A 144,179-nucleotide genomic window follows, 5' to 3' on the forward strand; every position below is an offset into this window, starting at 1 on the left:
GATCATGAGCGGACTAGGGTTCTGCATATCCTTTGGAATCCGCTGCAACTTGGGAGTGGCGATAGTGGGCATGGTCAACAACAGCACGATCCACCAAGGAGATAAGATACTCATCACAGAGGTGCGCCCCCATCACGACACCTTGCATTACACACACTGCTTCCGATTATATACTATTGTTGAAGGATGCATTACATCTCACAGTGTAGCCCTGCCTTCAAAGTAGGCAACTTTTTTGATGTGTGCGTATTTATTTTACGACAAATATCAAAATATCTGAAATGTGTGTTTTTTTTTATTACATTCAGTAAAAATTCATAATTGTTATTTAAGAAAACCCAATGTACTAACTTCGAGACTTTATGATGTATGTGCATTAATCTATGTTATGCAGGCCGATCTATACAGTAAATGGATATTTAAAAATAGATATATGCCATAGCCCAAGTGGCCTACCATTTTTAATGTTATTGTTATTTGGAATATTATTCAAGAATTGAACAAAAGTCTTAGCAATTGATTTTTGCAACATTTTAGTATTATTTTAACCGTATACAAATGCATAGGCTTGATTTAGAAGCACGGATAACAACGACACAGTAGTTTCCAATATAAGCATTGCAGTGTGAAAGTAAACACATACTGAAAGGTTTATTTTGATAAAACAAAAAACTGCTGCACATATGTTTTGTTTTTTTATTATTATTATTATTATTATTATTATTATTATTATTATTATTATTATTATTATTATTATTATTATTATTATTATCCCCGAAGAAAGCAAAGTTTAACTGGGACCCGGAGATAGTCGGGATGATTCACGGATCCTTTTTCTGGGGGTATATTGTCACTCAGATCCCCGGAGGGTACATATCATCCAGACTGGCAGCAAACAGGTAATAAATAACTTCACAGCCCGCAAGCTCTCCTAATGAAACTCTGTGTTCACTGCGCTGTACGCGCAAGGGTGACCCCCGCGCGCCGATCTCTGCCAGCATCCGAACATTCCTGGATGAGACTGTACGATGCGGTGTGACCTTGTGACAAAGTGCAGCGCTACTGTAATCACGGATTGGTGAAGATGATGTAACTGCCTTTTCATTTGTGTGCAGGGATTTCGTATGTTTCATGCAGTTTGTTTTCATGTCATATATAGGCCTAATAATTAACTGTGCATACACAAAACCACGTTTTTTTTTGTTTTTTTTTTTAATTTGTGGTTTAATAATTTATATAAAAAAAATCTAAAGTGGTTGGTAGTTTGTTTTTCCTTTGTTTCTATACTATTGAATACCAGACTGAATTACCACGAAACCACGAAATACATGTACCTTACCCAATCGCTTTCAACTGTTTTATAGTGTAGTCTATATATATATATTGTAATATGTATTACAATATATATATATATATATATATATATATATATATTATATATATATATATATATATATATATATATATATATATATATATATATATATATATATATATTGGTATTAAAACATTAATATTTTACATAGTTTGTTTAAGTTAAGTTTTGCCATTGTGACGAATGAAAGGAAACAAAGCCCAAATTCAATGAAGGTATTATTTTACCAGCATTGTCGGCGCCACACAACACCAAATCCCCGTCTATTGACAGAGCTGGTGCAGGCTCGGGCAGTAGCGTGTGCAGGTGGAGGCGAGGCCGCTCACAGAACCCCGAGGGCTTTCTTCCACCTGTTAATTAGATCCCCAGAGAGGTAGAGTCGGATCCAGATTTACTGCAGCGGAAACGCGGAGGCAAAGACGCTGGGTCCTAGTGCCACACGCGTTTGAGGCATGGGGGGCAAAACGGACACCTCAACAGGAGAAGTGGAAATATACCAAGCGAACTACAAACCCAGAATTAGGCCATGCGCAAAAGTGAAGAGGGAGCGGTAGCATTTATTACAATAAGAATGAGGCAATAATACAGTGGCTCTTTGAGCTAACACACACAAACACGCACACGCATATATATATATATATATATATATATATATATATATATATATATATATATATATATATATATAGCATGTGCCTGTTCAGTGTCTACGAGACCTAGAAGCCACACGTCTCCCACCTCGTGGCCTGTCATTGACAGAGTGTCTGGTTATACCGTCTCGCCATGTTTGAAATTGCTGGCTGTGAGCACCCAAGACGGCGAGCCACAGTACACTGCCCTAGTCCAGCCTCCAACATGCCGATTGCACGAAGGCGCTGCTCTCTTGACAGTCGTGGCATATTGTTTTTTTTTTTTTCTGTGATTTTCTTTATTGCTTTTATTCAAGCTTGCAATTCAACAGCTGAAATCACTACATATCCAGTGTCCAATCAACTGTCTCACTAATTAGGTGATTAAGTGCATATGCTTCAGTCATAGTCACTCAAGCATGCCATGGTCAAGGAGGAATGATCGAGTGATTAAAAAGAAAGCAAAAACATTTCGTCAATGTCCATCATTTATATACCTTATTTTATTTCGAAAAAAGTATTATAATAGTGATAAGTTTCTTTTGATGCTCAGTATATTTATGATAAAGGAATTAGACCAATAGACGCGGACTTGTGGAGTCTCAAGAGTAAATTCATAGAAGTACAATGTTCAAATAGACGCGATGATAAATATGTTTTAAATATGTCATCATTTGATTTGACTATTGCGCCACTGTGCCTGTATCGCCTGTCCGTTCCATACATGCGTGTGAAACTATTTCGTGCTAGAACACCGGCCACCTTTAACGCTGCACTTGTTGTTTTGTTACATTGGTAAGTTCTAAAACAACGCTATGAGGTTTCTTGCGCATTAAAGTAAATCCAATCCCAGGGTATACTTTCAGGGTTATTCACGCCTTAACACGTCAGAATGAATGAAACCGGAGCGCACGCTTGCTGTGTCATACGATTATGAATTAATAAGGTTCTGTATCACAGAAATTCGAATTCGTGGTAGGTAGGCTTATACATACATACTGACAATGTCTTTTTAAAATTTTATTTATTTATTTTGTCTGTTTAGTATTGTGACCAAACAGGCCTAATAAATGTTGAAATGCTGCGTTTTAAACAATATAGTCACGTGTTGGTCGTGTGCTATTTGTGAATAATGATGTCAAGTGCAATGTGTTCATGTTTAATGATGCACCGTGGGGTTTAACGCCGGTGTTAAATAAAGGAGCCGCAGCTGTGCTAAACTAAATGAAACCCTGGACTTCACTGTGCTATTTAAAGAGACGGACTATAGCCTGTGTTTAATGGTGTTTTTTTTAATTATTTGTTGGTATGCGTCCTTCCGCCCGAGAGCGCATTTCAGTTCCCAGCATCGAAAACACTTACCGTTCATGTCATTTATATAAAAAATACCAAAATCAAATTTAATGGCTACATGGACTTGGTCATTATGGTAACAAATAAATACAACACACGTTCTAGATAAAAGATTGTTCATTTGTTTAAAATACTTATTCTGCAGGTGAATGAGGAGACAATGCAAAGGTACATACACCACAAACCGGCTTTATTCTTTCAGCAAATATATCCCAGCTCTGCTTTAGTAACATAGCAGGGTTCTGTTGTTGAAAGTCCTTTTATAAGATATGAAATATACAATAAATAGAGGCAGCACATATTATTATTATCATACAATTGCAAATACAATGGATTTAGGGCCGAATTAACTATTCTTCGTTTTGTTTAGGCGGTAATATGTTTGCTAGAATATAATTTGTGTTATTATTATTATTATTATTATTATTATTATTATTATTATTATTATGCATGTGTGAGATGAGAAGCTCTCGCTTGTTGTGCCCTGAGTAGGTGTTCTAAAGGTTTTGAAAGGGTTACACTGGTTCCAGCGCGTGCACCTTGAGTCTGCCACTGATGTTTAATTTATAACATGGTTTATTCATGACACAAAATACAATTAACTAAACATTGAATTTGTTTTCATATTACTGCGCAATAGGTCTCCGTCTTGTAGGCATTTTAGATCTATTCTGTATTTATTATTATTATTATTATTATTATTATTATTATTATTATTATTATTACAAAACGTTGCACCCCTTTAGTTAGTGACCATTATATATATATATATATATATATATATATATATATATATATATATATATATATATATATATATATATATACACCATTATATATCCTTTATTGAAAACATTAGGACTTGATCATCGACTACAGTGAATTGAATTGTGTTCATTAGTATGGGCTATTGCCCATCTTTCTATATATAAAGAATAATGAATACATAAATAAATAAGTAAATACGGTATAATTTATTAAATTAAATGTATTTACTTTAAATTTCATAGGTAAAAGATGGGATTATTTATTCTAAACTCAGCTACCGTTAATGTAATTGAAAACCATTCCGTTACTACTTCTTCTTCTTCTTCTTCTTCTTCTTCTTCTTCTTCTTATTTATGTAGAGGAAATCGTGTGTACAGTACAGAGTCCAGTATCCAGAAATCGAATAAATCTGTTAACTAGACTGCATACTGTACACCGGCCATTAGCCGAGCTGTGCATCATACCTGATGCTTATATTCAACGGAACTAACACATTGAAATGTTGCAACAGCGTAACGGCAGCATACCACCATGGTAAACACGTGGTAAAGGATATGCAAAAAAAGTATGATAAGGAATGAGTACAGTCGTGGTAAACTAAGATCAACGATAATAAAATGCAAGATGAGAACATGGGGGAATGGCATATCTGCTGTGCACGTTTCCCCTGGCTGTTCCAGCGGCAGTCACTGCAGGTGCTTGAATGATGTCCTTCCTCTTGCAGAGTTTTTGGTGCCGCTATCTTCTTCACCTCCATTCTGAACATGCTCATCCCCTCTGCGGCGCGGGTGCACTACGGGTTAGTGATCTTCGTCAGGATATTACAGGGGCTTGTCGAGGTGAGTGGAGATCCCTCGATACTTTCTCATTATTGATATGCATTTACAATATTCAGCCTCTTTAAAGTGCAAGAGATTTTAGCCACGATAACAGAAATGCTAGAACTTCTTTTCTGCTTGTGGTAAAACGTTTCTTTATGCACAGCCATCTCCTCCAGTTTCCCCAAAGACCAGGCTTTACAATGCAATTTACCACACTAATCCCAGATTTCCTGCAGCACAGTTTACATTTGGCAGGCTATCACAGGATCTTGGTGGATTTAGCATTGGCAAATATCAAATCTAAACGAGAGAGGTGCCCTTTGCAGCACTAATTTACACAACTCACTTGTATAATACCTATATTAAATCAATGCTGCAGGACATAGCTGTCTGCTTTGTATTCTCAACAGAGATTGATATTGTGAGGGACTGGGTTGCCATCTCTGCTGACACCTGCTAAATGTTAAATGTGTGATCAAGTTGGAATCCTTTTTAATTACTCTGTGATGCGTTTTTAATACAAGCGCCATGAGCATCAGTCAACAAAATAGACTTTTGCAAGAATACAAAATAAACAGGCGAAAAAATGACGCAGAAGCAACATGACATTATGATCCCCTTGACTAAAAATACAAGAACAATTTTACAAAAACCACAAAACATTTTTCATTCCCCCCCTGCATTTATAATTAAAATGCAATTGCTTTAAAAGTACGTACAGAAAAAAAAATAGTCATTGTCGAAGTGAAGATGGTGCTTAGCTGCCATTTATTCAATAAATGTGCTTAGGGGATAATGAAATCCTCATTTTCCCATCCATTGGAACATGCAGGTGAAACCCACAGGTTTTGTAGATTACCAGCGATTAGGGACTGGATTGGAGAGTAGTGGAAAGGGTTGGATTGAAAAGCCCTCACTGTGTGGTATGTTTCCACTGACTCTCTGCCTGCACCTTGGCAAGCCCAGGGCAGAACCAGGCTGCGTGGCAGGTCAGCCTGGGGTTGCAAAGTTGTGTGCTATTCGTCAGTGTAGCAGATTTATGTGTGTTTTAGTGAAATTTAACTGAGTAAGCACTGAGGGATAGAACTCCATTCAGTTTTACTTTTTGTGCAATTTCTAAATCCTTCCACTAACAAAACAGGATGTCTGACACAAAGCTCCATTTAAGATGATAAAACCGACTCCAATTCCCAATTATAGGAAGATCCATGATGAAAATGTTTCCAAACATTCCCTAAAAAGCTAGAGAATGTTCTGATACAGATGAGAAAGGATTCGTTTTTACAAACCTTCTTTAACTGACCCTCAAACAGGGAATTCATGTCACATTGTAAACAATGGTTTGCAAAACAAACCTTAGCAATTCACAGTTGTCAATAGTTCGATTATCTGGCAATTAACACATAATGAAAATTTAATAGAAAAATCTCTTCTTACCTAATAACTAACTGATCTGTTTAAATGTGCTGCGAATCTCCAATTGAACCCATTAATCTTAAATAAAACCTAATTTACAGGAACAGTGTCATTGTAATTCAATCTTGTCTGGGGGTCACACTGAATCTCAAGCAGCCTCAGAGCTTCCATGGAATGCTATTAAAACCAATCTGTGTAGCATTCTCTTGATTGGCAAAGCAAAATATGGAGTCTTCCGTATATATTCATTTATATCTGTAAATGCAAACTGCTCTCCACCACTCACTAAAAAAATGTAGGAGCCAGGCTTTTTGCAGTAAAACAGTAGATTTGTATCTAATTTGAAACTAATGCTCAAAATGGGAAATTACTGGCGACACTGATAACCAGAAAACTAACCCCAATTAGTACTGTACAATACAGTGTTGTGATTCAATTCTTGTGCACTCATTCAACCAGTAATGAGCATGTTTCATTCACTAATCTGCATTCTGATACCTGAATGAACCTGGATGATCATTCATTGCAATGTGGCTTCCAGAAGAGGGTTTTGGGGATTTTAAAGCTGTTTTTTTCCATTTTCATAACTATTAAACTCAGGAGTGCTAAATTTAGAAACACTAAAAGAATCCTTGAACCGGAAGGAAGGCTTTTTTTTCTTGATTTCTTCAATGTAAGACGTTTGCCTTTCATTTTCATGCTTTCAGTTATTCTAAACTTTTCGCTTTAGCGGTAAGGACTATGAACTGGGTTTGCTGTCATGGGGTTGTGACCGATTCTCTTTACAGGGAGTGACCTATCCAGCCTGCCATGGAATATGGAGTAAATGGGCTCCACCATTGGAGAGAAGCAGACTAGCTACAACTTCCTTCTGCGGTAAAGAAAATCATTTGATTTAAATATATGAATACAGGAGGAATCCCCATTTCACACTCTAGACACAATTTAAATAGCCATTGGGGGATTTTAAGGTTTCTTGGCCAGTGCTTTGTTTGAGCTCTATCTCATGGAACTTTCTCCCATAAGAATTAATCTAGGTTGCAAGAGAACAAGCGCTCCATTTTACACTAGCTGCAAAAAATATTGCTGAACTTAGAAATACCATACTAAAACAAACTTACATTCAATGACAAACATTTTGACTCAAAGTCTTTTTGATTACCTTGAAAAAAGACTTCTGGTTGAAATGTTTGCCATTGAATTTAAGTTGTAGTATTTCTGAAATCTGAAAGACCCCCAGACTGCAATGTATGTAAATGAACGTGGTCCAAGGTGTGTATGTTGGCCCCTTAATATACCATCTCTCCCCTCTCTTTTGACAGGTTCATATGCAGGAGCTGTGATAGCCATGCCTTTAGCTGGGATCTTAGTGCAATATAATGGGTGGTCTTCTGTCTTCTATGTTTATGGTATGTTTAACATCAAATGTTTCTATCATGTTAAGTATGACAGAGAGACCTGGAATAAACAGCTACTTATGGGTCATACCAATTGAAGTGAGGGGATGAGGGGATGAGGGGATGGGGGGGTGGGGGGGGTGGGGGTGGTGTTCGACCATTTGTCTCCATCAATTACTTTTTTGTTGGAAATCCTTAAAATGATACATATGTTACTGTCTAGGTCAAATATCATCAAAATGGGTATTTTTACAAACTACAGGCTCATCTCACCCTAGACCCCTTTCCTCTACCCCCATGGTTCATCAAATGGAGGAACCCTCTCTGCTTTTTTTCAAGCTCTTCTCAGCTGTGTCATGCGTTCACAATGTAACCCTGAGTCCCGCTTGTAGCTCCAGCCCCCATGCTGTTTCTCTGATTGTGCTAACAGGCTGTTTCGGGATATTGTGGTACATGTTCTGGATCCTGGTATCTTATGAGAGTCCGGCTGTCCACCCCACCATCACGGCCGAGGAGCGCACCTACATCGAAGAGAGCATCGGAGAGAGCGCCGGTCTCCTCGGACCGGCAGATGTAAGTCTGAAAAGTGACCGCTGAACGATGGTAATCAAAAACAGAAATCATGAATTCCTTCTTACAATCTGATCTCACGCATTCTCCTGCATGGAAACCAATGAAGGTGGCAGTAAAAGGTTTTTGAATATAACATGCATGTCCTGGTTATAACTGTTAATAAATCATCAGTAGAATATACATATTAATAAGATGTGAAGTTAATCATATCCTTGCTTGCACTTCTTCACTCACTTTTTGGTTTCCTCTTGTCCTAAATTCTCATGAGGCAGGAAACAGGGTCAGCTGTTCAGAATAATTTCAATTGTTAATTAAGCTTCAACTGAGCACTATTGTGCTTGTCTTATTTTTTTCGAGCTGGCATATAATTTGCTTCTTGGTCCCAGTTTCCCACTAAACAAGATTTTATGAGGCGAAGTACATCTGTCAAGCCAAAACATAAAGGTTTTTTAAATTGTTCCACATTCATATAATCAAATACATCTGTCCGTTCCTATGCTGTTGGTAAGTAATGGATTGATGACAATCTGTCTGTGCCATAGTGCTGCTGCGGCTCTGAGGTGTAGGGCGGGTGGAAACAGCCACACATTAAACTCGGTGCTCTTGTAAAAGGAAGACTATCCTGCTGCTGCTGCTGCTTTTCAGGTGTTAATTGGTTGATTGATGGAGTTCTGATTGTGTCAGTTTTGCCACAACAATGCAAACCAGCAGGGGATTCATTTACACAAATACCTTCAATGTCATTAGGTGCACTGACACAGTGCAAGACTGCACTGAGCTGAAGCAGTCATTTACAAACACAAAAGCACCCTTTCCCCTCATTGCATCTGAACACTTTGATAATTGCAAGATATGCACATTGCACCCTGAATAGCTGTGAACTGCATGAGCATTTCGTACAACTACAGCTTCAGCATATAATACCTCTTTTCCACTGTACAACCGAGCCCTCGCGGTGTGGTTAAGGGGAGCCTGGGGTGTTTTTGCACTGCAGAACCGAGCCGTGCTACTGACATCACACGCAACGAAGGACAGTTGTTATTAATGTACTCAGTTTGCCAAAAGATGTGCAAACAAATGGTGTTCAAAAATTAATAGACCAACGGTACAGCTGTCTCTTGTATCGTTATATTTTGTAAATATATTTAGGAATTGATTTATAATCCATAAATTTTACTGATTACATCGACTTAATAAAGTTAAATTAGTTCTGTTGAAGGGGGAAAAAAAGAAGGTTTTAAAAATATTATTTGCCAAAGATATCCCGTTTAAGGATAGTTGTTGTTCTTTCTAGAGGTTTTTTTGTTTGGGTGCTTAAAAAAAGAAGCTGCACGAGCTCAACAAGAGCTGTAGTTGTATGTGTGGTACAGCTGTATTTTGTTTAACTATATTTTTGTAAATGTTTAGAATATTTGTATTTCATTTTTATTTCTTTATATTAATATAATATTAATATATTATTAATATAAGAAGAGCCTTGGTTCCATTAGGCAAAGAGAAGTTAGAGATTCCTGGCACCACACTGGTATTGGTGTGTCTCCGTGCCTTGATCAAGATAACATTTTATTATTATTCCCATTTCATTTCAGAAGTACAAGACCCCTTGGAGGAAGTTCTTTACTTCCATGCCTGTCTATGCAATCATTGTTGCAAACTTCTGTAGAAGCTGGACTTTCTACTTGCTTCTAATCAGTCAGCCTGCCTACTTTGAGGAGGTCTTCGGGTTCGAAATCAGCAAGGTACGTGCAGGGAAAGTGAAGCTGGCCAGGAATTAAAGGAAGCAGTAGTCTGAGATCAATATAATGAACAGATAAATGCAGTGTGCCTTCATTATTTGTTGATTTGATTATTCACAAATCTGGTTATTTCATGGTTAGACCATGTTGACAGAAATAATGTTATAATGTTTTTAGATGTAAGACAAACTGTGAAATAATATATATATATATATATATATATATATATAGCGTGTACATTTATTGGCATAACAATGAATAAAAGGATGCACATATTCAATTCACATTAGATGCATCCCGAGATGTAAATGAAGGCTATGCCTTTTTTTGCACTTTAATTTATTTCCCCTTTACACTCATGACCAGTGAAGCAGCTGAGCCAGGCAGTGTCTGGGGCTCTCGTTCTGTTTGCATTTGCATTCATTTGTTGTGACCTGTCAGTGCAGAGCACCACAGGGAAGTGTTTAATCTGCTATCTGAGCTACAGCTCTGCTGCTGTGATTTGCATCTTCCAAGATTTATGTGTATCAGGACTTTCTATAATTACATACTCGTGTCTCTTAAATGCTAATGCAGAGCCTAATTGCTGTGATCTGCAGAGTTATGCATAAAATACCCCATTGGAGAGAATGTGAATTAGCACAGAGGTGAATGTTATAAATCTATCCAGATCCATTCTCTACCTGTGACATGCATTGCCATTCATTTTTAATGACTGGCAATTCACTTCTCAGAATTCAGACTGGGATGGGTGTGAGGAGGTGGGGGGTAAGGCTTTAGAATAAGACAGATACTTGCTGCAAGATTCACTGCCGTCTTAAACATTTTCTCTTTCTGTCGTCCGTCCCTGTTGAAATCCAAGCTCCTCTCAGCAGTGGAAACCTGACTTCCATCTTTTCTGAATGATCACTTGTTTTTGTTTTACTGTTTAAGGTTGGCATGCTCTCAGCTCTGCCACATCTCGTCATGACAATTATCGTGCCCATCGGAGGACAGATTGCAGACTATCTCAGAACCAAAAACATCCTTTCAACCACCACCGTCAGGAAGATCATGAACTGCGGAGGTAACACCTTTCTCACAGTCGCACCTCACCAAATAATACTACAAGGCCTCTCAATTAACCCCTTCAGGTACCCAAGGAATTGACTGCTTGTTGTTCAAACGGTTTCTTTTTAATATGCATTTGAGTGTGACTCAAGTATCACGAGGAGGAAACAGTACATTTTAAACCCCTGGTTCGTGCACCATCTCATTGTAAAATAAGAAAGTTAGCATCATTTTTATTGGTGGGACATACATGTCCCTTATACCTTAAAAGGTTAACACTATTGTCACAGTGTACTCTTTGGAAGATGCTGAGATAAGAGTGTCAAGTACAGATTATTTACCACCTTCCTGTCAGACTAGATGATCCCACTTCAAACACCAACACGCTCATCCAGAAGTCCATGTTTTTCAGGGTTCTAATAAAATCTGTTTAATGGCCTGCAGGTTTCGGACTGGAAGCAACGTTTCTCCTTGTGGTTGGATACTCTCATAGTAAAGGCATTGCCATTTCATTCCTGGTCCTTGCAGTGGGCTTCAGTGGGTTTGCTATATCAGGTAAGAAGCCCTTTCCTGCTAATTTCTTTATTACCAGCTGTGCTTATGCCAGTGTCTGCAGAGCCATTAATTGCAATGAAGGTTAATGCCATTGCAAGAAGACTATGGGTCATACCTGGTGAGGAGGCAATGAAAAGAGTGGGGACTTTAACACAATCTTCCATGTCAATGTTCAATAACGTGGTCCACAGGCATGATATACACACCATCCTCCAACAAGAACTGGGACAGAATTTGAACACAGCACAAGTGTAAAATCAGGTTGAAGTAAACCACAACAATCGCGTCTCCATAATGCATGTGTACTTTTTTACAACTGAAATTAACTGCAGTGTGACATTGTTGCCGTACAAATGTGTGTTCCATTAACAGATGGAATGATGAAAGGGAATATATATATATAAAAAAGATGAAGTACTCCAGTGAGAATTCTTTGTACCGCATTGTAATGTGCTTCAGTGCATGTTCGATTTTCATACCCTTGAGAGAACCCCATTACAGTCACTGCATATTGCTGGCCTTCTTCAGGTCTTTAATAATTTAAAACAGCACCACTCAGGTACCACAGACCCAGTGAGTTAAAAGGGTCTTCATGGGAAGCTTTGGTTGCTTTTCTGAGAAAGCACAGAAGAGGATTTCAGGGTATTTTATTTCAAGCAAGCACAAAGGCAACAACATTTTTTTTTCTAGAAAGGAATAATAATTGAAAAGATATAATAACAAAATAGCAAAACGCTACTCAGAAATTAGAACAGTAGATGAAGTTACACTTTTACTAATCTTATTAAACATTGCATCAAAACATGGCCCTCGGTCTTGTCAAGTAAAGTATAAACAAACACACACTTTTACTCAATTTAGTTTAGTCTCTCTTGTTTTTTTTCTCTCTTTGTCTCTCTATTAACAACTTATATTGCGCCGTATCATGCCAAGGCTTCCTCAAGGTTATTTGTTTGAAATCCTAACCATAAAGATTCTGCCAAGTGTGAACTACTTCTGTTCAAACCAGAACCATACAGGTGATCCCCAAACCCATGTATCCAGAGAAGCATGATTTTCCTTTTCTTTCCATAGGGTTCAATGTCAACCACTTGGACATCGCGCCGCGATATGCCAGCATCCTAATGGGCATCTCAAATGGAGTGGGAACGCTGTCAGGAATGGTGTGCCCACTGATAGTTGGGGCAATGACGAAGCACAAGGTGCCATACCGTTTCTACCAACGAAGAATGCGAGGGGTTCACTAGACTAATAGACTGTGATACAGGATGCATGCACACTGCGACAATCACCTTCATAACAGCCGATATTTAAAAGGCTTCCAGTTTAAATATCAAACAAAATGTTATTGAACCAATTCAAACTGCAATCCACCTGCAACCTTCCTCAAGTTGCTATTTTTGAAGAGTAATGAACTTTAGACGAGAGGACCAGCACTAAGTTCATCACATAAGCCACACAACTTATTTTTTTATCGGTATAGAACTCCAGTCTAAATGATCACACTTGAAACACAAGAGTTGGTTTGCTGATTTTATGTGTGTGAAGTTTCTGCCGGGTGATGTCGGGTGAACCACGGCTTGCTAATAAACTGGTGTTCTTGTCCACAGACTCGAGAGGAGTGGCAGTACGTCTTCTTAATTGCTGCGCTGGTCCACTACGGAGGAGTCATATTCTATGGGATCTTCGCTTCGGGAGAGAAGCAGCCGTGGGCAGACCCCGAGCAAACGAGCGAGGAGAAGTGCGGCTTCATCAACGAGGATGAGCTGGCAGAAGAGACTGGGGACATTACTCAGGGCTACAGCAACCTGGGGGTGGCCAAGACCTACGGTGCTACAACTCAGCTCAATGGAGGGTGGCCCGATGGCTGGGAAAAGAAAGAGGAGTATGTGCAAGAAGGACAGGATGCTCACCGTTACAAGCAAGAGGAGGACTACTCATAACAGAAACAGGATGCAGCTGATTTTATTTGTAGTGTTCGTGACGAAATTCCATTGTGGTTGTTTGCAGAAAAAAAAAGTGGTGTAAAAAAATGTATATATACAGTATATATTGTAAAACACATATCAAAACGGCGGGTTGTAGTGTATAAATGAATATATTAATTTAAGTGCACTCTGTATAAAATTGTGACTCATTATCACCTCCATTTAGGCTTACCCATGTTAGAAGGACTGATGTATGGTTTGATTACCAAATCTGTATTTGGCAACTAATCCTCACTTTATGAGCCAGTATCCGGTTATACCACTGACCGTTTTCGTATCAAACGAAGAGAAAAAACAAAGCATTTTTAAATGTATTATTTAATACACCTATTAGCAATGTCTTGGCCTTCCTCTGTGCTGTGTTTTACATGTCATAGATGGCAAAAAAACACTATTTCGCTTTCTAGAGAGCCTCAACTGTTTCAAGGATTTGTCTGCCAAAACAAGTCCTTCATATTTGTGTGTTTACAATTATCAAAATGTAGATAACAGAGCGGGTAATCCTGCCCAAAAGTGTTGGGAGGAGTACGGCGAACAATGTGAATTGAAGGATTTTACTCAGATTTACAAAGCACACTTTCGTAAAAGACGTTACGTTTACACACATGTTTGGCTTTGGAAGCCTCGAGCAACATCGACATATAGGTTCATCATCTTGACTTCCATTGAATGCATATGGGTCAATAATTTAGTGAGCCAAGCACTTACTAGCATCAGTTTGCACAATAAACCAAAGGTAACACCAAGAGTAGGATTCTAGGAGGACCATCAGAAAAAAACCACTTCAGCTTCAGCACCTGTTTTCATACTGCATTTAACAGACTTGCAGCATTTGGTGTACCAAGCAATAAACCCATGGTAATGATTGGTGTCATCCCATCTTTTGAAATATATGTAACAATGTAGCCTAATGTTGATGTTTTGGGGGTTGTGTTTAAAATAATAATAATCATATATGAATACTATGAATTAGTGTTTATGGAGTTTTGCATTGTGATGACTTGAGGATTGTTTTCAGAACTAAAAAAGGTTCCTTCCTTGCTTCGTGCCTCAAAGTGATGTAAAGTGTGGGTGTTTTTGCTGTGTTTATTGGAGAGGTGTGGACTATGTCACCTTTGTAGCTGTCAAAAGTGTTAATAAAATGCTTTGTCTGTCCTTTTATAATTAAAAGTGAATCTGCTAAATCTAGCAGCTCCCTCCTGGATAACCCACCAATGTTAAAGAGAGAGAGAGAGAGAGAGAGAGAGAGAGAAAGAGAGAGAGAGAGAGAGAGAGAGAGAGAGAGAGAGAGAGACCCAGTAAATGTCGACTGGAACTTTTTTCCTTTTCTGTGTGGATTGCTGCCATGGGGAAACTCTTTCGATATCACATCGTGTTAAACAATAACATCAATGTGCCCTTCCCTTAGGCACAGTTTCCAATCAAATATAATTCAGTCAATGCATTGGAATGGAAAGTGTATTGTTCTGCGTATAATAAAATGTTTCAACCCAGGCCTTTTTCACATATGATGCTATAACACAAGTCACACAATCTTAACCTGGGACCCAAAGCAGTCAACTGTACAGTCCCCAATAATGAGTGTTTGGGATCATTCTCGAATGCGCCTTAAATGCAATTCGGTATGGTTCCCATATTCTGGCTTCAGCTTCTTGCACATGTCTAATGGACCGCCAAACAATAACCAGAAAATGAAACAAACTTTTATCCCAAAATAACAACATGCTTCTTTTGCCATGGTGATCGCCGATGTGCTTCTGCTCTGTAAATTGTGAATATACCTTTGATTGCTATAATTTAAAGAGCTTTTGAGTAAAGACTATTGAAAATAAGACTCATGTAGGTCTGGAGATCACAGCGAACATGACGGTCAATTTGTTGAACAGTTCAGTTCACCAGATACAAATTTGATTGATCCAAGTAGGGCATTCTACTTTGGAGCGATGAGCTCCAGTAAATTGTACGGGTTGTTCCTGAAAAGCTGCTCACCAGCAGGCTGTCTGCCATTTCAGCTCCTTGCCCCACAGTGGTGACGCCAGGGGGAGGCTGGGGGTGGCAGGCGCCACCCCTGAAATTTGTCCACCTCCCCTAAAATATCCACTAAAAACTACATCTACCAGAATACCATGTCTTCAGTTACTAGGTGATAGTACACCAGAAAAATCCACCTGACAAAGCATTATCCAATCTATGGTTAGCCTTGTTACCATTACTGCCAATCAGAGTAAGAATTAAGAACATTTGAAAGCTACTCAGAGAAGTCATTGTCAGTGCTGACGACATTTGAATGAAGCGCGAAGACTTGCTTGAGAAACAAACGAAACTGGACCCACGACTTGTACTGCAGTAAGAAAGGTGCCTACACTATTAAACTGTTTTATAACATGGATTCTATAATTGATGTATTTCCTTATTTTGTTTCACTGTATTGTGAGCTTTAACTGAGATGAAGAATTTCTTGTTAAATACAGGACCCAAGTAACGTAATCCCAAAGTCGGTGTTATGAAACCCAACTGCTATGGTGTAGGTATTAACGCTTCTGAATCAACGCATGCATGAAAAATGGGCTAATAATAATAACATTGATGACACAGGTAGAATTTGGTGTGGATGGAGTATAATTTAGAACTCATAGGTTCCATTCATATTTGTGTACAACAATACTTCACATATTCCATTCAAAATTATATGCTTTCATTAAGCCAGTATAAAGGTACATATTTATGAATTTGTCTAGTTTCCTCTTCAATGCAGTGACCAAACTTCCTGCTTTAGCAAACATACGACAGCATGTTACTGTGTGACGGTTTACGAAGAGCACATTTTCTGTACTGCTAGGAAATAAGTAAATGGGTTAAAAAAAAGTTGAGTATTATGAAAAAAAAAAAAGATTTACGAATGCTATTTGAAAAATAATAATAATAATAATAATAATAAAACAGATGAATGTGCTGTGTTGTCTTGGAAAACTGCATTGCTGGAATATGCCCGCAGAGTTTGAAAACTATTTGTTTGATGTCAGGTTTCTAGTGAGTATTGATAATACTGCATTACTGGAGATGAAACGGGGCCCGTATTCGTGGTATTTACAAAAGTACACTGCGTAAAGTTTCATATGGAATAGCTAATGTCAGTCAATGTGATTAACAAATAAACAAGTTTTTAACAAGCCTTCCCCTTCTTTTTTTAGGTACTGTAGAAACAGATTTGTAGAAGTGTGCATGTAATTGACAACCCTTAAAGACTAATACATGTAGGCTAATTCACTTCATAATACTTAAAACAGTTGTTCATAAACAGATTTAGCTTCGAGCTATGGTTTGTCCATTCTTGAAAATGTGGAATGCATAAACAGATTCAGCTTCGAGCTATGGTTTGTCCATTCTTGAAAATGTGGAATGCCCCTTGATTGCGGTTAAAAGAAAATCATGGGGGGGCTCCCACGTGGTGCATCTGGTAAAGGCACTTCAAATGGAGTGAAGGACGCACCCTATAGCCTGGAGGTCGCCAGTTCGAGTCCAGGCTATTCTATTGCCGACCATAGACGGGACTTCCCAGGGGGTGGCGCTCAATTGGCCGAGCGCCACCTGGGGATGGGGGGGGGGCCTAGGTCGGCCAGGGCGTCCTCGGCTCACCGCGCACCAGCGACCCCTGTAGTCTGGCCGGTCGCCTGCAGGCTTGCCTGTAAGCTGCCCAGAGCTGCGTTGTCCTCCGACGCTGTAGCTCTGAGGTGGCTGCACGGTGAGTCAGCAGTGTGAAAAAAAGCGGTCGGCTGACGGCACGCGCTTCAGTGGACAGCGTGTTCATCTTCACCCCTCCCAAGTCTAAAAATAATTGGATATGCCAAATTGGGAGAAAATAATAAAAATAATTGGCGATTACTAAATTTAAAAAAAATTAATTAATTTAAAAAATAAATAAATAAAAGAAAGGCATGGGATGGATAATGTTCTACTTCAGATTGCAGTACATTTAGAGAAGTTCTGGTTATCTGTTATCTGTAAGGTGAAACTATTTTAAAAGATTACTTTATTGCATTGATATTAGATTTTATTGTACACATTACAGTAAGTAATAGAGCTATGTATCATACAGAAATATTTATTTGTCAAGTAAGCATCCAGGCAGGTGTTTTTTTCCTGAATAATTTGCCCCTGTTTCTTTCATGATAGTCTGTGTCTGTGTGTGTGTGTGTGTGTGTGTGTGTGTGTGTGTGTGACATTCTTCCTGTGTGTGTGCTGGGTTAGGGTTACAGTTAAATAAAACCTGTGCAACCAAAGCCCATCTGTCTGCCACCCCTTCGCCTCCCCTCTTCCAGAATCCTGGAGTCGCCACTGCTGCCCGGACAATGAGATGGCAGATGTGCAGCTAACTGAAACACATTTGTGAAAAACAAATAAAAACATATTCTTGCCTGGAGCTGCCGAAACTGTAGACCAGCTGACACTAATTCTGGGACAAAGCAACAGCGATGATCCTTTATGATTCACAAAGAGCATCGATTGTTTTGATAGGCAAAAATCGCACACAATAGCTAAAAAGGTGGACTGCGTTGTACGTCAACAGAAGGAACAAAGCAATGTTTACAACACACTCAAGGCTAGGTCTTTGTCAATGGGGTCCAACAATGCAGTCAGTGACTCATGGTAGTTTATAAAACGCTTCTAAAGCTGTTGATGGCGGCACAAATGTTCAGACAACAGTGAGAAGAACAGGCCAAGGCTGCACTGCCTTTCAAATCTAAAAGGCATTACCTAGTTCTATTCATTACCAATCGAAATGTTGAAATAGGATGCTCTGCAAATTGATTTTACAAAGGTGTAGGAGGCTGTCTATTGAACCAACAAGAAAGGTGAGAAGACAGAATGTTATTTCACATGGAGGGTTGCATTCATACCCCATTAGCATTCCTGAAAACGCCCAAGGTAAAGTACTGAGGCTTTGGAGAACGTTCAGAGGAGAGCAACTTGACTAATCTCAGGGCTAAAGGTACGAGTTGTGAGCATGAGTCGAGGAAATTCAACCTCTTTAGCCTAGGAAATAGAAGAAGTTTTTAAAAGTAAAAAAGTCGCCCAATGCAGTCACCCTTTCAAACTCAGCAGAGCCCAGGGGACTCGCTTGGAATGGAGACAGACTGGTAGGAGTCACATTTTCACACAGAGAGTGGTGGGTGTAGGGAATGCGTTGCCAAGCTGATTCATCAGTATCCTTCGAGAGCCATCTGGAAAAAATAAGCTATTAGGAATCGAACATGCGTTGATGAAACTCTTCTGTGTTCATAACTTTTGTGTTCGTAAGTTTGTGTATCATTAAAAGTGTTTTCATTCTTAGGAAGAAAATGATGATGCAGGTTTTGAAGCAAAAGCTTTGTCACCCTGGCCCGGTGTGTCTCTCAGTGTTTTTTTAGTCTGATATTGACATCTTTTGTTTGAGTAATACGAATGATACCTGACATATCTTTTCTTGACCATCGTATCATAGTGGCTTTTGATATTTCAGTACCCTGCACTCCACCAACTCAGCTGTACTCTGAGGACACAAGCACTCTGAAAACCACCCCTTTGTTAAAGCAAGAGCTGTTTCTACAGCAGGGTGCGAGTCCTGAAATATCTTGCAGGGCTCCACCCTCGTGCCTTAGATTCAAGACCCTCCCGAGGGAACCAGGCCTCGTGGCAATCAATAGCCTGACTTGTCACAACACTCTAGCTGGCAAAGGTACTGACCTGGAGCTAGTGAGGATAAATTAACAGCTGCAAATCAAATTGAAATGAATTCCCAATCAATACCATTTAACACCCAAATCAGCAGTCTCTCCACACACACACACTTCTGCTATGGAAGGCTGTAATGTGTGTGTGAGAGACTTGAGAACGGAACCCAATCTGCTAAGCCAAGTTGTTTTTAGAACTGCATCTGCTGTGCTAGAAAGAGCCAGACTCAGCTTTGCAGAGCAAACAGACACAACCATATATTACTCAACTCAGTATTTATTTATTTATTTATTTATTTATTTTAAAAATACACCAATAACTTGTTTACTAGGTTGAAGTGTTACGTTAATTGAAGTGTATTTCATTTACTCAGATATCGGATTTTGAATGTTCTCTGATTCAAGTCAAGGACATTTTGACAGTAGCAATGCTCTCCAAAAGAAGTGTCAGAACGTCATCAAAATGAGCTTCAGCAAAACAGCCTTTAACAACCCTTTACTGAAAACAGTTCTTAAGGTTTTGTGAATAAGACCCATTCACTTCCAGGAATGAACCATTTTCTCAGGGATTGTAAATTAAGTAGAAATCAGTAACCCAGAAGTTACCAGTATTGCACAAGCACAGAAGATTCTACCCGCATCAGGCTCAGCAGCACACCACAGACATACTGAGACTCCCAGTGTAGTATCTCCCAGCTTTAAATTTTACTAAACTTTATTTATGTAGCCTTGCCACCTGGCACATGGAAAAGGCCACCACTGTGGGGCAGACTAAATGTCATCAGAACAGCTCCTTGGCGCCCCAGCTCCTCTGCAATGATAAGCAGCTCACCTTTGACCTCAATCTTTCAGCACGCCTGGGTGGCAGACGGCTGAGATCAATTGCCTTGGGACACTGGCAGTAAATCTGCCCAGCCCACACTATCGGGGCTGTTAATTTGACAGGGCTATGTCACATTAAGCTGAACAAACATGTTTTCACCGGCTCAACCAGCCTGAACAGTCACGGCTGTTACTTTAACAACTGGCTGTTGATTGGAGCTGCTCCCTCTCTCTCTCTCCCTGACCCATAGCTAGACAGAAGATAGAGTGAAGGGGCTGCTGACGTCACAGCGTGTGCAGCATAGAATCTCATTGTGATGCATCAAAATTCCAGTTCTGAGGGGGGTGGAATTGTGGGCAATATTGTAGACCTTATTGCATAGGGTTTTTGTTGGTGATGTCTTGAAAAACAACGTCATTTATAAAAAAAAAAAAAAAAGTCTGGAGGGTCTGCTTTCTAAAAATGTGGAAAGTACAAAAGGATAAAATATAAAACACAACATATTTTGGTGTAATTGAACACGGTATATGGGTCACTTTAACTCGATTGCAACTGCAAAATTTAACATCAATTTAAGCACACCACAGCTGTCACTAAAATTGCCATATTGCACCTGTCTACTTGCTGGCCATATGCTGTATTGTTACCCCTGCTTTGGCAGCAAACTCACTTGACTGATGCAGACACTGGGGGTGCATGAAACCATTGAAAAATAAATGAATACATAAATAACAGGAAATCCTTCTGCCCGAATAATCTTGATGTGGACATTAATCATTTTTAACATTTACCTACATAGATATGAAGAGATAGACAAACCTCACATGCAAGTGAAAAACATTGATTTTTGTGAAGGAAAATCGTTCTTGTTCTTTGGCTTTCCCTGTGTGTCAATCCATCAGGGAATGGACAGAGAGAAAGAGGAGAGAGAGCTGAAAAGGGGTACATCTTCCTTTTCATCTGCCACTGACCTTAGACATCTGATGAAATTGGTAGGTTTAAAATAAAAACAGGTGTGTTTTTTATTGCAAATATATTTAGATATTACATTTTAAATGACGCTGTCTGCGTTTCGTGTGTTTAATGGCGTTTGCCAACAGGTTTAGTTGAAAAAAAATTGCAACATCTCAATGCATTTAAAACACGCCAACATGTTTTTTTTTTGATAAAATGTAGAAACTGGTATTTCCCTATGTAATAATCTTTGGGTGCACATACGGACTCAGATACAGGTGCTTACTTACGGTCATCTTTTATTTTATTATTATTATTATTATTTATTTCTTAGCAGACACCCTTATCCAGGGTGACTTACAATTGTTACAAGATATCACATTATTTTTACATACAATTACCCATTTATACAGTTGGGTTTTTACTGGAGCAATCTAGGTAGAGTACCTTGCTCAAGGGTACAGCAGCAGCGTCCCCCACCTGGGATTGAACCCACGACCCACCGGTCAAGAGTACAGAGCCCTAACCACTACTCCACACTGCTGCCCCTATTTCTTTACTGAGCAACCCCGCTGTCACTGTGCATGACAGGAATGGTACAGTAACATTACATCCTGACAGGCATAACAAAACAGTTATGGCTACCTGAGTACTTCAATGGTAAGTATTCATCAGTGGTTTGGGGCAGTTGGCAGGTGCAGAACGAGCCACCAGGGAGCCATAAAGAGCTGATGTGAATCCGGAATAGGAACGGAATTGCTTTTTGATGGTAGACAGCAGGGGTGTTGAGAGAGCGAGAGAGAGAAAGAAATATTCCAGCCACAATCCTGCCTTCAGAGTATGGAGATGACTGGAGATGAGGATGGGGAATTGCACTGGTTTTGATTCTAGGTAAGCAGCAGTGATATTGTGATTAGGTGTTGGAACAAAACCTGAAGAATAATACGGCTGCATATTCTCACCTTCCTATTTATCTTACTTTGCATTCGCCAGTGGCCAAATATTACTGGATATAACTGCAGTATGAAGGAGACTGATATATGCTACTGGTGCCACAGACAGGTTCTGTACAATTACACTTTCAAAGTTTGCTGAGGCAACAGTCTCGCCTGTCGGCCGCAGGAGCATGCAACGTGTGTTTGTTGCTGTTTTATTTTACTTTCCTTTCATCCCTGCATTGTTAAACTCCTCTTCTTGCAGTTAGACAAGGGCAAGGCTCTCCCGTGAAGCAACAGAAAAGGGTATTCAAACATTTTAAGAGCAGCTGCTTTTAATGACATAGCATAAAGCGGTGCACATCTGATGGCGATTACTTGCGATTCTTATACTCAGCGTTAATTTTTCATTGAGGGGCAGTAAAAGTTTTGGTTTTAATGGAGATGTGCCTTGCCAGTTATCACCATTACTAGTAGCTGCTTTAAAGATGCTTCCTCTCTTTCAATGCATTCTTGATTATGGCTGCTTCCTTTCTTCCAGTACCGGTAAGTCTTTGATCTGGGAACGCCACTGTTATTAATTTAGTTATTCTTGAGTCCAGGGTGTCTCTTATTGATAAGAGAAGTCACCTTGTGCAGTTTGGATTCTGTCTGCTCAACTGTCAATCGAGTCAAACTCAATTCCTCGCCAATATTACCTGCTATGCAGACATGCAGTTCAGGGCAGACAATTGGACAGGAATTCTGAAACGCTGCTGTCCTGTGACATGACCATGTGACTCCCATGATTCCCAGCAACTGGGACATCAGAAGACATCTAAACATCACCTCTGCATAATAATAACACCTCCCAAAAAAGATTCAAGCATCTGAGACGGTGAACGGCATTGCATTAAAGTTAAGGTTTGCTCACTAAACAAATTAGTCATCCAGAACATTTTGTATTCTGAACATGTGAAGTGGAAAGTGAGAATCTTCTGTCAGTGGGAACATGTTTTCATGCTTCATACTCTGACGAGTACAGACACACACACTCCCACACACCCTCTCCCACGCACTGCTCTTGTTTTCTTTCAATTAAATGGATTTTGATGGTTTTGCTTCTGTCTTACCAGCTAGTTTAACAGGCAATATCAAAGTCATCGGAGATGAGCCAAATCAAATCTGAATAAACTATTGGCAAGACGAACAGAAGCTACAAAGAAAGAAACGAGTGCTGGTGGACACAGGTGGATGCCACCTTTTCTCTGACGCTCCAGGCAGCCCCAGGGCCCTGGGGAGCGTGCGGAGATGGAGATTGAAAAACAGGCCCCCTTTCAATCAGAGAGAGGCTTAGCGCATGTAGAGGGAGGCTCTCTCGGCTCAGAGAACAAGTCCCCTGAGGAGCCTGCTGAATTGAAGCCTGCCTCTCAATACCGCAGGCCCAGATGGGGGCGAGACGGCTCATTCGATTAAGGCTTTCTACCCCATGCCCCCCTTCCTTCACTCTTTAGACAGTCCTCACTCTGTGTGTGTGAATGAGAGCCGAGATTTCAGGGGAGAAAATGCAGTTTGATGTAGAAACTGGAGCATGCCAGCCATCGATGTACGCTCTTGAAAACAACAAGAGAGGAAGGAGGGACACAAAAGAAATAAGATGTGCAGCACATTACATTCATATAATCAATCTTCATTCGATATCGTGAGAATCGCTACCAAAGCACTATTAAAAGCATTTGCTATCAAATCTGTATTTAAGACAAATTGTCTATTTCTGCGATTCCCGTCTACCCATTGCAACACTTGTGCACAGAATGCACCGTCTTTAATCGATGACTATAATGTCCAGGGAGCCCCATATAGCAAGATCTGGGGTTGGAATGACAGGTGCATGGTTTAAAAAGGGTTTATTCACTCCATAAGTATAATAGGACGTTTATTCAAAGGAAGGAGATCGGGAGTGAACTGCCATTCATGATTCAAACCGAAAGCCAATGTCCAAACCAGGAGGAGGCACACTCCTGTACTTCACCTTACTATTCTCCTACAATTGTTATTTTAATGGTCATGAGCGCCACTGAGACACACTGGCGTATGTGGGCAGGATACACTGGGCATGACGTTAGCCTCACTCGCGGCTCATGAATAAACAGGCTCCCAAACAGATTTGTTTGCACTCGATCATTCATGCCAGAGGGGAGGTGGTAAGGGTGTCACCAGGGAAGAGATCTGTGTTTACGATACGATATCAGAGGGAGGGGGGAGTGCAGATTAGAGGAGGGATAAAAGATGCTGGGATTAAAGGACTTGCCTTGACTGTGGCATTCTTCACATTACTCACTGTACTGGGTTTTCACAAAAGAATCGTCAACATTCCTTATACTTTACTGTCTCAAAACTGATTCTACAAACACAAAATAACACAGAACTGGGAGCTACATTCTCAAAGCTATTTGCTTCATATTATCATGAGGGCATTTTTTATTTTTAAATTTTTTTTTTTTAAATTTAGTTGTCGCCATTGTTTTTTTTACCCCGGTTTTCTCCCCAGTTTGGAATGCCCAATTATTATTTGTATCCCGGTTCAACACTGCAGCCAGGATACAAACTCGGGAAACGGAAGCTGAAACACGCATCCTCCGAAACGTGTTCTTGCCAATCTGTCATTTTTCGCACAGCGAAGCCACCAAACCCATAGTGCCGAAGGACAACATAGATCTGAATGGCTCCACTGCAGACCCGCAGGCGCCATGAGGGCATTTTTTAATGCAAGAGCCATAAGTAGTCTTAAGTTATTTCTATTAGCTTTAGCATTGTAATTGTACACAACTCTAGACTTGTTACTTGTCTGGATTTATTGCAGCATTTTTAACTCCTCAGACTAAGAATAAAAATTCTGAATTGGTAGGAGAATATCACTATGAAAAGTGCTCCTTCCTGGATCGGAATTGTTGCTTACTGTATGTTAAAATCCTATTTAAAAATGTGCATGGTAAGCACTGGCACTGTTTCGACACCATCATGCCGATTGAGTCATCTACTGCCCCACTGCGGCCAATGAGATCCTGAGAGATACTGCCGAACTTCAAAGCTGCTCATCAGAATGACCAACGTGTTAATAACGCTTCACACAATTAACTGTGCATCACTTCGCTTCTTTATAATTCAATGCCTGGCAGATTGCAGATAGATTTGATTCCCCCTAACACTTCCATAAATCATCAAGGCAGTGTGGTTGGGAGCTGCCGACAAGCTAGATGACATAATAACCTGAGCTGTAAGCCTGTGCGCTGACAGTATCATGCAATCTCATCTGATTCCATGTTGAAGTACAGGACTTGGGAACCTTATCTCAAGAGTGACAAAAGAGAGCCACACTTCAGAGTAAGGGGAGGGGGCTGCAGGAATGATTTAAAATTGCATGCAGGTCATTTATTAGCCATTAAAAATGCATTACTCAGGTGTTGTTTTCACTGATGCCAGGCGTGTGTAATGCATCTTAATCACATTTTAGAATAAAGATTGATACATGTATGCATCTCCATATATGATTGCACCATACATCCATCTGTTAATATAATGCTGTTCACATAGTTCTTCAAAGCACTGATGGAAATGCAATGCTCCACGTAATTGCACCGATGCATCTGCACTGCAGTTAATGCTTTAATAATGTCTGCAAATGCTTTTGATTTCAACTTGAATATTCGTAGGAATACTGTCTTTACAGACACTTGTCACAAGTAAGTAAGAGGAGGCGTTTATTTGCATGTGAGGACTCCCAGTAAAATAATACACAGTATAATAATCTTGTAAAACCAAATTACAATTGATTAAATAAGTGGTGTTCTCCAGGCAGGCAGATGAATAAGGGCATATTGAAACGCGGGCAGCACGCTGTAATTGGATAACGCCAGCATCAAGAGGTTCTGAATTCAGGGGCCTGTTGTGTTTATGACATAGCCCTCGAAAGCCAGCATGTCCTTTTCTCCCTGTAATGACGGCGGGGCGAAGACCTTGTAATCTCATTCATTGGAAGATTACAGAGATCCTTTAGCAGGATATTGTCCTATCTGGGTAATCACATCCCTCGTGCTGCAAGCGGCTGGCTGAAGCTTTCCAGTGCATTTCCCAGGCACATCGTTGATTGAACTCAACATGGAGAGGCGATCAAAAACAGGGCACATCTCCTTCGAGTTCTGTTAGTGTGAGAGGGAAGCAGATGGAGAGCTGTTTGCAGGTCGTGGCTGTGAGGCTGCTGGTTTGCAGGGATAATAAAGAAACTGAAATGAAGGGTTAGCTTCAGTCCTGCTCACTCTGCCTCTGTCTAGAAGGGCTCAGACTTGAAAAGCTTTTGATTTTATGTATTCTCTAATCTTATATGAGGGACTGTTAAATCTATGTGATTAATTAACGAGAAGTGTGACTTACATAATACCCCCGCCCCCATTCCAAAATGAGGAGCCAAATGTCACACAGCAGAGGCTGGGATGTAAACCGCTACCGTGCGCCTTAACCACAATGCGAAAGAACCAGGCTCTTTTGTATCCATGTGATTTTTAGAGTTTTTAACATCTCATCTCAATGACAAGGGAAAGGACAGAATCTGTAATGGTAGTGCATCACACAACACTGCCTGTCACACAAAGCAATCCCAAACAAATGAAGCAGCATTAAAGAGTTTCTTAAGCAGCTCCTGTCTTGTAATTCCTCTGTCTGCGTTCAGGTATTGATTTTCTGTTGCGAGACATTACATGTCCATTCTTCTGAGGCACTGATAACAGCTTGTCATTTTATTTAAGTGGTGCAGCCACTCGCGTGTCAATATTTTAGAGACCACAATCAGACTATGAATGGTTCTCTGGTGAGCAGAGAAGCTTACTGGATCTCATGCAGAGTTGCAAGCCAATATGATATATATATAATCTTTATATAGTGCCTTTCATAGTGGACCAACATCATAAAGCACTTTACACTTTACAAGATACAAGACTAGGGTGTGTGAACTATGCATCAGCTGCAGAGTCACTTACAACAACGTCTCACCCGAAAGATGGAGCACAAGGAGGTTAAGTGACTTGTTCAAGGTCACGCAATGAGTCAGTGAGTGAGTTGGGATTTGAACCGGGGACCTCCTGGTTACAAGCCTCCTATCTAGATAGATAGATAGATAGATAGATAGATAGATAGATAGATAGATAGATAGATATAGTGAAAAAACGTAGCCTATATAGGACTACAGAAAGAGGCAGCTGCAGAAAGTACAGCATAGTGTAGTTCCATGGGGAGATTTGAAATATTTTAGATATGGGCTTCGTATGCATTACAAGATTGCAACTTTTGTATGAAGCTGGCAACATTCTCGCCTTCCTCCCACACGTCGTTGTACCTTTTATAGCCTGCCAGGGGGAACGCATTTATATCCTCAAGCCGTCACTCATTTGACCCTCGGCAGGTTCCTAATTCACTCTCTGACGCAGGTCTACGCAGTCTTCATTGCTGAGTCAGCACAGTTCACAAGTCCCTGTCCTGTGATCGGGTCGATTCGACACTTCCTCCCTCTCTCTCCCTCTCCTCACTTACGCATGGGCTAGCCTTCGAAACGGAGCAGCTGGGATGACGTCAATTTCTACTATTCTAGACAGTGTGAGGGTGTCGTTCACCTCTGTAGTGCTGTTTGACATGCTGCTGGTGAAGAGAAACTGAACGCAAGAAAATTGTCATCCAGCCTTCCCTCGAGTGGCTGCAGTCCGTTTTAAAAGTACGTTGTAAATTATTTACACGCATGCACTGATTGCCTGGTTTTGCCTGTCACAAACAGCAGTCCATATAATAGATGGCCATTAATGATCCTGAATTTGCTGTATAGCAGTTTGCAGTTAGCAATTTTTACCACTGAATATACAGAGCATTTACATTGTCTTATATATGCATCTATCATATGCACCCCGTTTTTTATACAGTCTTGTGCACAATTTGTGAGATTGCATTTGTTTGTCAGGGCTAAATATGTTACATTTTTCATGAATGCATGAATTTGAATTACCCATAGACAACAATTAAAGCAGAAACCAGCTCTGCAACACCTGTTTTGTATTTGTATGTTTCACTAATGTAAAATAAATATAATTTCAAACAAAAACACATTTCCATGGATATCTGCTGCAGCTTAAGAATGCTTCTGCATACTAAGTTATCAAGTTTGTGATTTGTGTACATTTCGCTAACCAGCAGCAGAACAGCAGGCTCATCACACCTCCGTAGGCGAGGCGTGAGGAAGGTGTTTGCAATCGACACCTGACACAGGATATCAGGCTGCTTACGAGAGATTTAAAATCCTCCATTGGCACCTATCAGGCTGGCATGCGATACCTTGCTGCATAAACATGGAGGAGACAGCACAAGGATCTGCACTTAACATCCTGTCTGTCATAATGGCACAAAACACCATGCTGCGCTTGATTAGAAGGAACTTACATTTTTAAGCTGTGGAAGGGTGGCTTTGCAGAAGTAGTGCACACGGTCTAGGGATTGCAGTTTAAGTGCATGGCAGCTATCCGTGTTAAATAACCTGGTGCATTATCAATGTGTTTCATTATAAATACAGAGAGGCTGATTGTAGTTACCGTTTAAAGGACGTCTGTGTGGATCCAATCAGACGGCTCACATAATTACACTCGCTGGGGTCAAACTGTATTTTTCATTCCAGTGCGTAACAGAATAACTTCTTGTTTGATTCACACCTGCAGGCCTCTGGCTGTCCACATGCTTGTACACAATTACAGATAAGCAGAGAGGTGAGAATGAATGAATGAAGGTGTGACACAGTTGCTAATTAAAACGCTGCCTCTTTTAGGAAGTGCAGGGAGCCAGCAGCACATGACAATTTGAAGTAACTGCAACCATTCGGTAAGTTTTTTTTTTTGTGAATACCTTGTAATACTAATTTACTTTTTTGTATTTGTTTGTTTAATTAATAAATCTGAATGGATACAATGCCATACAGTTTAAAGATCAACATTTGTAAATGTGTGTGTGGTTTATTTTTTTTATTTATTTTTTTTAAATAATTCTTTAGCTGATTTATAAGTTACATGAAACATTGAAAATGAAAATCGACAAAAAACCCAGCGTAAGGATCGCCACCGTTTGAAACAGTATGCTCTATTAGGTTGTTGTGGGTCCTGGTCTCACTGCTTCACCTCTTGCACACAGGTGAGCAGAAAAGAATACTTTAAATTTTATATAAAAAAAACAGAACTCAAAGTACCGATACCAGCAGTAATACACCTTGCTGCTATGTGCATGCTCCTCATCTCCCCCAGAAGCAGGAACTGCTGGCTTTTATGACACGACAAGGAGGGAAAAAAGTGTTTTTTAAACAAACATTTTTAAAGTATTTTTTTCCATTTGTGTTCTTCCTTTTTTTTTTTTTTTGTTTTTTTACCACTTATCAGTAAATAATATACATTTAAATAATAATTAAATAGGAACCAAACAAAATACCTGTTGTTTTTCATTGGTCATGTGACCTCACATGCCATATCCCTTTTTACTGTAACAAAAACACCACCACCAACAAAAAAAATTAAAGGAAACTTACAAGAATATGTATACATACATATTGAATAAGAAGAATAAAGAATGCTGTTATTTGATGCGGCTGGAACAATGGTGTGATTTGAGTGTGAATGAAAACAGCCCTCACACATGTGTATGTGTCAGACAGAAACTAATTGCAGGTACAGTCACCCTGGTCACAGCCAGGAAAAATGTACAGCAACATTTAGTGAATGAGTAGGTAGATAGCAGATAGGTTGTACAGCTACTCTGGCTTTAACCATGCATGCACAACTACCAGCTCAGACTGTATCTCTCTATGTTAATGTGTGCAGGGCAAGCATTATCGATTGTTAAAACAACCTACCAATTAATAACTACAAACTGTGGATATTGTTTAAACCAAAAACCATAGCATCAACTATTTGTTTAATTGCTAATTGAGAGCAATGACTCAGGAATATATAACGACATGGATGGTAGCTGTGTTTTAATTAGCGCTGTACAAATCAAATGGGAAATTAGCCAAAAGAAAAAGCTTGTCAAATTACAATTTTATTTAGAGCTCTGCTATGACAACTACAGATGTTCCTGTAAGTAGAGCTAATAAATTGGGTGTGTAAACCCTGTCACGGGCTCGCTCACCCTCGCCGGATTTCATTCCCTGATTCTAATTCAGTGTTAAACCAGGCGTGGCCGTGTTTAGCCTCGTGCCATAAGTGTAATTCCCTGAATTTGTGTGGAATCACGCACAGATGCACTGGAAGAGAGTCCTGGAAAGACCTCTTTAATTGACCGACGAGTCCTGCACTCCCTGCAGCAGCCATGCAGCCTGGCTTGGCAAGAGAGGGAGGGGAAACCATGAAGCTCAGCTGGGAAGCTCAACCAGCTGGAACCAAACAGAGAGAGAGAGAGAGAGAGAGAGAGAGAGAGAGAGAGAGAGAGAGAGAGAGAGAGAGAGGAGGGGAAGTGGACAATCAGTCTTTCATTATACAGAGCAAACACCAGCTCATCAGTGTGGATAGACAATGATTTAAAACCTTATTAATGAGATTCTTGACAGCCATTATTTAATACAACCCGAACTGGGCTACACCTGAGCACATGTACACAGTGCTGGTTCTTGTTGGTTGTCATGGTTCCCTGATTTGCCTATGGATTAAAAAAAAAAAATTCAAATAAAATCAAAACAGAGTTGAAAGCCTTACTTCACAGAAACTAACTCTGCAGGGGAAATCCATCATTCTTTGGAACAGGCAATTCTGTGAATTATTTATGTTCTTGTATTGGTTCAAATGCTACCAGTTGAGAAAAACCCAGACCCCCCAGCAAAGGTTTCAAATCACACCAGAGAAACTGGTTTCATATTCCAAACACGTTGCTCTGATGCAGTCCTTACCAAAGCCATGGGGATAAACAGCAGATTCATGGAATATTGCATGCCTTAATAAAATGTGTGGCTAGGATACAGAATATGTGAATGTGTTTATTATATTAATATCACCGTAATATATTTTCACAGAATCTTTGTAAGTATGGGCAGAAGCTTGGGTTAAAATCCTGAATGACATTTCTTTTTTTAATGCAGCAATTACAATAGCTGTACCGAAAAAGCAAACAAACCAAAAAAAGGGTTTCTAAATAATGAATTAAACTAATTTTAAAACATTTTTTTTTTCTATTCCTACTGGTATCAGCAGTAGCTTGGATCAGGCTCCACTTCCTATAGGTATTTCTTTATTCATGTCAGTGAGCTGTATTGTTGAAACTGAACAGCAGGTGGCGATGGTATATGCACTTATGGTTAGTTCTGGGTGTGATCAAAGTTGTTTCCCAAAGCTGTAAAAGTATTCACAGTATATCTACTAGAGGCATGACAAAACTCGTTACCTGTACTCGGAATTTAAGAAGTATTTATTATCAGGTAGTCAATGAATCTGTTCTCTACTGTTTAAGGCAGTAAACAATTAAAATACCCCAGATGAGAGGATAATTCACTTCCAATCGGCTTTTAAAAGAATGCAGAAGTTAATTGCCATTGATTGGTACTCGATTATAAATGTGAGAGTAATCGGCACGGTGGTGAACTGATTTATTGAATACCCACCGATTAAATACTTCTTAAAGACAATTCCGAGTAGCAGTAATGAGTTTTGGCACACCCACTATGAAGATATCACTGTACCAATGGAAAACGTTACTGTTGTGAATGACAATCCAGGACGTGCGCAGTGGATATGTGACACGCGTTGCATATAGATAAGATGAAGAGGTCAGCAGCCTCCAGTAAGAGGATGGGTAGAAATGAGATTGAGATTGTCACTGTAATAGACTAGACATGTACCAATGACTTGCAAATTGAGTGCTTCACAGTTTCAGTATCAGCTCATTAAATCTGGACGTGTGGGGAAGAAATCTCAAGACGCAGTGTGCAGTATATGTTCTGAGCTATTTTTAACAACTCATGGTACAGTAGAATGCACTGAAATAGAAACAGAAGTTCTGCAAGTAAACTTGATTGAATGTATGTCCAATATTCAATACAAAAGAAATACAAAAGATACGTGTTATAAAACGTGATCTGCATAATTCATGTAAATGGATTCTAATTGTGCAATGTGCTCTATACTCTGCAATAATGTTTGACCTATATTGCAAAATGAATGCCCACTAAGTTTCTTGAAAATCGCAAAAGAAATACCAGTACAAAACAAACACATATCAGTGTCCACACTCAGAAACACAGTAAATACAGTCAAGCAGATCACATATTGAATTTACATAATCTATCTGCTTATTTATATACAATTTATAAACATATGACCCCACCTGCATTCATACTAATTTATTTTATTTTTTACACAAGCACTGTGTGAAGATTCACACTTGTGTTGTGTTTATATATATATATATATATTAAGTCTAAGTGAGGAGAAGCCACGCAAGAGACACAGTTTTGGTAGCAATTTGTGGGGCTTCACTTGTGATTTTCTCAGCTTTCCATCAGAGGTAGGGCTATAAAAGATTCATCGACGGTTCGCTCTCCCGAGAGGGACCCGGCACCACATGATTCCTCCGTCTCTATCAAAGCACCTGCTTCTTTGTGTTGAGCAAACTATGTGGAGTAATGGCGTCCGGTCCTTTCAGAGGGGTAAATCAATGAGCAGTTTCTGTGCTGATAGTTCTTTTCACACAGGCACGACTGTGCTATTAAACCAGTCACTTCCTAACCCCTCATCTATACCTGGTAAAACCACAATCACAGTATGTAGTCTGGTCCACTCATGAAATTCTCTCTTTGTTCTATTGCGAAAATACTACATTTCAATGTTGGTATTCAAACTGGATTCCAAAAGGATTTTTATCACATTCAAAAAGCATTCATTTTACATACATATACTGTATGCAAGATTCACAAACTTTGGACATACTGGTACTGGTGCAAAAATAAATCTAAACTTTGAAAGATGAATGCTTGTTGCTTCTAAAATGTATCCCAGAAAAGACAAATAACTCAAAGTCACTGCAATATTTGGATTCAGATTTTTGTGAGATAACTCCAGCTAATGACAGAACACCTTTTTTTTTCAAACCTTTTTGCATTTTCAGTGTCCTTGTTCCTTTATTGTGCTCTTGCATTCAGAGCAGCTGCCAATGCGTGTGTGTGCGTGTGTGTGTCCTTGGCTGTTTCTCATACCTTTTCTCTGCATCTCCTGAGAGAAGGGCTGTTTCCATGGAAACTCGGTTACTTATTGATCGAGAAGGGAACAGAAAAGAAACGAATCATGGTGCATTTTTAAAGACATTTTATGTACACAGAATGTATCTTGCTAATAAATTGAGATTAACAGTGGAAAGGGACACCTAACCACTGAGTCCAAAAAGGAAAACCAGAGAGAGATTCCGGTGTGTGAGTTATGTCAGATTCAGCAAGGTAACTAAAGAGTAGCCTTAATCTGCCAGAGTCTGCTGAGGTATGTGCAAGACTCACCTGCGACAGCTTAGTCAGTCTTACAGATGACCTGCCGCAGAAATGTCATATTCTTAAATACAAACACAGCACAGGGAAATGTTGTAATGCAGAAATGGTGAGGCCACAGAGGTAATGTAACTTCAAGGAGCCTTTCATTTTACAAAGTAAAAATATACTATGATGAGTTGACAACACCAAATTCATCTTTTAAAAGGTCTTTACTGTTACTGTTTTTTTTGTCTAACAAGAATGTTCCCCATACATCTAAAAGATCAAATCTATCTATCTATCTATCTATCTATCTATCTATCTATCTATCTATCTATCTAGTAATTGAGGAGTATCCTGTTGGATCCTAATTCTCCTTGGATGTTTTTTAATTATCTTTATATCTGTACATGGTATGGGAGAAATCCACAAATCATTGCACTCCAAAATCTTATTAACACCATTTGTACCCAAGAGATTAAGATTTGAATTCCAAAAACTATCTTTTTTTTTTCAACTGAGATGCAGATAGACCAACAGAAAAGGAGAAAGAAACACTCCATAAATACATAAACGCGTCTCTCCCAAGCTACCCCCAGGGGACCTGCACTGCGGTGTAATAATATAACTGAGCAACTGCGTGCACTACATCGCACCCAAATCAGATTCCAGAGCTTCATTTTCAGAGTAATCTCATTATGTTGCGGAATTACTCCCCCCCCCCCCCCCCCCCCCCCCCCCCTTTATTCACTTCTGATGTATTACTTCCCCTGTAAGATGCAGACAATTGTGAAAATATATACGATTTGTGTTTAAAGGTTGTTGCGAATTCGGTATGTTTACCTCCTCGAACACTATGCTTAAAATGTCTTTCGTTTGTCGACAATTATCGCTGAAATATCCAGAGATACTGCTATTCCACTGGGTTTACAAACACGAGGTTTCAGGAGACTGCAGGACACTCAGATAACGGAGAGCTGAAACCTTGTATAGCCGTGCAAGTGTTCATTACTGTATCTCATGCATATGAATACAGGACAGCATTCCTCCTTGTTTCATAATCGCGTGTCTGCCACCCAAGGTGCAAGGAAAGAAACGCAGAATGCATTCAGGGGTCAAACGCTAAGCTATCAAGCGGAAGGACTGTCATTATTGTTACCGGCATTCTTGACCAGATCAGGACTGGTAGTCTGTGTTCACGTGATTACTGTTTTACCCGGGGAGAGCCCTTCTACAGACGTTTATTTCATACGCGGTGCAATTAAGTTACCAAGCAAACCAAATGCTGTCACGCCAAATATAAACTCAACATTTGGCATAAATGTCATTCCAATTTTCACTACTGTGACGAAGTTTGCCTCAATTTTCTTCCTTTTAAGTTTCCAATGCGTGAGGTCTCCGTGGACGCGAGAAGAACATCTCCCTCCTCATATCACACAGCAGACCTCGCTGCCATGACAATCCCGGCACTTCCAATAATAGGCAAGTCTTTTATTGTGTGATTTTAGAAGTTTCTTGCGCTTTGTATGGTAGTGCAGACACACATTTCCATATAAATGCGAGCACTGAAAATGTCAATCTGTGATACCCTACTGTATACTTGGGTTCGTATCCTGCAAGGAACTGCCTGCTATTTATTTAGTAAAGAAGATTTAAAAGTGCATTTTGACTGTCATGGCGCTGCATTTTGACAGCTGCTGTAATACTTTGCAGTAACAGATCCCCTGTAGCACAGCTTCTTTGCAGTGCGTATCCCCGGGAGGCAGGAAGGCTGCTCTCCGGGTTTCACATGATCCGATCGCTGGCGTTGTGTAAAACAGAAAGAACGGTATGGTAGCCTACTCATATGATATGTAAACGCTGTTGTGGTTAGATACTCTACTGTATTGACCTATTGAATGCACACCTATCTGTATAGGCGCTGCTGAGATATATTCCGTGCACTCTGTGAGTCCTACAGTATCTCATGCAGACGAACACAATGATACAGATTAGAGCAGAATAATTTGGGGTGGGGTGAAACGCAAGCCTGTATTTTGAAGCGGCTCAGTGGTTTGCTGATTTAGCCAGCCCGAATTCACTGGTATCTCATTGCAATGTATGTACATCACAATCAGCAGCTTATACCTCTAAGCATAATACAATCCTTCAGGACTGACCGTCTCATTAGGGAAACATACCCCTGTATTCCCTTAAAATGATGTCATGTTATTATTATATTGACTCCCCGTATATGCGTCGCTCTGGCTGTCTCGGTCATGGAGCAGGGAGGGCAGGGAGAGCAGGGAGGGCAGGGAGAGCAGGGAGAGCAGGGAGGGCAGGGAGAGCAGGGAGAGCAGGGAGGGCAGGGAGAGCAGGGAGGGCAGGGAGGGCAGGGAGAGCAGGGAGGGCAGGGAGAGCAGGGAGAGCAGGGAGAGCAGGGAGGGCAGGGAGAGCAGGGAGGGCAGGGAGAGCAGGGAGAGCAGGGAGGGCAGGGAGAGCAGGGAGAGCAGGGAGGGCAGGGAGAGCAGGGAGGGCAGGGAGGGCAGGGAGAGCAGGGAGAGCAGGGAGGGCAGGGAGAGCAGGGAGGGCAGGGAGAGCAGGGAGGGCAGGGAGGAAGTTGTTTCCTCTGTTGCAGCATCTGAAGTCTCTGCTTGTCTCATTATTTGACTACACTGAATGAGCTTCGTGCTTTTCTCTGATTGAACTTACCTGCGTAAAATGACTGTGTCGCAAGGATGACTAACACAGTTTGATTTGTAGTTTGATTCGGGTTTCTTACAAGTATATAATTCTAATTCTTATATAATCTCTCTCTCTCTCTCTCTCTCTCTCTCTCTCTCTCTCAGTAGTACATGACATCGCAAGCACCTTAATAGACGTAAATAGAAATAAATCAATAAATGAGTGTAGTTACCATGGTATGAAAAGCTTATAAGTACCTCCACTGTTTGTTTTCAAACACACTTTCCCTTGGCAAATGTATGTTACACATTCATATAGTGATGGACTTTGCTTGCAACCCCATCAGGATTGAACACATACACACAGCTGTTAATTAATTAATTAGCACTGATGCAGGTGCTGGCACTTACAGGCTGCCAATTTAGACTTGAAAAGAGAACCTGCATGGAGCAAAAGGCGTGCCTGGACTGGGGGATAGCTCTGTAAAATTAAAATTATACTATACTATATTACATTACAGAACCTGTGTGTGTATCTGTAAGGGACAGACACAGCGCTTCAACCATTGGTGGGGTTTATCTTTGTGTATTTTGAGTTTGCTGTGCTGTGTGTATTGTTAATTTCGCTTGTTGTTGTATGTTGTAACTATCTGAATATTAAGTGCATGTTGTATGATTTGTGGTTGTTATTTTCTTTACACTGGTGAAGGTTTGCAGTGGTTTTTCTGCCCCCTTCGCTTATCAAGCACACTGGGTGGGGGGTTATATTAACATAAACTGATTATTTAGTTTGCGTGAGTTGTTTTGAGTTTGCTGAAAGCCCGTTTTAACTAATTGTTTATTCATAAACTATTAGCCCCGAGCTGGTGCGCCTGTTGTCTTTGTGCCGTGATTTTTCACACATTTTCTCCTCCTCATATAGTAAACCAATATCGATTACTGACCCACCAGTTAAACAAAGTTGTCCGCGCCACGCTATCCATTGCATTAATCCAGTAGCCGGTAAACAGAAGTAAGGGCCTTGTGTTACAGTATTCAAGAACTGAAGACCACAGCAAAACCTTAAACATATAAATAATGAAACTGCAGCGCTCGGAATTAAAGGAGTCAAGATGTGTTGCGACGCTTTACAACAGACCCCTGCTGGAAAAGGTCACTTTACATTTCTAAGAAAGTGTGTTTTAAATAGAAAGGAAAGAAAAACGCCTTTCTGAAGTGATTCTAGTTTATTAAACAGCCTCTTTGAAAGGCTGCACGGTGTTGGTGATTACACGATGCGCTTTAAAGCGAGAGAGTGTGATAGACCAGCCACCTTGTACTTATTTTAGACCTTTCAGAACCAAAGAGGTGCTGCCCTCTAGCGGAAAAACGGGATACAGCAGTTTTAATAAGGAGCTGCACGTCTTAGTGAATTCAAATTCTAAAGTGAAAAATAAAGTAAAAAACTGAAAAACGATTACAGGAAGCTGCATTTTAGACATGTTTTTTAAATCTATGGTGTTGTATTTGACAAAGAATCTTAAGTGTGTGTATATATATATATTTGGTCCAATGATATGACTTACCTTTCCTTTTTACCATTTAGCTTTCATGAGTGGGTTTTGCTGCTCTCCTCCCGGTACAAAGCCAGAATGAGATGATTAAACAGCAGAGCTCCCTGGAGCAAAGCACGCTCATTGCTCATGAGTTACAGTGCCTGCGAGGCATGAAGGTCCCTGTGCTTTTTTTAATAACATTCCATTTTGAGAGACTGAGCTGAAAAAAGCTGAAGCCAGTTCCAGACACGAAGACCAGCCTCAAGAGAGAGGCCCTGTTGGAAATGTGGATAGGAGGAAAAGAAAACTGAAACAGCCTGCTGTCAAACTGAGAGGGTGAGTGTGAGAAGAGGGGAAGGGATAGGGAGAGATGTAGGAGAGGGGGAGAGTGGGGGACAAAAGAGGGGGAGAGGGAGAGAAGTGAAAAGAATAGGAAAGAGGTAGAGCTTATTAAAAGGCAATGAAGCTGCTGGTTCTCCATGGTGACACACTGCACCTCCAGTCTAATGGATCAAGGGTTCAGCTTCTGTTTGCAGATAACCTCTGTGCTGTTCTGGAGGTTATCTTTCTGAATTAACTGTAGAATCAAGGTCCCTGTGTTTCTCAGAAAGTAATTCTCACGTATGTTCTGTCATATATTAGCAACATATCGTTGATAATTTGACGCCAACTTTAGTGCAAGGCAGTGTTTTGCTATACTACTGCAGCAGAGGTGGTGAAAGCCAGTCTGGCCTCTGCATTGCGTTTGTATCTGGGCGTTTGGTTGGAGCAGGCTGGTGCTGAGGGTAACATTCCCCAGAGAGACTGGTGTCTGTCCCATCTGTTGGGATCACTCCTCCTCAATCCAGGGCATTTCTTTTTAAAGATGCCTCAGTCCCGTTGCTATGGGTACATGGCTAATACGCACCTGGAATATACACAAGCTTAAGAGCAGTCTCACTAACGTTAACTCCTAGCTGTCCTGAAATCAGTTATCCTCAAGGCAGGCTCGTGTTCTGTTGTCCACCTCAACTGCAGTATGATGATGATCAAACAGGAATTTGCCAAAACTAAAAAGTGAATTCAAAGATACTGTGCATTAACCATCCTTGTTCGAAACAAGCGTAAGGGCAATAGCATCAAACTAGCTGAGCTGCCGGTACGATTGCTGTGCTAAGTTTAAATGATTTTATTAGTCTCTGAAAATCTGCCTCAGCGCTTATCTCCAAATGTTATTTTCTGCATGCCTACAGGGCTAGCAGTTTTATTTCACTCCCCTGGCATTTTCACCAGCTCAAGGAATAAAAAAAACAATAATAATAATAAAAGAAACACTATTTGAAAAATGATTTGTAAAGCAAGATCTTCCCTCGTCATCTGCACCAGGCAGCAGAAGGAGCATTATAATTCAGAACGTTTCTTTGCTGTAAATGTCACTTCTCTCATTAGCATGGAAGAGTGCTGATGCAGGAGTACAGGCGCCCGTGCCTCATCAGTAACACGTTTTACCAGCCGGGCGTGTGCATGAAGACGCTGCCTCTGCACTTTTCAGTGTAAATAAAACCAGTTCTACAAATGCAGACCAAATACAAGCAAAATAAATGTATTGGCTTAATAGCCTGCAAAGTGTGCATCAGTCCTTGTTTGACAATTCTTGCAAAATAAATGATTACATTCATTTTGGGAGCAATTTGGTTTAGCTTGCAAACATGACACCAGTTGAAATGGTTCCGCTGCAGTTTAATTTTACGGCTACATCAACAGTCCTCAACAGGTGAGTATTACAAGAGCTGCAGACGGTACAGCATCTCCTTCTGCTGTTCAGCTCAAAAACTCATAGAGGGTAAGTGTCATCCACTACAATCTTCCTGCATTTGAAGGCAAAAGTAACCCACTCAGTCCCTGCATGCATTGTACCAGTTAAGTTTACAATCTATGCTGTCTTTTATAATGCATTTGTGTTCTTTAAGTCTTGGCAACTTCTCGTACCCCTATAAAGCTCACATAAAACACATTCTAAAAATGAAATGAGTAACTATCTATGAATCTCTCTCATCCAGGCCATCTTTCTGTCTGCTAACAGACAGGTAGACCTGACCTGGCCCAGCTTGGTTTAAATCAGACACGGTAGTTAAATAGCAATACATGAAGGAAAGCTGCGTGGTGCTGTGCCTCCTATTGGTCGGAGCAGTTCTCTGTGATGAATGAGACCTGATTGCTAATACTGTACGATCCCCTCAGGGTGGGTGACCCCTGGCTCCCGTGTGCTGCACTGCAGTAACACACCACTAATTCCCCCTGCCACGAATAACCATTTCATTGTGATGGAGTCGTTCATTGCAGGCCCTGCTAAGTGTTTCATTTGAGTTTAATATGTTTCCGCGCAGTTCATACTGCCTGTAACTTCATTAGATGTGCCAGTCCTGTTAGGTGCAGCTTTATTACGAAATTAAGGCTGCTCAATTATTTTATAAGGAGCAATATATTTCACAAGCCTCTGTAGTACACTGCTTGTTATTTTCATCAATAAGCTTCGGAAATAGAGAGTAAAAAGTTATACAATATTTTTAAGATATATTCCCTGAGATATATTTTGATATAATAGTGATATACCAGTATCCTAGAAGTACTTCTTTTTATATAGGAGCTATATAAATCTTCACTTGGAAGGTGTGAGAATGCTCACTTTCAGTAGACTTATCTTGGAACAAAAGCTATACTATGTGATGGAAACATTCTTTTTGCCTCTTCAGAATCTCATCTCTGTACAGGGAGACCCTCTCTGAACGAGGGAAAGGAGACAAAGTGCCTATCAATCCCTTCAAGGTGTTGATATATAGGTGGGAGCACACACTCCACTGAGGAGACAAACTGCTTTTTGAAAACTCAGATGGGCTTTAATTAGAGAAATACTGGTGTGACTCCAGGCAACAAAAACACAGCTGAGGAACCCCCACCTGCTCTCCCTCGTGTCCCCTGGGACCAATTTGCAGGCGCACAGCACACCAAAGTACCACCGACTCCAATTAGAGGATAGGACTAGGCTCCTAATGGCTGCGGTTGTCATAACGATACCTGATGCCCCCATCTGTCTTGCTGTGACTGGTGAACCACACCATGTACCTGCTACAGATTGTACTAGTCAGTCATGTACAATTTATTTTATACTCTGCTTATATGAAGACAGAGAAGGCCAACCTGTCTGTGTGCAGATTGGGGTCAACTCTGTAGTACATACTAGAGAGGAATCATTTAAAAAAATAAATAAATACATACATAAATAAATAACTAAATAAATACATATATACATACATACAAAAAGGTCACTGGTGAATCCACATTTTTTCAAAATATTACATATTTAAACAATATATTAGGAAAATGAACATTTTCAACAGAGATAAACGAATGCTTTAAACTTCTGCAATATACAGGATAAGTTCAATTCTCAAGTTTTGTTGTAAATTAAATTCCAGCTATATGCATTGGTCTACATCCTAGAAACCAAATACAAAACAGATATATTTCTCTTGGTCAGGATCATCTGGATGTAAGGTGAAATGTCATTCAATATGTTCACGTAACATTATTCAGCAGGTTTCATTCGACTTTATGAAGCAAAACTAGTTAATTATATAGGACAATGTAAAACTTTTGGCCATAGCTGGTAAGTAAAGCTATTCAGTATTCGTGCAAACTGGGGTCTGTTCAACTAGCTATTAGTGTACCAGTATACCCAGGAACTAAGGGAGTCTCCCAGCTGCCACACTCCACTCCCTTGTGATGGAATCAATTGAATCTCTCCTCCCTCATTTACATTCAGCACAAAGACATATAAAATCTATATAAATGAAATGGACAAAGAATCCTGAGTAGGGAAGCAGCTCAACGAGAGGAAATCCTGCTGGGAGACTAGGGCTTTACAGCCCAACGTTACCTTTAGGAAAAGTAGATGATTAGTGTTAATTGGGGTCTGTGCAACTAGACATGAAAGGAAGGGTGTGTGTAAATGTGGCTTAATAGTTACTGGAACACAAGTGGAGTACTGCTATTTAGTTTTTAAGCGGTCTGCCCCCATTGGAACTGCGCATTAAAATCTTGCCAAGAATTGTTTTAGCAACCACAGAAAGAAGCAAAACAAAAAAGTACACATGCAAATAAAAGATCACTTACTGCCCATTTAAGGTTTATTTGGTTTCTGCAAAACTGTGCTGTTCCACATTGCTAGTTTTCTTCTTTTAAAATCACTGCATTTTAAATTCCAAAATTTGCATAAAGCAGATGTAAGACCTTTACTGCCTGTCCAGATCTTTTATGCATTTACAATATGTTACTTTCATTAAAATCAAGTCTTCAGTTGCATTCTAAAAGTAATTTATCTTGCCTTGCATGGAGGTGGGAGTAAGATGGGTTAGGGGTAAATTAATGATTTTAACCCTCAGATCAGGGTGCATTTATATGTACACTAAGACATTACAAAACTTGGAACCAGATAGAGTTAAAAAAGCTTGATTATGCACCCACTACTTTTAAAATGCAACGGCAAATTCCCCTTAATGAATCAGTATTATAATGGAATGGCATTCTTCGAATGAGGACACTCAGTATTGGTTCACGGCTGTGTTTGGGTATTTAAGTAAAAGAAGCCTTGTTCTGTTTTTTTTTTTCCTAAAGGCTGTTTTTGCAGACAAATACTCATAAAAAAAGAACCCCCCCCCTTGTGCTTGTCCTGTGATCAGTACGGTGTAATGTCCCCTCATACATTGTATTAGGTTTTTATTCACATGGTACATTCACTCTCTGACATACATTGACTGCACCCTATAGACCTATTAGGGTCCTTCATGAGCCAGGTATGGAATTTAATGATCTAATTCACAACCAGCTGTGGCATCCAGACACATTCAGAGAGCGAACAGACACAATGCTTCCTGTTTCAGCCACACCAGCTTCTGGTATCAATTCCCTAACCCTACCTCGGAAGAACATATTTATAGTACCCCCCTTCCCAAATTTCCTTTCAAAAGGAATACTGTTGTTAGGTGTTTTGTGCTTTAGTTTAGATTTTTGGGAGCAAGTAACATTTAGGCTGTATAGCCCCCAATATAGTAACTATGTGAACAAAAAAGAAAAAAATTAATTGATATAAATATATTGAACATGCCATTAATAAGATCCACAGGCCACCTGGGTTTTGTATTTCAAGAACTCCAGCCATTAAAATGAAAGCATATGGAAAATGTGTATATGCCTCCCTAGTGGCACTTCTTATTAACAGGACATTCCTGTTAAAAATCTTCATGAGTCACAAGTGTAAAATGCAATATTCAATTTCATCCGGACTACCAGCTGGGAGTTGGAACATTCTTGTGCAGAAATCCCTTGTGAAGGACGTGGCAGACAAACATTACTATAGGGGAAGCGGCTGTGAACATATGAATTCTATTTGTGAGGGGACGGCCACGTTCACACGGACCCAGGCCATTTCTGCAGGATTTTTTTTTGTGGTGTCTCAAGTTGCCTGGTTAAGTATAAGCAGTAGGAACAGCAGACAGCAGTGTCAGCTTGCAAGACTGGCAGTTTCGTTTTTTTTACAGTGCATAACAAGCTATTTTGTTTTTCAGGATGTATGACTCATGTTGGGATTTTACTTGACCAGACCACTAGCCCCTCAGAATTTTTGTGCTTTTATGACACGTTTTAGCTGCAAGCTTGCAAGACAAAAATTGGAGCTTGCAGGAAAGTTGTTTCATACTAGTGCAGGGATGGAAATAAGACTCCCACTGCACAGCAGTTTGATCCTTTCCTGGTTTTACTATGAGTTTAATAAGACACACCGGAGCGTGTTACCTGTAGACTTGCTAATTAAGCTCTGGAATGGGTGAAACTGCTATGCAATAGGAGTCTTATTTCCATCCCTGTAGTGCGCATAAAGTACATCTTCAAAAGATATGTTGGGCAATAATAAAAAATGATCCTGATCATAAGAATACAGAGAGGCAACAAGCCAGTCAGACAGTTCGTTTCTGGGATGGGTAACAGGAGGCTGTAATAAATTCAGTTTCATACTTTTGTTTCAAATGCTCAAAAAACATGCCATCTTTACAAAGCCAGTCAACCACTAAAAACAACATTTTACAAGGTTTGCACCAATACCACAAAAATAAAAGTAAAGTATATAGATTTGTTTTTGGTTTATATTTGGAATACATTTCACATCAACACAATCAAATAAAACTTAAAAGAAGAATGTATGACACAGCATATACATTGACAAAAAAAACCTATGATGCCCATAGCATTGCAGTCTTTACAGAAACAATACACGCCATTATACATTACATAGCAATCACATTTTCTTTAGTGCAATAAGCAAGTCTGTCCACACGCTTATGCCCCACACTTCAAAATCACCATCATCTGCTTTCAAAGCGCACAAGGCAGTCTCAGTTGCCTCTTTTACTAACGTCGGTCCCTCCAAAAGATACATAAAACGGTCCACCAGTTCCTTCCAGTTCAGTTCTGGAGAACTGCCATGTCTCCAGTCCCCGCAACTAAAATCATACTCCATAGACCGCGCCCATTTGGTCAACAATTCCAAGTAGGCGCATCTGAACGCGGGGTACCTGTGAGCCAGTTCAGACAGCAAAGCGCATGGCACGCCGAGGCAGAATGTTTGTAGCTGGCATCTGTTGCTTAGCAACCACTTCAAAGCCAGGTCGACCGCACCGCTCTCCGTGCTAGTTTGTTTCGCCAAGAGAACAGCAGCCACGATCTTAGAAAAATCTGAGCTGTTGTTTATTTTGTCTTGCTGTAGTTGTGCGAAAAGGCTATCAACAAGCTTGTCCCGCGGGCCAGCAGACGGACACCGCATCCATGTCTCCAAACTTTTTAATACCATCTCACCTTTTGTTTCAGTTTCTGGATCCAACAGCAACAGGTAGGGTTTAGTGGCGGTGCTGCCGTCTAGTTTTAGGGCGTGTGACAGGACTTTTGATGCAGCTTTCAACCTGGCGATTCCGATTAGGTGGTTCAGGTCAGACTGATCACGCTGCCCCGTTGTGTCAAAGCAACAAGGACGTAACCTGGCGAAAAGAGTGTCGGACAAGGTTTTTGGAAGGGCCGGGTTCGACAACAGCGAGGCGAGCAACACGCCTCGGCAATGACCCACGTCTTTGAAACTGAGCTCACGGTACAGTCCAAACGTGTTTCTCAGGCTTTCGTTGATGGACAGCAGCCTGTCGGCCAGGGCTTTATGGACACGGGTGTTCGTGCGGAACCTGCCGTGCAGGTGCTCAAAGTAAGTGGCCCACTGAAAAGCCCGCTGGACCGTCTCGGGGTCCCAGTGTGACACGTATTCGCTCCGCGCTACTGCCAACAGTTCAGCCATGCCATTCAGATTCTGCAGAATACTTTCCATGATTTACGTTATCCAAATAAACTGTGAAACAAATACTTTAACTGCAGCTGTGTTAGCTAAATGTGTTTTATATTACTACAGTGTTATACTAGCGCCACCACTCAGTTAAAACTTTAAAACAAAATACTGGGGAATAACAAACACCAGATTCCCTGTTTAAAACGGATTCTCCATAGCAAATGATTTCAGTTTCCACTTAAGTAACTTCATATATAAGCAGTTTTACTGCTGTTGATTAGTACCTGTTAATCTCAGTTGCCTTTGCCGCCAGCAGAGTTCGAACGGAGAAAAACTTCCGGAAGCAGGTTGAAAGGTTAAGAGGCGTTCTCAATAGAGGACTTGCAAATGTGACGTATTAGTTTTAGAAAGAGGCTGCGAATGCGACACAGGAAGGTTCTAAAAGCGCACTCTCAGAGAAAGAGGCAGGGTGTGTGTCTGGAGAAAATAGTTTTTTCTCTTTTTCATGCATATCACTTGGTGACTCTGAATGAGACTTATTCCAATTCCTTATTTATTTTATTTTATTTGTTATTCTTTCTTTCTGTTTGTCTTTCTTTCCAATACACACACACACACACACACACACACACACACACACAGTACTGCAGTGGTCAATTTCCATGTATTCAGGTGCACACAAATGTATTTAATTGTAACTTTTCAGATTAGTTGATGGTGAAGATGTGTAGGAGGCTTGTTTCTTGATTTCCAGTGGGCAGACAAAGAGACCCAGTGTTGGAAGTTGCTCTGTGTGGTAAAACATGTGGCACTTGGCTGCTGACATCCTCACTGGGTGTTAAGATCTGGAGCAGACAGTGAATTGATTGTTTAAATTCCACAGTGTCATACACACAGGCTCTGTATTGTGCAGCCTGGAAGCTACAGGGAGCAAACACACAGCGTTATCTAAATGGCAGCATGCTGGCCTTTAAGGAAAGATTTGCATCATACAGCAGTTGGACTCTGTTGCCCTTTCACTATGCAAATTACAGGTATATATATATATATATATATATATATATATATATATATATATATATATATATATATATATATGTATGCTAGGAGATTGGATATAATAATAATAATAATAATAATAATAATAATAATAATAATAATAATAAGCACCTATTATCTGCTGCCTATTAAAGTGGGCTCAGTCGGTGGCTAATAGATCCAGTAGGTGGGTAATAGGCCTGTTTGTTAAGTGTACGTTACAAATAATAATGGTAGGTGCTGGTATTGCCCTCTGAAAGGAAGAATTCAATCGGGTTTTATGCTGTAGGGCTGAGTCTCGCCTCTAGAGGGCTGCTAATTCGAGTTAGGGTGAAGGCAGACACATCACTTAGTTGTGATGCAGCGGTCTAGGCGAAGTAATGTAATATACTTTTCCCAAGGAGGTCTGCATTTGCCCTTCATAAAGCCTGATTCTGTATCTGCTATAGAAATGGATCACGGCAGCTGAGTTACTCACATTAAAGCACTTATTACCATTAATAATACATGCTGCACCCATACAACGTACAGTACAAAAACGATTGCATATTCCACATTGCCGCGAAAGCATAATCATACTGCGGATACATCAAATGAGCATGAATGATGCTTTTTTTAACGAGACAGGAATTAGTTTGCTAACTTTGTAAAGAGAGAGAGAGAGAGAGAGAGAGAGAGAGAGAGGCGCTTTTATTTCATGTAATATAAATAGGTCTTTGTGCAGTAAAGCGATGCAGCACGGAGACGAGTAAAGACTAGCAGAGTAGCGCTTTGGTGTTGGTATCCCATGCTTCATAAAAGCATAGAGTACAATCCCAGACAGAGGAGGGCTCCGAGTGTAATACAATATCCAATTTCAAGGGTAAATCGTTGACAATTACGTTTGCTCTGCGCTGTATGAGAAAAAGAAAGAAAGAAAGAAAGAAAGTACGCAGTAACCATTTGACTCCCGTCTGTGCAGGAGCGATGCAGGCAGGGGCACTGTGACCATCGGCTGTGCGCAGCGTGCGATGTTTCTGCAGCTGGGTGACACTGCAAAACCCTGGGAAGAAGTTGGTGCATTCAAAAGTATGAAGATTTGTAACTTGGACACACTCGGATCCAGCCTGAGGGGACTTGCATTGGATTGTTGCATTGCAGCAGAAAAGTGAGTGAAAAGTGGCGCGCAAGAAAAGTAGAGAAAGAGAGAGATTAATACTAGATTGAGAAGAGAGTACTGCGGTGTATCAATACTGTAATATCATTTCATACTATTTAACTGCATAACATAATCTAGTATGCACCGTTTACAAAGAGCAACTGGTAAATTATTATTATTATTATTATTATTATTATTATTATTATTATTATTATTATTATTATTATTATTATTATTATTGGTATTTTACTGGCTCTACAATACAAACGAGAAAGTTTTTTTTTTAATTCTTTATTCAATATTACACGTTTTACAAAAGTCCACTAGAATATATTGGTTAGCGTTCCTGCAAAATCGTGGTAAAAAAGACGAGCTACATTTATTTGACTTACAGTGACATTACCGTTTACTTTAATTTAGGCTACTATAGCAGTCACTGCGTTTAGACTGTATTAAGAATTGCGTTTAGTTTTCTAGTGGACTTTAAACCGTGGTGTGCGTGCTGGGTATTTGTTTTCAAGTGCAAATAATGGTTTTAACAAAAATAAACGTTTCTTTTATTTCTTTATTTTTTATTTATTTATTTATTTTTTACTTTTTTTCCCCCACCGGTCGATTATCCTCCAAACACAAATTGTTTTCCTCTGTTTTGGGTGTTTACAAAAATGGAATATAGCCATACTAATTCATTTTAATTTATGAGTTATTGTTTTATGTTGGTGAACTTGGCTGGGCTTGTTCGCCTGTGATCAAGATTAATTCCCATTTGGAATATATTACAATTATGCCAAGTAAAATAAACTGAGTTCATTTACTTAGTTTGTATTCCACCAGCCTAGACCTATATTATATAGTACAGACAATTACAGACAGTAGGCTACAAATACAAAATCTTATTTTTAAACTGACAGAAGCAAATTTTATTATTTATATAATTTCAACCTTCAAGTTTGCTTTCATTACCAGCAAGTCACTAAAAGTTATGGCACATGACTCTAAACTCAGTACAATACAGTTTACCATGCTAGCTATGCTTACTGTGCATTTATTGCAAACATTACATGTTTCTAAAAGAAACCAAAAATAGTCTAGAACAGTTTAATGAAAATCACGCTTTATTTAATCTATAAAAAAGTTAAATGTCTTTAAACATCTTTGTGAAAATAGCCAATATGGGACACAACTTGTTCTGTGTATCTAACAAGAATTTGTGTCATATGTGGGTCATTGTATGTAACATGTGTCCTTAAAATCGCCTACCCTCCATGGTAGAATGGCCTTACTGTAGCATCAATGATAACATGATGCATTGCCCTGCCACCACTGCTCAGTATTTGCTAGGGTTTTGTATTGATCCATGGCAATACATCACTGTATCTTACTATCGGTGATTTTATAGCTGCGTCATTCTGCAGGCTTTTCAATTGAGTTATCAGCTTGGATTGCATGGCAACTTCAGACTTATTTATTGACCGATTTGAAATAGTTTCTTTTTTTTCTTTTATCATCACTTGGCTTACAGGAGCCTGTGTAATCTTTACAGTGCATTAAAGGACCATGAGAAATCTTCTTCTTCTTCTTCTTCTTCTTCTTCTTCTTCTTCTTCTTCTTCTTCTTCTTCTTCTTCTTCTTCTTCTTCTTCTTGTGTTCTCTGATCTACAAGAATTTGTATTCTGGAAATAGTTGTCAATAGCACATAGCTTGCTGTGAACTGGAAGCACTGTGTAGTGTTTGATGACGGAGGACAGTGTGGTTCTGTTTGATAAAAAGTAGCACTCAGGTGACACCTGCCCAGTCTCAGCACTGAAGAGCAGGGGTCCTGACCCGGATGCGTTGGTTCATACCCTCTGCCCCGGATGCTTGATTTTCCCACTGGTTGCCCAGGCAATATGGGACCACTTTATAAACTAGCACATGCTTAAAAAAGAGCCTCCCTGTATAAATACTGGATCATCACTTCCTCAGTCATTGTCCTTTCATTTTCCAGACTTCTCTGTTCATCTGCAACCACACTGCCGGTTACCCCACCAGAGTCAGGTTTCACTAAAATGGTCAATTTGGAGATACGGCCACATGGAAATCATTGAATAATTGATAGACAAGCTAAACTGGAATAATGCAAAGGACTGCATGCATTTCATATCATTTCATATCATATCAAAAAATATGATATGCATTTTATATGCAATAGTTTTCTACATGTAGAGTTGCAATATACAGCAAGCATCTTTTGGTTTATTTAACCAGTAGATTGACCTTGAGGCTGGTGGCACACTCCAGGCCGATTTAATGTGTCTTTATTTCAACTAAACAAATATAATTTACATCCCCCCAGTAAATTGATATCTTACTATCCGAGCAGTGCAGGATTGAACCCGCTGCAGTAGCTAACCCCAGTGTTTTAGGGATTCTCCACTGAACCCTTCAGCCCTTTGACTGGTTACATGAGTCCATCCTGAAGTTCATTATTGGGCTTTTGCATGAGCCTGCATGGCTTTGTAATTACGTGGTTATTTGCTTACTAGTTCTTTATCAGGATCCTTAGGGCCTGCAGGTCTGCTGTGTGTGACAATATCAAAGCTCTTTTATTCCGTAATGTTTTGCTGTCGAGGTGAACTTGAGAACACACCTCGTTTGGTTAGAAGGAGTTTTTATTTTTATTTTTTATTGTTCTTTTGTGCATTTTAAGGCAATAACCCACTGAGGTACACTGGCAGCGTGGGACTGCTGAAAAAAGGAATCAGGTCACGTTATTAAAATGTCAAAGGTTTTTCCCATATAAATTAATTTACCACAGTAAACTTGCCCAGTAATTCTGCAGTTTATTATGCTCTGGCCATGCCTATACCATGTCAATTTGTCTCTAAATATATTTAAGCAAATTATATTCCGATATTTGTTATAGTTCCAGAACTAATCTTCAATATCAAATGATCCTTTGCAATGGTGAACACATTACGCGATTACAAAAGTGTGTGTGTGTGTTAAAAAACTGTCTGTAACTCAGAATAGGCTATTAAAATGACCCCACACCCATCACAGCATAGGTACACTTCCTAAGCCCTGAAGGCTTTCCAAAATCATAAAGGAAAAGCTTTTAGCCCTCTTTACAAACCTTTCATCTCTTCTCCCTCCTGTCTCTCAGGTCATAACTGAGATGCAAACCAAACCCCTTTTGAATGAACGTTAGTGTCTTTTGAGCTGATACAAAATGAAGCTGCATTCCGTCATAGCCTGGGATGACAAAAATAAACGCATCTCACAATGGCATCGCAACACATTACAATCCTGACGTTGTTGTTCCCTTTTTACTGAAGCTGCCAGTAAAACAACAGAAGGGCTGCTTAGTTTACACTGCAGGTAACTCACAAAGTATCACCGGATCGAGAGGAAGAAAAGGCAGTTTGGGTTACAGGGCACACAAATCCGTAATCTTAATCAGCAGCACCATGCTTTTGCAAGATAAATGCACCACTGTACTGTACCGGTTAGCATAAAAAGCTCCCTGTTCTCTCTGTTAAAAAAAAAAAAAAAAAAGGAGCGGAATTTAACTGTCAGGGTTATTGAGAAGGTTACATATCATTAGATGTACTGTAAACTATCCTGGGCTGAGCTTGCAAGGTGGACAATGCTGCTTAGAATCTGAGCTTTCTCCTCCTCTTCTCGTAACACACAGCAGTGTGGACTGAGCACACAGACTGGGCACAGGCCCCTGTGCTCGCTTTCCAGCGCTGTGAGAGCTCTGAGGGGACAGACCTGTGTCTACACCACGCTGCAGTGCTAAAGGTAACATCTCTCCTTCTGTTCATATTGATCAGCGTTCACTGAGTCAATGCAAAGTGGAGGCTTAGCAAAGTGTAGTCAACCGTTCTGAAATGGGAAAATCAGTTTTGCCTTTATAGATTTTGATTGGTTGATTCTCATCCTTTTAACTATCTATCTATCTATCTATCTATCTATCTATCTATCTATCTATCTATCTATCTATCTATCTGTTTCTTTGGTTTCTTTGTTTGTGTGTTGATGCACGCTATCTGTTCTCTGTCCAGTTGTCTATTGTCTATTACCATGGGAAAAGCAAAATGCAGCAAAGCATAACGAAAGAATGGTGTAATTGTGGTAAAGCACAGTTAAGTATGGTGAATCAAATACCAGTATGGAAAAGCATGGTGAATACACAGCACAACCAGCATTGCAAACGGCAAAATAACTGTCCAGCTGTTAGGGTGCTGATGTATAGGAATTTCCTCTCCGGTTCTTGTTTCCCTGTGTGTGTTGCAGGCGGGTGTCAGCAGGGAAATGATGTGCAGTCCGTTGAGTCCCAAGGAGCCCCGGGGCCCCAGCCTCTCCGACATGCACCAGTACAGCCAGTGGCTGGCCAGCCGGCACGAGGCCAGTCTGCTACCCATGAAGGAGGACCTGGCGCTGTGGCTCTCGAACCTGCTGGGTAAGAGCAGGCACGGTTCCTCAGGAGCCCGCCTTCCGTGTGCATGGATCAGTGGATTTGATTCACAAAGCATTACCTCACAAGAGAGTAGCGCAAGGATGGAAATAAGACTGCTATTGCATAGCAGTTTCACCCATTACAGGTTTTAGTAAAAGCTTGATTCGACACAGTGTGTAGGTAACAAGCTCAGATGTGTCTTATTAAACTCACAGTAAAACCAGGAATGGATCAAAATGTTTCCATCTCTGATATAGAACACAACTGGGCCAATGTACAGAAAGTAAACTACAGCTATAGTCTAATTCTGGTCTTTTTCTTTCAAAATTGCATTACACTCCAGTCTGCTGTTCTCCACTTAGCTTAGAGCATCAGCTAATTTTAGAATGAAAGATGATCCTAACTGGCTATTTATTATTTCACAGACATTAGCTGCTAAATCATGCCTAGTCAATAACAGGCCTCCATTGTCTCAAATGCATTGAAGCATGACAGTATTGATCTTTAAACAAAGATATCTGTTTTTACCATATTGTAACTGTCAGAGTTTGTGAATCCAATTCTAGCATTTTGAAATGTTAACAACTGTACAAAATATCTGTATAAAATGAAATCCTCCAACTCAGACTGAATGACCTAAATCAGTAACTATAAGACAATTGACAAACGTTTGTAAAAAGGGTCAGAGTCTAAAAGCTTACATTTAATGAGACATAACTGTAGACAATGCACCATCATTAAATGTGTTGTGTCCTTCTGGTTCATAAACCACAGTGTGTTCATTTACATCTGCTGCTCTTTTGGACTCCAGATTGTTGAAATGTATCTTTTTGTGCTCTTCTGCACTGTAGTTGATTATTCTACCTGTCTGAAAGGTTTAGTAGGAGCTGGACCATGTGTGCGATATATAAGGCCTGGAGCAGTTAGCTGATAGTTAGATGCCTGTGAAATGGACATACAAGAGATGGGCAGAGCAAGGTCCAATGGCAAACAGGAGACACGTGCTGGCCAGTCTGAGTCTGTTGTTTTTAGATCTTTATTCGCTGGTATTGGTTCCTGTCTACTCTCGGCAGATCTACCGCTGCCACCGAAAAATTCACAACAGATCATGAGAACCAGGCCGGAAACTGGCAACTTCCCAAAATATTTGTAAAGTACAACATAACAACAGAAAAAAACAACATGTACTTTGAACATGGAGATGCTCTTAAATGATGTCATGAGGTTCTGCAACGTGCTTTCGATTCAAAGGGAATTGTTGGCTTTTAACTGGCCAATTATCATCATGTATGTTTTGCCTCATCTCAATTTAAAACTTTTAAACCTCAGCATCAATAGATCGAAGAATTGTAACAAGAGGGATTTTTTTAAAACCCTACCTGAAGACGCACACTGTTGTTATGCTTATGTATTTATAATGTGGATCTGCATCGCGAAACTCACCTGTTTACAGATTAACAGGCGACAATTTGTTTTTAATTGAAAGCACTTGGGAGACCTTAAAGGAAAATTATTCAGAACCGCTGTACTTGTCCCATCCCTTATATATATATATATATATATATATATATATATATATATATATATTAATGGGCTGGTTTACATCATTTTTAATTGACAAGGCTGCTGCAGTGCATAGTGTTTTAGCTGCACAAAATTCAGGTTCGACAAGGTGGGGTTCCCAGAAGTGTGACCAGAAGAAAGGCAGACCATAGCCTCTTTCTGTTGTAACCTAGAGAGAACACTGCATAGGCAGGGCTGCACTGCGAAGCATCTACATGCCACAGTTGTTTGTCTCAGTTTAATGCACTTTCTCAGCAGTTGATTTTCCTATGGGCTTCCCTTCAAATGTCACCAGAAAGCAACGATAAAGAGCACTACAATCCTGTCAATAAAGAACACGGAAAATGCATTTGTAAAAAGGGATCAGCGATTCTTTATCTTTAAATGCTTCCCCATTTCCCTTCCTTTTGTACCTTGACATTCACGTTTTTTTTTTTTTGTCGTCCCTGTGCTGGGTTTTCTGAAGTCTTCTGTTGTTTGCAGCATTTTAGTTGTAATGGCTGTGGTTGACTTGAACAGGCATTCTGTGGAGACTCTTCACCCCAGACAGACCCATACGCTTCCTGTAGACGGATCGTATGTAGTCGGCCCATTAGTAACATGTTGTTTTTGAAAGCAATTAAAAACCAAAGGGTTGAAAGCGAAGACCTGTTTTTTATCACAGCATCTTTATAGACTTCTTTTATGTATTCAAATCTAAGTGCATGTAAACTGATAAATATTTGACAGTGGTGTAAATCACAGGAATACCAGGAGAAGCATCAGACTATATGTGAATCAATCTTAATGAATATGTGTGTGAGTACTGTAGCTTTATAAGATTTGTATACCCTGGAAAAATGTAGGTGTACACACCTTACATGCTTTTGTCATTTGAATTTCCTATTACTAATAAAGGTTTCATAGTTTTACTTTAAATGTACATGCCAAAATGCTACACAATTCCTATATATACAATAGTATATTACAGGACTCAAATTATTACTTCAATTATTATTTTGTAAGAATGTGTGCGTAGGCATGTAACATAAACCGCTGACAATCATGTAAATAAGATTTTAGCAATTGACTGTTTCTGTCTGTCTGTCTGTCCGTCCGTATTTGGGTCTCGATCTTTTATGATGCTGGATTTTCCCACAATATTACAATTTTGGAGTTCAAATCTAAACGAGCATGTGCTGCTAAGCAATTTAGAAAATTAAAAAAAATAAAGTAATTAATGTCTAAAACAACAGGGGAGCGCGTATGCGTCTTCCATTTCTAAAGTGTTGCTGTAGGTGCTCTGAGCATGCACAGCAAGCCCAAGAGGAGAGCCTGCAGTCACAGGGCTGGAGCATGCACAGCAAGCCCAAGAGCAGAACCTGCAGTCACAGGGCTGGAGCATGCACAGCAAGCCCAAGAGCAGAGCCTGCAGTCACAGGGCTGGAGCATGCACAGCAAGCCCAAGAGCAGGACCTGCAGTCACAGGGCTGGAGCATGCACAGCAAGCCCAAGAGCAGAGCCTGCAGTCACAGGGCTGGAGCATGCACAGCAAGCCCAAGAGCAGAACCTGCAGTCACAGGGCTGGAGCATGCACAGCAAGCCCAAGAGCAGAACCTGCAGTCACAGGGCTGGAGCATGCACAGCAAGCCCAAGAGCAGAACCTGCAGTCACAGGGCTGGAGCATGCACCGCAAGCCCAAAAGCAGAGCCTGCAGTCACAGGGCTGGAGCATGCACAGCAAGCCCAAGAGCAGAACCTGCAGTCACAGGGCTGGAGCATGCACAGCAAGCCCAAGAGCAGAGCCTGCAGTCACAGGGCTGGAGCAGCAAGAGCAGAGCCTGCAGTTACAGGGCTGGGTCCTCTCTTTGACACTTTCATTGGGCCAAAGGCACTGGATTTATGAGCTCAGTTCCTGGAGTTTATTTATACTGGCCAGTGAGCCTGAAAGGAAGCGTGGAGCCCTCAGGGTGTGGAATTCAGATCCCAGTACAAAGGTTTCATCTCATTGTACAGTCTCTACCAGATTCCTTTAGCAGCTGGGAGAGAATCAATTACCACATTTGGAACTCATTTAAACAAAACAAAAAAGAAAAACAAAAAAAAATGTGTTTGAGTTTTTCTGTTTTTTTTTTTTGTTTGATAGCTTAAGAAAAGAGTGATCTAAGTGGGTAGGTATTTCAAACAGAGAATATTGCCAAGGCCTTCCTACAGTAATTATGCATTTTCATTGAATACAAACTATGCAAGTGTATAGCATAGTTTGGATAATTTGGAGATGCAAGATTGAAATGGATCTGTGCTTCGTTTTTAACTGTGGTTAGTTTGAGTTTAATTTCCTGAACTGTTTAAACTTGGGGATTAAGCACTTTAACATGTGTTTGCCCATATAAAAGTTTCCCACAGTAAAAGCATAGCAAATACACAGTATAACCATGGTAAAAGCATGGTAGAATTGCAGAAATAGCATGCAAAAATATAGGGCAAACGTTTAATTGTAGGTGCTGCAAAACGTTTTGCCATAGCTGTATATCTATATTTTAAGTTCACTGGTAGTGAGTCCTATCTTGAACTGGTTGAAGTGATACAGGGAAATCTGTGTCTGTTTCTTAATCCTGTTTCTTGGTCTTTTGTTTTCCTCTCCCCCCGTCGACTCCAGGCAAGGAGATAACAGCGGAGAGCTTTATGGAAAAGCTGGATAATGGAGCTCTGCTGTGTCAGCTGGCAGAGACCCTGCAGGAGAAATTCAAAGAGCTGCCGAACTCTGCCAAGGTACAGGTGCAACAGACAGAGGCATTATTATCTGCGCACTTGGAACCTCTGCACACTCAGGATTGCTTTCGGATTTAGAAGCAAATAACTCAAAGGCAGCTCTGATAAGAGCAGAGCTAGCACAGGCTTTATACCAAGACAGGTTGTAAAACAAAACAAGAAAAAAAAGAGTTCCTCAGCTCGGAGAGGGAGGAACGCTGTGATCTGGTTTCGAGGCTTCCTATTTTTGTCTGGTTTTAGAGCTTGTTCGGAGGAAGCTGTGGGCAAAGCTTTCTTTTCAAGCACTCAGAATGTGTGGGTATTCACTGTCTTATAAAAGAACTGCGCTAATGAGTGTCCATGCCAAGCTTTCCGATTGGACGGTCTGTTCTCTAGATATAACAAACAACGTCAAGCACTTCCTGTCTTTCCTTGATGTGAGGGATATGCATGCCAATGCAAATTAAAAATAGGGGAGAAATGTCATTCTGCAATTAGGGAACATTACTTTCTAGAGGCAGTTAAAATGTGAGTTGGCATGCATGTCAATAATAATAATAATAATAATAATAATAATAATAATAATAATAATAATAATAATAATAATTCCAGTGTGGAGATTCTTGGAGACAAGCGATTAGAGGAATGTGGAAGATGAAGGCTGTAGTTTCAAGTCAAGCTGGGAACGAGACCAGCTGAGCTGATCAGGGAAGAAATAGACAGGACAGGACAGGACCACAAATATCCTCTAATATCAGACACCATTCCAGGGAACACAGGGAACAGCACACATGCTTTATGACGTGCCGAATGCGTCTGTCTACAGGAAGCACACTGAGAGTGTCATCAGTTTAAGAGAAGTAGAATAAAAACAGAATCCTTTTGAATTAGGGAGCTGAAAAACAATAACAGAATATATTACTGTTTTATACTGATAAAGAGAAAGGGCATTTATTTATAGGGGCATATACAGTACAGGATTAATTTTCTAGTCTGTTGTTTTGAGTGGACTTGCTTTTACTGAGAAAGCAGTGTGCAGCTTTGAGTGGAATTATCTTCCCTAGAGTAACATTGCTGTCTGCAAGTATGCAGTGTTTAAAAGTTAAATAAGAAAAAAAACTGGCAGATCAAATTTCTGGTTTTAAGTCAACTAATCTCAAATCATAATCACCCAGTTTTTGTGCGTGTGTTTGTTAGAGCCTGTTGTGTTGTTTACATGTTTTTCCTTTACTGTTTTCCATATCTATTTACATACAGTCTATACTTAGTTACGAGACTGGACTTTAAACTAGTATCGCATCCATCATTCTCTATCATACAGCCTGAGTGCAAACACACTAGAACTCCAGAAATGATGGCCAAATAGTATTCTATTTACCTTTCACATACATGCGGAGCAGCAAGTTCAAATAGTCATACGCCGCCTTTAACACACAAAGAAAACTGTAGGGTTGCAATGAATTGTGATAGTGTCAATAGCAGACTTGCAGCACTTTACACTGCAGATAGAATGACTCCTGCATATCTCAAACAGAAGGGTTTGAATTATGCTGACCAGCTTATATTGGGATCTGAAAATCACACAAAGTACCGGCATCTCTGACTGCTGATCAGAGGCAGACTGACATTCTCCCTGCTTGACGGATAAAGGCTGCTCCAGTTTGTTTAACTCGGAGACCTGCGAGATTTGCGGAATGCTTGAGTTCTTGCAGGTTTGGGAGCGAGCTGTGTTCTGATAGGTCTGTGCGAATCCCTTCTCTCGAGTTACAGTGATTGCTAATTGAGGTGACTGTATTCTCATAGGCCTGAGGTCTCTCACAGTGGTGTGCTTTACATTCACCTGACAGTCCATATTGCTTCCTGCTGTCTGCAGCCCCTGCAGTCCCTCTGTCTCATCTGTTAACACTCGGCTGAAATCTTTGGCCAGCCCTTCACATTAGACACACAGTGCCCTGCAAGGTAAAATGGACTCCGATGCCCTACAAAAGATGATTCACACAACTTTACGGGTGTCATTTTTGAAGCTGTGGGTTCATAGGTCAGCATATTCTGGTAGCTGATGTTAGGGTGTTGTTATAGGGATCTCATTATAGAGCTGCTAATTGAGTTGAAAGGTCACATGACAAAGTGTTACAGGTAATAAAACACAAACTTAAACAACCCTGCTGTACTTAAAGGCCGTAAGTTAAATACCTGATGCGTTTGTTTCTTGCTCTGTAAGATTAATGACAGTTTTTTTTTTTAAATGATTAAAATTTCACCCCCCCCCCTCCAATTTCTGGGCAGTTTTAATTTCCTGTATAGTACGCTGCTAAATTCTTAAATTTTTTCTTATTATTTATTCTTGAAATAAGTTGCTTTACGTAATAGAACTAAACCAACGAAATCATATGTTTGTGATTAAGACACAGAAACGCTTCTTTGCTAGCAGAACAGGCTGTGATATACGGCAGTACTTTCCGGGAAAAGATGAAATGTGCTATATATCACTTTTGATTTGTCTTTAACGTAAAACGGGTTACCTTGAGTTTTGCAGATACAGTCCCAGCTTCTAATTAAATGATATGGAAACTGGGTTTGAAAAAACAAACAAAACAAAAACACAGAGTCAGCATCATGGGGTTCTGTAAATGGAAGCAGGTTTTGTTGTTTACCGAGGCAGGCATAGTAAATAAAGCACAAAAAGTATGTCAAGTATGCATTTAGTGGGCACTTTCCAGCACACACAGAGCCGCGGCAAAGTCAAAGGATGCCCCTAGCAACTATTCATTGGAAGTGCCCTGTTTATTCATATTTTATTATTTATTAATTATTACAACTACTTAATGGGATTAGATTTCAGGTCACACGTCCAAGATAATGCTTGTGTGTGAAGCTTCTTGTTTAGGGGATTAAGGGCAAGAGGGGATAGAAGCTGTGTTGCACCTACTTCACAAAGTCTAGCCAAAAGAAACTGCTTCGACAGATCACTAAAGCAAAGCTACCACTAGATTGGTCTGAATCTTCCCACAGCACATAACAGACAAGACGTGTAAGCACTGTTATAGGCAGCTTCTTAATGGTTCAAAATAATGAATTGTGTAAATGTACAACACAGCTGGCTCTAGCTCCCTGTTCCCCTGGGACTAGGGTGACCACACAACATGCCTCCACGTTGATGGGATTGACATAAACAATATATTGTAAAACCCTCAGCAAAAATAAATAAATAAATGATTCTGAATTATTAGAAAAAGAAAATAACCAACCAACAACATACTGTACATCGTGAAACTTAAAGCACAGAAAAGTTTGTTAACAACAAAAAATGTAAAATATAGTTTTGTTATTTTTATTCTCATAATCATCATCTCGATGGCAATCTAGGATCTCAAAGCTTGCAGACTTTACAGTAAAAAGGCTTGGATTGTCTTTTTCTCTAACAAAAGGGAAGAAAAGGAATCTCAACATGAGGCTGCATTTTTCCAGCATGACATCACTTTACCTTTCCCTGTCTCAGACTCTCACATCCTGTACTAAACCACATTCACGCACATAAAAATGAGCAGGAGGACAGGCGGGAGGGAGAGTCGCTTGCTGGTCATTTGATACCACTGACTCCAGGCATGGCTGTTTAAAGAAACTGTGGATACACTAGCCAGAGTTAACAATGGTCATTCTTTCCATATGGAAAGCTAATTATTTTGAAGTCTTCCTTACTGGCTTCAAAATTTATACCAAGAAGGGGCTGTGAGCAAAATAACATAGTCACTAAGATATGAAGTCTGTCTGAGATGAAACAGATGGATTGAAATGTAGGGGGGAGGGCGGCTCACTGGGAAATTGCCCTTTGCCCAAATCATAATTTAACATGTGGAATTTAAAGTGGTTATGGCATCTGTATATTCCGAATTTCATAGCTGTATCCTGTTTAATGTGCTGTATCGCTTATCATCGTAATATTCTACTGAACTTTACAGTTGAAAAGAAAGTTCCAGAAGTTTCTTACAAATCCGTTGCTCGTCAAAACAAGGCCCGGTGTTTTCGACATAGTGGCTTCAGTTTTCAACACTGTCTCACGGGACAACCAATCAGCACACAGAAATCCATCCTTAGACCTTCAATTTAGATTTGTTTACAAAACGTGTGATACAATGTTGTAGAAACTTTCTCAGACTCAGCATGTTTTTTGTTTTTGAAACTTACAGCAACATTACTAAACATATTTGAAGCCTAGCAACTTGTTTTGAGGCAAAATACAGAGTTTTGGGGACCAATTTATCTTACAGCTGTGTAAAAATGTTTATTACTGTTTTTACTTTGTTCACCAGGTTTACTAACGCAAGCCCTATTTTTTTAAATATGGGGACTGTTTCTGGAAAAAAATAGGAGGTGCAACTGTAATTTCTGCCCCCTCTGCAACAACTGTAGCATCTGTACACAAAATTACAGTTACAGGGGGGAAAGGAATTACATCTGCACACCCCCTAGTAGTCATTTCCGCCAGCTGGAATAGTTAGTATGCCAGGTGATAATAATCCAAGCATTTGATACATTATTATTATTATTATTATTATTATTATTATTATTATTATTATTATTATTATTAAGTAATAATAACTGAGTTGAGTGGGGGACGGAGGGGGGTGATGCTGGGACGCCAGAATCACCGTCGAGCCCTCTTGAGGTGTCGTGGGCTAGTCGACGAAACACTGAGGATGGAAGGTGCCCACTTGAAAACCCCAGAGATGTACCCTACTTAGCTCAATCCAGACGGTTGTCATGCTGATGCGCTGGGGAGGCCGCACTTTGGTTGATCCCCGGAGCCAGCATCGCAGCCGTTGTGTGTGCTGATGCGCCAGGGAGGCAAAATAAGCTGATCCCTGGAGCCAGCATTACACTTCAGCCATTAACACCAGACAGAAGGATATCTACATCATCATATGGAAGGAAACGTAAATGGATGGAGACACATATGGATCACATTAGTTTAATGTAAAGCTACGTCTTAGTTGGTGCTTATCTTGGCGAGAGCCGAGTTCAAATCAGCATGAAGTTTTAACATCTACTCTCGTGTAATGGAAATCATTATTATTATTATTTATTTCTTAGCAGACAATACAAAATATCACATTAGATTTAGACTTAACAGTTGCAGGCTAAAAAAAAGGGAGAGTAAGTTATAACAATATAGTTAAAGAGAAAATACAACGGCGACGTTAAACACCGTTAAACACTGCCTCTCCCCCTCATGTATTGCCCCATTAAGGGCTATCTTTCAGTGATCCAGCACTACCTTGAATCCCCTGTGTGTTGGGATCTGACAGCATCTTGTAACTTCTCTAGTGTCTGTGTGAGCAGCAGCAGCAGCTGCAGATTCTGAGCTGACTCAGTGTATTGCCCTCTCACCCCACAGAACCTGCCCTTCCGGAGGATCCCCTGCAAAGCCAGCGCCCCCTCCGGGTCATTCTTCGCCCGCGACAACACTGCCAACTTCTTGAGCTGGTGCCGGGAAGTGGGGGTGGGAGACACCTGCCTGTTTGAGTCTGAAGGGCTGGGTAAGTATCCAGCAGTCTGTCAGGGGCGGTTATTCCATCTGTCTCCGTCTGTCTGCTGTCTGTCTGTGTATTGTGTGTGTTACCTGTCTAACACAAGAGATGCCATACAATCCAGAGCTTATGATTCTTTTATAATAATGCAGTTTAGCTTTTATGTGATGTTTTTGTTGTCTTTATCAAACCAGATCTATCTATCTATCTATCTATCTATCTATCTATCTATCTATCTATATATCTATCTATCTGTCTATCTATTTGTCTATCTATCTGCCTGTCCACCCTTCCGTCCGCCTGTCCATAAATAAGGAGTAAAAGAACTTGGAAGGAAAGTTGCTTTTGCACTTTTGAACTTCAAGGAAGCTGCTTGGTAGACAGAACTGCACAAGTATAAGACAGGTTTTGATATAAATATGTCCTTTTTTTTCCGCGAGCGCTAGATCTTTGTGAAAAGCAGCGATTGTTGACTTGCGAGGGACGTCTCAGATGGATGATGAAAGGCTCCCTATTTATTTCTTTGAATGGCTAATCTGTATCTCGTCAGGAATAAACAGTCGAGAGACCTGCCCCTCCTCTTTGTAAAGCACTCCAAACGCCCCTTTGACAATGCGAGCTGCACCCTTATCTCTCCTGAAATGGAGACGCGCTCCTTGTGTGTTAATAGAGCAGGGTTCTTTACACAGACCCTGATGAGCACTAAATGTACTACCTGATATCCTGATGTTACCTTATGTAAGGTAGTCCAAGACTAGTGTTAATCGGGGTCTCTGAAATTTGCTGTAAGCTCCAGACTATAGCAGATCAGAAAAAGGAGAACCGTTCAGAACCTTAGAACACACTAACGGTAGCCTCCACTACACAATGATCGGGGAGGCATGGAATTGATTCTTAAGCTAATGAAAGGTTGATATGATTCACATGACTATGGGTTACTAGAAATAAAATAAAATACTTCCATAGAATTTAATAACAGTGTCCAAAAAAAAACGATAGTATTCTAAGTGGAATTCTACATTCTTCTGTAGTAAACAGTTCTGCCCATGACTAGATGTTTTTTGAGATGTGTATCTCATAACTTGCATGTATACGGCAACACATTCTTGCTGTGTGTGTGCTGTTCTGTGCTCTACCATCACACGTGCTGCTGTGCGTGAAGTTTCATCTCCAGTGAATTGCAGTGGGTTGTGTTGTGTCTGATGCTGTGTTACTAGATTACTGAGGCTGGTTCAGACTTAAGTCTTCCTTTGATCGCCAGACAGTCGGAAGACTAGAGAGACTAGAAATCACCCTCACCATTGCACCAGCCTTGACAGCACACCAGTTATTACAGAGGCTGGTATGACAGGCGGAGGGCCCAGGTTAGCACATGGCACCCCTGTTTTCTTTGCATGTTGTTTCTGACCTCATTGGTGTGTAAACTACCAGGGCTGTACAAAGATGGGGTGGCATTTTAAGGTAAAACGAACAAAGAAAGTTTGCGACGACAGTGTCGTTGTCATCGACGTTAATCTAATTCAGTTACTCCTACCTTTCGCTATCAGTGTAATTATCACTACTCATATTATCCTATAATGTTTGTGTGGTTTACCTCCTTGCTAGTATCTGGTGAATAGTGCCTTAATCAATAGTACATTATAATCCTACTCCATGCTCTTTCAGATATTCTTATTTTTAGTTTTGGCTGTTTGTCATTTGACAGTTCTTCATAAACAACCCAGAGAAGTGTGTCTGTGCTTACTGGAGCTGGGAAGAATAGCATCCAGGTAAAGTTTTACTGTTAATCTAATGGAGCTGGCTCAGTTCAGATATCCTTTTTTGGTTCAGGTACACAAAACATGTGCTTTGTAATTATACTCTCCTGTGCTTCAGCCCAAACAACCTGCAAAACCAGGCTCATCCAGACCCAGAATATACACTATACTGTGTAAATAATTAACAGCATAGTGGAAAAGGTGAAAATGTGAACCAACAGCTGGTCCTTAACCTTTAACCTCACATCTCTGGGATATTCCCTTCATTTCCCCTCTTGGCTAAGACAAGAGCATTCAGGTGGAAAATAAAAAGGAGCGAGAGACATTTTTGGGAATAAATATTGAGATTTTCCAGCCCATTTAGCTGTGAAATCCTTCAGCTGGCATCCTGGCCCATCACTAACCTTCCCAAACTAACAGGTCAGGTGTGACAGAGAGAGATGGCTTGTAATCACGGGGGCCGCAGAACATCTGGAGGACAGCTGTTCAAATAGCCCTCCTCTCTCAGTGTTCCCTGACGCAGTTACATACTGGGGCCGGATCAACACAGGGCAGCAGAGTACAACCAGCCTCGGCCCGTTTTTAAAACCCTGCAAGAATAATGTTTTTTCAAGGCAAATCCAAGGGTTACAAGAATACTCCAAAGCGCCTTACTGAGCGCATCAGAATCTGGGGTTATCAGGAGGGGCCTGTCCTTCTGTCCATCTGTCTATCTGTCTGTCCACCGATCCGTATATCTCCCTTACGGTTATTTAGTTTTTAATGATAGCGAATGATCAGATTTTGAATTTACAGGAATTTGTGAAATGTATCACACCTGTTATGATTCTCTGCCTATCCACAGAGACCGGGTTTTAACAGTGGTTGAAACTGTAGGCACTTTATTCAAAGAACTGTAACAGTTCCCAATTTACACTGTACAGCATTTAGTGTAATGCTGCATATGGCATGCGTTACTAAGTTAACTGCATGGATTTCCAGGTAGCTTTGAGCCTGTCTCTTGTGTGCGCCTCCCTTGTGCAGGTACGGAGTGGAGCCCCCCGGACTGATCAAACTGGAGAAGGAGATCGAGCAGGAGGAGAAGATTCCCATCCCGTCCCCCTGCCCCGCCTCCCCCCTCTCCCCCGTCTCCCCCTCACCCACCAAGTCACCTGGCAGGAAAAGCACAGGGAAGCTTCTGGACGATGCTGTGAGTAAAGCCAGAGAGATGCTACTGTAGATAATATCCCCTTTTTCTCAAATCCCCCTTATAAAAGTTTCCTGTAGTAAAAGCATTGCAATGTGCAACAATGCACAATGAAAGCATTGTAAAGCCCAGGGAGATATTATTATTATTATTATTTGTTTATTTAGCAGACGCCTTTATCCAAGGCAACTTACAGAGACTAGGATGTGTGAACTATGCATCAGCTGCAGAGTCACTTACAACTACGTCTCACCCGAAAGACGGAGCACAAGGAGGTTAAGTGACTTGCGCAGGGTCACACAATGAGTCAGTGGCTGAGGTGGGATTTGAACCGGGGATCTCCTGGGTAACGAGCCCTTTTCTTTAACCACTGGGAAGCATATATATAAAAACAGGGTAAACCAATGTAAACTACAGTAAATGCATAGTATATCTATTGGAAAATCATAAGGAAACTACGTGCACATTTACTGTAGTTAACTTTTATGAGGGATAATCTCTTTCTTTCTTTCTTTCTTTCTTTCTTTCTTTCTTTCTTTCTTTGGAAGTAAAGGTTTGTAATATAATTGTACAGAATACTCATTCGTTCTAAGAAACTGTCTCTCTTCCTTTTCAGGTAAAACACATCTCCGAGGATCCTCCTTGTAAGTGCCCTAACAGGTTTTGTGTGGAGATGCAATCCCAAGGAAGATACCGGGTGGGAGAGAAGATTCTCTTCATCAGGGTACAGCAATTTACTTTCCATTATATCACAATCTGTAGTACCACTAATCCCCACCAGAATGCTCCCCCCGTGCTTACAGTGACCCCTGTTGATAAGGGGGTCAAACAGCGCCGAGGAAGCTGGCGGCCAATGCTCTTGATTTTTGATTTCGAGTCGTGCATAGCAGATGCTTTTGTGTATGTAGAGGGAGCAGTAGTGGGATTTGCTGGCATGCGGATCCTGGATTGTGGAGCTGCAGGGGTTAAGGTGGAAGAGGCTCCCTGTAAGATCCGATGCTCTGCTGGTAGAGTTTTTGACGGTCTATGCTCGGTCTTCATTGCTCCTGGCAGTAACTCGATCCCTGCAATTCAGCAATTACTACCTAATGGAGCACCAGCACAGAGCTGGCATTGTCACCGCAGCGCTACTGTCCTGATCAGCAGGCACATTACTTTTGGCTGGCACAGATTTATTCACAGGATCGAGTGTTTTGCTTCTCTCTTGTCTGGTTCTTGGCCAGTTTGGGGACTTGGTAAGGCTGTTTTTTGCCTCAGAAATAGAACCCTTTTTTTGTTGCACTACAGTAAAAGCTGTCTTTCTTTGTGGTCACCAGAACGAAGCTGTCACCAACTGTTAGGAGCCAGTGATTCTTTTTATTTATCTGTTTTCAGTACAAATACCATTCAGGGACACAATGAAAATAATGATATTCAAAAAATTGGCCTTATCAGACTACCGGTACACAAGATTTATTTTTCAGTCATAACAAGACTGCCTTTATTTAAAAAAGAGGTTCATGCATGCTCAAGCCTTACTAAATAAAATCATTGGATGTTTGTTTTTTTTCTGTGTCATGAAAGACACTAAAATTGGTGGAAATTTACAGTACAATGACCTGCATTTACAATGGGCTTAAAATGCAATCCATCAGGTTTGCTGCAGTACGGTGTGCTGGAATCAGCCAAACTCCTTCAGTCTTGACGTCTCTTTAAATAATAAGAAAAAAACAGCCCGGTTGCCAGGGTAAAGGCTGCAGAGCTGTCGTCATGACGACGCAGGAAGAGAGAATTCTTCTGGGATGCACTCGGCCTGTGCCAACAGGTACAGCCTGCGTAACTTAAGGGCTTAAGCGATGTGCTCGATCCTGGCTAAACTGTGCCGACCGTGAAAACAACATTATACATCAGCCACGGAACTCAAGCCAAATTCTTTTAACAATTCAAACAGAAGCGATATTTAAATTCGTCAAGTCAATTTAAAAACGGTGGATAAGAAGTTATTGGATGTAGTGACCCCGCCCCCTCAGCAGCCCCTTGCAGAAGCCCCTTGCAGAAGCCACACCCCCTGGCTGTTTTTCAATCAGAAGCCACACCCCCTGGCTGTTGACATCAATCAGGCTGACACAGGGAACTCATTAGCGGTGTGAAGCAGGCAGGCAGTATGGTGACCTGCTGCAATTAAATCTATTGAACACCGTGTCCTTCCCTGCTAGTCAGAGCACCAGGAAGCAGCTGAAACCAATTGGAAATCAATGCCAACTTAATGAGCAGTGCATCCTGATTAAAATCTTAACAGGGGGACACTAATTGAGGACTGGTGTTTACTGCGACTGATGAAACCCTGTTTGTGTGAAGGATTAGCTTCCATAACTAAATGGATCATGCTTGCAGGTAATCTAAGAGTTTCTCCCATTTGCTGACTGCATTAGGGCCACCCGAAGCGTGCTTCCGTCCAACCCCCAGCTGTGCAGACCTGTGAACTACCCTCGAGACAAGCTTCCTTCGTCATTATTGTGTCACCAGCAACCTCTAGTGGCCACAAGCTGATATTGCAACCCTCTTGCTTTTTAAGACAGCAAATTGTTTTTAATAAAACCACTACAAAAAGTCATTCAAATACTGAAACTACATTTACCAAACACAAATAATTATATCTTATAATAAACATTTGTTGTATCTAAAAATACTGTCTTCAATATATCACATAGAGTGGCGGCATGTCTAAGCTAAAGAGGAGACACTTCTCCATCGGGGATGCAGGGATGGGTATACGACTCCTGTTGTACAGCAGTTTCACTCATTCCAGGTTTTAATACAAGCTTGATTAGCCACAGTGTACAGGTAACAAGCTCAGGTGTGTCTGATTAAACTTAAAGTGAAACCAGGAATGGATCACACTTCTATACAACAACAGGAGTCTTATTTCCATACCTGAGATAGCGGTGAGGGTATGAACAGATTACATTACTATTATTTTATTATTCATTTCTTAGCAGACGTCCTATATCCAGGGTGACTTACAATTGTTACAAGATATCACTTTATTTTTACATACAATTACATTTTTTTTTACACAATTACCCATTTATACAGTTGGGTTTTTACTAGAGCAATCTAGGTAAAGTACCTTGCTCAAGGGTACAGTAGCAGTGTCCCCCCACCTGGGATTGAACCCACAACCCTCCGGTCAAGAGTCCAGATCCCTAACCACTACTCCACAAAGTGTGTAGATCAACCAGCTGCCAGGAACGAGCTACCAGAAGCATAGATGGGCCCAATGAATTTCTCTCATTTGTAAATATTCTCATGCCTATAATGCATGTAACTTAATCAGTGCCACATAAACCTCTCACACATAAAGAACTTGTACTGTAGCTGGTCGCTGTCAATATTACAATCATATTATTATTAATATGAAGGGACAGCCTGGAGGTTATTAGAAGCAGCATGTTGAAATAGAACCAATTATCGTGACATCAGGTTGACCCGACTGCGTGGCCGGCACGCCGCGGTCCACACAGAGAATTGAAGAGCACTGACCTCCTACCCACGAACGCTATTGAGATTTCAAATAAAAAAGAGTGTTTATTTGATTCCTGTTTGCAGGTCTTTGTGTACTCGGAGGCTACAGTCCATGCACTCTTCATATCTCAATGTCACTTAGCAACCAAGGACAGGGTCTCTTTGAACTGGGTCCTGCGCGACTCGCTCCTTGAAGGCACGGCGTGTTCTTATTGTGCACATCGTGAATGCACCGCATTGAATCCAACGATGCCTCGAAGAGCAATATTATTCTTTTTGCTGTTTGTTTGTGTGACGTGGAAGGGCTGGGTAATTTCGTGGGGTCAGTGCGACCCTGCAGCTGTGTCTCTGCTTTCTTCTCTTCTCTTGCGTTTTTTTAAATTAAATATTCCAGACGGTGCTATCTGTCATTCATTTCAGCCCTTTTGATTCATTTCATGTTTTTTTATTTTTTATTATTGATTTATTTTTTGGTTAATCAAAGCTCCACAGGCTCCAGAATCTGATTTGCACTTGTGTTTGCAAGCTGGGAAATTGAAACTGCTATATTAATAAGAACACAGAAAGAAAAAAACAAACAAACAAACAAACAAACAAACACAAGGGAGTATGAAGAATAAGCTACAATGTCTTAAGAGTGTACGTAGTTCAAATCAGGTAATATCTGATATATAATGGTGTATTATACAAGACAAATGTTATAGAATGAATGAACTATATGTTTATACCAAGCCATCTAAAGGTCCACATGTATTCTGGGTTTAATTGTGATTTATACCCTCAATACCAAGTGAACTGGTTCAATGTGAAGGGATAACTTGGTTAAAGCAATAGTCAGCCTTGTACCATCCTCTGGGCTTTAGACTGGAGCATTAGCTTGGTGACAACAGTATCATGTCATGGTCATCTTAATCACGAACACGGTTTTATTTGATACAGCAGGGCAGTGACAACATGGGGGGTGAGCTTATCAACCAACCTCTCCCATTTTTGAATAAAGAAAAATATTCAGAATGGCGTCATTTGGTGTGTTTCTTTACGTTTAGAGATCAAAAGGCTCTCTGTATGCCCCGTATCACGTCACATGCTATCGACTTAGCAGGAGACGAGCAGATATATGTGGCTTATTCCTCCATCAAAATAACGACCAACACTCCAGATGCCACCACCACAAAAAAAATGTAATGAGCATAAACAATGGTACTGTTTTACGATGATAGATTGGAAGCGATCATTACAATGCATACTGATATTCAAAAACACATTACCGGGGTGATATGTATTAACACAAGGATATTGGAGAGTAGGTGTTCAGCAACATTGTGATGTCTGCATTACCGGGGGGGGATTTCATTAGAAACAATCCCCAGAATGCTGCCTAGCCTAGGATACCTCGCTATGATGCGTCTGCCATTGATTCGAATCATAAAGGTACCGCCATTGCATTGATGAATTGGGTTGCTCATTAAAAAACCCATTATAACTCCAGCCTTTTATAACCTAGCTCTCGAGAGCCCTGTGTTTCAAACAATACACGGACGTGTGCTGCAAAACTGAGCCCTGCTGCACAGTCCAATTAAAAACTGGACTCCAAAGGAGACTGCTTGAGTACCTGAGGCATGTGGGTTGTGATGTTTCAATAAGGGGCTGGCTAATGCTGCGCTCGTCCTGTTTGGTGGGGGCAAGATATAAACAATTCTTGGATGGAAAAGATTATATGCAGGACATCAAGGGATGTTTTGTATTAATAATGACAAGAGATGAGGTCTGAGCTTGAAATAAACAGACATGGAGACATTTAAAATAGCGAACAAAGCAACAGAAAACTCATTTTGGTTTATGAATTGGTTCCAAAGCTTTCTAGATGGCACCTGATAGAAAAGCATTTGTGACTCTTTATTCTGTCAGCCAGTAACATGCAGGGCTTACTGTCTGCCCACCTGTTTTGGGGTGAGCATTTCATTCTGCTGTTTGTGAATACTTTACCTTGCTTGCCTGTGCTTTCCCATGCTTCCACCGTGCTGTGCTGCCCTATCACTTCCTTGTCAGTCCGTAGTTTATGGTGTTGTCATGTGATGCAGTGTCTAACTGAAGCCCGTGCTCCTCCTCCAGCAGGCTGTCAAAGTATCGCCCCTTTACCAGTAACACTTACAGTACTGGACACCCTACTCCCTTCGTTTCGTGCTGAGCCGTGTGTAAATCATTCAAATAATCAGAGTGCTGTCAAGTAATTAGATTTCTGTCAGGCTCAGTATGAAACAAAGTTGGCTCGTCTAATTGTTGCAATAACAATAGATCGGGCAAATAGAAAGTGTGGTTAATGTAGCAACAGTCACGGAAGAAGAGTCATTATGTTGTCCGCAGTGCAGTGTAGACTATTGAACCCCTGCTAACTCACCCGAAAATTCAACATCTTGTTACGTGCGTAACCTAGCAGCAGTATCCAGGACTGATTCAGAATTTGAGGTGGAATATGTTTCAAAAATAGTAAGAAACAACACTTATTTGTCCTTCTCTATAATGTAAACTGATGACCTTTTCTCTGCTGAACTGTGAACTGAAGCATTGGCATGCTACTAGTGACCGCTGAAGAGCTTGCTAGTGATATAGTGCAGCTCTGACAAGACCGAGGCTGGCTATACTTCATGTACAGTAATATCTGAGCGTTAAAAATAAACATCGTTAAAGTTAATCAGTGTCTGAAGACCAGACGCGTTAGTCTTGGTTGCCGAGCAGCAGCACACTAGGTAGCCCATATGATTTCAGCAAAAACTTGAATGCATTTTGAATGCTTGATCTGTGGTCAGTGCACATCATCAGGCATTACACAAGCCTAATACTTGATCAAGTTATTTTTAAGTTATTGGGTATTAATCAAGGCATGATACTCAATGGTTCAGTGGGAATGAGTGAGGAAACACAGGGAATGACCCCTTTACAGCACATATGTTTGTTTTTGTTTTACTGATTAAACATTGCTGTTGCTCTGGATTTAGCTTGGCTAAACCAATATTGTGATGACAATAGTGCTGCATGCTGGCCATTGGAACATTATTTACTTAAACAAATACACTTTATCTATGTGCTTATTTAAGTAAACAAGAGATACGTCAATGCATTTCAATGCATTACGCAGGGTCTATCTTTCACTGCGCTATACTTCTCTTTGTTATGCTATAATCATGTTATACCACAGTAACCCTATAAAAGAGTAGTTCTGTTGGGTATAAAACCATTTTTTAAAAGGCAGGCATATGGCATCAAAATAAAACAACAAGCACACACATCAGTGTGTTTCTCAAAACACTCTACAGGGAGTGCTTTGTGGAGAAATATTGGAAACTGCTATTGCCTAGGAAACCAGGTCTTTGAATATTATTGTGTATGAGTGAAAAATTGCATTTTGCATGTATCAAGTATGAATGATCAATAAGGTAAACAAGATCAGTGCCTTTGTGAATTGTAACCGAGGCGCGGGGAATGTGCGAGCTAGGGCAGTGGCAAGGACAATCTGGCAGATTTAATGATGAGGCTGTCAAAAGCAAGCAGGATTCTCACAATGTAACCTCTGTCACCCAGCACAGAGAAGCCAACACTGCATTAAAAGCTTATTAAATAATACTAATAGCCCGCCTGGGGCAGAGTACAACAAGGTAATACCTCCACCTGTAATAAGGGACAGTTATCCTTTAAATCCAACCCCAGTCTTATTGGAAAACGTGCCGCAATGCACTGCGTCTGTCGGCATGATTGAAAACCGCTCCCCCACCGAAACCCAATTATATCATCACTCAGGCGCTGTGGGGACTGGCCCTTCTGCTGGAACAGCGACCTGATAATGTTCTCATTGATTGATCTTTCGAAGCGGTTTATAAATGTTTCATTATATTATACTGCAGTGGGGGGGGGGGGGGGGGGGAGAAGCGACTCAATCTGGATCCTTTGAAGGGAAAAAGGACACGACTTATTTTCTTCTAGTAACAGGACTTTAACCGCTATAGTTTAACCTACCAGTACTCCAGTATTTTGCTACCTGAACATAACATGCAACTCATTATTCCAGAGCTGCTCGCAATATATGCAGGACTGAGACGTGTTCTTTAAGGGTTTTGTTAGATAAACTAAAATAGAGACCCTGTTCTCATTTCATGTTCCATTTTAGCACCTGTTAACACCGCCCAGATCCAGCCATTCCTAATGAGCTAGAATCCTAAAGAATAGTATCTGTCTTCAGTCCTGTTAGTGTAGCTGCACTCGACAGATCTACAAGGACTCTCGGATGCATCACGGTTCAAGAGGCTCCTTCTCTTATCATGCTCATTATAATCTTCTCACAGGATCACGTTAATGCAGCTGTACACTTCATCCCTAATATCATTGTGCTCCCTGTTCTTGTCACATGACTCTTGCAGGAATCTTCAGGCCTAAAACGCTGTCATTGCCTGTCACGCGCGGTCTATTCGCAGCCCTAGGTTCTCTGTTTCCATGTCTTAGTTTTAGTAGAATTTCCCCCACCCATTTCAATGCCTCGTTTTACAGGACCAGTTGTTATCTTTTCCTAAGGATCACTGTCCTGTTACAAAGCAGACTGCATGTACTGTCTTTAATATCTCCATTATACCAGTGCTGCCTGTAAACTCAGTTTTAGACCTATTAAATCCTTCGCCAGCCCTGACATTGAAATCCAGCAATTAAGAGCTGTAGAAGATAGGGAATCAAAAGGCTTTAATGCTGCCTAATTGGAAGTAGTAATTGACTGCATTTTATGTGAGATATTTACATACAGCACTCTGGGCACTGTGTCACATTAGGCAAGTTATTATCATGGAGGGGACTGTAAATCTGCCTTGCCTTACCAGAGACTTAATAGCTGTTTAATAATTGAGTTAAGAAAAAAACAGATGAACAGGAGTGCCGGGCTGACAGAAAACGGATGGCTTTGCAAAGCCTCATGGGAACGTCGCGGCCTCTCTGCCAGCTTCTGAAATGAGACGCTGCTGTCCTTCTCTGAAGCTGTTGTCATGGCAACAGGGCCTAGGCTTAAACTATCTTATGCCGCAGCAGGGTATTATATATATATACTGGTACAGCTTTTTAAATGGCATTTTTATATGAATAGTATTTGCAGCCCTTTGCAAAATATAAACAGACAGTTTTTATTATGAGAGTCTGCTGGGCATGTTTAATAGTGATTTTATTGTACAGTGCCTTTATTTAGACTAAAGAAAAAGATACATGGATTACTTTGAGTGAGATTTGGTTACTTTCTGTAAAGGAACTGGACTTTGGAAATTAACCACATTGTGTTAAACATTGCAATGCAGCATCACCCTCATAAAGACGACCAAATTCATTTACGGCACCAGACATTAGTGACCCACCACTGGTTTGACAAATAGACTAATAAATGACTCTCAAGCACCATCCTTGCATTGCATTAATACCCAGATAGCCTGGACTGCATCCAGTTGGTGTTTTAATTAGTGAAGTGGCAAGCCTTACTTAAAAGGAGATTATTTCATCAGCCTGTGCTGTTTGAAGTTTCCTCTGAACGTCCAGCTGTGTGGCTCAGGCTGGCTTTTGAAGCAGGAATTCATTTTGCATCATGAGATTTTGAACACGCACACTCATTCTGGGAATTCATTAATCAAAGCTGGGTAACACGAGCACACAAAAGAGAGTGAAAGAGGTTAATATTGAATTAGCCCCAGAAAATCACAGCTGTTTTGTAACTATTCCCTTACTCAGTCTGAGTTGTACACAGTGTCTGTAGAAAGCAGAGTGGGTGTGGTGGTACTCTGTACAGCCATGTTGCAGTAAGCCATGCTTTTCATGTGATTAAACTATTGCATGCATTTACCTTGCTTTACCATGGTTTCACCAGACCTGTATTGGATGCACTGTGCTTGCTGTTGCTTTACAATGGTTTTAGTATACCTTCACTATACTTATGCTGTGGTTTCACATTGCTTTACTGCACTGCAGTATAGTCTTCTCAAGGCAGGGAAATAATTGGAGGTTTTGAAAGCTTTGGAGCAGAGATCAGTCCCTGGCAGTGGTATGTTCGTTCTGTGGTATATATATTTCTTACAAATAATATTGAAGTGGTATCTTTCACCTGATTTGAATTGGTTTGTATGTAGGGGTGACTGCGCACAGTTAATGCGCAATTCAATAATGATTTAGCCATGTTGATGATACATTAAATATAGTTATTAATTGCTGCACAGTATTAAAAATAGAATAGAATATTAGGTGGGAAGATTTCAGTATTCTTACGGAAGCCTAATAAATTAAAAACTGCTATTTTAATAACAAAGAATCATTTGGAATGAGTCACATAGTTTTTTTTTTAAAACTAGACTCCCAAATATAGTAATCTTAAGACTATTGTATTCTTATTCTTTTATTAAATCTGCTGTTTATTTAATTTTTTCTCCCTCTTACAAACGCAGTGCTGTTGCCAAAAAGCAGATTCATTAAGCAGAAGCTTCAAAGTGAAAATCAATGGCTGGATCAGCCTTTAGATATATTACCCTACCTCATCGAACACATGGACTGCTACTGAATAAAAATGTGGGGTGAATGATTTCTGACAGGAGCAATGAACACTGCCCTGGTCTGTGTCTCTGGAGACAGCCCAGGCATGTGGGTTTTAAAACGTTCCCGGTGTTTTAGATCCCACTACGTCACCTGGTAGGCTATTCCATGCATTTATAACTCTGTGTAAAAAAAGTGCTTCCTACCTTCTGTTCTGAACATTACTCAGCTACCATTTCTGCCCTCTTGTTCCTCTCTCTGAATCTGAAGCAGTGTCTTCTCCCTTCCCTTTCAGATGCTGAATAACAAGCATGTGATGGTGCGCGTGGGGGGAGGCTGGGAGACCTTTGAGAGCTACCTCCTGAAGCATGACCCCTGCCGCATGCTGCAGATCTCCAGGGTGGAGGGCAAGATGTCCCCTGTCCCGAACAAGTCGCCCAGCCTCAAGGATCTCAGTCCCGACAGCTACCTGGTGGTGGCCGCTAACTACAGGAGCAAGAAGTAGCCGCGCTGTCCCACACCTTGACCGCTGACCATGAGGCGGAAGTCCTTACATTATTTGACTGGTGCCTAGCTTTCAGTGTCGTGCAGAGGGGACAAGCTCAGCAGATAGAGTGGACAGGGTCTTCAGACGTTCTGCAAACTATGGAGCTTTATGATAATCGAAGATGTTGCATTTTAACAGTAAGGCAGATAGATGACAAATTGACACTAGTGGAAGCCCCTCGTCCCAATGTATTTCTGCTGTGATAATTGGGGTAAAGGGGGCTCTTTGCAAGGCTCTGGATTGCTCTTTCAATGGAGTACTGTCCCATGTAGAATCAGTAGAATTTATTCATGATGACCCACCCATCTTGACCCCATTCCGCCTTGTGACATTGAATAGCCAATCAACCACCACCTCATTCACCCCAAAATGACCAGCCTCATACAATGTTTAGTCCCCCTTTAGAGTAAACCCAAACACCCTTGCAATTTATTATTATTATTATTATGATTTGATTTTTTTTGCAGTTGGACAGCTTGACTTAAAACAGTAAACTAACATTCTGATATGGTGTTTAATTAATGTTTAGTTGTTAGTTCACAATGCAGTAATTGCACATCAATTCATCGCTCTTGAAGGCTTCCCCTCCCTCTCACACAGCCCCTGATCAGGCTATCGGCACACCTCTATGTCAGACTCACTTCTTTTCAAGAGGCAATTAACTCGTTTTTCAGCAGAGCCAATGTTTAGGAGAACAGGTCCTGCTTCACAAAGCAAGGTGGGTTCAAGATGGGATCATGTGGATCTTGAAAATATAGATTACTTATTTTAATCATTTCCTTAAATCAGATTTCAGACTGATGGATTGAATTGACTGATTATTAGCTTAAGTTGCTTATGTTCACTTTTTGAACACTTGGTGGCACTGTGTACTATGCAAAAATCCCAGTCGAAGTAACAGCAGTTACAACATTTGGCCACCGGTGTCACTATACTTTATGCAAAAAAAGAAGAAAGAAATGTCAAAGGGTAATAGATTTTATGCTGAGCTACCCCTTGCAGGCCTTAGATGTTAAGATATAGGAATAGTTAACTGGTTTAAAGGAGTTGCCTTAAAAATTATGCTTTTTTAAAAAAAAAATTAAAATCAATATCTGAATTCAGTGTCCGGATTTTGTAGCTAGAGATTGTTGATCAATTCTGGTTTCCTTAGCAGTGTTTATTGATCCACTGGCCTGAGCTTTTGCAGGTCTTTGGCAATTAATTTTAGATTAATTCAGTAGTTTACAATGAATGGTATATATTTGATTATAATGGAGTATGGTGCAAGATTAAACATTTGACCTCTAACCCGTTTGGCCGAGACGATAGACCCTCTGTGGTTGATCACAGGTTAATTGGGGTTGGTGGAAGGATGTGGATCGAATGAATGGAAAGTGACAGGTCAATGTATAATGTTTAGGATTGGCTGAAAGATGATGTAATGTGTGTGCTTCCTCCCGAAGTTCACAACGTTAAGAAGCACGGCTACGTTACTGTAAATTGTGGAGTGTGGGATTATTTCATTGCGATGCGTCTCCTTGCACATACAGCATTTCAGTTCAGTTTCGATCCCAGTCACTACAGAAAGGCTGACTGGGATTTTTTTCTTTAGCTTACGTCCTTTAAAAAAAAAACACGTTTTAGTTCCATTGATACAGCGATGCGTTTCAGTCTGTTTATCATATCATATTGTATATGCATCAGTTTACCTGGCAAATAGTTTTACCTATACAATAAGTGTGTTGAACCCGTTGCTCCCACTATTTAGCAAGGCTGAAGGATCTGAGGCAATAAGTGTGGGAATCCTCTCTTAAACAAGGTTACAGGAAAACCAGAAAATTCGGATTTGTTTTAATATCCTTTAAATAGGCTCTCTGTTCTCTGTGAAGGACGGGTGTCAAAAAGACATGAATCTACCCCTTCAATTCAACTGCACACAGACTGCTGTACTGTTCTACATTAAGAGGATTCATTTGGATCAAAGCAGGCTCTCTCTGTGAAAGATTGCATCAAACCTCAGACTAAAATGAACACAAATGACCTTTTTCATCTGTGCAGAGTATTTATAACCCATCGCTGTGTCAATAACAGGTGTATTTGTATCTGGTGAAGACTGATGTGAAGCAAACAGGTACGGTTTGTGCGCTACTGGCATCCTGTGATATGACAATCGTGTGTAGAATATGCAAGCCTTAAACAGCCATTCTTTGTTCCCAGGAGCAATGATATTAAATACTGAAATGTAAACCATTGGACTGCAAAGTTTATTGTGCTGCTTTGATAAAGAATGGGTGTTACATGGGAGAGGCTGGGCGTGAACCGGTGACCCTGCACAGTGCAAGCAAGCTTCTTAACCACTGTGTAAAAGTGATAGAGCTTTTAACCTCATCTCATCTCACAGACAGGGGACAGAATTTATTTGAATTATTTATTCAGGGATTTTCTCCAGGAAATAACAGAACCTTTTATAGAAAGCAAAATAATAATGTGTATATACCTGGTTTCTGAAAACTTGTCCTCAGTTTCCTCAAACACTTCCTAACACTTTTTTTCACTTTTTTTCACTAAACTTTTTTTCACTAAAAGTTTTGCATCACCTAGAATTTTAGGATTTAATAAAAATAAAAAGAAACTATATGAACATAATTTAGACTTTTTTTAATTTAACATCATGTAATCAAAAAAACTACAAAATGATTTCACAAACGTCTACCTGCCAGAAGCCATAATAGCAGTACAGTATTTCATGTTAGATTTTGAAATGTCTTTTTGTTTTCGATAAGTATATGGAAAATTATAAATCGGTAATTCAGTGTTAACGTAACATTATTCGGCAGGTTTCATTTGACTTTATGAAGCAAAAGTTGTTAATTCTATAGGATGATGCACAACTTGACATCGCTGTACATGGAGTCATATGGTAACCCTACACAAGCACTCAATGCATACTCTAATTTTATTTACATGCCCCTTGGATATTAAGATACGAACAGTTGGCTTTAGTTTTCAATGCAGATGGTACGCTAATACTGCTATTACTGGAAAGTTAAGCGAGTCACACAAGGTATCTCTTGCTTATCTTGTACCGTGACATGTGGTGCGTGGGTCTGGGTGTCAGGGGTGTAATTGTTCTTCGCTGGAATTCGTTTCTCACGCCGGTGTGGGTCGTCCAGAGCTCTACAGGGGTCAGGAGTGCTGCTCAGGGGGAGTATGGGGCTCCTAATTAGGAACTGGCAGTGCTGTACACCGCAGAGAGCAGGACGGGGCGGCAGGCTTCAGCTGTGAATGAATCTGCCTCCTCAAGACCGAATGACTCATCCTTGCCAGAACATCACCTACACAGCCAGCAGCTTTCACTTCTCAGAACAAGCTGGGCCTCACAACACAGACAGGGAAGGTACATGGGGCCTAAACGGGGATGTGGGTGTCTTTTGTCTTTACTCACAGCAAGAGGAAAAATAATCGGTATTTTTTATACAATAACCTATATCTAATGTACATTATAGAGAACAACCAATGCGAGTTCTGCTGTTGGGTAGTGTTTAATAAAAAAGATGTGATTTTTTTTTTTTTTTTTCTGAAGCTAAACTATATAGTCCTCTAGTGCCATCTAGTGGTGCATGTCTTACTTTGCATACATTTGGAAACAGGAACAAATTGTTGCTAAGAACCACCAAGAAAGTGCACTGCATCCCGTCATTACTAAGTGTTTTAAAACAGAAACGCTAAACCTGTGACAGGCTTTTAAACACACATTTTAAAAGGGTGTTGTTTCAATGCACTATAATGAACTCAGAAAGGTATATCACTTTCTTGAATCCGGTAATCTGGGGAACATCATTAAGAACAAATTAAATAGAAACAGAAATGCTTCTTAAGCAATGTATAATAAAATGTCTCCAGCGCTTTAACCTGCTATAGACCTTAACCTGGTGATTAAAATAGGTCATTAACAATTGCCCTTTATCTAAATATCCTCGCAGTTCCTTTGTTGCCAGTAATTCTCGTGCTGCGAGCAGTCGACTTATTAAAGCTTGTATGTTGCACCTGTTGGTTTAATCTTGCAAAAAAGAACATTTGGAATGGAATAGTGCCCTCTCCTAGCAGCTGGAAGAACTCCTACAGTAGTGCTCTGAAACTGAAACAACATTCTTTAGGAACGATAACCTAGTTTAGTGTTGTGACTATCACATCTAGGAGAAGATTAGTACCTGCAATTTAATTATAGAACAGAGTAACAATAATCTTAATTAACATTCCATAATAGGCTCATTTTCCAAATACAGTTTTGCTTAAAACTTGGGACGATATTTAGATAAGCAACAGTGATATTTCTGTGTGCGTAGGCGGTTTGCTAGATAATGTTTTCCATTTGCATTGCGGCTCAAAAAGGCATGCAGTGACGATATTAAAATGTGAGCAGAAGAAATGAACAGGCTTTTGTTCTCCGCGCTCTTGGTTCCTGGAGCCAAGGAGCAGGGGCATGCATCGCACGAGAAACAAAAAGGACAAAACCAGGGATTTTCTTTCTAAAATATTTATTCTAACAAACCAAAGCAATGAACTAAGCATTTCTAATGCGGCACAGTCCTTCAAGGCACTGAGGCTGTAAGTACATAGTGTGTAATAGGAAAGCATGCCTTTATCTGCTTCAAGAGGAAACCGCTTTAAATAACCTTTCTAATGTCTGCCCCTCTCGCCCCTCTCACCCCTCTATACTATTCAGAGCTGAATTGTCACATGACATGACATTCTGGAATGAGCAAACCCAACAGTCCAAGAAACAACCATTGAATTGTGCTGGAATTTAGTTAGAAGCAGTAACACATAATACTGGAGAAACAGAACGAAGGACAACGGCAAGCATCAGCAAAAAGGCTAAGAGGAAACATTCAAATGTAATCTCTTCACTTATTAAACAGCACTCATATTATTAACATACAATACACAGAGTGTAAAGGGAATAACTATGGGTGTACATTTAACATACAGAAAGAATACATAAAATGAAATAGCAAGCTAAAAAAAAGGTACTACTTCAGTGATCCTGTGCACTAAGGCAGCAATAAGGACACACTTAATTACACAATATGAATGCCAGGGTTACTAGTGTGTAAACTACCTCGGCTTCAATATCAGTAACATTAGCCTGTCGAAGGTGACTTCTGAAATATTAAGACTCTGCACTGCATAGCTGTCGAAGTACATACTGCATGGCATTGGTTCCTGAGGGTTGCAACAACAAAGAAAGTGTGAACATTTTAAATTTAAAATCAAGAAAAACAGCAAACTGAACCAAGAAATAAAGCCAGGTGCCGTCTAGTTAACTGCAACACCTTCCATTAAGTGTACTACGGGTCGGAACAAGGCTGTTCACTGTTATACGTTAGGGAGTGTGTTTCTTCCTAGGAGTTTATTATGAGATTTGATGTAATGTTGATTTCTTGACCAAAGTATTACCATAAATGGGATCCCAGCTTGTAAGTTGGGTCAGAGATTTCCACAAATGGACACAATTGGATCAATTACAGCGGGTATGACACATCATCTGAAGTAGGATTTAATCAAAACACTGAGAACACAACTCAGAAATTGGTTATTTTCAGTTAACACTGACCTTAGGTTATGAGAACTTATGTGCAACATTTTATTTTTGGTTAAATAACGCAGGATGCAGACAACTGCCTTCTTTGAAATTCAAGGGGTGGTCCAGTCAGAGAGGTCTGGCGAATCCAAGTTGGCTTCTTTCTTGGCATATCCTGCTTTCCTATGAAGCACATGGGGTGGATATTCCTGGGACGCGACGGCACTGAGAATGGCACGATACTGAGTCTCTATGCACACAATACCAACAACAGTAGAGAAGGAGCCACTCTGTCAAATGAGAACCACACCTACGCTGGCAATACTCAAAACACATCTTTCTGCAGTGCTGTCCAGTACCTCTTTATCCAACTTGCCACTAGAAGAAAAGACATAGGGGAAAATAAATGAATACACAGTGCTCTGAGTCAGTTATGAGAACGTGCCACACTACCTTGTGTAAGCCTGATCTCAGAAGCTAAGCAAGGTTAGGCTTGGTTAGTACTTGGATGAGAGACCACCTGTGAATATCAAGTTTTGTAGGCACAAGGCACTACTTCAGATTTAGCACAGAGAAGAATAAATGGAAGCTGAGTCAAAATAAGTTTAGAACAGGTGGGAAGCATTTTTTTTTTACACAGAGAGTTATATAAATGCATGGAATAGCCTACCAGGTGAAGTAGTAGTAGGATCTACAACACTGGGAATATTTTTAAAAAGACTAGACTTTTAACGCCCCCCAGCAGGGGAGAACTATATGCCAACGATGGGCGAGCCTTGATCGGCCGAACGGCCTTCTATTCTTCCCAAACTTTTTGTATTTTTCTTCTACTAACTCATTATAAAGTTGAGTGAATTGTGTGTCTTTGCAGCGCTGGTTAGCGCTACTCCCCCTGCAACGTGCACTCCAGCCAGGCTCGGTTTACCTTGAGTCCCCCACCCTCTCCAGATTTCGAGGACGTCAGGGCCTGCTTCTCCATCTCCTCTTGTTTCTTTTTCTTCCTCTCCACTGCCTCTGGGTTCTTGATTCCACGATTTGTTACCTGCAGGGGTGCGAGAAAGGACAGTCAGACCGATTCTTGCACTACACCACCACTTATTCTTTTGTGTGAAAAATCTGCCTTAGAATAAAGGAAAACATTTACCCACACAGACCCTTGCTCTAGAATCAAATCAAATCTTTTTGACAAAAGAACCATGTGTCCATTTCTGGCAGTGATCGTGTTAGGAATAATTACAGGAACAAATAAATGGTGATTCTGTCACACAGAATGAGTCACACAGCGGTCAACAGTCAAGGGGCCCAGCCTATTTCATTAAAGTCATCATTCACAATCTCAAACTCAACTCTGCGATCTCAATAAGAAATGCATGGAAAAATAATGCAATAGACAAAGTGATATTCTACGATTAAGGAGGAACATTTCTTTTTTAGTAATGTGAAACAATCGAGAAACAACAAGCCTTAAGCTGAGGGAACACGGTGGCACTTTGTGGTTTGGAACTTGGTTTCAGGAGACTAGGTTTCAGGCCACTGCATGGCACACCAGGGCAGACTTGGGGTTTGATACAGCAAAGTTGTCTCAGACTAGATCTTCCAGTCTCCTGGAACCAGGTTTCAAGCCACTGTTCCTGAAAGGTGGCTTTGTGTTCCCTGAGCTTTACAATTTAAAACATGATTATTTTACAATGGTTAGGCATCACTGAATACAATACCTCCTTTTGTCTTTTTTCAGCTGCTTCTGCCAATTGCTTCCTTCTGATTTCCTGCAAAACAAATAGAAGAATGTTTGGGATTTTACCAGGTTTCACGTTAACTCAATCAACCAGGAATGATTCAGAGACAGAGAACATGATATCCTTCATCTGGTACACTACTGGACGACTCTCAACAATGAAACACGCTTTAAGCCAAAGGCTTTAAGTAATGCTACTCCGAGGATAGGCGTTTTTTAAATCCCCACCCATTTTGTTAGAAATATTAGATCTAGAGAACACAATGTTATCTCCTCATATACTTGAGTAAATATTTAACCAACACTAGAATTACCTTTAAAGATAAATAGTGCTTATTCTGGTGTAGGTTATTCAATGACACTGCATCTGGGATTCAGTCCATGCTACATAACACTGTTTACAGTAAACAGGTATGTGCTGGTCTTTGTGTGCATGTACATCATCTCCTCCCTCCCTTGTTTCTCTGTAAAGGTGAATGTACCACTTCTGATTTGTTCAGTATAATAATAATTTTAAAAAAAATGACAGCCTGCCAGCAGTTTCACATCAAGACTTAAGAAAAATAATTTTATTTTACTTTCAAAAACTGAAATCGTTATTTATATGATGAATTTGTTTTGTGCTGCTATTACAGATAGGTGTACTAATGACAGCTCAGATTAGTTTCTATAGCTGTGATATTAAAAGTTATCAACCTATTACACCGCCATTCCAGCGTCATCGGCTGTATCGCGACATCATACAAATAATGATGAGGACTTATCCTAAGCAACACAGGGCGTCGCCATCTATCGAACAGCGATGCTTCCAATCAATTTACATTTCAATATACTGCATGTATGTACGCAGTGTATGTTGTGCCCGATTCCGTAAATACAGCGTCACTTGTATTTTCTAAAAGCCAGTACCTACTCCTTTGCTAAATCCTATTATTATTACGCCCAAATATTGAATCCCGTATTTACTGCAGTGTGCATGTGTAACAGCAAAACCAAATATCGCATATTATTATTTAGTTTAGTTATCTTTCTTCTTGCTTCCAAAAAAAAAAAAAAATCGTGAAACTTACTGGATCTGGCGTTTCTACCACGTCTTCAGGGACTCCGCCCAAGCAAGGCAGACACATCCCCATTCTTCAAACTAATTATAAATTAATAATAATAATAATAATAATAATAATAATAATAATAATAATAATAATAATAATAATAATAATATTATACCGCTACATAAACAATACAAGCGAACTCAGAAATCTACCAAACAAAGTAAAATATATATATATCCATTCGTTATATATCTGTTATATGTTCTGTTTCGCTGTTATTATGAAATATTTTGGCGTGACCCTGTGAAAGGAACGTTACTGTACAGTGTGTTCGACTCCGTCCGCTCACGCCAAAGCAGAATGACGTCACGCTTCTCATTAGCACCAGCTGGCCCAGCTCGGGATAACCGAGGCTCTGGAGTCGACTACCTCCCATTGATCCAGGCGCCAAACAGACATGCAGCGCCATCGTCTGGCATGGAGGAGTATGCCTCTTTGTTAATAATATAGTAACAATGGGTAATAAAAAAATTTAAATAGATATGTACTTGAAACAAGCAGTCTAACCTTAAACGCTAGGCGCCATACTTTGTAATTCTTTTTTTAACTAAAGCATAGACATTTTAATTATTAACCAATACTACAAATACCGTAGTCCGAAGTAAACTAGGAATACATGGATGGGCTAAAGGTTGATATTGTTATTTAAAAACAAACAAACAAAAAAAAAACAGTATCAACTTTACTCTGTGGGGCAAATCAACGAGCAGGGCTTGAGGTTTACTGATCTGGTGAAAAATGGGCGAGGTAATGGTGGATATGTGAGAGTGCAGTTTGAGCATGCAGCCACCAGATAACGGTAGAGGAACGTGCTGTAAAAATCATACACTGGCAGGTTGTTAGGCTGTTACCAAAAGCCATATACATAGAGAAAAAACAAACAAACAAACAGACCCACAAACAAACTTTTTTTACCCATTAACAGACAACAAGAGATTCCAAAGACATCCGTCGGGCTGGTTTAAAATTGATTTATTTAAAAGTCAAATAGATACTACTATACATAAACATTAAGGATAAAAAAGGCTACCGTTTGGTCTTGGACAAATATATATGTATGTGTTTTTGTGTGTATGTGTGTGTGTGTGTGTGTGTATATAAATTTGTAAATGGTATTCTACTCTAAAAAGGACAATGAGTAGCTATATCTTAAACTTTGATTTGAAATAGAAACCTGCTTTTGAAAAAAAAACAAACTATAATAACAAAAAAAATGTTGTCCCTGTGGTTTCTTTTTTTTTATTAAGCAGTCATAATAAACATTGAAACAAGTAAAAAGTGCAAAGTGTAGTCATTTTTTTCCTGCAGAACTGCATAAAATAAAAGCAGGATAAACAAACAATATTTAATAACTGTGAAAAACATAAATATAATCTTACGTAACCCCTGTACCAGTTTTCCCCTCCCCAACTATATAAAGCACACAACCCATTTACATCAACCCATTTCAATGGAAATATCAATACCCTTTCCGAATTAAACAATGCCATTTCATTTTGACAGATTCTGGTATTTAATTTGAATTGTGGCATAACTAACCTTTAACAAATTAAACAAACTGTGAAAATAAATAAATAATCATAAGTGCTGTATTTTCTGTAAACCTAAGCATCAACTATCTGTATTATAGTTTTGTTTAGTGTGTTATATTAGGTACTTATAGGTAAAATTGACTAGCTTTTTATGCTTTAAAAGCAGACCTTTGAATTATTAAACATAACAATGCTATATATAGCCTTTGTGCTTTTTAAAATGCATATTGTCCCCCCCCCCCAGTAAAATAGACAAAAAAAGTCTAGATTTATATAGTAAAAATCTGATATTCTGTTAAGCTACATTCTTATCTTCTGTATTAAAATACATGCAAGTGCAGATTTATTTGATTATATGAACAAGTAGAAATTATAGATTAAAAATGCAGTGTATTTGATAGGCTTTCATTGGCAAATCAGAAGAGAACCCATTCAACTTGAAGAAGAGTTTTCTTTATTTTAAACATAAGGCAATGGTCCCTTGGAAAGTGGTACATTTCTTCAATGATTCCATACCCTTGTTTAATGTACAGACAGTTACAGACATGTGGTGCAATGCTTACAATAAACTTAGAGAATTTATAAATGTAGGATCACTTGACAGATATTGGAGTGATATTATATAACTATTGAGAAACATTTCGATTCAGATTCTGTTGCTAAAATGATCTGAACGGCTAATGAAAGAAAACTAGGCTGTGGGAGACATGGGTATATTTCTTGACATTCTGGACGTGCTGAGTCTTATCACTTAAAGATGGTTCATGGTCAGCAGTGTCAGAGTCAGGATGATTGCAGCAAATGCTGGGCTTATTTTGTGTCCGGCAGAATATGCTACAAAAGAAAAAAGAAATGTACGTAAAAGAAAATACCTTATCCTTCAACATACAAAAATCTGGTAACGATTTACATTGTGTCTCCAATTACTGTGTATTTACATAATAGTTTCTAAGTAAATACATGTGTACTTACACATAATTACAATGCTATTATGCATTGTTACAATGTGCTTAATGTGTAAATGTTTTTGCACGAAATATGTAAGTACACAATTGTATCAGAAAAAGGTTAGGGTTAGATTTAGAGTTAGGCTTAGAGATAGGGTTAGGGTTACATTGTGCAAAGAGATGTACACATTAATTAAATTGTAACTATGTATAATAACTTTACAGTTATGTGTAAGTACACATGTATTTACTAAGTAACTACTATGAAAATGCACAGTAATAAGAGACACTTCATGTAAAGGGGTAATTGAAAATCTTCCCTATTTTTTGGATTAGTCAGTATACAACCCTGAAATGTAATTTACTCTAGAAAAGTAGCCACCATTCTGCTGTAGTAAGTATACTACTGTGCTTTTTTCATATGAGAATCTGCTGAACAGCTCATCACATCAACAAAGCCATAAAGAATTCTAAGATGAAACTTAAAAGTGAAGCACACAAACGTTTGGGCCTTCTTCACACTGAACAAGAAGAAGGTATCAGCCGAAACGTTTGTCTACTTGAATAGAAAAGGCTTCTAGAAATTCTTCCAGAAATGTTCTGCAACTGTCTCACCGAGATTGATTGCTCCAGGGTTCACATCCAAGGCCTGCAGTAAAACTGCATCCAGCTGTGCACTCTGGTCACTTGAGAGAGCAGCAACATTATCTGTCCCCAGGCTTCTCAACTGTGCTGCGGAGAGGCTCTGCAACAAGCAGGACCACAGTTAAAATAACCAAGCTGAGCACACTATACCATGGTATCAGCAACCCTAAACCTAACCCCTATACAAGCTGAGCACGCTATACCATGGTATCAGCAACCCTAAACCTAACCCCTATACAAGCTGAGCACGCTATACCATGGTATCAGCAACCCTAAACCTAACCCCTATACAAGCTGAGCACGCTATACCATGGTATCAGCAACCCTAAACCTAACCCCTATACAAGCTGAGCACGCTATACCATGGTATCAGCAACCCTAAACCTAACCCCTATACAAGCTGAGCACGCTATACCATGGTATCAGCAACACTAAACCTAACCCCTATACAAGCTGAGCATGCTATACCATGATATCAGCAACACTAAACCTAACCCCTATACAAGCTGAGCACGCTATACCATGGTATCAGCAATACTAAACATAACCCCTATATAAGCTGGGCGCGCTGTACCACTGTAAAAGCAAGAAACAAGCATGGTACAGGTCAAATCAACAGCAGGAATGCATCATTCTCTGCTACAGGGATTACAAACAAAGTTGTTAAACAAAAGTGTAAAAATGTTCTCTGGTAACCTTTTAAATTGTGAAAGAGGCCATTTATCTTTTGGCCAAACCTTTGTTTTACATTGTGATGTATCAGTAACTAAGGAATGTTAAAAGAGAGAGATTTCAATCTCTAATAATAATAATAATAATAATAATAATAATAATAATAATAATAATAATACTTTTTTAATGTTCACACTTTCATTACCACTAGCACAGAGAATGACCCAGATATTAAAAAGAAAGGTCAAATCTAAAAACAAATGAAAACATACTTTAAACACAGCAGGAGGAATGAGGGAGACAGCTTCTGGAGTAAGGTAGGGCATCACATTCTCTCCAAGTTTACTGATTTCACTTCCATTTAGTCGAGCTAGAATAAAAGCAGGACAAGAAACAGAACTAAAGGAATCTCAAACATTAACAATGATTAAGTTTTGATTTGGAATTCTGAAGTGGATAACTTTTTCTTTCGTGATGGATTGCAATTTCATTTTAATAGGGCTAAACACAAATTATTATTAAAATAAATTCTGGATGGCCCGTCTAAATGAAACAGGACCTTACAGGTTTAATACAAACATGTCAGCACTTCCCTAAGAGATTCAAATCAGATTCAGCATACAGGTACATCTATTCACAAGGTCAAACAAAGGCATTGTTCCATTGCCCAAGCTGAATTTGACTGTAGTAAAATGCACAGGTTTGCATGACTGGGGATTTGAATGGCCCTTTTTATTATTCAGCTTGCACACACACACACATATATAGTGTAGCGTGCATGGGGGAATGCAGCAACTCTTTTGCAAGGAGCATATATCTGGCTTATCTCTTCGTGTGTGATTACGTCACCTACCAGCCCTGCTGCTGCCTTCCCCCGTGCACGCTACCCTCTCCCCTGCTAACCTCAAGTCCACCCCAGACTTTTTCACTAGGCTACAGTCTGACGAGTGCGTGCCGGGGTATCTGCGTCCCACTCTGACACCAATGTAGCGATCTCGGTTAACGCAGGCAGGTGCATCACACAGGGTGAGCAAGAGCCGGTTCTTTTGTACAGCGGTATCGAGCTTATGTCTGTGTGTGATTACGTCACCTACCAGCTCTACTGCTGCCTTCCCCCGTGCACACTACAATATATTATATAACTTAAAAGGGATACTTTATGCTTTATACATTTCCTTAATATATCATTTATTGCCTGTTTAAGTGCCATTGATTGGTACTCAGGGACAGCTTTTCTTGTTTTGAAATCAACACATTAATGTATTTAATACCTGCTGACAAATACTTCTTAAAGGCAATTCTGAGTATGAATCTCAGCTCAGCCCTAGTTCGTAAGCCTGGTATAGCATGATATAAACAGAAACAACTAGATCGAATAACAGATAACTCACAATAAAAAGACAGTAACCAGATGATGGGAAAAAGCAGATGATGTAAAGTGCATGTATGAACAGTCAAATTTATACGGTTAAAAATAAAATTCTCCCTCTCTGAGGCTCTTACCCGCTATGGTCCCCAGGTCCTGAGCAACATCCTCAGACCAGGTGTCTGGAGAGCCAAAGGTGCTTATTGCTTTATTCTTCAAAGCAGTTAGGACATCGCTGGGGCACTGAAGCTTTCCAATGTTGCTTACAGCAGTACTGCCATGCAAAGAGAAAACGTCAAAGTGCATTCATTTCATTTCATTTCTTTTTCTGAATCCCACAGGTGTGGATCAAGACAGGGAGGTAAATTACAAAGTCCACCTTGTGGGCAAAACCTTCTTAAAGACATCTAGCAAGGAGAGCAGAACTGAGTGGAGAAACAGCACTTCACAGCACAGCAGTGTCTTCGAGGGGGGAGGCTACAGGTTTATTGATTCACTTCTAGTCGGAATGTTTCTCAGTCTTGCGAGTGAATGAATTACCTGTATTCCACATTGCTGATGTTTTCAATTTGTTCGGCGCTAAGCACACAGACGAAATAGCGCATTCCCACCAGATCACTGCTGGTCAGGCTGCTCGCTGGCTTGATTTTCAGGAAGTTCTCAGCTATGCTCTTAGCTTTGGATTGCATTGCTGGCTGAGAGACAAAAAAAAAAAAAAATCCTTACAATGTTTCACTAAAATTCCTTTTACAGATTTCTAATGCCCGAGTACTGTAGACAACACTACCCCCTTTACTGTGCCTTTGTGATTGGCTAGCACACTGCATCAGAAAACGGATGAAAATGAGAAGTGTGATGTTAGGTCCTGCTTTATATTAAGCGTGCATCTGCAACCCAGAATTAAGCATCACTAAGGATTTAGTTAAGAATAGGATTGAGACAAGAGCAAGGACTGTACAGTTACTGTGCCGATGTCCTCAAAGTGCTGGGCAGCAAGCCTAAAACAGTGTTGTGTATTAAAATGGAGGCTGCACTCACACTGAGCCAGTCCTTGCTTTCTCCCACCGCAGACAGCATATCAATATCCGGAGTAGCAAAGTAGTTGTTGACTTCGTCTTGAGAGAAAGCCAATGTGATTCCCTTCAGGCTGCTGATCTGTTTCACCAGATCTTTCTGACTGTATACCTTTGGAAAGAAACACAGGGTTACAGTGCCAGCCTGAAAGCATGTTTAGAATAGTAATGCCAAGCATCATTCTAAACCTTACAAGAAATTAAATTTAAGTGTTTTGGCTTGTGCCTTCAGCAGTTTTATGCAATAGCTGATTGTGAAGGCACTTGTCAAAAGAGTTTGTCTACTTACCATCTTGTTACAGCACCATTTTAGGTTTACCCTAAACCTAACCCTAACCCCAATTCCAACCCTCTTCTTAACCCTAACCCTCTACCAAACCCTAGCCCAAACCCCAACCCTAACCCCAACCCCAACCCTAACCCCAACCTCAACCCCAGCCCCAACCCTAACCCCAACTCTCTCCCTAACCCTAACCCAACCCTAACCTTTACCCTAACTCTAACCTTAACCCTAAATCTAACCCTAACCTTAAATTACAATTTTATTTTAATTTTAGATTAATCATAAAGAGAAAAAACAAAAAAAATAAAAAGCACAGACAATGAAACAAAAGCAGTCTGAACTATTTACCTGTAACGCTTTCTCTTTCAAGGCGGTGAGCTGTTCTGTGCTGAATCCCTTCACGGAGGCTAAGATATCCAGAGTGTTGGTGAAGGTGTCTGTTGACATGCATTGTAGCTGCACAGGGGAGAAAGCAGTGCATCCGGCATTGAGAGTTTGTATTTCATCCGTAGTGGGCTGGATAACACCACTGCAGTCCACTGTAATAAAAAAAAACAGCTTAGTGTTACAGCAATTCACAAAAATCACTAGCGGAGCAACATAAGCAGAGAGGATCAAGACAGGATTAGCATCAATAAGGATTTGCTGAAATCCCCTGTATGTTTAGGGTAATTCGATAACTTGGATTTTCTGTAACATTGTGATTGAAACTACCTGGTACTGACATTGCACTGTCCACGCAATTCAATAACTAGCTTATACATTAAGGTCTCCCTATTCAATGAAAGTGACCCACACTGTACCTGCTGCTCGCTTTCTCCTTTTGCTGGAGGGTGTTGCTGCTTGATTTCCGAGGATCATTTTGGAGAATGCTTTACTCACATCATCCATTTTGGGAGTGAAGTCCAAATCTGGGGCTACAAATCCCTCTGGTTTTATCACCCGAGACAGAATGTCTATGAGGACTACTCTGATGTCAGCCTAGGCATTAAGAACAGTATCAGAAAATGCACAGTTACTGACCAAGGGACACATCCTGATGCAAGTACAGTATTAATTTCAAGCCACAAGTTATACAGATATCCAACAGGTGTAATGTTTAGTCAAGGACAACACAAGTGTTACCAGAGCATATCAGACAGGAAAGCTTTGAAACTTAAATGCAAGGAATATACATGGGAAATCACTTTTGAATTATTATTCTTCAGGAAACAGTTTCATTATCAAAGTAAATCTTTATGAATGCACAATATATCTAAGTACACAAAAAGGGTTAGGGTTAGGGTTAGGGTTATATCATGCAAAAAGATTTACACATTAAGTACATTGTAACTATGCATAATGACATTGTAGTTATGTGTAAGTGCACATGTATGTGCATAGTAACTTATATGTAAATGCACAGTAATCAGAGACATTTCATGCGCAGTGTTACTGATGTAAGATATACTTACATTGGTTTGGAGCTTCTCCAGTTGTGTTGAATTAAACAGAGACAGCAGGGATTGCAGCTGATTGAGAACATCAGGAGTCCAGGTGGAGGAGTTACTGTGTAAAACATCAGCAGCATCAGCAACCAGAACCATATCTGTTATTGATATGTTACACTTCACAATGTTATTGATTTCAGATAAGGCCTCTGTTTTCCCCATGCTTATGAAAGATTAACATGTTTTTATGGCAGTACATGTTTACAAATGCGAGAAGCTAGGACCAGAAGTGGACAGGTTATAATTGAAACGGTCAAATTTAGGAAGATGAAATAACAAATTCTAAAATGCTGTTATTCGTCAGACCATGTGTCTTGACCATCTGATTAACCTATAAAAAAAAAGCCCAGCTCTGCAGTTCATACCCGTATGTGGCTATTATCTTGCTGGCGAGCGACTCTTTCACTTTGCCCTCGAATTTGCCACAGTCTTTAAGCTTGTCGATGGCCTTTTGGAAAACATCGGTTCCCATGTTATCAAAGTCCTTCGGGTCAAAGTAGCAAACAGCAAGACCCAGATCGTGGACCTGGCTAGCATTCAGGGTTAGGGTATCATCAATTTTCTGGAATGGGAAACATGAATGAGACAGCATACACACAGCTGGAGAAGCTAACTGTAGTAGGTTCTTTCACGTCTATAGATACAGTAGACAAGATCTTGTGTTAACATCACATCTGAAGGATAGCCCCAAACACTCAGTACTCTTAACACCCAGTTAATGTATGAATTGAGTTCAGGCCCCACTCCAAATCTACATCAGGGCTTTCTTGCACCAACTGACCAGGCTCAGCTTTGCTAGGCCGTGATTAAAACCCAGACATGGAAGAACAAATATCAAGTAACTTACAAGGCAGCTCTTGATGAATTTGAGTATCTCCTGTCGTCTTGCAGAGCTCCTGGGCAGAAGCGTTGGGTTAGCCTGAGCCAGGAGGGACACTACTGAAGAACAGGCGGGCCTCGTTATGTTCATCAGCTCATCAAAAGACCTGCAACAGAACGTGGAGTCTTAAAGCCTGGTTCAATTCACTGGTCGAGCTGGATGGAAATGATCCATTGGGGGAAATGAGCCATTTCTACTTGGATACATATTTTATGAATGACACTGATGATGTTTTAACTGTACCAGATTACTATTTACATGGACTCTGTTAATTGAATAAATTGGTGATTGCCTTAAAGTTCGCTTCAAGCTAAGCGAAACATCTCCATAGTTATCTAAATAGTTTGGGCAAGATAATGTATTCCAGAACAATAATGCTGCACTCTGACATGCTTCCAGTAACACACAGGAAGGAAAATACACATTTTTATACAAAACACAAAACTTACTTTATGAACAGGAGAAAACTAGGTGGAATCTGGGTTATTTCATCCTCCGTCAGGTCAGCCAATTTCTTGTTTAAGGCTTTAAAATAAGCGGAAGCAGCACAGCGAACCTAGAGATTAACAAAGAATCCAGTTACTTGTGAATGCAGTCAAAATGTGCATCAAATAGGGCACCGGGGTGATAAACATAATGTTAAACTGAATCACAGCAAATAAAATGCTGTTACGATGAATTACTGCCATGGCTCCATCTCATAGTGGTACAGTAGTCCTGAAATCGTGTCTCCACCTGGCAATTTTCATAGCTTTTTTTCAATTCCATTTTTTTAAGTGCATTTGAAGAGCAGCGATTAGGGGGTGCTGATACTCATACTTGTAATTGCCTTTAAGAAGTATTTATCAAGTTGATCTCAAAACAAGAAAGCTTCCTTTCCTCATTAACTTGAGCGCTGAGTGTTTTAAAAGACACTTGGAAGCTAATTTTCCTCTCCTCTGGGGCTCTGTTATTTTAACTGCTGTACTGAGGCTGTAAACTGACAATGATATGCAGCATATCTGCACAGTGAATCTTGCACTGCACCTACCTGATCTCGGGTCATTTTTTCATTTGCAGCGAGAGCTCTCAGGTTATCCACAGGCATGCTTTCTATGTTACTGCAAGTCAGACCAGTCACAGCATCCCGCAGTTTCCTGTAATAAAAGAAAGAAAGAAAAACATAATTTTGCCAGTATGCACTGCACATAAACATAAATGTGAATATAGAAATAGTACAAATGAATTATGAACCACTATAGATGTAGCCTGAAAAAATATATTAAGAAAATAGGTCTCTCACTTGATGTCTTCAGGAGTCTTAAGATTCTTAAGGATTTTCTTAATGATGACTAAAGCCTGAAAAGCAAACATTGAAAGATATTTTACTGTGGGTGTGGGAGGCATTTTCTTATACACTGTTAAACACAATTTAATAGTGACAGCTTTGCAATACAGAGCTTTTTAATTTATTTTTTTATAGGTACTGCACAGCATGTTACAGGAACAGGACATCATATTACAAAAGATGGTTATTGGATTATAACAATTATAACTTCACCTAGACCCTGTGACTAAAAGGCTTCATACTACATCACATATACTATCACATTTCTACAAATGTCAATCTTTGATGCAAGTTACAGAATTGTACCTTGCAAAGTCTAAAAAATATATTTCTAGTACAACACGGCACGTACTGCCTGTTTGGGTGATGCTATTCATTAATTGGTTTTGCAGACAGAAACGTCACGCATGCATCCCTGCGGCTCTCACTCTTTACCTGCCCCTTGTTCCAGGGAATGGGTTTATCCAGGAAGTCCAGAGTAAGAGTGCCGTCAGTTGCGTTCCTCAGTGTCTGAGAGGAGATTTCACTTATCAATGTGGGTGGCAGCTCTTTCAAAGCTTCATTGATGGATTTGTCCTTCAAGATCTGCAGGGGAGAAACAATGTTACAATAACTGGCAATACAACACAGAGCTCAGTGTAGAAATGCTTGAAAAAAAGTGGTTGAAATATTTAATCTCTAATCCTAGAGTGTGTGTATGTGCTGTATAAACATTTTTGCATAAACACATTTTTGCAATTCAAGATATTGAATATATATTGACTATGTATAAAACATTGTGTACGTACAGCTCGGACGATTGATTTCTTCTGGACGGGCTGCATGGAATCTGCAGATTGTGAGACATCCTGGGATTTGAAGGCCTCAAGCAGGTCACTGCCCTTCAATTTGCCCAGGGCCTTGCTGTCCAAAGCACTGACCAGGCCACCCAGCTTTTTTAGGCCCTCTGCATTCTGGGTATGAAAAATAAAATAAAATAAAGGTTTTATTCACATGCTTGTATAATAAGGTAATATGAGCCAGAGTCACATAGATTTTTACTCTAAATTGCCATAAGTCAGAAAAAAAAACACACACACATATTTAGTAAACCAGACACTACAGCTATACTTTGTGCCCTGCTGTATTGCACAAACTGTATAAGGATGCTGTTGTCTTGTATGCTTGCTTACATCTGCTGCATCAGGGACTTTTTCCAGCAGTGCTTTCTTCTGTCCCTGGGACCAGCCTTTGACTTTCTTAAGTTGGTCCAGAGATTCCTGGATGGCTTCTTTGCTAAGGTTGCCCAGCTGATTCACACTCAAGCCCACAACTGCGTCCCCGACATTTTTCAGCTCCTCTGCATTCATACTGCCTGCTGGTCTCGACTTCATGAGATTTTGGTATACCTGCAGAGGAGAGAGGTTATAAATAAGAACAGCTAAAACTATGCTTTGCAGCTTAAACCCCATAACACCTCAGGGGTCTGCTGTTACTGTAGATCTTGATCCCCTTGCTCTAAAACCCATTCAGAATGTGGTACTGCATAAAGGGAGTCATAAAAACTATCAGGTATTTATACTGTAATAACAGGTTGTTGCAATGTAGAGTCACAAGAACACGTAAAAACACACGCTCTGTTATATATGTTATATGTAAGGCTTCTGATTTTCGGTTTTAACTGATAAAACCCGATAAAACACCCCTGATACAAAAAAAATGAAATCGGTGGATAGCCAATAAACACTGGAAAACACCGGAAAAACTGTGGAAATGATTAATCAGTTCACGTTGACTTTACCCTTTTCCCATTAAACAATTTAAACTTGTAAATGGTAACGACAGCGCAACAGCATGCACCTGTATTTTGAAGTGTGTCTTAGCAACTCTTTAATACATGCATGTGATTCTACTGGAGAGGGCACAGGTACTTACATTTTAATACATGCATGTGATTCTACTGGAGAGGGCACAGGTATTTACATTTTAATACATGCATGTGATTCTACTGGAGAGGGCACAGGTACTTACATTTTTCACATCCCCGCTGCAGTTCTTCAGCTTCATCATCAGAACGTTGATGGTAGATTGATCCAGTTTACCAGCAAAAGTGGCAAAGAAACAAGCCATCTGTCCAAGCCTACAATTAAAAAAAGATAAAGCTGCCTACTATCCCAGCTCCTGTTGTAGAGCCCCTTCCTCCCAGTAAACCTGCTACAGAACATTTTTAAATCGTATAACTTACTAAGGGTTAAATACATACAATTCAACATTCAAATATATTTTAGGTTGAAATAGGTTACCCTTACTTTGAGATCTCGTTTTTATCTGTTATGTTGACGTTGCACTTCTGGAGCCCCTGAAATAGGAAGTTTGCTTGCGCTGAGTTGAGGTCGTAGAATTTGTCAAAGGGTCCGGTGACACTGCTGTACAAACTGCAGAGCTGTGCAAAATCAAATACAATTAAATATGAACTTCTTTGAAAATATTTAAATACGTCGGTGAATGATGCACAAAACTAGAACCTTTTAGGTAGGAGTGATGCATCACATTAATAATTGCTGCATATGGGTTACATTATCAGATAAAGTAAACTATTTTGCTAGTGTAGTGTAAGACGTCCACATTGTACAAGTGCTTTTTAAAGTCATGCAATTTTTGTAGTGCGACCAGAAAATCTTCTAAATGATGCATACAATGCGACGATTGTGTGTAAATGAGCTGTTCAGTGGTTCTGTTTATTGCACGGTATTAGATGAAGTGCATGCCCTCAATGAAGCTGCAGGTGTGCATTTACTTACACTGCTGTTGATATTCTCTCCAATGTCCTTGATGGCGGAAATGGGAGCTTGTAGAAGAAAGCGGCCCAGCAATTTAAGAACATTCACGGTGATCCAATTGGATTTGCCTGAGAAAAAAAACAACAACATTATTATAAAGTAATAACTCACCCAATAAGGTTATCAAACCAGAAATACACAACTCAGGCATTTGATGGTGGGGCTTATGAGTAGCCTAGAGTTATTTCTTATTTATTTTAGAATTGTAAATTTTCCCATCAGAATCAGTTAACCCAACATGGGCAGAGCATTAAAATTGTTACTGCTTGTGCTGCCCCTGCAGTCAATCAACCAACCAACCAACCAACCAACCAATCAATCAATCAAACCAACCATACGTAACTTATAAAAATTAAAGACATTTGTACTGCTGTTATACTGTTAACATTTTTTCAAAACCAAAAGAGGGTTCTGTGGTATCAGAACCTTTTTACAGAACTTCATCATTGCCCTGTTCTCCATTGAACGTACCTTCCCCTTCGCCCGGCATGTCATCTTTCCCAGGTTTGTCACCAGGCTTCCCGTCTGGTTTCATGTCCGGATCATTTTCAGTAATATTTCCAGGCGGCTTGACTGGTTTCTTGTCAGTTTCTTTGACAGCCATGTTTTTGATGACAGGTCCATCTTCCTGAGTGTACATTCTTTTGATCCACAAATAAACCGTTTGTTTGGTGCCAGGGTTCAGATTGTCATACGCCTCATTCAAGACCTTCATTCTGGAGAGCAGACGCAGGGCTGGTTTACAAATTTGGGCAGTTTGCATGGTTACCCTTATACAAGTTCACCACTGTATTTTGCCACAGTATCTGTACAGTTTTCCCATGCTTTTCCCTTGGTTATACTCTGCATTTACCTTAGTTTATATAAAGTGTTACCACTACATGGATATGCACTGTATGCTCCATAATCTAAAGTGCTACCGAACTTCACTCAAAATGTAACTTGCTGAAATTGCTCTGGATGGTATACCAGGTGAAATTTACCAAGCTATGAAAACCAAGCCCAAATAACGAGGTCCGTACACTTGGTGTGTGTGTGTGTGTGTGTGTGTGTGCGCGTGGAGGTGGGGGGGCTTGGAATAAATGGTGGCTGGTAAAAACACAGAGGGGCCAGTGTTTCGTAACTGAGGGTCTGTCTACTCACAAATCTGCCACAGCACTGGCGTTGGCGGACTGGCTGAATGACATCACGCAGCCACTCGACAGCTTGGGGAGATTGTTGGCGTTGGTCTTGAGGAAAGAAGCGAAGTTCGAAGGCGCAGTCAGCTGAGTTGACAGAGTCTCCTCCCACCCTGAACATCTTCCCTGCAAATCATAGGAACAGAATATCAAAACCCTCATCGCCCAGAAACAGGGAACCAGTTATGTCATCTCATTTTTGACGTCACTTCTTTTCGTGTTTGACTTCATGATGATGCTGATGTCCAAGGGGCTGCATTTTAAACTTATGAACTGCTGTATTGATTGCTCATTCACATACTGTATATAAAATGTATTTTCCAGCTCTCACTTACCGTGGGATTGTTCTCTTCTTTATTGGGTTTTTGACCTGGAAATTAAAAATAATATTTATTTTTAAAGTTAGGAAGTATATGCACATTTCTCTAATTTTTTGACTGTAAAACATGTAGATATCATGCAAAATTAAGAAATACAGTAGTAACTAATTGGACTTGTTGATCTCGCTTTTTAGCAGAGAACATTCAACAACTACGGATATGAAATTTATGCAAATCCTCTGATGGAAATTTTGTTTCACGGGTATTATTGTGGAAGAGTAGCCAGGAGAGGAGGCCCCAACCAAAGAGAGATCCATCCTGCTCATTATGTTAAGGTAGTGGCTCAGTCCCACTCATGCAGAATTTTGTTAGAAGGCTCTTGAAGTGTCTCATAAAATGCTGCTAACATTATCTGTCTAGGTCAAGAAGACAACAGAACGGGCATGTTTCACCATGACTGGTTCTCACCGCGCAGTTACACAGCCCTTCTTATTCAGGCACATAAACATCTACACTGGACTGGAACCTCTTTCCTCATTAAACTCCCCAGGATTTGGTCCACTTGAGCTGGTGATGGCTCTGTTGCTTAAGAATGCTTTGCTTAAGAATCTCCTCGTCCCTTGGAATGCAGGGGGCATGTCAGCATTAGCGCCAGCCTAGCCCCACATTACACATCATAGAGAGATTCTCATGGGAACAGGAAAGCTGAACACACAGGAGAGCACACTGCTGACTTACCTGCTGATGTGCTCACAAGGCACAAGCAGCAAAGAGCCACACAAAGAGTGGATAGGCCCATGGCTGGTACTGAAATGCAACTCTCCTTCCCTCCTGCAAAATAATAACAACAACAAAAAAAAAACGAGTCTATTTTGAAACGTATTATTGCTTTTATTTATCATAATGTTTCTTTAGTAAATAGCAGGGTTAAGCCTCAGATGAGGTCATTCAAACTTGCACAATAGAGTGTTCCATGGGACGTGCATTTACATGTTCACTGGCAGGTGAACGGAAACAAACAGCTTGGGGTTTGTGAGTTCTGTGATTGTAAAACAACCCCCCTTTCCCCATGGTTATACTAGGCATTTACCATATAGCTCTTTCGCTCGGGCCTTTACGGTGCTTCCCTATGCTTTCCCATGCTTTCAGTGTGCTTTTAAAGGATGATACTGGCAACGATTGTAAAAATGTGTTTTCCATTTAAGCACATTAAGCCACAGTAAGTGTTTTAGAATGTCCCATAAAAATACACATACAAGGCTGGTTTCACATACCCTGATTAGTACTAGTCCTGGATTACCCAATGTTAATTTAGGTAAGGTAAACCAAGATTGGTGCTAATCTGGGTCTGTGAAACCAGCCAATAAAGTATAAATACAAACATGATGAAATCAAAGCAATATCTAAATAAATAATTAAATAAATAAATAAATAATATTTCAGAAACCAAAAAAGAAAAGGCAGCCGAAAACAACACGAGACACATAACAACACACATCTGACTAAAACACAAAATAAAATAACTCCCTCTCTATAATGCACATATAGTGAAGCAACAATGTAACTTTCTGTGAATTAACCATGCATAAAGCACCGTGTAATCAACACTTTATGTTTTACAAAAAAAAAAAAAAAAAGTAACATTCCCACATGTGGATCATTTTAATTAGCAGTTTTTAAACTATAAATAGCCTGGCTAAACAGCAGTCGGGAGTTCAGTTCGAAGCAACAGACAAGCAAACCAAGTGCGAGAAGGAGAGTGAGGGGAAGAGGGAATGGGCTGCCGGAGCCCTCTCGCAGCAAAAAAGTAAATACATTAGGAAAGATAACCACGTAATAGGCCTAGTGTTTATTTAGTTATTAAATGAATGCTGAATAAGATGTCTGTGATATAAATGGCAGCACAGCTTTTCTTCAATTCAGTTATATCCGAGGCACGTTATAACCGAGAGCCTTATAGCAAGGGAGCACTGTATATATATATATATATATATATATATATATATATATATATATATATATATATATATATACACACACACACTGCTGTGCAAAAGTCTTAGGCATGTTGCATTTTTCTACTCTGATGCATTCTGAGCATCAGCAATTTACTCAAAGCTTCCACTAGTGTTTTCTACTATTATAACAACCCTGACTTGCATAAATAAGGAAAAACATTTGAGTGAAATAGCTTGCATCACTTGATTTTCAAGGTGTGGTATCCGAAACATAATCAACAAGTACAGAGAAACATAATCTGTAATTGACAAACCCATGACTGGAAGACCCCAAAAAGCTGTCTAACAAGGATGAGCAATACTTGAAGATAATATCCTTAAGGAATAGAAAGAAGACAATCATTGAATTGACAACTGAACTGGCATAAGGCACAGGTGTCGTTGTTCATCAAATCAACAGTACGAAGGTCACTCTTGAAATTAGGACTCAAAGGATGTGTTGCAGTAAGAATACCTCTGTTAAGAAAGGGGAACAAGACTAAAAGGCTAAAATATGCACAAGAACACAGAAATTGGACAATGGAACAATGGTTAAAGGTGCTTTGGACTTTTGATGGATGGGCAATGACACCTGTGCCTTCTGCCAGTCTAACCGGAAATAAAGACTTATTTTTTTGTCTTTTGTCAAATAATTTTACAGAGTTTCTTTGAGTATTTCCACATATTCAGTCAACATGTCCGCGCAGGAAACAACAGTAACATTGCATTGTCTTACCTGTGACAGCACAGCGTGGAGTTCTGGAAGAATTCTGATGGAAGAGGAGTTCTCACCTGGTGTATATGAGGAGAGTGAGGAGAAGGGTGTGTTCCTCTCTGTCTTTATCTCTCTCTATATATATCTCTCTCACCTGTCTTTATCTCTCTCTCTCACCTGTCTCTCTCTCTCTCTCTCTCTCTCTCTCTCTCTCTCTCTCTCTCTCTCTCTCTCTCCACCCTCCTATTTGCACCTTGTTTGCATTACATCCATCCACCATGACATATTTTCACAGAATTGTTTTTCCGCTTCTTTTCTTGATTTCAGTCAAACACACAACTCGCACCAGGCAAAAATGCCCTTTAAAAGATTTCCTCCACTCCAACAATTCCAAAAGACACGACTTACCCTGAGATTCTCCTATTAATTTCAATCAAAGATATTTGCTGTAATGGTACTGTAATCCTGAGAATTTACTTTTGATTGACCCCTTTAATAACGAGGCCATAGCTTTTTCCACCTGTAATTGGGTTCTTCTCTTCTCTAATGCTGTGTCTTGACCCAGAACAAATCTTTCTGTTGCTTTATCTTCCATCGTTACTTCTGTTTGAGGTTTAAAATAAGCTTTGATCATGGCTTTCTGTGTGTTTAAAAAAAAAAAAAACTGAGAGCATTTTTATCTTTGTTCAATTACATTACAAAAAGTTTGGCAGTTGTTGAAAAACTTGTATTGTAGGTGACATTTTCAAAAGTGTTTAACAGTGATGTTAAAGGAAATATCCCAATGATTCAGCAACAACACTGTTACCTATCCACTCTCACCACACTCTGTGTAAAAATGTGTCTCCTGCCGATCACTTTCCAACTCGCTCTTGTGGTTCTGTGCATGAAATAGGGATTAGGGTTAACTTGGTTGATTTATTTTAAATTGAATAGCTGTCATCTTTAAAAACATGCTTTTGGAGATTATGTATTCAGGTTTTCATTGCTAGCACCATGCAATGCTACTGCAATAAGCAAGTACAATGAAATAAAATGTAATACAATAAAATAATGTGATTTTTGTGCGTGTGTATGCAATTTCAATCCTTCACTCATTACCAGTTGACTTGCTCCCATAGTAAAGTTCCCTTAGTAAAAGCACAGCGAAGCATAATAATGCATTTGGAAATCATGATGAAGCAGAAGTAAGCATTGTAAAGCACTGAGAGGTATGGTAAAAAAAAGATACATGGCAAATTCCTTAGCAACATGTGGAATGTGGTGGGGATACTACTAAACATGTACCTGAATAAAGCACAATTACTTGTCGAGGTAAAAAAATTATTTATCTTCACTGATTAACATATGGACTGAAGAAACTGAAATATTTTACTTGTACTTTATTTATTTTTTGCAAGAACACTTGCTGTTAATTGCAGTTACAAGCTGAGTGCAGCCAGGATGCAGTTCCACAGAGGCTCCGCTGCAGTTTAGTGGTCATTTGCTGGTCATTACTTCAGAGATGTTAGTGGCAGACCTACACAAGTTGAGGTTATTTGCCATTCGCTCCAACAGATGGTGCTATCACCACAGATATACTTCAAATTCCAGAAGGCATCCTGAGCAAACTGTGTCCCAGTGTGTTTGATCTGTACATACAGCAGGAAGTTGGGTTTCTTTGGAAGGGGTGGGATGTTACAGTCAGCTTCTGAATCCCATTAATCCAGTACAGGCATACTAAAGCTCAGTGTACGAGGCAGTGGGAGAGAGACAGTGGGAAGATCCTTGCCCGCTCATATAAATGCAGCGAGAAATGAAAAGGGGAGCCTGCAAGCCATAAGCCATTTCTATATGATAATGCTGTTCATTAATACGAAGATTGTGCAAAGACTCCCAGGAGCCCGTCTGAGAATTGAGTTTAGAGCTGATGGCTTTGCTTTTGCAACATCTGCTGCTAATTATTTACTTATTTCCTCCGGCTTCATTTTTATAATTTGATTATTTATTTATATTTCTTCTATTGCTTAATCAATTTCCCCCTGGGCTTGTTGATTATAAGAGAAACGCTCTTAGGATTATTGCTGTCATATCTGTCGCTGACAATCTTGTCATGAATGTTTGATGCCTGCAATTTATAATTTACCAAGCCAGTGCAGCAGTGCAGTTTACTAAATATCTTCTTCTTCTTCTTCTTCTTCTTCTTCTTCTTCTTCTTCTTCTTCTTCTTCTTCTTCTTCTTCTTCTTCAAAATTATCCTAATGATAAAAACTTGGTGGTTTTGCTGGTGGCAAGGAATACTTTTGAACTAGTAAACATTTAATTCCAGAATTAATCTGCACCCCTGCAACACTCCTAGTGCATGTAAAGAATACCCACTTTGGTCAAAGAGTCTGGTAATACAATCATTTAGAAGAATAGGTTTGTGTTGCAGAGGGACAAGTTACCTGGAGCTCATACATGATTCTGAAAGCTCTTTTTTGTGTCCACAAAGAAATTATACATTTGTTTCTAGTTTCAAAGTAAAAGGCTTTGTGAACACCCTGTTTCTCCTTGGCTCAGGCTCCTAGTCTCCTAGGCATACTGTGTACAGTAAATCAAGGAGCTGACCTCATACAGCATATCCTCAAACAGAGTCTTGGACAAGCTCATGGTACACATGAAGAGGTAACTTCAGCTACACAGTGATGGGGATAAGACTGTAAATGGTACTAACTGCTTTAAGCCCACAAATCTGTCAAGACAATTTCCAAATGCATTTGACAATGGCTAGTGTTGCATGACAGTTTAAATCACATCTCATTAGTATAGGCTGTGTTTTTTGCATCCATTTCAATTTCTTGTAGAAATCGGCTATTTTCTAGATATGATCCCCATCTGTTAGATCCAAGACAAGAAGGTGAATAAAAACAATGTGCTGTTTTTCTGCCTTTGCAACTTTTTAAAACAATTGCACTGCTCTCCTATGCCACAGTCCAACAAACCCAGTTGCTAGTGTTTGTCAAGTTCACGGCACAGCCAGCGTTCTCGCAACAGGCACCCGGGTGTCATTTATAGAAGTGTCACTCCAAAGTGAATTATACTGCCAAGACTTTATCCTGCTCATTATAACTCATCACACAGCGTTCCAGCAGCACTGTCAGACTGGGAAACAAGTCGGATATGGCATTGAATGTCCTCTCTCATGGTAGATAAACAGGTTCAGGTTCCCCCTGGGAAATTCAATACTGCTTAAATACATTAGAAAAAACAACAACTAACATGCGCTTACAGAGGGATAGAGGACGCAGAAACTGTAGTTTACTTTAAAGGTCATTTAAAAAGGACCGAGTTCATTTCCATGGTGTGTATTTGTGTGAAAACACCTGCGTAAGGTTTTTGTTTTTGAAATGGAAAGTCAGGGTGTGTCATAATAGTGCTGCAATCATCATCCAATAGGAAAAGTAATAGAAGAAGAATACATCACGCTAATTTAAATATGAATGAACTAATCATAATTTCCTCTTTAATTAATATAGAATCCATATGAAGTCAACCTGTATTCATGCACACCAGCCAGTGATGTGGATCAGTCCACTACTGGGATGGCTATTTCCAGACCAGCACCAGTGCTGATAAAAGAAAAAAAAAAGGTAAAACCTGACTGGCCTGCTGTCTTGCTTGCTTTAGCCCAATGGATAGGGAACTTGCCTTTGATCCCTGAGGTACTAGTGTAATAGGCAATGCTGTGTGATGCACTGCCTTTACAGATTCTGTCCCCTGCAGGTGAGTTGAGATGAGGTTAAAAGCTCTTAAAAAAAAAACACAAATGCAAATGAGCCTCTTCAGTTCCAGCCCAGCCTCCACAATGTTACACTAGCATTGAGCCCTGCATCTTAAATAAGCATCTTAAAGAAGATTATTCATATAATATATAAAGAGGAAAACAGGAGAACTTGCTATTTGTTCGAATAAAAGAAGTGAGGACACAGGTTAATGGAAGTACAGTATCACTGGACCTTTCTCCAATGTGGATCAATGTAAAGTCGCTGGCTACAGCCTGCATGCAGTATGAATGTTGTGTGATAGTACTACTCCTATAATAGTGATGTTGCTGGGAAGACACTAGGTGAGGATAGCACCTATATTCTGAGTCTGCAGGTATGCTGCTGCCGGATAGTGATTATGTAAATAATGTTGTTTTATTGCATAGTGGGCTTCGCTTCCAGCATGGGAAATGGTTATCATGTAATGACCAACAAATCACAGAACCAGGCCTTTTTCTTTTGGGGGAACAGAATGGGGAACTTAATCGTCTCTGTTGTCTCTTTGGAGAGTAATATTTCAAGTTGAGCGCTGTGGAAAGGGGTTAAATATTAGTCACCCCCTGTTGTTAAGATTCTGCTGGTGGAGCGTTAGGTGGAGATGCCCTGGTCCATTGTTTAAGCTTAGCTCTGGGCGGTGCGTTGCAGTCGGGCTCATTATTAAACAGCCTCTAGCTGTTGAACTTTACCTGCTGCTTGAGTGGTGAGTCATTCCCTGTCGGTACTGTAATATCAAAATAGACTACTAAATAGTGCCGCACATAATCAGGTCAACCGAAGCACTTAGAATTGTCAAATAGAAATGTATTTCTCTAGGTTTACAAGAAATCATTATACAAATTCGGCACAGGATTGTGTGAATCACCAAGCAGATCACGCGAAATGTTAGGGAGCTGCTAAACATTTTTGTCATAAGCTAAATGGAAGCGTGAGCACAGGTTAAAATGTGGCATCTCTGGAGTGCTGGAACAATGTGTTGATAAAGTGACTCTCTTTCTGGGGACACCGCCAGGGCATGCACATACTGAGGCTCCTCTTCATTGGATACATATTTGTAAAATGTGTAAAACATTCAACACTCTGTTCGGTTATACCCAGGAGGCTAAGAATCTATTCTAGAGGCTTGGAGAAGATTCATGGCAGATTATCACTATCACCATGTACAGTAGAGTTTGACAGACGGACAGATGGACAGTTTTGAATAAGGAATCTAATTTATGTCTCTGCCCATTACTAGAGTCAGTAGTTTTCAATCCATATTTAAAAATTGGCAGAAGCCTTCTCCTTCCTGTAACAAAGTTTTAGTTTTGTGCTTATTTCAATGTAAGCAACAAATGGAACCTATGGCTTTAAGAAGGATGCCCATCCCTTGCTTACCTGTTTAAGCACCAGGGGCTCAATCGTTTGGGGTGGTCCAGACTTTGGCCTGGCGGGGTATTTTACAGACTCCTACTGCCACTTACTCCCTGATCATCGCCAGCTTGGTATTGAATTATTATTATTTTTTCTAAAAATATGTTGTTGTTGACTTTATTTCGCTTGGTCACATTTATACTGGTCCAAATGTTTTAATTGCGCTTTGAAAAAATGTGCCCCCGCTTCGATAAGCCTCTGAAGATACAGACACTGCACTCGGGCTGCCCTTTCGCCTATGTTGGTCCACTCCTTTCCTAATACCCCATGGGGTTCCTTTCCTCTACTGAGGATCCTCAAGGACACAGAAAACAGATTTCAATACATTAGTTACTGCACATTTGAAGCTTGAGCGTCACAAAAAAAGGGTGGGGATTGAGCAGGAAAACATACAAATCATGTTGACTTTTGTTGCATTGGGTATTGTTGGCATCTCAAAGCAATGAATGCTATTCGTGTAAAAGTGGCCTACTGGTAGAACCACAATCAAATACAGCTGAACCACTGTCAAATACTCATCTAATGGAGCCCAGAAAAAAACCATTCAAGCACGTTGCTGACAATGCTTCTATTCTTCTGTTTTCTTATATAATTACTATACCGTAGGATGAAAGATAAGATGGTAAATGTACTGCAGCAGCATCATTTAGTGGACTGTGTTTGAATCTGGCTTACGTGCATAACTATCATTTGTGTCATTTAATGCTCTGTTCATATCAGTTTTTGTTGTATTATGAACGTTGCCTTAAGAAAAAAAAAAGTGTTGACATTTCCTAGGCACCTTTTAGTTCAATTGCAAAATACTGTAGGTATAGAATATCATTTGCAGCTTCCTTTAGTAATGTTTTTTTTTATCCTATCAAGTCAGTGCTTTGATATTAAACCTATAGTACAGTAACATCCAGGGCCCATTCTGTTAATTTTAGATTAAAAAGCTTTCAAAACAAAGTTTGTAATTGGAAAACAACACAAAGTTCATGTAACACAATTGGAGTAGCAGCATGAGTCAGAACTGAACTATGCCAACATGACTCAATCTGCATTCCCAAGAGATGCTGGTTTTAGCGTAACACTTTGTTTTAAGCAATACATATTAAGCATTTATTATGTACTTATTTGTGACTAATTAGCACATAATACATCATGTATAGCCTCCTAATAAAGGTTTGTTAGGTACTTATGCTTATTCTCAAACATGCCTTACTAACAGGTTACTGGACATTGATAAAGGATTTGCATGCCACTGAAGTGAAGACTGTTCTTGGCCACATTTGGTCCTACTAGCTGCTAATAAAGCATACTAGCTGGTAATAAAGCAGATAAACAAAGTGGACCATGCATGGATAACACTCTATCCCAGAGTTGGACTTTTTTTTATTAGGATGTTGGTCACTAGTAAAGAGTTTTGCTTTTCATTAAGGTTTCATTGTCATTAATTAAGAGGTTATTAGAAGCATATAGGTCATTAATAAAGACTTTTGCAGCCCCCAATTCTGAAGTGAAGGTTTCATTGTCATTGATTAAGAGTATATTAGAAACATATAGGTCATTAATAAAGACTTTTGCAGCCCCCAATTCTGAAGTAAAGGCGTCTTTTACATTACTTAAGAACTTATTAGCAGCATATGTCATTAATACAGTTTTGATCTAACAAATAATTCACAAAGAAGCAATTATCACCAGGGCATCTTTAATCAGTTGTGCAACCTGTATACTGAAGTGAAGACTCCAGGGATCCTATGAAGCCCCATGAAAAAAAAATAAGAAGTTGAAGTAAAAATCCTTTTAATTAGGAATTTATTTAGAGAACTGTTAAAACAGTAAATTGGAAATATTTTTTTTCCAAAAAAGGTCAGATACATTCTGCATTCCTAAACAGATACAGTACCAACTGATGCAGTGTATAATGCATCATTTTTTCTAAGGTCATCAGCAATTTCTTGCAAAAGGATAACATATGCAATAACATTGGAAATTTAAACAAAGTATCCGTATTTGGTATTATTAGCATTACAGAAATGGGGATTTTTTAACGTGATTTCTAACATGATTTTCAGCTTTAACATCACAAATGAACATTAATGGGTTAGGGCACTATGAAAATCGTTTTACTATTGTTGTAATAAGGTTGATTTAATTGAACTTATGTACACCGCAGGAGCAGCAAAATGTTGCTTTATCAGCCCTAACTGTTAAATTGAAGTGCCTGACATTTTAATAAGGCAGTGTATGTGGGTGTTTTGAATCTTTGTTTTGTATTCAGTTTGTCACGAGAAATCCATCTTTCAATCTGGCTACTTGTACTGCAAAATAAATGCAGCCCAAGGTGTCTGATAAATGTCAGTTTCAGAATTAACTTCTTATTTTTTTATGTGGCACATTTGTTCTAAGTCTCTTTGAATGCGGTAGAATGACCTTGGACACAATATATTTTAATTGTTTTTTTCCCCTTCCTGTTCAGTCTGGGCTTTTGTTCTTAATAACTTATCTTGAGCCCAAAGCTAATATTGATCTTTAAAAAGTTATTTCATTTCAAAATTAAAATCAAGTCTCGGGTCAGGTCATACTTCTGTGTTGGCGGCAAAGCTGAAATAACTTAATTCACAACCTAACTCCAATCAACCAAGCCCTGGACAGCATTTTCTAAGGGTTATCCTTCTGTAAAGTTTTGTACTACCTCATTGTAAAGTTTTGTCAGTGCAAAATGTAGCATATGACCTACATCTACCCTACTGTAAGCACATGTAAAAGTATTAGCTGACTCTTACATGGTAACTCATGCACAATTACACAAAAATAGCCTGGTGAGCATCTTGTTTCTTGATGTAATTAAATGAGACCATTACAATGTAAGCAAACACTTATTACCATGTAATAACAAGAGCAATATGTAGTTGTTACCAGTTCTTACCATGTTCTTACCATGTTAGTGCCATGCTATTACACAGCTATGTGAGCCCTGCAATCTACAGTGCAACCAAAAGTTACATCACTTTGGACAAGCAGTTCTGTAGGCAAAACGTGTCAGAAAAGACAAGCAACTATAGCCCATGTTGCTAGGGGATATGCATAATATTTAAACTAACCAGGTGTGAAAAATGTGCAGAAATCATGATTTTGAGTTGTTTTGGGTCTGTTTCTATAGCAAACCCCCCCCCCCCCCCTCTCTCTCTCTCTCTCTCTCTCTCTCTCAGCTGGTTTGCTCTCATCAAAAGGTTGGCTATTGAAGAATTAGTTGAGGTCCTGAGATCATAACCCCTTCCTGTTATTGGACCCATGGAACGGTGTTTCTGATAGCTTTGTTTTAACGACTTGCTCAGAGAACATCAGTCACCCCTAACTGTTCCCTGCCCTGAACCAACCACTGTGCAGTGCAGGCAGATTGATTGGGTACTACTTATTCCTAAAAAAGATTTGAATCAGTGACCCTCTTGCAGGTGCATTTGTAAAACAATAGATAGTTAAGCAAGAATACCCAGCACATAGTGAAGAAGATGAGGAATGTATGCTTTATATATGCAATATTTGTATTTTTTGGTGTGTTATTATTGGATCACCATCAGTCCACTGAAGTGTAATTACAAGCACATTTCTATATAATCAGCAATATCGCTGTATACATCAGCACTGCCTGGGAAGAATATATTACTTAATCCTCGCACTAAATAAGTATTTTATTGGAAATCTTTCCATTCGAACTTGAATCAGCTGATAATAAATAGGATTAAAATCTTCCAAGGGTTCTTTTGCTAAGCTGGCTATAAAGCATAAAGATCAATTTGCTTAAACTTGTCAGGATTAATAAGCACTCTGGGACAGTATATAGCAGTACATCCGTACTTTATGGCTATTAATGAGGGTCTTCCTAATTAATGTAGATGTTTTGCTACTCTACAAAAGCTGAGTTGCGGGAAATGAACCTAAATCAATTTATGCTCCTCAAAAGTTTCTTATACTTACTGTATGTTTGCATAAAGTTTGTTTTACAAGGTAGCCATTTCAAAAGGAATACTTGGTATTAAAACTTTTATATATAAAGATCCTTACCAATGCAATACATGAACACACGCACGCACGCACACACACATGCACACACATACAAACACATGAACAGAGACATGCAAACGCACACACACACACACACACACACACACATACACAGAGACACACACAGATGCATGCACACACACATACTCACACACACACTCACACATAGAGTCTTAGCATGAACATCAGCCTATGTGGATATATTCAAGGGTGTGCTTATAGGCAAATGAAGACACATTGGGCTTATGTGGGGCAGGGGAGCTGAATCATAGGACAGATCAATTTAAAAACTCTTTGGTATAACATCACAAACTTACTATAGTTATATGGGGTTATTTGGGGTTGGACAGGAAACGTGAAATGAAAATCCTTTGTATTTCCACTGTAATCACAACCTCATAATCTACAATCATAATCTTTCATAGGTGTATGCACCTGGATTACAGTAGAAACAGATATATAGTATATAGGGTTAGGGTTAGGATTACGGTAAGGGTTAAAGGCAGGGGCAGTTTCAGGATTAGGATATGGGTTAGGGTTAAGGTTAGAAATACATTCATCTCCATCCTCTTTTCTAGATCAGTTCATTAGAGTCTAGTTCATAGTGACAAGTCTTCAGCTGTCATCCTAAACTCAAGATGCACATTTTTACAAGAACAAATTGGAAGTGATAGGAGTTTCCATTATTCAATTCAATCATTCAGGTGGATGTCAAATGGGAAATGCAGAATAATGTGCAAAAAAAAAAGACATACCGTGTGAAATGAACAGATCACTCAAAGCACCATGACATCATAAAAGAGACAGTTATCTCCTACGAAACTCACTGTACTTTCTAATTAAAGGTAACATTTAACATCCGCTAAAATTCAGAATTTTGACACCCACATCTGAGTCACTTTTATGATGAAGCCTGGGTCTGATCAGATGCGCAAGCATGAGTCACTGTCCTATATAACAATGTTTATATCAGCTTAGACTACAAATGCAAACAATCTAAATGAAGCCACTTATTAGGTTCACTAGCAACAATAATCCATGTGCAAATATCCCCAATAGCAAGAGGAGAGGGGACTTTATGTAAAGGTCCTTCTCCAAGGTTGGTCTATTATTGCATTCATAATTCATATTATTGCACTCGTAATTTATATTATTGCACTCATAATTCACTGCTGCCCTCTACAGGCCCCCCTGTGTACACCACTCACCCTGCTGTACGGCCTTGGGCCAGTAGTGAGTCTATACGATAAGGCAGTATTAAAATACATAGATACTTTTAGTTCTGCATTTCTGAATCATTCTTTTGACCAACTCTCACGGCATGCAACAAGCTTTCTCTAAACTTTTCTGCACTGCATTCAAAGAGTCAATTATGCTGAATTGCATGGTGGTTTTGCAGTATGGACCGCACTGACTGGCACAGCCACACTGGTCAATATGTAGTGTTTGTTCGATGCTTGATTCAATAAAGCTGTTAATGCTCAGTTCCTTCTGATAGTACAATAAATAAATACAGTGTAACAAGATTTCAGAGGTCTTCAAAGGGTGCTCGCTTACACAGGATTATGTGAAACGGACAATTGATAAAGCTGCAGTATATATGGTCAAGAGCCCCCGCAGGCCACCTCCATAGTGCTAAACCGGAGCCTGCAAAAATCCATTTCTCAGTAGCAAAACCAACCTGGAGATTGATTTTGATGAAAATAGACTTACTGGTGACAGCACAGTATTTGACAGATGTGGATGAACCCCGGTGAACTAAAAACAAGTAAACAGATCTCTGAAATGAGGGGAAGCAGTATGGTTTAGTTTAGTTTAGTTTTGAAGGAAACATACAATATTTTTGCAATTGATTGATAACTGCTTGTATTTTTTTTTTTTTTGTAATTCTTGGTAACACTTTACATGAAGTGTCTCTAATTACTGTGCATTTACAAAGTAGTTACTTAGTAAATACAGGTGCACTTACACATGATTACAATGTTATTTTGCACAGTTTAAATGTACGTAGCATGTAAATCTTTTTGCACGATATATGTAAGTACTTGTATCAGAAAAGGGTTAGGGGGTTAGGTTTAGAGTTAGGGTTACGGTTAGGGTTAAGGTTAGGGTTAATTTAGGGTTACGTTAGGGTTAGGGTTAAGGGTTGGATTAGGGTTATATTGTGACTGGAGGAGAGATGTCACTGTATTTTCAATGCATGTGGTAATCTTAATAAGTGTGTAAATGAGTAACTCTGCGAGATGAATCCCAGCAGGTTTAATATTATTCTAGAGAGAGGCAGTATTGAGATCGGTGACTGCTTAGATTATTAAAATCTCTGATGTGACAGAATCCATCTATGGGCTGTCAAATCGATTACAAAGTTATTGATAGCAATGAATGCTCAAGTCTTTCTGAGATTTCTTTTGTGAACGGGGTTTATGATGAATGGTGCTGTTTTTTTTAATTAACTTTACAGCTATTAACAGTGTTCTCCTTCGCCAAGTATCTTGTCAAGAAACAACGCAGTCTTATCAAAGACGAAACAGGACATGTCAAGCTTGCGATTGTCTGGCTATTATAACTGGATTCAAGCACTAATAAATATCAGACACCAAAAATGTCAGGCCCGATGATATTCACTGTTTATACCGTTACAGGACCTGCTTCCCTGTAAATGAGCCTGTTTGCAGGCTTGTGGAGTGAGCATGTGAGAAAAGTTTGTTTCAAGTGGGATTTTTTTTTACAGTCGCAATGAGAATGACTTAAACCTGGTTATTTTCTTTCCTTATTGTTTGTAAGCTTTTGTGCCACTTATTCAATGCTAACTTTAAGAGTTCCTACATGTAACACAGTGATTACCAGTTTTACAACACTGAGATGTCCAAGGACTTCAATTCAGTTTAATTGTCAGGGTTTGTAATACACGTTTCAATGAGGGTTTGTTGCAGGCGGTTAGTTATCACATATAACACGTGCATATAATGCTCATCCAGTTCTTAAGATTTATTCAGGTTTTGCACAGCAAAAAACTAACCAATTATAGCCAAGACAATTTTTAAACCTAATACGCTAAAGACGAGCAAAAAGGGTCATTTTTGCTACACTGACTTGAACGCATTGGTTTTGTCCAGCCATCGTTCTGACATAAGCCTTTTATTATAGTTATTTTTGGAGAAAGTATTTTTTTTCATTGCCTGTGACCAATGATAGCTTTTAAATTCCATGTTTTGTATCAAATGCAATGCATTTAAAGTGTGAAGTATCTATTTCCTGTGACCCATTATTTTTTTTTAACAAACACACACTGGAGCCTGGCCAGTAGAGACTGTTTGAGCGCAGTGAGGGGACTCCTAAACTTCTGTGATGAATTCCAGTTTCAGCAGTGCCTGCTCAGACAACCATGCCCACAAGTGTGATGTTTGTTATGTTGAGTCCAACAGTTTGTTCAACTTGATGAGGCTTGACAGCCACAGATGTTAGAGATGCCACAGTCTCCACGTTCAAGGCAAAGATTAGGTCTTCATAAGTTGATAATAAGACATCTTTTATGAAGGGCAATTACAAAAAAGTAGAGAGAGAGAGTTTATATATGAAATATTTTTTGTCAGCTAGAACATCTATTCTTTGCATTCAATTAACTTAAACCTGCTATAATTTAAATTAGAACAAATAGTAGGACAAGAGTGAGCAAAGTGACCCGGTTTGAATGCTATAGTGCCTTGGATTAGAATGCTTTAATCAGAAGCTTTATTTAGAAGCTAAGCAAGGTTGGGAATGATCAGTCCAAGGATGGAAACCTTGCAAGGAAGACAGGTGCAGCAGGTGTAGTGGTGCTTGGGCTCCAGTAGGGGTCGCTGTCCCTATGGTAATTGAACTCATCCTGTGCCTGTACAGGTGTTGTTGGCACAGTCTTCTGGATGAGATCTGAAATGTTCTTTCTACATTGCGAACAGACGTTAAAGATTCCACTTTATTAATTTGAAAAAGAGCCGAGATGTCAACCCCATTGCCCTGTCCTATTTGCAATAAAGTAGCAAATCCAATTAAATCCCTAAGGGGAAATTCTAGCAATGACACAGGTAGTTAGAAGTGATGCATCTCAGTAATTAAAGTGTTCTGACTTTGAAATTGAATAGTCACATAAATAGTCTATTTGCAGAGAGCAGAACCTTTGGAAGTTGTGTTTGTTTTGTGGGTCTTCAAAATTCGTTTTTTTTGTAGCCTTCCTTTCTCTTATACTTTCATTTGTGTTTTTTTTCTCTTGTGCAGTACAGTCATTTAAAGTTTCTGACACAATGCCTTTGGTCTCCCTCAAACCCTAACGTGGCCTGTGAATAAATTGCTTTCCTTTATACTCTTCAATCGATTCTGTGCCATGGATGCATTTGTCAGAAACCTTAATTCTTTCTGAAAAGCAAATGCATTTTGTCACAAAAAATAATCCTTTCTGTTGACAAAATGTTTTTTTTTTTTTAAAGCTTTAACAAAATGCATTCTGTCATAGCTTTGAAAGTGTTCCACAGGCTGAATAGGCTTTGTGATTTATAATAAAAAACACACACTGCACTTTTTTGTTTTCAAACCATTCCATTGGGGGACATAGGGCCACACTCATAAAGCATAGCAAGCCAGTACCGGAACTTCTGTGGAAATATATATTGTAGTGTGTTCCAACTTTCACAAAAACAGACACAGGAGATGGAAGTTTCTTCTTTATTTGATCATCAGTCCAAGCTCAGCCATAAACATGAGTTGTAGAAACCTTTCAGAAGTGCTAAAAAGAGATGATCTACTAGATTATAAAAATAGAGATAAAAAGAGTCCCGTTAGTAATGGCTTACTCTAAACTTGTGCCTAATATTTCTAAGATAGTTTGGAAACACTTGCAGATTCTACATAATTCAGAAAATTTTTTAAAAAAGTATTTCTTAAAGCTCCAGTTGTGTAGCATTCAAAAGAGAAGCAAATGTAGGTGATTTTTTAGTTCATCGTAAACATAAAATAATAATTGACAGAATAGGTTCTACAAGTACTTGCAATAGTACATGTAAAGTGTGTAAATACATGGACAAAAGTAAAACTAAAATTAAACATAAGAACAACACATATACACTAAAAACTAATACCTACTGTAAAAATAGCAATGTTGTTTATGGAATAGCCTGTGAAAAATGTGATGAAATAAAATATGTTGGAGAGACTGGAACAACTTTATATAAAATAATTCAGAACCACCTTTCATTAATTAGAAAAAAAAAAAAAAAAAATGAACCAGTAGTACAGCACTTCACCAGTCAAGGACATGACATAAATGATGTTTGTAGTATTAGAACAGCTAAAATTAGACAATGCGACATATAGAAGAATAAAAGAAAGCAAATGGATAAATAGACTGAACATGATTATGCCAGCGGGACTCAACAGAAAAGAATGAACTAATTAACTCCAATAAATATATAACATTTAAATAAATAAATAAACAATATTAATTCAAAAGTGGTGCATACTGATGTGCTGAGGAGGCCAAATCAAGGCTGATCCTCACAGGAATCAATGGGAAGTAGAACAGAATTCTTTCAGAACTCAGAGTAAATGCATAAGATATTCAGGTGTTATTCCTGTGGTATTTAGCCGGAATTCATTATGAATTTGTGCCATTATTTTAAAGTGTTACCGTGGCAACCTATGAATATTGCTGAGGAATTTAGGTACAGCACATTCTAAAGAACAGCAGCTATTTTCAAACGATTCTGTAAAGAGTTAAGCTTGATTGCATTATCTTTTTTTTTTTTTTTACTTTGAAAGATAAAGAGATTACAATTGTCCTTTATCACTCTGGGAAAGCTTGGAGACAGATTGTTTTAGAAACAGCTGTTCACAGAACCATGTGGGTGTTTGTCTCCCATTTCAACCCCACAGACCCTAAACCCCTCCATTCCTGTGTCCTGGCTTCAAATCCCAGACTTCAAATCCCATATATATATATATCTATCATTTTGGCAGCCTTCATATTCAATTTACAAACCTTCTTTGTAACAAAATACAGAAGTGGTAGCCCATCTGCTCAGCTGTCACACTGGATCATATGTTTCAAGTGACTCTTCTTTTTCTTCTGTAACGCAAAAACAAGTTTTGAGTAATCAGTTTGATTAAAGAAGAAAATTGACACAAAGAAATGTGTTAAGGTTTCTACTTATAAATGATAGAAACAACTGGATGTAATTCGATTGGAATGGGCTCATTTGAAGTGTATTAAATAGCAACCACACACAAATTAGCCAACTTTAAATCCACAGTGCATTCTAAAGCAAATTCACTGTTTGTTGTACTTAAACATTGTTGTTGAAAAAAAAAATGTTTTATTTGTTTACCTACAAATACACATTAAATGAGTCCCATATCTATTGCAACACGCAGTATATGTGAATCAGGCTGAACATCAGACATTTTAATGAACGCATGTAGACATGCGAAAAGAAAGTTAATGAAGTCAATTAGCTTTGTAACTTTCTTTCAGCATTTCTAATTTAGCAATGTTGAGTATGTATAGTAATGAGTGAACACAGGTAAAAAGATTTTACCTTTTTCTCCTCCAATTACATTCCCTCACTGCAGTAACTTTTACACCCAGGAGCTACTCAATGGAAGTCAGAGAGTTACCCGGAGGACAAAGACCAGACCTGCAGGTGTCCGCTTCAAGCTCACTGGGCGCTTGGCCAGCAGGGGCCGCTGTAGTGGAGTTAGGAGAAACAGTCCCTGCCGTGTCATTCCTTTTTTGATCTGCTGCTACGGAAACATGGGAAGGGCCATGGTACTGTAGAACCTTTAGAAAGACTTAACTTTGCAAACTTTGTGTCTTTCACAACTGCATATTAAAGCTATTTTCTGAAGGCTGTGATACCTGAATGCTTTCTGTTTATCTGCTGTTATGCTGACCCCTAAAATTACATTAATCTGCTGGAACTGTGCGTTGGTTCCAGTCCTATGACTCACACAGTGGCTTGTATCTCAGGCATCCGTGTTATATTTTTAGTTTAAAGGCTTTTACTTTGCTAGGTAATCCTTAGAACATTTCATCTGAAATTATTTTTTATCCTTTCATGCAAATCAACAGCTTTCACAGTGTCAATCATCTTCCACAAAAAAAATTAAAAAATCAATTTCAATGTGGTGTGCAAGCAAAGGGGTGCAGCCTAGTGGTTGGCTTGGTCCCATATTCTGTTATGGTGCAAGAGGCTAATAATGCTGAACCACAGGAATCGATGGAAAGAAGAACAGAAGCTATGAAAGACAGGCCGCAAGATTTTATATACCTGGTGTAATCACTAGCGGTGCAAAAAACGTCTTACTCATACTCAGAATTGTCTTTAAGAAGTATTTATCGGCAGGTATTCAATAGATCCATTTCTCAACAAGTTGATTTCAAAACAAGTTCATGGTCTCGCTACGTCAGTACGGCAACAGCCTGGATGGAAGGAAAATAATCTTCCAATCCGCTTTTAAAACACTTAGTCTTAGTAGGACTCAGTTGTAGAGGTGAGGGAGGACAGCTTTTCTTGTTTTTAAATCAACAACTTTAAACATTAATGGATTTATTGAATACCTACTGATAAATACTTCTTAAAGACAATTATGAGTACAGGTAATGAGTTCCTCTACTCCCCAAGTAGTCACATTTAGGATACATTTTTTTTTTATTAAAATTTAAATAAAACAACAATAAAGTAATAGAAGCAATTGGATTTTTACTCCACAATTTAAATTACTCATATTTTGACTGCTTTGGCTTTCAAGCATATGTACTCAAGTACAAAGATTAACACCTATTTACAAAAAGAAAAGATCCAGGTCAAGACAGCTGTTATTCCCTCTGGTTTGTAGGAACAATAATTGATAATTTAGAGTTTATAAGAAAGTTTACAGACGAGAGGAGGCCATTCGGCCCATCTTGCTCGTTTGGTTGTTAGTAGCTTATTGATCCCAGAATCTCATCAAGCAGCTTCTTGAAGGATCCCAGGGTGTCAGCTTCAACAACATTACTGGGGAGTTATCTGGGTTGATTACTTCTCTTATTAATAATAATTGATGTGTTACAAAGATTGAGGATTTACTATGAACACACATATGCATGCTAGACACAAGGAATGTTTAATCAATAGTAATATTTTATTAAGTACACAAATAATAAATAATATTAATTGCAACACTAAAATGTATACATAATCTTGGAAAACTTGTCTCAGATTAACCCCCTCAAGCTTTACCAGAAGTTATATCGCCTTCTGATTCTACTTTATAGTAGTTTGCAGCTACCAAGTTCACTGTACCCCTGTACCTAAACACCTCGGTATCATATGTTTTGTGTTTCATTAAAGTTTTCCTACACCTAGCAATAATTTGTATTGCCAACTTTTCTTGTCGATTTTTTTTTTTCTTTGGACAGATCCCTTTTCTTATAACCCGGAGAGCAGAAATATACGATAAGAGGCTGTATTAAAATCACTATTTACATCACTGTAAGTCTCCTGAGCTCTCCTGGGGAAATAGAGTGGTGTGCCATATGATAGATATAATTTTAATGACCAGCAAGACAGCACCGAAAGTCATTTAAAACAGACTATCATGTGTGGCAGATTATAAATAAATAAAAATGCCACAGCTTTGATATTCTTCTTATGCTTGACTGGTTAGCTTAGAGCAATAGTTTTATTTCCTGAGCCCTGGAGCTGGATGCTGTGTGATAAAATGGGGTTTTATCTGAATGCTGCCTCATAGTGTTAGCCTACAGTGGAGATCCTCCCACTGACTTGCCTGCTGCTGAAGCAGTTCATCTCAGTCGGAGTGGTCTACAGGTGGATCTACACTGGAAGTGAGCGACGCATGCGATGCAAGCAAATTTTGTATCTACATCAAAAGCAAATATATGAGCAGAAACTGTCACGTGACCCTGTCCTTATCCCTCTCGCTGTTCTCCCACCTAATCCCCCACAAGACACAGACGTGGCCCATTCACAACACCACTCACGCACCACATAGACTACATGACAAGCAAGCAAAGCCAACATACACCAAAGAGAGAGTGAAGTCACCATACACACTAGGATAGAGAGAGAGCCCGCTGATAGGGGGAAAAGGTAAAACACACACAATCAGGCTTGCAGTAAATCAACACAAATTAAACCCCGTCGCCCACAAAACAGTACACAAACCACTATTTACATAGTTCCCCTTCTCGTCCGCCCTCTCCCACAGTCCTAACAGTCCATACTGCATTAAAGCTGTTTGCTGGAGCTGGGGTTGGGGCAGGGATTGGGACAGACCCTGGGGCTGTGCCTGAAAATTGGGCTGAAGCTGATCCTGGGTGTGGTTTTGTGAGTAGTTTGGGAAATGACTTTGCTTCTGATTGGTCTGTTTCCCATTTCTATTCCTGTGAAGTCGCTCGCTTCACCCAGACTGGCCACTCACAGCGTTCTCAGTTGGTGTAGACGCACTCGTACATTCCAGTCACTTCTAAATTATTCGCTCACTTTCAGTGTAGATCTACCTTAAGCGTGCAGGGTCTTCAGGTTTATTGTCCAGTGTGCATCAACTGTTCAGAACTACCCCCTGTTCTGCAAGATGCAGGATGGAATGATAAGGCAGCTTTTTATATTTTTCTATATAAAATAATATATAATATATTTTTTATTGGAAGCCTGACAGGTGTTCGGAAGGTAATTTGCATAGCATCTAACTGTGTTGATTAATATGTATGTGTGCTGGGAGCCATTCCCCTGCCATAAAACCTTTCAGTCAGAACACACTGTTTACAGTACATGCACCGTCTCCTCCTTCAATAGCTGTTAAATCAAAATGACACAGAGAGGCTGTGTTTCAATCAGGTTTGAATCAGACTCAATCACTTCACATTGACAGTTGTTTTCTAACAAAATAGCCATCGATTGCATATAAGTCCTAACTCCCATAATGAGAAGAATTGACCCCAGAAACCAGATGGCATCATACTCAACAGATCTAGAGAAAATTAGGTTTTAAGTCGGTGGATTTGAAATTTGCCACGATTTAGATCAATAAAATAGGTGCCCAAGTTAAATAAATAATCTTTTTTTTTTTTTTTTTTAATTTAGTCGTTGCCAATTATTTTTTATTATTTCCTCCCAATTTGGAATGGCCAGTTATTTTTAGGCTCAGCTCACCGCTACCACCCCTGCACTGACTTGGGAGGGGCGAAGACGAACACACACTGTCCTCTGAAGTGTGTGCCGTCAGCCAACCGCTTTTTTTCACACTGTGGACTTCACCATGCAGCCACCCAAGAGCTACAGTGTCGGAGGACAACGCAGCTCCTGGGCAGCTTACAGACAACCCCGCAGGCGCCCGGCCACAGGGGTTGCTGGTGCGCGGTGAGCCGAGGACACCCTGGCCGACCTAACCCTCCCTCCCCCCGGGCGGCGCTCTGCCAATTGTGCGCCGCCCCCTGGAAGCTCCCGTCCTCGGTCGGCAAAGGAATAGCCTGGACTTGAACTCACGACGTCCAGACTATAGGGCACATCCTGCACTCCACACGGAGCGCCTTTACTGGATGCGCCACTCGGGATCCCCTAAATAAATAATCTTAAAAGAAATTGAAAACAATTGTCACGTCTTAGTTTAGGGTTCAAACACCTACTATAATTCTTGTCCCAATTTTGAAACTTTGTAAAGGACATTATTATTATTATTATTATTATTATTATTATTATTATTATTATTATTATTATTATTATTATTATTATTATTTAGATGTTTCCAGTACTGAAAAATGTTACACAAGTCTACAGATCTGAAGTGACTAAATGTGTATGTGCACTATATAGTATTTAAATATGTATCATGTATTTTTCACAGTGGGTACCCTATTCCGGATTTTCTACACAGAGAATGTGGAGGGCCACTTTGAAAGTAGGGTACAGGATAGATTTGCCCGAGATGATAAGCCTGTGGAACACTGTACTATTAAATGTCCTATCCCTTTTAAGCAAATGGTCTATGAAACATTTTAATGACCAGCCATTGGAAAGGAGCCGTCATACATAGTCAGCAACAGATGAGCTGCTTTACATAAATAAATTACTTGCTGGTAAAATATGCAGTGCAACTAATAGACTGCTACCTGACCCCTGAGTAGAATTGAACATTGTCAGGTGAAAACCGTTTTGTGCCAATGATTTTCCAATGAGCCAAGCCGCGCTGTCTTCCCAGTCAGCTCAGAGCAGTTCATACGTTGGGGACAGATCTCATTTACAGACATTCTAATTAGGATGCTGGGTTGTACCCTTTTTTATCATTCCGTAGCTTATTGTGGGCTGGGGTCCCAAGAGCAATCCTACTTGCAGTAGCCAAGCCTATTACTTGAGTGAAAGTAGAAATGCTGTTAATTGGAATCTGTTGGTCTTATATGCGTGTGGTTTGGGCAGTGAATTAAACTCAGTGGTTAAAGCACATAACAGAGAGCTTTATAATCTTGGCTTACTAGATTTTGACCACTAACTCAATTTACAAACTTACACCTCATACAAGTCGTAGGTGGATAGTTGTAGTTCTTTATTTTCGTATTTATTTTTTTAGTTCTTTATTTTCGTATTTATTTTTGTCGTTCATTATTTTCTCTCTGTGTCCAGTGTCGCTTGCTTTATCTCCTTTTAATCTGGTGTTATAGAGCTGAAATGTAATCAACTAGAAGGCTTTCAAGTATGGATATGCACAAATATTGAACTGCAGAAGCTGTGGACTACTGCCATTGGAATCAGCTTCAACCGATCAATTTTGTTGGTTGGGAATGGTTGATTGAACCATTATGTAAATGAAAGTAATTTCACAATGCATATACTGAAGACACTGCACATTATGTGTTTCATTTATTTAAATCAGTCTCTCAGAGTATCGGTGTGTCCGTCTATCAGCCTGTCTAAATATATCATTTATATATGTGTCCGTGGTGGTGGTGTTAGTCTAGATATCAAAGCTTATGATCTGTAAAGACAAACTCTATTTCTGTTTGATTTACTGCTCAAAGCCTGCTGATTAAAATTCCTTTGCAAATCAAATAAAACAACCCTTCTGTATAATGGTGTGCTAAGCCAGGTAATTGAATATTTCTAATATCAACATTATACTGCCGGTATCCCCTGCAGATTGTATTTGGTGATTGAAAGCCATAGGAGGCTGTGTGGTCCAGTGGTTAAAGAAACAGGCTTGTAACCAGAAGGTCCCCGTTTCAAATCCCACCTCAACCACTGACTCATTGTGTGACCCTGAGTAAGTCACTTAACTTCCTTGTGCTCCGTCTTTCGGGTGAGTAGTCTCTGTAAGTTGCTTGGATAAAGGTGTCTGCTAAATAAAGAAATAATAATTCATTAGAACCTGTGCAGGAAAACAATCACAAAAGCATTCCTGAAATGTCTTTTTTTTCAAGATTTGGATCACAAGGCTTAATACTAGAAACATGTCTATTTATTAAGCACAATAGTGCTCAACTGCTTTCAATATAATAGGGGCTGTGTGACTTAAAGGTTTGCTTTTATCAGTCAAGGTCGTAATCCCCTGTAGCTTGTGGACTGGCACTTAAGACGCAGACTTTTTTTTTTTAATGGATTATTGCTTCCAGCTTTCGGGATCAAAGTCATAATCCCAGTCTTAAAACCAATACTAGCTCATGCATCAATGACATTGCTGTTCTTTTCCCCCTTTACTTCTGATAGTGGCTCAGGGGGGAAGGTCCGTGATTCCTTGGGTTTCTAAACTAGCGGCATTGGCAGAACACATGCAAGCCCCCTGAAATATACTGAAGCAGTATACTGGCTAGGGTTGGGGTTAGGGTTAGGGTTTGAGCATTTCCCTGTTTTTAAGTATCTGCTCGTCAGGAAAACAGATCTCCTTTCCTGAGTATTTGGCTGGGGTAGCATTCTCAGGACCCTTGTCTCAGAACTTCCTGCAAAGGGATCTAGCTGAAGAAAAGTTCTTCACCAAAATGTCTGCCGTCAGCAGAGAGATTTGAGAGCGAGTGTAAGGTTAATGTCTACCACTACTGTCTGCTGTGCTGTGCTGGTCAGGCCTTCTTACACCAGGCTTAGTCTGTGTGCGCTCCCTGACTTTCAAAACATTTTCACCGCTGCAGTCAGTTTCTACCTCCTGTAGTGCCTCTTGTATTGCTGACATCACTCTTGCTCTTTTTCAAAACCTTAGCAAACATGACGGCCTGCTATGCAAAATCCTACCGACTGAGCAAAGGAAACAGGCCATAAACAACTCTAAGGCTATCTTGCACAGAAAGAGAGGAGTTTGTACATGACAACCCCTCTAAATAAAGTACTTCGCCCAATGGGGCTTCTGTGATAAATCCACGTTTTACAACACAAAACCCAATTATTTAATTTTTCATCCTTTTCACTGCATGATATACTGTAATAGGGCTATTGAGGTACTATTTGTGTATTGTTGGTGACTGACATGCCAAAAATGACAGTCCTAGGTAATAACATTGCACTTCACTGCATTTCACCCTTGGGGTGTTTTTTTACACTTGCCTGGTATCCTGGTTTGTAAGTACAATGCAGAAAAAAACATCTGAATTACAGCACCAAAGTTACGAAATAATTTTACTGTGGTCTTCGTGCAGATCCAATACTCTTAAACATCGAGATTGCGGTTATAATACTTTCAAACCGTAGCCTTAACCATAGTTGAGCAGTTGAGCTGCAGTTGCTTTTTTTCCTATTGGTATTTGACAGGTATTTGTCACAAAGGTTTGAAAGGGTATTACAGAAATAAATCAGTCTCTGTCTTGCTCTCGTATTTTACTTTTCGGCACCTTACCTGGGAAAGTGCATTTACAGATGCCATATAGCTTGTTCACATTTCTGATTGATTTTTTTTTCTTACAGGAATGGAAAATGTGATCACAAAGCATAAAATCCATTTAAGCTGGAACTGTATGTTCACTGAAGAGTGGCTATGACTTGCTCATGATACTTAGGTCTACAAAACGGTAACACTTTACATGAAGTGTCTCTGATTACTGTGTATTTGCATAGTAGTTATTTACTAAATAGACGTGTCTTTGCACACAATTACAAAGTTATGTTAAGCATAGTTACAATGTAATGTCAAAATCTTTTTGTTGACACTTCAAGAGGCAGGGGCAAGGCCTGCATAGAGGGACTACTAGGATAAAGACAAAGTAATAGAATAGGGGTTTCCCCTTGACTGCTCTGAGAACCGGCATAACCAATTGAACACCAAGGCCAGGAAGCGAGGGACTTCCGCCAAGGGGAAACTAAGGAAGGATAGGAGGACGAACCAAGGTGTCCCTGGCTTACTGAGTCGTCTAGTCGAGAGAGGTCAGGCTCGGCTGACTCTCCGAGGCCGCACAGCGAGCCTTGCGATCTATACAGGGAGAACAAAAGTGTGGAAAAGAGAACAAGAAAATAAACACGGAAAGGAAAAACCCTGCCCTTTGTGGGAGGAAACCTCTGGTGGTCCTGGCGGAGAGATGGCCCCAACTCCGGGCATTCTTGCAATACTTGTTTAGTGGAATAATATCAAGGAGAGAATAGCGACTGAAAGATTCCACCGCTGCGGAAGGACTGGTTGATTTTTTACTTTGGCTGCTGATGTTCCTGCACCTATATGGAATGAATGGAATAATGCGATTGGGGAGGAAGAACAACTTTAGAATGAGCTGAAGACAGAAGATTGCAAATGTAAATTTAGTTGAAAACTAGTTCACTGAATGGAAGAATGGGTAGATGTAAAGGTTGAGCTGAGGGAGCCAGATGTCTGAATTGCACGATCTGTAAACTAGAAAGAGCGTCACCAGTGTTATTAGTGATATCTGGAAGGTGTAAGGCTTTCAAAATAAAATTATTGATAACTGAAATCCAGACTAGCCGCCGGAGAAGTTGTATAATTAGAGGGGAAGAGGAACAGCTTTTATTAATATATGAACAGCAGATTGATTATCACAAAAGATTAAAATTGTTCTGCCAAAATGGGCCCCAAAGATAGGCTGTAATGACAAGGGAATACTTCAAGTAAGGCTGTGGATTTAAGCTAAGGAGGATTTTTGATTTCTGGAGGCCACATCTCTGAGAAGCTGACAAGAGAGAGCTGAGTTCTAGGAGTGCTTCAGCTGGAGGGGCTGTCATTTAGATGAAAGAGGGTAGATGGAATGTGAATAAGCATCGCCACAGAGACTGCACATATGTAAAAAAACCTGCATCCTTTGGAAATGCAGAATAAGAAATTTAAATTATTGCACAGCTGTCTCCCGCTGAAATATTTGATGGGTCTTCCATGAGAATCTTTGCTTGTTGAAAAAGCAGGCGGAGCTGAAGAATGAATAGGAGAAACTGCAGACACGCGATTCCTAAAAAAAAAGAGTGTTGTTGAGAGCAGGGGGAGAATAATTTGAGGCTGATGAGGAGACTGAAGAGGAGGCTGCGTTTGGACACTGAGTGGGTGGTGGAAGCACAAACTCTGCAAATGTTAGCACGGAGACTACTGAAGAATCTATAAAAGAGATCGTGATCAGGTTGAGACCAATCAATCAGTGTATTGTCCAAAGCTAACCAAGATGCTGCTTTGGCTAAAAAAGCTTTATGATACTCATAAAAAATGGTACTGCCATATCTGACCGAGAGATCAACTATGTTAAATAAATATGACTCCAGTTCTTGTCGTCGGTGAGCATAAACTTCACAAAGGACATCGCGAAAAACAGAAAATGCAAGCACAAATTCTCCAAGAGTGAGTTTTTTACACAGCTGAGGATCCCGAGATTTTAGAGTAATAGACAGATCTCCACAGTCAACTACCCTGTGATCCAGAAATTCTGAGGTTGCAATAAGAATAAAGACCAACTGAAACAGAAGAGGTTTCTGAACCAGAGGCGTTCGCTAGAGTGAAGATTGGCAACTTGAGAGTAGGTGTGGGCAAGGCTGAAGCAGCGGGAGAGACGAACGCTGTTGCTGTTGCCATTAATGAGGAAGTAATGGCTGCTGGTTCCAAGCGAGGGATCCTGCTATCAAGCGCATCAAGGCCATCAGATACAGTAGAAATTGTAGTGGAAAGAGGATGAATGAATTGCTTGATATTGTTAAAAACCTGATAACGCAAATCTGAGGAAGGATCAGATGAAATTGAAAACTGAGGGGTTGTATTTGCTGAAAAATTCATCATATGAGCCAAATGAAAACGAAAGCTGCCTCGGGTGAGTAGTCATTTTTTAAAACGATTGAAAACAAGGTTTGTTTTAAGATTGGGTCTGCAAGTCTGCATGGTAACCGCAAACTGAAAAGCAAGACGAGAATTAGGAAGCTGGCTATGGTTTAAATAGGGTGACTGACAGGTAATTAAAGGTTGACTGACAGATATTTTAGTGGGATGACACAGGGGAGGAGTCCCGGCTCCAGCCCCCTGAAATACACAAAGGTTCTACTTTAAAAAGTGCCCATTAAAATGATGCACACATTTTTCTGTCTCTCTTTTCCTACCTTTCTCTCTCATCTACATTATGCTTTGTGTTCTTTCTGACTCCAGTCTGTCTGTACATTATCCAATTAGCATGTCCTGTTACCTGGAAGAGAAGAACTCTATAGCTTTTAGTTGTTTACTGTGGTGCAACAGTGTACCTCAATAACAACACTTATTTGACATAATTGTAAAGTGAGCCTCAGGCCCTAAGCAATTAGCAAATGTAGAGGTGGCTGGAAACAATTTAAACGCACAACGGCTCACTGCAGACTCAGTGAAGTGTGCAGCAATTACAATAGTCAAGCTTGACTAGTAATGCAACCCACATCAAACAACTCAACTTCCAGCAGATTTATTTATTTTTTAGATTACTGTTCTTTTATGCAAGATCCCATCTGAACCTCAAGATTCTTCAAAAATTCAGGAAGGTACACTTTGTTGAAACCTACAGTATGCATGATGTAACTTGGATTACACTGCAACTGTACCATGTGGCACCAGTAACACGTTCTTACACCCCTTATAAAAATATTGAAACTCACATGTATTTAGTACCTTAAGCGTCAACCCCCCCCCCCCCCACACACACACATATTGCTGAATTTTGAAATCTGGAAAGGGTGAGGTTTATCCAGAGGGCACCAGAGTTAGCACTGTGCTCATCTGTTAGATGTACAAGTGCCACTGAATTAAGCCTGCTATCCAGCTATAGACTGGAGCATTGCTATTTAGCTTCTGAAACCTGACAGTCTGAAGCCCCTAGGTGGCAATGCAGCAGCACTTCACTCAAAAGATGACACCCTGATGGCAGAAGACACACGTTTCTACTTTCCACGTGAATCAGCTCTCCAGCGCTACAGTCGCTGCCCAGAGGGATGCTGTAGACGGTACAGTATTTAAAGAATATAACCTGGAGTGCTGCTCCATTCCAGAGTTATGTGGGAGGCACAGAGTGTAGCAAAGTTTGCCATAACTTTCCCTTTTGGATAACACTTTACTGTCTCAAACTACACCGTAGTAACACAGGTATTACACAAATTGCTGTGTAGTTACAATGCAACAACATGCTTAAAATGCAAAATTGCTAAAAGTTGCTATGTCTTCGTACACTGTTTACACATGCGGTTGTATTTACAATGCAATAACTATGTAAGCACATGTGCAATTATAATATAATAACAGCATTGTTAGAGACACTAAAGGAAAGTACAGTATTACAGAAAAGTGAACTTCAATCAGAAACCAAATAGTTTCCAACTTGACTAAGCACTGCTGTATATTGCTCATGTTGCTTCTTTTTTCATTCCTGACTTCGAGTTACAGCTAACTTTTATGAATTCAAAGGGTGAAGCAATACATTTTCACCCAACTCTCTGAATTCTTTTTTAGCAGCAGAAAATGTGATTGCTGTGTAGAACATCTCGTTAAACCAGTACACTTTCTGAGGACACATCTGCATTCCTTTAATACCTTCACCACTGTCCCTCCGGGGGACAGTCAGGCAACAGCACTGTTCTGCAGGAGGGCTGATTCACGTGAAACAAACTAGAAATGAACACTGCTACTGTTATCATGGAGTTTGAAGGTATTGGCCTTATCTTTTGAGTGAAGTGGTTTTACCCAGAGATCTGTTACTAACTTTTCGACACCAGTTACGCTCCGATTTGGAAGCAATTTGATAGACTAAGCTTGGTACTGGAATTCAAAACCATTCAGTGTTTCACAAGCTGTGTGCCGAGCAGCGATTCATGTTTTTTTTTAAAGAATATCTAATTATGACGGAATGGCCAGCGCTTATTTGGTTTCACAAACCTGTGATTCCTTTGCATTGTGCAGTAAGAAATATTGATCTGTTCAAGCTTTCAAAAAAAGCCAAAGCACACTTGTTTTAAGTCTCATAAGTTGTATGATTGTCATATTTACTTGACTGTGTTGCAGCTATGTTTTGCTTTCCGAGCACCCATGATCTTTTTTTTCAGTGGGTTAAAATGAATGTATGTATGTATGTGTGTTGGTGTGTCTGCATGAATGTATGTATTTACAGTACAGCTTGTCTTTCTCTAGTTTAACCTTAAGATGGCTGCTGAGTCTGTTGAAGCAGAGATTCTAAATAATTTGTTTATGCATTCACACCCTCTTTTCAAAAAATGTATGTCCGCGTGAATAAACCATACATTCTACAGTAAATATATATTTCTTTAATTATGTTCGCATGTACTGTTTAGTATTTGTTTCTTTGCTTATTTACTTACAATTGTGATCATGATTCATTCAAAACTCCACCCTCTTATCAGCATTTATTGGGATTCAAAATGTCGGTTTAAATGGCCTGAACACAAGTAAACAAGTTAAGTTAAAGAAGTTAAGTCTTTGGGGTCCGGCGGATATTAAGAGGTAGGGGCAGGGATGCTGGGTGACTGGAAATTCCTTATAATTTTATTATGTTTTCATCTTTTTTCAAACTCCTGGAGCCCCTGCGTGTATTGTGTGTATGGAATGAGTTTCATGCAAATTCCCCCCTCGATTTGGACCTCAATTACTTTAAGAATGATTTCTATATTTTATAATTATCTCGAATCAGGAGACTATCAATTTTGAAACCAATTTCAACAGATGTGTGCTTCAGTAACGTTCAGCCAGTACAGTTAATAGCCTTGAACTTTTAGGGGGAGCATCTGTTGTGTGTTTGGCAACAATTTTTTTTTTTTTACTACAATTTGTGTATCCCAAGGTCTCTGGTAAAATATTGAAGTGCATTTAGATATTATGGTCCGGGAGGTTTCATTATAAGTAGCTTTAGTTGGTAATTAGTTCACGGGAGTTAGTGTAACACAGTGTGCAACACCAGGATGAAATGGAATATTTCTTTCTCTCAGGGGTGAGCAAAGCAAGGATGCCTGCTGTCCCCCAATTAACTTCTGTTGTAAGAAACAGTGGAGAAAATAAAAATGCTATTTGCTGGGGCAAATCATATTCGCTATGGAGATTTTCCATAAGCGAAGAATAGAAGAAAATGACATATATTCTTTTAAATTATTTCTTTTTGCTCAGTGCGGTATATATATATATATACCAGACGCAAGTACTGTGAGCAAACAGAGCTGGTGCACAGGTTTAATAAACAAATACAACATTTATACAAAATCAAAACACAGAACAAACAAAACAGTACAGGTTAGATTACTCAAGAACTTTCTCTAAATGTCTTCTTGTTTCCTCAATGGTAACACCTCAGTCCCAGTCCTTTACATATATTAATAATAAGTATTTTTTTTCTTCCTCAGTCAGGAGATGCCTTGGGGAAAGACAAGAAATATTTCCTTTCTTTTTTGTATTCATAATGATTCAGTATTGAGGCCATATCGGTCCGTGAAGCTTTTTATTGTGGTTTCTGAACTGTGTTCATCCTTTTTGTCAAATTCAAACAATTTCAGTTAGTTTTACTACAAAGTGTGAATTTAATCTAATTTGTAAAATTGAATTCATTTTGTTCAGCTTGTTTATCAGCTACATCTGTCCTACCACGGAAGCGAATATAAAATAATCAATTGGCTATTTCTTTCCTCACAAATTGATTTTTCATTAGCGGCACTATTGCATTTTCAATTTACTCTACTTGAAAATCGATACTTTTATTATTAAACATAACAGAGCACTTTCTGATTAAATAACTGCATTGTTGTATAAAGGAATCAGACGTTATTTTTTTTAGAATTCAGTTTGCCCCTTGCTTTGCTGGTGATAGTTTGTGACGTGATTTCTCCTTGTGATGTGGTCATTGTGGAACTGGTGTTGACAGTGCTACCATTAGAATAACAAGTAGTTTAGGAGATTTTAAATCTCACCCAGTTTATTTGAGTGTGTGTCAGGGAGAAGATTCCCTTTAGTGGGAGCAGCATGTCCTCCTGCTCAATTGTAGGTCATACCACTGATGGTACCCTAATGGTGGCTACTTGTACCAAGAGCTACAAAATACTGTATTATTATTATTATTATTATTATTTATTTCTTAGCAGACGCCCTTATCCAGGGCGACTTACAATTGTTACAAGATATCACATTATTTTTTTACATACAATTACATTATTTTATTTTTTTTTTTTTACATACAATTACCCATTTATACAGTTGGGTTTTTACTGGAGCAATCTAGGTAAAGTACCTTGCTCAAGGGTACAGCAGCAGTGTCCCCCACTGGGGATTGAACCCACAACCCTCCAGTCAAGAGTCCAGAGCCCTAACCACTACTCCACACTGCTGTATAAAAACAAACAAAAAAACAGACGTATTGCATAGCAGTTGCACCCATTCCAGGTTTTACTAGGAGCTTGATTAGCCAGAATGTATAGATGACAAGCTCAGATGTGTCTTATTAGACTCATAGTAAAACCAGGATTGGAATGAACCGCAGTGCATCAGGAGTCTTATTTCCAGCTCTGGGCTATGAAGTGGCATCAGCCATCACAAAGATGTTACAATGTAGCTGTTGAATTTTCATGTCTCCATGTAGTAGCAAACCTTATTCTCCAGAAATCATCTGGACCGGCCAATCAATTATAAAATGTATTTTGTAGGGGACAAAGCCATAAGGTGAGTCTCTAAAGGCAAGCCTGCATACTTGTCTTGTAGCCTGTATTGTACCATATTGATTTTGGTTTTGTTTGTGTGTTATAGCTGCCGGCAGCAAATTCATGAGGGTCCCATATTCTCATTACCTGCCAAGTTAGAAGCATGTACTGAAGAAGAACATTTATGTGACATTATAGAACAAAGAAACACCATAACTCTAAAATATTGGAAAAGCTGTAAAAGTTGATAACTAGAATTGGAAAATATACTGTTGTTGCACTCTTCTTTTTTCTGAAAGCCTTTCTTGACATTAAGAATCAGTACATTTAGTACATTTGCACCATTAAAGGCATATTGCGCAAATATTAAATTTCCTTTCAAACTCTGTCGTGCTTCCAGTTTTACATTAAAAGTTTGTATATATATATATATATATATATATATATATATATATATATATATATATATATATATATATATATTGGCTGTGAATCATCTCTTTTGAATATCTTGAGTTTAATATCTTCTGAAAAACCTGAGTGCACAGCGCACAGCTTGAGCATCGTAGATTACTGCGACAAGTTTCAAACAAAATCTCAGGGCGCTGCTGGCTTAGACAGATATATCTGCTCGTTTTATAGCCCTGTCCGTTCCAGTTATAGTGATAGCTTCCCTTCCACTATTCAGTGTGTGTGGGCTTGTCTTTCATGTAGATCCTGTTAGAATTCAGTGTGACAAAACTAGTTGCTACCATTACAAACCAATCAAGTAGGATTCCTACTGTTGCAGCCTGGTTCATGCAAAATAATAATAATAATAATAATAATAATAATAATAATAATAATAATAATAATAATAATAATAATAATAATAATGCATCCAGACCAGTCAATGGCCCCTTCCCCTGTTAAGCCAGTCCCATGCAGTATGTACAGTATGTATCTCAGCTCAACAGTTACAGGTACACATATTAAGTCACATTCTGCTTTACACCAGGGGTGTCCAAAGATGGCACTTCTTCTCCTGGTCTTTGTTCCAACCCAGTTCTAAATTGTTTAATTGAACCAACTAAACCTCCGTCTAGACCAGAGATGTCAAACCCCAGTCCTCGAGGGCTGCAGGGTCTTCTGGTTTTCATTCCAACTTAAGTTAACATAATTGATCTAATTAATTGTTCAATTTGAAAGGTCTTTTACAGTTGATGGTTTTAAAAATGCACTTGATTCAAGGGACACTACCTGTGAAACATTCTGGGGCCTGAAGAGAAGTGTTAAATGTGTCCAGTTAATCAAATAATTAGACCAATTCAGTAACTGAGAGCTCGGGTGGAAGGAAAGTCAAAAGACACTGCGGCCCTCAAGGAGGTGAGTTTGACACCCCTGGTCTAGACCCTGAAGTACTTAATTGTATCATTATAGCTGTTGAACCTGGAGCGGAATGGCCCTCCAGGACCGTGATTGGACACTTTTCTCAAACTTTCCTTACTTTTTTTTGAGCTCCAAAAAAAAAAATGACATTATTCTATGCTGTATATAGGCAAGTTATGAATCCTACATTAAACATGACAGGGAATAACATAATACTTGATACTTGAATTTGCTACTGTTGCCTGAGCTGCAGTTTTGTATTTTCTTTTGAGAGAGAGAAAGATTTTTTTCTTTTTCATCTTCTTCTAATTATTATATTTATTTACATGAATGCTCAAACCCCTGCAGTCTTTATTTTTCAGCCCACAGTCAGTTTAGCGTCTTGTCAACGCCCAGTGTGAAACAAATTTTCTCAACGTTTTATGTTTCCCCTTCCCTGCTACACAACCAGGGAAGTTAAAAAAAAAAGAAAAAAGAAAAAGAAGCACAGCTGTCGTGAAGACAATGGGGTCATACAGTCAAAGATTCCCCAGAGACAACATTATCAGTCTGTTCCATACAGCTTTAATCAACCCACCTTTGGCCACTGAAGAGAAAGGTAATGTGTTTGTGGTGATTTAACCATAAACCGTGAAAGGTTATCTCTGAGTAATGCCCTCCAGCAGCCGGTTTACCAAACAAATCTTTCGGAAGCTACGGTACAGAGCAAGATGGCCTTGGCATGGAATACATATAGCCTTATTTCTAGTGCATGCGCCCAGTAAAGACATGCCCATTAAAATAGCCCAGGTACTTTGCACTGAATTGGCCCATTAACTTCTCCCTGGGTTCGTTCCACCTGATTTCTAGCTGCAAGCATGATGGAATAAATGTGCTTCTTATTTCCCTCAATGGGAGGCTTGCCAATGACAGATAAGTACAGAGCCGCCTAGACGGAAGGAAAACAAAAATCCTTTTTTGGGGTAGGGGTGGTGGGCTGTAAAGAACAGGGAGCAGCCTGGCATTCTGAAACGAGTCATTAGTTAAGAAGTTCATGATTCTTCAAGGAAAAAATAAACAAGAACAATCAGTGGTGATTTTAACTGTACATTAGGGCATGTTGCACAATTAAAAAATATACAGTAAATTAACCCAAGAGGATTACGTCATGGTAGTGTTAATCATCTATTTTGAACTCTGCACTGTAATTGCACTATAGTAAGGCAGTATGTAATGTGACAACATTATACGAGACAGGGAAAAAAGCACAGGTCACCAAAGAGATGGACAAATACAGGCTTGAGATTCTAGGACTGAGTGAGGTGCGATGGACAACATCAGGGCAAGTCACCTTGGCATCAGAACACCTACTCCTATACTCAGGACCACGAATGAAGATCATAACCATATAAATGGTGTGGGACTCATGCTGACCAAGAGGGCAAGTAGAAGCCTGCTGGAATGGGAACCAGTCAGCGAGAGGATCTTGACAGCCCGTTTACAGTCAAAATTCCAGAAGGACAAAACAGGAAATCAAGGAGGATTATTATGATCAGCTACAGAATGTACTCAACAAAGTTCCAAAGAGGAACATCATCCTGTCAGAAGACACAATTAGGATGATTGTAGACCAAAGATAAATCAGGCAGAGACTTGGACAAGCAAGGACCAGAGCACAGAAACAGCGTCTCCAGAAGTACTACACCTCAAATAACATGGAAGTCAAGAAGAGTGCGAGGAAAGACAAGCGGGCAGTGGAATGGCAGTGGAAGCACAAGAAGCTGCAGATAGGAATGATATGGAAACCCTCTATAACATCACATGGCAACTTTAGGGAGGAAGACTAACACGATCAAACCTATACGTGGAAAAGATGGGAATATCCTGAGCAAACCAGCAGATCAGCTAGACAGGTGGAAGGAACACTTTAATAGCCTGCTCTGGGGCGCACCTGTAGAAAATCCACAAATTATTGAAGAACGAGAGGAACTGGACATCCATTTAGGACCCTTCACTAAAGAAGAGGTCATACAGGCAATCTGGAAGATCAAAAGTGGTAAAGCCCTGGACAGCATCCCACCAGAAGCCTTGAAGGCAGATGCCACAGCTACAGCAGTCATCATGATTAACCTACTACAAGAGGTATGGGACAAGGAAGAGGAGTGAAGGAAAGGCTACATCGTAAAACTTCCCAAGAAAGCAAGATCTTCACAAGGCTCATTTTGGAGAGGATCAGGTCTGCAAGTTGAGAGAAGAACAAGCAGGATTTTGGGCTTGGAGGTCATGCACAGACCAAATAGCAACACTTGGCATTATTATCGAGCAGTCACTGGAATGGCAGTCACCCCTGAATGTAAACTTTATAGATTTCAAGAAAGCATTCGATACACTGGACAGAACAACTATATGGAAAATCCTGAGGCACTACAGCATCCCAACTAAGATTGACAGAGTTATCAAGAGTCTATATGAAGACACAACCTGCCATATCATCCACAACACAGACTTATCTCCACCTTTTACTGTTGACACCAGAGTCAGGCAAGGATGCATACTTTCACTGATGATCTTCTCCATGGTGATAGACTGGAGCTCTCGTGTTTGTTCTGTATTTTGTATTTAATAGGGAAAAAAATGTATGCAGTCAGACTTAGAATGTAGGCAGCACATCAAATCCAGGATCTTAAAAACAGAAAAGACCATTGTTATAAAATACATAGAGGTTATACAGAATGCAGCATACAAAAACATTGGTCTTTTATTCTTATACACTCAGCGCACCCTGTAATTATCAGTAAATGCAGCCTGTTGTAGAATCATAACACCGTGTAACAATTTTTTTTTTGTTCCTGGGTATTAAGTGTTATTTCCTAATTGCTTATGCCTCAAAAGTATAGAAAATGGCTATTATTCCCCACAAACTTTGCTTTTGTGACCAGGACAGTGATATTTTGAAATTGACCTATTTTCCAGAACATTCCAGATAGATTCAGTGCTGAGTAAACTTGGAGTAACTTCTAGAACTTTCTAGAACTTTCCAGTAATATAAATAGTAGTATAAATACATGGGGCCTTAAGCCCACCAGTTCAGTTTAGTTCCAGCTGCCTAAGTGGATACATATCTGCATTTTTCTCAGATGGCATCAAGAGGCTGCAAGCATCCGGCAGATGCATTTTGCTATGTCTGCGGCCAATTTATCAAGACATGAGCGAAAAAGTACTCCGTGGAAGCATCTGCTAAGATGTGTGAGGCCTACAAGGCATATTTCGGCATGCCTGTCGGGGATCAAGACAAACCCTGGGCAACTCATTTCACCTGTGAGCACTGTAAAAAAACTCTGGAAGGTAAGATGGACAATTGTTGCTCGGAATTTTATGTTATAAAATTTGTTAAAATTTTTAAAATTGTAAAAGTTTTTAATTTTAAAATGTTTTACAATTTTCAATGTTATTGAAAAAATATATCATATATGAAAAATGTTGCGAGAATCTCTTACACATTAGTCATAGGTGAAATAAAAGAGAGCCATGAAGTTCGCTATCCCAAGAATTTGGCGGGAACCCACTGACCACTCAAGCAACTGCTACTTCTGCATGGTGGACCCTTCCAAACGTCAGACTGGCAAGAATGCACCTGCTATCACGTATCTGGACCTTCCTTCATCCATCACCCTGCTGCCACACTGCCATGAGCTCCCCGTACCCACTCCTCCGGAGAGAGAGCAGCTGTCTTTAGAAGAGAGCAGCAAGTCAGAGAGCGAGGAAGACATTGTAGATCCAGATGACAATTTCAGAGGTGGAGCTGAGGAGAGAAACCCATACTACCCCAACCAAAAAGACCTCAACGACTTGATTAGAGATCTTGGTCTCACCAAGTCCAATGCCGAGCTTTTGACATCTAGGCTCAAGCAATGGAACTTGTTAGATGAAAGTGTGCAAGTCGCAGATCAGAGGAAGCGTCACCAACCTTTTTCCAGCTTCTTCACCCGTCAAAATGGGCTCTGCTTCTGCCACAATGTGACCAGTCTGTTCGAGGCAATTGGAATCGCCTGTAACCAGAATGAGTGTCGCCTCTTCATTGACAGCTCATCCAGGAGCCTCAAAGCCGTGCTGCTCCGTAATGGTAACAAATACCCGTCTCTTCCCCTGGCTCACTCGGTGCACCTCAAAGAGGATTACAACAGCATCAAGACCTTGCTGGACGCCTTGAAGTATGATGAGTACGGCTGGGAGGTCATAGGAGACTTCAAAATGGTGGCATTCCTGATGGGTCTCCAAGGCGGTTTTACCAAGTTTCCCTGCTATCTTTGCCTTTGGGACAGCAGGGACACCAAGGTGCACTACCACAGGCGGGACTGGCCACAGCGGACCGAGTTCTCTGTGGGGAGGAACAACGTCAAGTGGGAGCCAATGGTGGACCCCCGGAAGGTGCTAATGCCACCACTGCACATCAAATTGGGCCTTATGAAACAATTTGTCAGAGCTCTAGATAAGGAGTCGGCAGCCTTCAAGTACCTTCAAGACTTCTTCCCTAAGCTGTCTCAGGCAAAGGTCAAAGCCGGTGTCTTCGTCGGACCACAGATAAAGAAGATCCTGGAGTGCAATGAATTCCCCAAGAAGCTCACTAGTAAGGAGAAAGCGGCTTGGAACAGCTTTGTCGCAGTGGTTCGGGGCTTCCTGGGCAATCACAAGGCCGAAAACTATTGGGAGCTGGTTGAGACTCTGGTGAAGAACTACGGCACAATGGGCTGTAGGATGTCCCTCAAAGTCCATATTCTTGACGCTCATCTTGATAAATTCACGGCGAACATGGGAGCGTACTCGGAGGAGCAACTGGACTTTGAACGCCGCTACCAAGGACAGTATAACGAGAACATGATGGGCGACTACATTTGGGGGCTGATTCGTGAAAGTGAAAAACTACTCACTTCTAAATCTTTTGTAGTCATTTTTGTATTACTTTAGTATAAATACATGTTAATTTGGATTCATATGTTGTTTTTTTCTGACTTTATGTGAACGAAAAGACACAAATTCGCCCGTTTTCTCATTGGAAATAGGTAAATTTCAAAATATCACTGTCCTGGTCACAAAAGCAAAGTTTGTGGGGAATAATAGCCATTTTCTATGCTTTTGAGGCATAAGCAATTAGGAAATAACACTTACTACCCAGGAACAAAAAATGTGTTACATAGTGTTATAATCACTCAGATTTTTTTTAATTTACAGATCTGAAGCAAGGCTTAAATAAATAATAAATAAAACACTGCAAAGATTAAAACATACTGTTAACGGTGTTGGCTTAGCTGTTCCTACACCATTCCTCTTGAATCTAATACAATTCTTAACAATCTAAATGTGCTCTAAAGTAACAGCCTTTTTACTGTGATAAGTAAATGCTTTTATGCAGCGTTTCTGACAGTAAAACCAAATTCTCTTTCATCTCATAACTGCAGAAAGTGGCAGATAAGTAAAAGAATCAGAGGGAAATTAACTTGGGATTTTATTAGAAGTTGCTGAAGCTCTATATGATGCTATAAAACAGCCTTCCTTCAGGTCCCAAGGAGACCACAGTGGCGATACCTAATTTTCCCTAATACTTGGAAGTCTGCAAAGTAATATACACAATAAGTTGAATGCACAATTAAAGCAATCTTTTAATTACATGTAAAGTAATTTAACTTTGGATGCCATGATGCATTTAAAGTATAGTTGCACAGATGCCCAATACTTGTATAAAAGCACAGAGCAACGAAAAAGGCTATTTAAATGACATTACTATTAAAGATAATTGAGAAACATTAAGGTCCCGTGTCCTAATCTTATAATAATGGGCAGCCCTTTATTGTAATGGGAAATTGTTTTAGTCTGTTAAATATATTTAACTGTTAATAACTAGCTTACTTATATATTACCAAATGTGTTTCAGTTAAAGAATAATGGCGTTGCTGTGGTGTATTAAGAGGTAATAATATCAGTCAGTATCAATGCTATGCTATTTATTTATTAACATTGGTTTGTCTGAAATAATTTTTGCAGTCCTCTGAAAGTTTTTTTGAGAGCAGGGCTTGAACGTCCTTGTGAAGAATTTCATCAGTAAACAGTGGGTTTAAAACAAGTGTCATTTCAGCTGTGCTTGTTTGCTGTTGAGTTATTCTGTAATACCACAGAGCAGCTCTCCGGCTGTTGTGTAATACTTGTTAATGGTTAGTTAATATGAATGCAATGCCATTTCAAAACATAATGACTCCATTGGCATTTTGTTTATGAACAGGTTACAATGTAATAATTAAACATTGACCAAATACAGGTTTGTAAGCTAATTGTGGTTGCGCTTTACGTCACAGCTATTCTGCTTCACTGTTAACACAATAGCTGTCCATCTCTTTGAATTTCCTAATTCCTACCCTCCCGAGCCATTGATTTGTCAACGTTCAGACTGAACCCGCCCTTGGGATCCGTAGCAAATAGCTATTGGTTAGAAAGCTGAGTAAACTTATCAAGTCTTCCATTCATTGTAACTGCAATACTATAACAATACAGATGTTTTTTTTTTAAAACTGGATAAAGCAGGGAGAGTCAGACAAAAAATGAAAATGCTTCACAACAGGTTTGAAATTTCGCGTTGTTGAATTTGCCGAAATGCATGGCAATAGCAATGCTGAAAAAACAGTACATGACTGGAGGCGAACCAAAGACAAACTTAAATATGGCGAAAGAAAAACAAGCTAATGGAGGAGGAAAGTGTTTATGGCCCGATGTAGAAAACATTTTGATTGAATAGAGTACTTTTAATGACTTTAATACATATTGTAACGTGTTCTACACCAGTGCAACACTGTGGTACACTTGTAAAGTATGTGTATGGTTATGGTTCTGATTAACAAAACAAAATGAATGTATTTGTACAGCTGGAAGTTTAATGCAATTGTACTGCACCGTATGCAACACTACAGTGCACTGTTTAGCTTATTTATTTATTTATTTATTGCTTCTTTAATTGATGCAAGCAGCCTGTTTAATACTTTTCTTTTAAATTTGAATTAATACAACACATTTCTAAAAGCCAATGCAGCTGCAAAGAAGATATGTTCTTGAATTGTTTGGGTACTTGATAAGCTAAATTATATAGGTTAATACAGATGTAGTTTATTTATTATTAGCTTATTTAGCAGACACCTTTATCCAAGGAGACTTACAGAGACTCAGGTGTGTGAACTATGCATCAGCTGCAGAGTCACTTACAATTACGTCTCACCTGAAAGACGGAGCACAAGGAGGTTAAGTGACTTGCTCAGGGTCACACAATGAGTCAGTGGCTGAGGTGGGATTTGAACTGGGGACCTCCTGGTTACAAGCCCTTTTCTTTAGCCACTGAACCACACAGCCTCACTTGAATTTTCCACTCTGCTAATTATTACTATGAATCCATTCAAATACCATTTGTCAGTGGTTTACACTGTTACAACTGGAATGTACAATACTGTAGTAGCATTACATCTATATTTTGATTTATTTTGACATTGCACTTATTATTTAGACATTTTCCCCTACTGTTGAGCAGTAGGGAAAAAGAATCAATTGTAAAAAAAGTATTTCAAAAATTGAAGTCTCAAAAAGGGAGGAGCAACTTTTATGCCAGTGGTAAAGTGTTACACTAATTGTTACCTTAACAGTTATTAAATAAAAGGACATTCAAATAAAGTGTGACCAAATTATTCTTTTACTTAAAGTTTAAACTTCAAGAGGTTTTGAAAGTTGCCTGGAGGTTGCTGTTGTCTCTCGTTAGCCTAGGATTTAGACAATGACAGGCTCTGTCCTTTACTATGGATGAGCCTTGAGTTAACTGGATTTAATTAGCCATTCAAGGTTTGGGATTAATTAAAGAAAGTATCAGTGTGAATGAAGCTGTATTGGATTTTCTATCAGCAGGAGTAGATTAATACAGCATTATTAGAATTTCAAGAAAAAACTAAATACTGCACTGTAGATAAATTGATATACAGAAGTTTTGACAGGAAGGTTTAAAGGTATGTTATTTTAAAAGATGTAACATTCAGTAGCTGTGTTACACTGTATTTTATTTTTCATGACTGGATAATATGCTGGGGCTTTGAATTCTAACACTGAGATGAGAGTGTGAGCTTGCATGCTGGATTTTAGGAATCTGAAGCTTACGCATAGAGTCTAGTATTGGTTTTATCTCGGTTTCTGTTCTTTTGAGGTTTCATTATTTACATCTACAATCCTTCTGTGAAGACAGTGCTCAATTTGATTAGGCTCTAGGTTCCATATCTAAGGGAACATGGGCTATCAAGCCTGCTCACTTTAAACCTGTCTACCTGCTACCTGGTTCTAGTTCTAGTTGGTAAGTTCAGTAAACGCGCTGTACTGGAAAGAGCTAATGGAATGTGTGGTCTATCTTATTCAGTGAAATATTATTCTGCCCAATGTTACTCTGGCAAGGAACCTCACAAGATCTTTACTAATTTGTACCCAAGCAGGAGAGCTTGACTCTCAACTTGCTGGTTCTTGTGTGGATGTGTTCCTTTATAAAAGCAGCCGGGATGTGCAACAAGAGACGTGTTGCTAGGTAACCAATTGAGCAGGAAAGCATGGCCGATGCTGAGCTGATTTGGAGGTCCTGATTGGCTAGGGGGCGTGCCCCGGGAGTCTGCACACAGCTCTGGACGATTGCACCACCATGGCTACACAGATAGGCACTGAGCGAAAGCTTGGGTTGTTTACATCAAAGAGAGCGTCCACTCCAGAGGAAAATAAGAACTGCACAAAACCTTTCACTCCGAGATGGTGCTTGTAAAGGCATTGCCCAGCTGTCGGAAGAAGCTGGAGTCTCCGGCAGGACGACGGGACTTGAGTAGATCAGTTTAGGGGATTTGATCCCAAACCAGTATAGTGAGGGTTAGTTTGTGTAGTAGGTTCCTGGAGTGGGATGTCTCTTTTCATGACGCTAGCACTCACCTGGTGTGGCAAACCTTTCTTTTTTTTCTTTGTTTTGTGTTGTTTATTAAATCTGACACTAGGGCTACCATTGCTGGTACCCTAGTGGCAGCACCTGTGTTGTTTCTTAAATTTGACTCATTATTATTCAGTGAAGACCCACGCAGGTAACATCCTCCTGTTACAGGCGTTAATTAACATACTAATATATAAATGTACATACAAAATGCACCTTGCAGTTTGGCAGCAGTAACACCTGAAAAATGTTAATGTAGAGCGGAGGTTAAGTCAGTGCATTAATGTATTTCACATTTAGCATGTGTACAGGTAGTTCCACAATGCACTGCCAAATCAACAACAGTGATTACCACTAAGGGCAGTTATTTCAGATTGGATTGGGTCTGGTGATTTGACACGAAACTGTGCATGCAATTTAAGCTGCTTACTTGCAAGATGAATTGGGACAACATGTACCTGCACTGATGACTTCAACTGATTCTAACAGCCTGCTGTTCACAGTAGAAAGGGCTCTGTAGGGATTGCAGCTGAGGCAGGTTTTTGAGATTCGGATTCTGATTCAGACTCAAGATTCCTGGTGGAAGGCATGTAGTGTGAGTTATAGTGCACTTTAATTCTGTCTAAATATCAGTTCGGTCCAGGTCTGACTCTTTGATTCTTTGAGTAAAATATGGAGTTGCCTGACCCTGGCTTTAACGTGATTGTTTGCTCTTTTGATGAGCACTTAGTAATGCATTTAAAAGTCACCTGCACAGCATGTAACCAATTTCAAAATCAAGTTCTGATGTTGCCTTTAAGTGGTGAGCACTCACGTCAGCAGTGTCTGAAAAACAGCGTTAGATACTTCTCCCGCTGTTACACCCGGTGAGCGAAACCTCAAAGACTGACGAGCTTGTATTGATCTGTCTGCTTCAGTAAAGAATCTAGACTTGAACCAATGTATTTCTTAGAAACGAGGATGGGAGGAGAGAACAGATTATTAGATTATTTAGATTGTTTTCACTTTGCATAAAAAAACGGCCAAATATATTCTGCCAATCCATTATTTTTTGCACTGCTGATCCACAGTGAGGCCATCAGACCTAAAGTGCCGGAGGACAACACAGATCTGATGACTCCACTGCAGAACCACAGGCGGCCACAGGGGTCGCTGGTGTGCGGTGAACTGTGGATTCCCCTGCCGACCTAAGCCCTCCCTACCCGAGCGGCGTTCGGCCAATTGTGCGCCGCCCCCTATGAGCCCCAGGTCACGGTCGGCACTAATGACACAAAAATAAAACAGACGAAATTCAACACGAAGCGTATTAGTAGGATTTGACTGGTACGATTTCCATCATACATAAGTAATGCATAAAATTTGCGGGTACAGTGACCTACAAGGAAAGTGCTATTGTTCCAAACTAAAAGTCTGGGTAGGGAGTTTTACAGCAGTGTAACATTTATATATATTTTTTTCCTTCAGCTTTTTTTTTTCTTTTGCCGGTATGCCATACCGTCAATTTTTTTCTTACCGGTATACATACCCACTTTAACCACCGCCTTCAACATAAATATTTTCTGTATAGCATAATGCAAACTTTGTTTATGTACTGGCAAACATCCCAAACCTGTGCCATCCTGGTTGCCCACTGTTGGCCTAGACTCTATTGACAGTGCTATGGTAGGTGATTATAATTGCATGCGCTTTGAATGTCTTTTTTTATCTCTCTCTAATGAGCTCAGGTTCAATGCACACAAGGTGATGGTATCATCTTGGGTCGTCTATTATTATGCAGAGAATAATTAATAATGATACTAAAAAAAAAAATATATATATATATATATATATATATATATATATATATATATATATATATATATATATATATCTGAAGCCTTGCAGCAACTATTCAACTAGCAGTACAGTTAAAAAATAAAAAGACAATTGTAAATATATTATTTAGAACTTTTGTTCTGCTTGTATTATGGAATGTGTGTCTATGGATGATGCATCAAACCAAATCTCATTAGGCTAAACAAATAATAATTAAAAACGTCTCCCTTCCAGATCCTTAGGAAAGTGGTTTTGAAGACCATGGGGTGCTCAGAGATGACAGTTGAATGAATTAGTTATTCATTTTTTATTATAAGATCGTTTTTAATTGGGCCTGAATATATATCTCGAGTGTAGATGCTACAAGCAAAGTGGAAGCCAGTGATTGATTTCTTGATCACGCTTTATTTTAAGGGCCACTGATTAACGATTAACAACCAGCTAATAAACTTGGTAATATCCAGTATTTATTTTTCTGTTAATTGTTAGTTAATATATAATAGGCTAGCTAAAACTGCAAACATCAGAGCCCTGTGGATGATCAATTCCCAGTCGATCATATTATTATTATTATTATTTATTTCTTAGCAGACGCCCTTATCCAGGGCGACTTACAATTGTTACAAGATATCACATTATACATTATTTCACATTATACATATATCACATTATTTTACCTACAATTACCCATTTTTACAGTTGTGTTTTCACTGGAGCAATCTAGGTAAAGTACCTTGCTCAAGGGTACAACAGCAGTGTCCCCCACTGGGGATTGAACCCACAACCCACCGGTCAAGAGTCCAGAGCCCTAACCACTACTCCACACTGCTGCCCTATATATTTGAAATCGATTCAAATTGTTACTGTAGTAATGTTTAGCAAATTAAATTAGGCTTTTATTAGTGGGCATCTTAACCACAATGCAGAATAGCCGCGCTCGTCTGCATTCGTGGTGATGGAGCTTTT

The 144,179-nt window shown here is 39.7% G+C and overlaps 5 protein-coding genes across 7 annotated transcripts in view; 2 read left to right on the forward strand and 3 right to left on the reverse strand.

The window, feature by feature from the left end:
- The window catches only part of LOC117435133 (vesicular glutamate transporter 2), a 20,182-nt gene extending 3,351 nt beyond the window's left edge, over window positions 1-16,831 (forward strand). The window contains exons 2-12 of the mRNA XM_034058098.3: window positions 1-121; window positions 781-899; window positions 4,850-4,964; window positions 7,151-7,238; window positions 7,685-7,771; window positions 8,190-8,332; window positions 9,922-10,071; window positions 11,002-11,134; window positions 11,563-11,673; window positions 12,748-12,875; window positions 13,284-16,831. The exon at window positions 1-121 is cut by the window's left edge and continues 135 nt beyond it. Of these exons, the coding sequence (XP_033913989.1) occupies window positions 1-121; window positions 781-899; window positions 4,850-4,964; window positions 7,151-7,238; window positions 7,685-7,771; window positions 8,190-8,332; window positions 9,922-10,071; window positions 11,002-11,134; window positions 11,563-11,673; window positions 12,748-12,875; window positions 13,284-13,616 (1,528 nt within the window). The 3' untranslated portion in view covers window positions 13,617-16,831. The remainder of the gene's footprint in view (window positions 122-780; window positions 900-4,849; window positions 4,965-7,150; window positions 7,239-7,684; window positions 7,772-8,189; window positions 8,333-9,921; window positions 10,072-11,001; window positions 11,135-11,562; window positions 11,674-12,747; window positions 12,876-13,283) is intronic.
- Window positions 16,832-42,063: 25,232 nt separating this feature from the next.
- On the reverse strand, window positions 42,064-45,546 carry fancf (FA complementation group F). The gene has a single exon (XM_034057100.3). It carries the CDS (start codon window positions 45,179-45,181, stop codon window positions 44,111-44,113), a length of 1,071 nt encoding a protein of 356 aa, XP_033912991.3. The 5' UTR covers window positions 45,182-45,546; the 3' UTR covers window positions 42,064-44,110.
- Window positions 45,547-46,578: 1,032 nt separating this feature from the next.
- LOC117434553 (growth arrest-specific protein 2) lies at window positions 46,579-77,342 on the forward strand. 3 transcript variants are annotated; one of them, XM_034057117.3, is made up of 9 exons: window positions 46,581-47,324; window positions 50,992-51,101; window positions 51,597-51,762; window positions 55,960-56,072; window positions 61,447-61,588; window positions 63,285-63,348; window positions 64,360-64,525; window positions 65,139-65,246; window positions 74,862-77,342. In XM_034057117.3, the coding sequence occupies exons 3-9, from the start codon at window positions 51,615-51,617 to the stop codon at window positions 75,069-75,071; spliced, it is 951 nt and encodes a 316-aa protein (XP_033913008.1). In that variant the 5' UTR covers window positions 46,581-47,324; window positions 50,992-51,101; window positions 51,597-51,614; the 3' UTR covers window positions 75,072-77,342. The 3 variants fall into 3 exon arrangements, with proteins under 3 accessions (XP_058858869.1, XP_033913008.1, XP_058858868.1); XM_059002885.1 differs by lacking the exon at window positions 50,992-51,101 and having other exon boundaries at window positions 46,582-47,324; XM_059002886.1 differs by lacking the exons at window positions 50,992-51,101; window positions 51,597-51,762 and having other exon boundaries at window positions 46,579-47,324.
- Window positions 77,343-79,880: 2,538 nt separating this feature from the next.
- svip (small VCP interacting protein) lies at window positions 79,881-83,858 on the reverse strand. The gene is made up of 4 exons (XM_034057211.3): window positions 83,485-83,858; window positions 82,395-82,445; window positions 81,605-81,721; window positions 79,881-81,057 (listed from the first exon to the last, which is right to left on the reverse strand). Exons 1-4 carry the CDS (start codon window positions 83,545-83,547, stop codon window positions 81,043-81,045), a joined length of 246 nt encoding a protein of 81 aa, XP_033913102.1. The 5' UTR covers window positions 83,548-83,858; the 3' UTR covers window positions 79,881-81,042.
- Window positions 83,859-84,739: 881 nt separating this feature from the next.
- Window positions 84,740-100,917, reverse strand: LOC117434621 (otoancorin-like). Its single transcript, XM_034057210.3, has 25 exons — window positions 100,789-100,917; window positions 98,794-98,886; window positions 98,071-98,105; window positions 97,701-97,861; window positions 97,029-97,273; window positions 96,519-96,625; window positions 96,027-96,160; window positions 95,749-95,857; window positions 94,911-95,126; window positions 94,527-94,691; window positions 94,174-94,323; window positions 93,694-93,749; window positions 93,442-93,547; window positions 92,861-92,967; window positions 92,379-92,517; window positions 91,897-92,093; window positions 91,496-91,589; window positions 90,845-91,022; window positions 90,390-90,580; window positions 89,724-89,870; window positions 89,226-89,380; window positions 88,823-88,959; window positions 87,592-87,689; window positions 86,618-86,747; window positions 84,740-85,889 (listed from the first exon to the last, which is right to left on the reverse strand). Exons 2-25 carry the CDS (start codon window positions 98,852-98,854, stop codon window positions 85,807-85,809), a joined length of 3,201 nt encoding a protein of 1,066 aa, XP_033913101.3. The 5' UTR covers window positions 98,855-98,886; window positions 100,789-100,917; the 3' UTR covers window positions 84,740-85,806.
- Window positions 100,918-144,179: the final 43,262 nt, after the last annotated feature.

This window comes from Acipenser ruthenus, chromosome 28 (genome assembly GCF_902713425.1).
Source record: "Acipenser ruthenus chromosome 28, fAciRut3.2 maternal haplotype, whole genome shotgun sequence".
Lineage (NCBI taxonomy): Eukaryota > Metazoa > Chordata > Actinopteri > Acipenseriformes > Acipenseridae > Acipenser > Acipenser ruthenus.

Bases quoted from the DNA above. Each gene is read 5' to 3' on its own strand.
- svip (XM_034057211.3), bottom strand. From the start codon at position 83,547: ATGGGGATGTGTCTGCCTTGCTTGGGCGGAGTCCCTGAAGACGTGGTA. The intron at 82,446-83,484 runs GTAAGTTTCACG...TTTGTTTTGCAG, and splicing joins TGGTAGAAACGCCAGATCCA to GAAATCAGAAGGAAGCAATT. The intron at 81,722-82,394 runs GTATTGTATTCA...GCACCCCTGCAG, and splicing joins CTGAAAAAAGACAAAAGGAG to GTAACAAATCGTGGAATCAA.
- LOC117434621 (XM_034057210.3), bottom strand. From the start codon at position 98,854: ATGGGCCTATCCACTCTTTGTGTGGCTCTTTGCTGCTTGTGCCTTGTG. The intron at 93,750-94,173 runs GTAAAGAGTGAG...TTTGCTTTTCAG, and splicing joins TTCCCTGGAACAAGGGGCAG to GCTTTAGTCATCATTAAGAA. The intron at 90,581-90,844 runs GTACAGTGTGGG...TTTTTATTACAG, and splicing joins AAGGAGAAAGCGAGCAGCAG to TGGACTGCAGTGGTGTTATC.
- LOC117434553 (XM_034057117.3), top strand. From the start codon at position 51,615: ATGATGTGCAGTCCGTTGAGTCCCAAGGAGCCCCGGGGCCCCAGCCTC. The intron at 56,073-61,446 runs GTACAGGTGCAA...CTCACCCCACAG, and splicing joins AGCTGCCGAACTCTGCCAAG to AACCTGCCCTTCCGGAGGAT. The intron at 64,526-65,138 runs GTGAGTAAAGCC...CTTCCTTTTCAG, and splicing joins GGAAGCTTCTGGACGATGCT to GTAAAACACATCTCCGAGGA.
- fancf (XM_034057100.3), bottom strand. From the start codon at position 45,181: ATGGAAAGTATTCTGCAGAATCTGAATGGCATGGCTGAACTGTTGGCA.